This window comes from Rhinolophus ferrumequinum (assembly GCF_004115265.2).
Source record: "Rhinolophus ferrumequinum isolate MPI-CBG mRhiFer1 chromosome 5 unlocalized genomic scaffold, mRhiFer1_v1.p scaffold_110_arrow_ctg1, whole genome shotgun sequence".
NCBI classification, from domain to species: Eukaryota; Metazoa; Chordata; class Mammalia; order Chiroptera; family Rhinolophidae; genus Rhinolophus; species Rhinolophus ferrumequinum.
The window spans coordinates 9,462,084-9,604,866 of record NW_022680355.1 but is presented as its reverse complement, the minus strand read 5'-3'; the positions used below and the strand labels follow the sequence as shown (position 1 = coordinate 9,604,866).

Sequence of the window (142,783 nt, the reverse complement as noted above, 5' to 3'; positions counted from 1 at the left end):
TAATTTTCCTTTCAGATTGTTCATTGTTGGTGTATAGAAATGCAATTGATTTATTAGTACTAACGGGTTTCTTTGTGAAATCTTTAGGGTTTTCTACGTGTAAGATCGTATAATCTACAAACAGACAATTATACTTCTTTCTTTCCAATTTGGATGTGTTTTATTTCTTTTTCTTATCTAATTGCTTTGGGTAGACTTCCAGTACTGTGTTGAGTAGAAGTGGTGAAAGTGGACATGCTTGCCTTGTTCCTGATCTTAGAGGAAAAGCTTTCACCATTTAATATGATGTTTACTGTGGGTTTTTAATATATGACTTTTATTATGTTGAGATAATTTCTATCCCTAGTTTTTTTTTTTTCATGTTTCTATCATGAAAGGGTGTTGTTATGAACATCAATTTTTTAAACTAAGAAATATCTTTTACCTGAATTCATTCTCTCCTAGTTCAAGCTATGTGGGAAGACAAATAATAATCAAAAGTGTACCTTGGCTAGGACAGAGTAAAAAAAGAAATTTAGATTATAAAAATATCTTCGGCTAATAGAACTCATTCATCATCATTGAACAAATACTGTCTACTACATGCCAAGAACTATTCTGGTTGCTGGGCAGAAGCATAAACAAAATAGCTATGTTGGAAGAAATAATCACACAAATGCTTTTATAATTAGAAATTGAAATTAGTGATTTGCAAGAAATAAATGGGAAGCTACATAAGAGAATATCAAGGGATTCTTAAATCAGATTTCATAGTTAAGGGAATGCCTTTCTGAGGATCTAACATTTCAAAATGGACTAAAGAATTAATAGAAGTTGGAAGAGACGGGGAAGAGAAGGAAAAAGAATTCCAAGCAAAGAGAATAAAATCTATGAAGGATCTCAGGCAGGAAACCCTCAACTCATAGGAGGAAGGCAGCGCTGGGGCTGAATTGTACTTAGAGAAGGGACAAAGGCAAGCTGACGATGAAGAGGGAAGCATTGACATTTTTTAAGCAGAGAGGGAGCATGATGTAATCAGTATTTTTAAATGATCACTTGCTACATGAATTGAAGCAAAAGAATGAATGAATGGGGGAGACTATCATAATCTTCCAGGTAGAAGGTAGTGGCATAGACTAAGGCTGTGGTAGTGGAAACAAAAATTAGCTGTTGGTTCAATAAACATTTATGAAGTAAAAATGTAACTTTGCTATGTCCTTGGAGGTTCCTTACCCGGAACAGCTGCATAGAGTATACAAGGAGGTAAAGAATTGCCTGGACTGTCATATCTCTGTGCAGAATATGATGCGTGGAAAGGAACAAGAGTACATGATAAACTTGGTGGAGAAGCACGTGGTACAGAGTATCTGCACAGAAAGAAAAGGAGACAATTGCCAAGTGCACTGCAGATCTAAACTTGCTTGCAAAGATGGTCCAAGCACAGCTAGTTCTGTAAATGCAGCTATCCTGATAGACAGCTAGACACAGTTGAAAGACTAAATGGAAACTATTCTGACAAAATCTTTATGTATTGCAGTCTACTAAAGTTACAGTTTAACCCTACCCAAAACTGAAATGCTTCAGTTTCATATAGTGAGAGAATTAAAACAAATAATCTATTGGCCTGTGGAGGGGGGAAATATAAGTTAGAGATAAATTAAAAGGGGAAGAAGAGAGAGGTTTCAAAGATGAACATTTCTGATTCGAGAACTGAGCAGAGGAGGTGCCATTTTCTGAGTTGGAAAGTCTAAAGGCGGACAGGATTGGGAGAGGTTATGGTGAAGAGATCAAGAACACAATTTTAGACATATTGTATTTACCACGATCTTGTGACATCTAGCTGAAAATTGGATGATAGATAAATGATTAGATAGATGATAGATAGATTAGATAGATAGGTAGGTAGGTAGATAGATAGATAGATAGATATTTCAGTCAGAAAATAAATCTGGGGTAGAGGGATAAAACTGGGAATCAACAGCATGAATGAGATCTCCTTGGGACATAGTATTAAGTGAGAAGACAATAAGCTATCAGCAAATCTTTCATTTAGAAGTCAGATGGGAAAGCCGGAAGGAGCAAGTAGGTGAAAGAATGAGTGTCCTGAGAGGTCAGAAGAAAACCAGGAAGCCAAGAAAATTGAAGAAAGGAGCACCCTTTCCCTAAGGTAGAAAATTGACAATGGGAATGAAATTCTCAGTACCTCTGTCAAGCCTGCTTCTCCCCTGCTCTGAGCAGAATACAGGTCAATTTCTACATTGACTCCCCTGCTCCTGTTCTATATTTGCAGTCCAAACTCTTCTGTTGAAATCATTTTATCTTTCTAGATACATTCATGTCATTGATCAATGTCACCGCATCAGCATGTGACTTAATGTGCCTATTAATGCAGCTCACGTGAGTACAGTCTGACCACCAATGTGAAAGAAACTTTTCAACAGCACAAGGACATTTTTCAGCAGTTAAAGAGGCCAATGCTGGTTAATATCATAATTAACTTTTAAGAGGGCAATTTAATTTCTCTCATTTCCAAGTTCTTAGTAACCCGCAGAAGGTGATTTATTCATAAACACTGGTTACTCCAAGTAGGAGACAAACATAGGTAAGGGACAAAAAGAGCAAGATAATTTTTCTGAAGGTTATTTTCTTCCTGCTGAGATGTGCTGTGGTGAAAAAAGTCAGCAGATTTGACTCTAACAGTAAGTTATGTGATCTCTGCGAAATCACCTAGTGTCTCTCAACCTTAATTATATCTGTGAAACAAAGAAATTGGCCTAGATTTTGTATGACCCTCCTTTCAGTTCTAATTGTCCATCGCTATAAAACTATATGACTATTTTCAACTTAGCTAAAGCAAAAGTTTGGTCTCCAAACCCGATCAGAATGCAGATAAGCACTAGAGAATCCAGAGCCAATGATTTGCACCAACACTCATCAGCCCAACCCACCGTTTAACATTCTGGAAAGAATGTTAAGTAGAGTGAAAACCATCACTAGTTTTCAGATCTTTTTAGATGAAAACTTTCTTAATTATAGGCATTTGAGGTTTTCAACCACAGGGTGTTCTTCACTCTAAGGATTTTAAATAGATGTTCTCTTTAGAAAACTAGTGCTGAAAAAAAGAAGGAAGAGAGGACAGGAGAAAAGGAAGAAAGGATGGGAAGAGGAATAGAAAGAGATAATTTTAAAATGAAAGGGGATATGTCTTTTAGTTGGAAAGACTGGTTCCAATTATAGAAGAACATTCTCTCTGACCATGCCACAGACTCTATGCTCTTAGACAATATCTGTGACAAAAAAAAAAAAAAAAGGGTAGAAAGAAATCTTGTCTTCACAATATAAAATAGATTGATTCATTCATTGCTGAATGAGGTCAGAGCTGACAACATTTTTTTCCTTCACACCTAATGTGCTTGATGAGAAAGAACTGTAATTAGCAACAGACTAAATTAATGCTAATTATCCCTGAAAACTGAAGATATTGTTTCACAAGATTGGTGGAAAAAGGCCATGCCAATATTAATTTTAAACTGCACACGCAGATATGGCATTTAGATGCAGATTTTTTATTCTAAAGAATGCTGATTCTATAGCAAATAAGACTGCATGGTGATACATACATACTTTTTAGGCACTCAAATGAAAGTCGTCTATGAAGCAAGGATATACTATTATCTAAATGATCCTCTGATGTGGAAACATCTGTGGAATTCTTTTGGAATAAAAGTATCCACCCCACCCCCGAACAGCTCTGCCACCAAGTTCTCCTTTCCTGAATAGCCAATGTTATCAATTTTTTAATCCATTTTTCAGAAATATTTTATAAAAGCCATGAATATATATGTTTGCACAAAATATACATAATTATATATATTATATATACATACATTTCTCTCACTTTTTAAAAACTCAAATGAGAGCATGCAATAATACTTGCTTTTTTCACTAATACTGTGGAGCTCATTTTTTATTAAAACATAATGTTCTTCATTCTATGTTGTGGATACATGGTATTAAATGGTACGGGTGGATATAATATATTTCACCAGTGCCCCATTGATGGCTATTTAAGTTATTTCATGTAAGTTGTTTTCAGTATTTGCTATTGAAAACAATGCTACAGTGACTCTGAACATTCATCATTTCACGCATTTGACTATATTTGTAGGAACTCATTCCCAGAAGAGAAATAACTAGGTCAAAAGATATGTACATTTGTAATTTTATTAGAAATTTATTAAAAATGTTTTATTTCTCTCTCTCTCTCTCTCTCTCTCTCTCTCTCTCTCTCTCTCTTTCTCTGTTAGACCATATATACATTCATGGTCTAAAGTTCATAATGTGCCCAAAGGTGAGTAGAGAGACCCCTTCCCTACAGTCACTGAATCCCCCTTCCCAGAAGCAACAACTGTGACCATCTTCTTGTGTATCTGTCCAAATAATACTCTATGCATATGTTATATTATATAATATTATATACTTTTATATACTATATAACATATTATATAATTTATATCTATAATATATTTTATTTTTGTTAGTTTCGGGTGCACAAAACAATGTAATGGTTAGACGTTTAACATTTATGTCCCTCACACAGTGACAACCCCCCTCCCCCATCTACTACCCCTCTGACATCGCACACAGCCATTACATTTCCACTGTCTCTACTCCTAGTACTCCGTTTCTTGTGACTATATATATATATATATACACATAAAATTGTATATATATATATATATATATACATAAAATTTATATATATATACATAAAATTGTAGTTGACATTCATTATTGTTCAGCTTCAGCTTCAAGTGTACAGCGCAGTGATCAGGCATCTACGTCATCCCTGAGGTGGTCTCCCTAATGGGACAAGTGTCCATCGGATACCCTACAAAATCTTTACAACATTATTGATTATATCCATAATATAAAAATAATGATATAGGTGTCTACTGGAGAATTACTCGAATTTGACAGATCCGTGGTTTTCTTCTGTCACAGTCTATGGGGATCAGAAGACTCTTGCCCGGAGAAGCATCACAGATCAGTGCAAGAATTCATATAAGGAATAGCTTTGTTCCTTTCTCACCATTCTTTATCAGCCACACACCATCAATATTGCAGTGGTTTTATTGACTTTCACTATGCCCATGTGTTCATTCTGGATGGAAGAGAGGCCATGGATACGTCCCGGGACGTTGCCCTGTCCTTGGCCACACCATGTCAAATTTTCCAGTCTGGATTCATTGCAGCCATCTGAGATCTGCTTTCAGCTCCTTAGCGGTGGCATCTGTGTTGGGTATACTGTTTCCTGTGTTTTGTGTTTTTCTCTTGCTTGTCTTTTCCAGCACTGAACATTTATTAACTTTAGATCACAGGCCACATTAAGAGAAGCTTCCTTGTGTGTTATGTGCGACTGAACAGCTCAGACTCCTGGCGACCCTATGAATGAGCGATGCCCAGTGTCCCGTCCTCAGCAGCCCTGCTCAGCTCCCGTAGACTCCATGCCTGTGGCTTCTGTTACAGAGCCAGTCCATCTCATGTCTGCTCTTCCTCTTGCCCTGCTGCCTTCTATTGTCCCCAGCGTTATTGTCCTTTCCAAAGAACCCTGCCTCCTCATGACGTGCCCGAAGTAGAACAGCTTCAGTGTTGTCATTTTTGCCTCCAGTGATGTTTCAGGCTTAATTTGCTCTAGGACCCACTTGTTCATCTTCCTGGTGGTCCATGGCATCCGCAGAGCTCTCCTCCAACACCGTATTTCAAACGAATCAATATTTTCCCTATCAGCCTTCTTCACTGTCCAACTTTCACATTTGTACATAGTAACTGGGAATACGAGGGTGTGGATGATCTTTGCCTTGGTCTCTAATGACACGTCTTTGCTTTTGGTGATCTTTCCTCATTCTTCCATTGCTGCCTTTCCCTTAACCTCCCTCGACACAACTCTACTCACTCCTATCTCTCTGTGCAAACTGTACATCCCTCCCCTGAGTTCCTCCTTTCATAGTATATTGCTAAAAGCAACAAGTAGCAGCCAACACACCACAATATTCTGAGTTTTTCCAAACAGTTCCCCTTGAGGGTGTAGTAAATAGACATGTGGTTTTACTTCTGTGACAGTAGAAGTGACAATTTTACCAAATGTTTCGTCATGGAATAACAAGGGTCAACAGCTTTCCAGCCCGCGTCAGAACCTTTCCTGCCATCTGTATGCCACCCTGGTCAATCACTATTAAGAGGAATTGGACCTTTCCAAGGCACAGGATGCCTGTTAAGTCTTACCTTTCATAGGATTCTGTCCCAATGATGTGGCTAGTGTATCACCTAGTGGACGTAATAACCAGTTTGCGATTACGTGCTCAAGGCCCCCTCTTCACCAATAGGGTTAATCAAGACAAAGTAAACTCTCCGGTTCAAAGTGGGTTCCATTCTTTTAAGCAAGCAAAACAACAAAACTGAGGGACCCAGCAGCTGTTTACTTTGCTCTCTCTTCCCTGGCCTTTCTGAGGCCATCTCAGAGGACAAACCTTAATCTTGTGCATTTCCCACACATGAGCTGTGCTGTTTTGGACTAATGCAGGTTTCTTTTATCTTTGTTGGCTTTGAGGCCACAGTCAAACTTTCTTCTGGATAAGCTCTATGGTTCTACACAGCCAGCAGGCTTAGGCTTCAGGCCCAGAGCACCCTGGAGGCCATATGTGGTTTCATCTGGACAAACACTTTAAAACAAATTCCCTGGCTTTTCTTCAGAATTATTAAGATGACAGGCAGCTGCCACCCACGTAGCAAGATGATGACTAGCACTAACATGAGGGCCATATAGGGTATGGGTGGTATAGTGAGATTGGTGAGTTAGGCCTCGAATTATAATATTACCTTAGAATTTGCTCGATATCTTACAGAGCATTAAATTGCTTTCATCCTTTTGTGATGCACCCAAATCTTTTTTAAAAAAAATCCCTTGACATACCCCTTGGGGAATTAAAATACAGTGATAAAGCCTAAAAGACTCTGATTCTGCTAAGTGTAATTTATAACATAAAAAATAAAAAAAAGAATGTGCAAGAATGTGCCAAGATTCTAAGTTTTCAAAATTTTTAGTTATTTCAGCATGAGCCAAACAAGTTGATGACAATTGACCCTTATGCTTTTAAAAATTAAATAAAATGGAAAATTCACAAAAAGGAAAAATATAAACCAAGAGCTTTAACCAGAATGATAACCAGATAGAATACTAAGATGCATTATTCTATCATTATTTAGTCTTACGGTTCTAATATTATCCAATAAGTTTAAGTACATTGTATGTAATTATCATATGATAGTTGGGGATTTTTTAAAAGAACACAAGTATGTTTCATATAAATGGGATGAAATTATAAAGAATGCTGAGATTGATATTTTATTATTATAATCCTCTTAATAAACACATTGAGAATAGTTTTTTTAAATAGATTTTTAAACTATTTAAAATATTTAGATTCTTTTAAATGTTACATCAAAATTCACATGTTCTAGATTGTTTATTCAAATGTTTAAGAGAAACTAATTCTAAAATTATTATATTTGTTAACCAATATTTTTCTGGGGGCCTTATGTAGTGTGATTCCCCTCCCCCATGTTGAACCTCTGCTTTTCTATTGCATGTTCTTAAGATCATAATTATCTTACTCATCTTTCTCACATGCCCATATCTCATTATATCTAAGATACTATCATAGTAAGATGTACCATTATCTTACGTGCCTCTAGGAAAGGAAAAACTCTAACAAACTGTCACAATGCTTATCACTAAGAATTTTTATTTTAGACTTCTAGAAAGAGTTCTTTTTGATTTAAATGTAAACTTTTTTCATATATTCCTATGTGACATAAAACGATGAAGGTTAAGGTAAATCCTAAACGTCTTTACATTCACAGCCAGACTCATCTTTATCACCTTTCTACTCAGAATTGTCAATGTACGTAACTTACCATCTTGTGTGCAGTCAGGAGTGTGGGTGATACATTTGACACTAGAGAACTCCAATATTGCCTCTGAGATTGTATTCCAAACTACTGACTCCTCTTCTGCAAGTTTTGATAATATTGGTCTTACATCCAATGACAACGACTTCCTTCAACTAGTATCTAACTTGCCACTCTGCTCTGTTTCCATCCTTTTCTGTGTACACAAAAACTTTCACTTCAGGGATTAATAGTAGTATAATCTTTTGTAAGACATTTTAAACGTCTGTTAAACTCAACATATGTAGAGCCAACAACGCATAAAACTCCGTTGAAGCTACAATGACCAAGTTTGCTCACGTGTGTATGATGTCACATCACAGCTGCAACCTGGTTGACAGTGAGCATGTGACACCATCAGTTCTAAGGCAGCTTCATTTCAGAGATGTTCAAATGTGCATCTTAAGATAGATGAAACGTGGTAGTAGCCCTTCTACCAAAACATCGCTCTGACTCCTGACTCAAATCCAGCTCATTGCGGAAGCCTCCATGATTATTACCCTACTCGACACATCACATTGCTCAGCAACCCTACATATCCATGTATGCAGTGGCATGGCACATTTACTCTCCTTTTCAGAATAAACTCTCATGAACCAGGCTGGAAAAATCCTCTTTGATATTGCTTAGCATGGCTTTCAGCTGAGAGCTGGGTGATGCCTTCCTGGGAAATTAGAGCAGAATAAAAAGCAGTGGGCATCAAAGTGCCCACTTTGATGGATTTTTTTAAAGCAAACTTATAGTTTGTTTGATGTGCAAACATTTTCTCTTATAGCTCTTATCCTCCCCCACTTATACCTGCCTATTAAATCCAGTCTGTTGGATTTGACTCCCAACCGATGCATAATTTGTGTAGCTTAGATATCTGTGTGGAAATGTACTGCTGCAATTACCCTTCCATCTAATGGGGAAAAAGTTTTGTTTCTATGGTAACTGTTTTAGAACAGTGCATACTTACTATACTTCTAAAATATGCAGCCTGTCCTTATGGGAGTATACATCATCTTGAAAGGATTTTTCCCCCTCTATAAACATTCATTTTTTACTTTTTACCTGATTTCAGAATAAAATAAAACTTTGTTTGTAAGAATTCCTAAGGAAGAGCTTAAGGAAATGAGAACCATGGATGGGCCTGGTCCCTTGTAGCTGTCATGAGAGAGCTGCACCATGGTCCCCAAGTGGTTTCTGGGAACACATGACCTGTCTCTCCATGGCTGTATGTCTCCCAGACTCTATTTTCCATGCATCATCATGTTTGCTGTGTTTTGAATGTTGCTATGCAAAATTACATAAAAGGGTGAGTTTTTTCCTAAGTAATCAAGGTTAACAAATGCTACTTTAGGATGATGCAAAAGTTTCTTAGAAAAATTTTAGAATTCCTTGGGGAATGATTTAAGAATGTTCATGATAAGAAATGATAAATGACAATAAGGGTCTAAAATGTTATTTCATGTGACAAAATTCATCTGTTCCAGGGGCTTTGTAACTATTGATGTCACTTAAACCGCAGTTTTAAAAAGTGCTCTTATTTGTATTTTTGTAAACAAGAGGACCTCTCCATCTTTTTCTTCAAATTCTTTGATCTCTACATATTATTACGTTTAAAAATTATATGATAATGATCTTATTAAAGCAAAAAAGTAAATACACCAAAACTACAACTTTCAGTATTTGTTAGAAAAGTTTGCATCGTGTTTTATCTTTCTTTTTCCATTTGTGAATTTTTCTTCAGAGCTTACTCATAGAAAAAGATCTATGGATTGTGTAATTCTGTGATAGACATGTAGAAGTTACAAAATATGTTCATAATATCTTAAGCACGTAAGCCCCATCCTCAGCAAACCTGACTTATAGACTCTGAAACAACAAGTCTTCATAACTAAAGGGGCAGCACGGCTTAAAGATTGAAAACAGCCATCTTGTCACTTAAAAAGAAGCTGAAAGGCAAGGGTTGGGAGAGTAGAAAATGAGTGATCATGCATGATTCAACTTTTGTGCCTCCAAAGTTATCCATCCCTGTGTACAGGTGAACCGGATAAGATACAGGCTTCCCAGGTGATATTATGGGTTTCCAAGCATCCCTCATCAACATGCCACAGTGGCTGAAATTCACCATCAAGTCTTGTCAGGTACTACTGACTTAGATGACTCAAACAGGTCAGAGGGCCCCAAATGAAGGAGTCAGAAGGCACATAAGGGACTAGGGGCAGCGTAAGGAACTGAAAAAAGTCTTGGGTGTGCAGTAATACCATTCAAGGTAGGTCTGGGTATGCAACCACTGGGGAAGCTCAGACAGCACAGGGTATTATGAAGGATGTTAGCTGTTTGATGAGCAAGGAGTGTCAGCATCTGTGAGAAGGAGAATAGGTGGAGAACATGGAAGTCTTTTCCTGTTCTCTAAGTTTGCCTTGTTGTCTCTGCAAGACAACTTTGTGCCATCTCAGACCTCATGGGCAGGAACACCTCACAGGGGCTAGGCTTATGCTTTGTTTTCCTGTTCATCAGCTGTGGAAAAAGATTCTTGTCAGAGAAAAAGGAAAGAGAATTCTTCTTCCTCCCGGGAAAACCCCACTGCCTATATCAGGATGAGAAGGAAGAAGGAATGGTAGTTCAACATCTTACTCGATAATAGGTTTCTTTAAAAAAAGTCTACCAGGTAACAGCATTTTTCATCAATATTTCCCACTCTTTCCTTATCCCAGTGATATTATAGTTGATGGCCAGAAATACTAGAAGTCTAGTCTATGGGAAGCTATTAAAATCATTTTTTAAAAATTATGTATTGCTTTAATACAATTCCTTGTATCTTTAGGCTATGGTTAGTTTATTTCAAAGAGGGTGTGTCGAACCATAATTCTTTGGTCATATGTATGCGGGGGTGCCAAAAAAATGTATACACAATTTGTATTCATCTTTTATTATCGGGATATTAATATATTGAGTATTATAATTTTAATGGTTTTTTTCCTTTCTTAAAATGTGTATACATTTTTTAGGCACCCTCTGTATATATCACGTATATAAACATAGGTATCACTACTATCCAAATAAGGAAATAAAGGAGGTTCAGGATCGTGGCGAGACTGCTAAAAAGTCTCTTATAACATTTTTGTGCAAGGATCTAAATATAGAATTAAGCAAACAGTAATGCAATGAGAAATACCAGGGCTTAACTGAAAGGAAAAAAATAGAATTCATGACCTTTCATGCCCTATGTCCACAGCAAGTATTCAGCTCATTTGGAGAGAGATTCTCATTTGTAAGAGCCAAAGGCTTTCATCATTTCTGGGCATGGGATCTATTAAAGGCCGACCAGGTGGTAGCAGCTGCACGTAATGAAAGAAATCACACGGTTTCATTATGTAGAGTAATGACAGAAGAATGGGCAGTCCAAACCAGCTGGATCCATCTCTGCCACTTTTCACACACACACACACACACACACACACACACACACACACACACACACACTCACTCCAGAAAAAGAATTCAGAAGCTCTGAATTTGTGGAGGTAGAAATTGAACTTGGCACCCACAGAATCTAAAATCTTCTTGGTCTGTTATGATGAGCAGAGCAGCGAGTCTTGCTCATAGTGGAGAGTAAAGCTGCTTATTAAATTAGGTTAAATAAAACTAAATTACTATATGACTTTTCAAAGTGATGAATGGCCAATAAAATGAGAAACAGATATCACCCCGTGTTCTACTCCATAATAGTAACAACAGGAAATACATGTGGCAGTTCTGGGGTCTGTATTTTCCTACATGCTTAACTCAAACTCACTTAGTCCTCATGACATTATGATTACCACCCTCTTTTAGCAATAGGGAAACAGACATGGAAAGGTTAGGAAATTGTCCAAAATCGCACCATTAATGATTGGCAGTGGAAGAGTTGATAAGGGAGAGTGTTTTTATTTATGCCCATAAACAAAAGCATACGCTCAGGTACCTGACGGGCAACTGACATACACTTCCCAAAGATTTCACTTAATCTCTAGCACCTTTCTTGTACCATATTCCACCTACTTTAATGCCTATGTGTATGGAGTGGCCCATTTTAACAGAGTGCAATTGCATGATGGAAAAGGCTCCCGAGAACCTGGAAAGTGCCTCAGAGGAAAACATTTCTAGTGTCCAGAAAAAGCCATGGCACTGGGAGGAAGGAGGGAAGGAAACTACAGGGTGTTACGGTCTAAGAGAATGAAAAAGCTGCACATACCACAAATAATGGGGTCTCTCCCTCATTAGCCACTTTAGTTTTAAGGCCTCTGCACATATTTCATTTTTCTTCTCTAATTACAAAGGTGGCATACATGCCGATATGCAAATTACCTAAGAGTCATGTTCAGGTTTTTTTTTTGCTATTTTCTGGCCATACCATGGAGGTTCTAATTCATACGCCCAAAACATAGTTGAGTATGTTTGACACTTATTCTTCTGGAGGGAGGCTGTGAATCTGAACATATGCTGGGTGAACTATTCTTATAGGCATCGTCTATGAAGTCAGTAACTGAATACAACCACAGGCAAAACCAAGGAGAATTCATTTTCTCTGCCAGTTAGATCTCTTCTGCAGTTTCCATGGCCCTACTCATTGTCTGCATTTTACCTGAAGGTTCTATAGTCTTCCAAGTTACACAACCCCCACTAATGCAAGAAATAAGACTAGGTTTCAGGTGCCTGCAAAATTAGTTTCCTTGTTTTGTGTTTGATATCTTCACATGCCAGGTCTTTAAATGGAGCAAACGTACAGGCCCATGATTTGCCGATGGCCGTATAGCTCATTAGGGAATGAGGAAGTAGATGCCACCAGTGCTGTTCCAGAAGAACACCCAAAGGGTACAGATAGGGCAGTATCAGAACTTTCCAATACTAGCACTTCTCAAAAATGACATGAGGTGCCTGCAAAGGGCTGAGTCCCCATCAGTGAAAGATTCCTGACTAGGAATCCTTGCTAGACGAGATGACCTCTAGTATTCCTCGTGCCCCAGCACTAAGAATTTGGTAATTATTTTCACGGAGAACCTAATTTTTAATATTCATAGACATCTAAGCACTTGGAAATTTAATGAAACCATGTCAAGTAGTAAGGAATTGAAAGACACACAGAGCTCTCAGTTAATTTTATGAAGCATGTGGCCTTTGTTTTCTAAAACTCCAGAGACGTGTTGGTGAGCTCTCCAGTGCTGAGCCTCAGAATCTGGGCTGAGCGAGTTCACAAAACTGTGGCCCCTGAGGAGCTGGGTGTACACAAGGAATCAATACCCGTGGAGAGGAGTGAAGGGAAAGGAGGAAAAGTGGAATGATATGAGTGACAGTGATCATGATAGTAATGTAATCATCACAACTATCACATCAGTTAATCTTGGTTGTTCTCTTTTTCATATGGAGGAACTGAATCTCAGGGTCATGAGTCCCAAGGTCCAGCAGCAAGTGGCAGAAGCAGGGCACAGACTTCAGTGCTGTCACTTCTTTTTTTTTAAATTAACCCATTAGTTTTATTTTATTTGTATTTACTTTTTTTTTTTTTAAGATTTTATTGGGGAAGGGGAACAGGACTTTATTGGGGAACAGTGTGTACTTCCAGGATTTTTTTTCCAAGTCAAGCTGTTGTTCTTTCAATCTTAGTTGTGGAGGGTGCCATTCAGCTTCAAGTTGTTGTCCTTTCGGTCTTAGTTGTGGAGGGCGCAGCTCAGCTCCAAGTCCAGTTGCCATTTTCTAGTTGCAGGGGGCGCAGCCCACCATCCCTTGCGGGAGTCGAACCGGCAACCTTGTGGTTGAGAGGACACGCTTCAACCAACTGAGCCATCTGGGAGCTCAGCGGCAGCTCAGCTCAAGGTGCCGTGTTCAATCTTAGTTGCAGGGGGCGGAGCCCACCATCCCTTGTGGGACTCGAGGAGTTGAACCAGCAACCTTGTTGTTGAGAGCCCACTGGCCCATGTGGGAATCGAACCGGCAGCCTTCGGAGTTAGGAGCATGGAGCTCTAACCGCCTGAGCCACCAGGCCGGCCCTACTTATTTTTTTTTAATTAAAGTTTATTGGGGTGACAATTATTAGCAAAGTTACATAGACTTCAGGTGTACAATTCTATGATACATGATCTATATGTCACATTGTGTGTTCACCACCCAGAGTCAGTTCTCCTTCCATCACCATATATTTGATCCCCTTTACCCTCATCTACCACCCCCCGCCCCCCTTACACTCTGGTAACCACTAAACTATTGTCTGTGTCTATGAGTTTTTGTTTCTCATTTGTTTGTCTTGTTCTTTTGTTGTTTCCAGTTTTATATACCACATATCGGTGAAATCATATGGTTCCCTACTTTTTCTGTCTGACTTATTTCGTTTAGCATTATAATCTCAAGATCCATCCATGTTGTCACAAATGGTACTATTTCATCTTTTCTTACCACCAAATAGCATTCCATTGTGTACATATACCACAACTTCTTCATACATTCACCTATCAAAGAACATTTTGGTTGTTTCCATGTCTTAGCCACCATAAATAAAGCTTCAATGAACATTGGAGCACACGTATCTTTATAGATAAATGTTTTCAGATTTTTGGGGTAGATACCCAGGAGAGGGGTTGCTGGGTCATATGGTAATTCTATTCGTAATTTTTTGAGGAACCTCCACACTGCCTTCCATAGTGGCTGCACCAGTCTGCATTCCCACCAACAGTGTAGGAGGGTTCCTTTTTCTCCACAGCCTCTCCAACACTTGTCTATTTATCTTGTTGATGATAGCCATTCTAACTGGGGTGAGGTGATATCTCATTGTGGTTTTTATTTGCATTTCTCTGATGATTAGTGATGTTGAGCATTTTTTCATAGGTCTATTGGCAATTTGTATGTCCTCTTTGGAGAAACGTCTCTTCAGTTACTCTGCCCATTTTTCAATTGGGATGTTTGGGGTTTTTTTGTTGAGTTGTATGAGTTCAGTGCTGGGACGTCTGATCTAGCTTTGCCCACATTGTCAGGCCCACTCACCTGTGTGGGCCCAGCATGGAAGGCTATATATTCAAGACAGGCTGCAGAAGGGATGCTCACTTCAGAATCTTGCCATACACTTCATTAATTTAAAATATCACTACTTTGGGTAATCTTAGTATGTTGCTCAGCCTCTCTTGAGGCTCACCTTTCTTGATATTAAATGGAAATCAAATTAACAAACCTTAGAGGTCTATGAATATTATAAACTCAAATTCCTATGTTGATAGACTAGGACAAAATGAAAAACCATTGAGCCCATATTAAAAAGACAGTGCAGAAACCAAATGTTGGTTTTGCTTTTGACCTGAACTTTGTCAGATTTATGGTTCCCTATGTTTGAAACATAATCAATGTTTTCTTTATGTTTGGTTATATTTCTCTATTCCAGGAAGCACGAAAGAAAGAAAATCCTCCCACAATCTCACATTAATCCATAGCCAAGGAGGCTATAGACTAACCGTTAATGGGTTTTGGCTACTGGCTGAATGTTTTCCTTTACCTTTTCAAAACAGAGTAGGAAACAGTTGAGGCCAGCATAAGAGCTATTGTTAGTCTAGGACAGTGATTCTTAACGGGAGTGAATTTGTTCCTCCTCCCTCCTGAGGGACATTTGGCCCTTTCTGGGGTTAGTTTTCATTATCACAACTGGGAGTGCTACTGGCTTCTAGTGAGTAAAAATCAGGGATGCTGCTAAACATCCTGCATGCATGGAACAGCCCCCACAACATTTATTTGGTCCCAAATGTTGAGAAACTCTGGTCTAAGGCAAAGTAAAATGTATGGGATTTTGCACACTTGAGCAAACCCATTGGAAAAATCTTCTAGGCTTCTAAACCCAGAGAATCTCAGCAAGATGGTGTTACCTAGAGTTTTTCCCAGGTGGAGAGGGAACATCTTCCCTGCATTCTCCATTAATTTTCACAAGTTCCTAGAATGGGCTGTGTGGAACAGGGGAGTACTTCTTAGATAATTATTTCCACCATCTTCTTTCTCTATTTTGATCATTATGCAAAGCAATCTGACTTTGGGGAATTTTTGCTTGTCTATCCTTTTACATCATTTTCATAGTTTGCTTTTAAAACCAGAGTTTTCCTTTTTTATTGTTCTTTTATAAGAAGAAAATGTGGAAGAAGATCCAGAAAACCCTTTTTCAAATGTCTAATCTCTCTAAAAATAAGAAAAAGCATTGGAAACCTATGTTTCAGGTTTTCTGAATTAACACAACGAGATTTCTGAATAACTACCAAATGACTACTTTAGGAACCAGTCTAAATATTCATCATTTTGTAAAGTTTGTTATTTTTGAAAATTCAATCTAGTTGATTAAACAACTGGAATGAAGCCAGGAAGTATGCCTAAAGCAAGAACTTAGAAACACAAACTAGTTTTAAGACCTAGAAAAAAATGTTGAAAAAGAATGCAGAAAAATCACAGGTAACAAGAACAACAACAAAAAATCATAATTTAAAAGGTAATATAACTTGATTATCAAGGTGAAAAGGTAATGAGTACAAAGTCCAGGTGGACAGTTATAATTCTAAGACAGTCTGTCTATATCACTTAAGCTTTGGCAAAATCCCCAGACCCACATATAAACCTGAGTCACCCATCTCTCATTCCTTTACACTCTGTAAAAGGTGACCTACCTGGGTGTATACTCTGACTGACTGTGCTGAACATGCTGAGAAATTTGAGAATAAAAAGCCAATGACATCAATTCTGGAGTGAGAAATGATTTCTTGGTTAAGCATTTGACCTTACCATACAAACTAGATTTTTCTGGTCTCGTATTTCTTTGAATGACTTTAATTTAAAAAGATGTGTTGAAAATTTTTCACCTCTGTGACTTAAGATTGTTTGCTATTTCTGCATTTGGTATGACCCAAAGAGAATCTGAAGGTTATTTCTCAAGCCATGAGACAAAGTCAGATAACGACAGTGTTGGCCTGAGCTTTGAGTTCAAAAGGATCAGGATTGTTTTGCTGAGCTAAGAAATAGTGGAGCATTTAAAGTAAAGTGAGTGCTAAAGCAAAAAACCACTAACCACAGTAACTGAATAGTATCTAAAATGGCCTATGGAAACAGAATACTGCTTTACCCACGTCCCGAATGCAACACCCACTCTGCATCAAGAGACAACTTTTCACTATAAGATTTTCCCCAATCACTCCTTAGAGAAACACTTAGAAAAACGTTAACTGAGTTTTAAATTTGATCTATTTATATTTGTTCCTTAGGTATAAACTATAAATATTGAGATTTTTGGTGTGTATATGTTTGATATAAGGTTATTTGAAGTATATTCATTAATTTTGAACTAAACATTTATTGTTGTTCTTCATATTCCAAACATTAAGGGCATTAAATCAAGCAATTTTTTTCTTTCTACTGTAATATTTAAAAACTTAAAGCAATAAATTAAAAATAGACTTCTTAATTAATTCAGAATCAATCACTATTTGTACTAACAGGGGCTTTTCTTATTAGCTTACTTTTGTTTTACACACACATACACGCACACTATAAAGAGAGAACAGGTTGATGACACAACAAATATAATTTAATGGAAAATGTTAGTTCATTATCCATGAAGAAACTTGTATAAACTGCAGGTTTATTTATTTAAAACTCTTCAACTGATCTGTTTATTGATGCAGAAATTCTCACTGACCAGGAATTCCATTTAAAATGATTCTATTTTAATAACTGATAAAATGTACTGGGCACTTCTTAGGTCCTCACTACTTATTATTTAAGCCTCGTTATTTAACACATTATTTAAGCCTCACGTTAACCCTAAGGAGTAGGAATTAACCTGATCTTCATTAAACAGATGCAGAAAATAAAGCAAAGAAGTTAGGAAACTTGCCTAAGGTCAGATGATAGGTGGTGAAGTCTGAGTTTAAAGCTCAGTCTACCTGACTTGGAGCCAAAAGCCTTAAACAGAACACCATAAACTTTTCATTAGTCTAGGTACTATTTTATGGACTACGACAATAAAAGCACATTGTTTAAAGCAGTTTATAGTTAAAACTTAATCACAAATTCAAACTGACTTTCCTTATTAGTTTCAATTACTAAGCTTTTAACATATGTTAACTAATACTCTTTTCCCTCAAACTTCAAAGTGTTTTTGCAGTAAAATTTTATTCATGTTCAGTTAAAAACCCCATGAGACTTTCTATAATTTTCCACTGAACACAGACATTAACATGGTAAGCTAAATTTACCAATATATATCAAGAGCCTTAAAATATTTATACCCTCTTAGAAATTCCATTTCTGCAGAATTTATCCTCCAGAAATTGTTAAAATGCATATAAATGTTTTATTACAAAAATATTTATTTATACATATTTCTAAAATCAAAATTTGGAAGTAATAAAAATGCATTGGGGAATGGTTAAATAAATAATGGCATTATCATTTCAGGTGATGTTTATTATTCATTGGAAAACCCTGTGTTACATGTTTATTTTACTTAAGAGTGTAAAGCAGAGAAGCAGTATAGAAATATAGAGCAAGCACTTAGTCACAACTATGTAAGATAAACTTTCCAGAATCACAAAACTAGAAGACACCAAAACATGTTTAAAATGCCTTTCTATTTTACTCCTCTTTTCTATATTTTTCAGGTTAAATTCATTTGCACATATGAATTTCAGCATGGGGAAAACATTATAATTTTCTTTTAAAAAAGTTATAGATCAGCAAAATGGCAGAATAGGAAGTTCTCCCCACCACCCCCCTGCCCCACACATATCAATCACCCCATAGCAACAATAATTAGGCAACCATCCTTGGGCAAAAGTGACTTTGTGGGAGCTTTGTATCCAGGTACGACATTGTGAAACCTGAGTGGCGCCCACGACAGAGGAGGCCCGTTTTGAGAAGACAGAGGAGACCCACACTCACATGGCAGGTTCCTGACCACAGTCCTGGTTACAGACCCAGAAATGGGTCTTTTACCCTGTGGACTTGCTATACCCCTATTTGGCCATGCTCCTGCCACCAGCCATCTGTTAAGGACGCAGGAAGGGTCACACTCACCCATACTGTAGGTAACAGGCCCGTCAACCTCAATCTCAGATGTGGACCCTGAAGTGGCCTGTGACCTGGCTCCAGCCCTTCTCAGCTGCTCACCCAGAGACCCACTGGGAGACATTCTCATCAGTGCCCTTGGAAGAAAGCCCACTCATCTGGGTCTGATTTTGCAGCCTGAAGTGGCCCTATAACTTGGCTTTAGCGCCTCTTAGCTACAGTCTGGGAGGAGTATTGCCCAGCTAGGGACGTAGTGGGAGACATGGTCCTCCATGCCCTGGAAGACAGGCCTGCCGACCTAGGTTTGATTTCAGGTCCTGAAGCAGCGCTGTGACCTGGTTCCACCCCTGCAAACCCACATTCCAGAGGCAGTCCCGCTCACCCAGCCAGCCAGCAGGAGGCACTTCTATCCATGTCCCCAGAGGCAGGCCTGCAGACCTCTGTTCTGGTTGTGGACCAGGAAGCAGTCCTGTCTCTCAATACCAGTCTTTCTCAGCCTCAGTCTGGGACCAGCCTGCCTAGTGACCTGGCAGGAGCCCTCCCACGGACATGGTGGGAGCCACACCTGTCTGCTGTGTACCTGGTTAACAGTCCCACTAACTGCAGATCCAACCGCAGACCCTGAAGTGGATCCTTGTCCCAGCACCAGACCTACTGACCCACGTCCTGGAAGTAGTTCCATATATCCAGGACCAGACAAAATCCATGCCTTCCTGAGCCCCTGGTAAAAAGCCCACCAACACTGCAAGCCCCAATGGAAGCTGAATGTTTTTCCTCTAAGATTAAGAACAAAACAAATGTGTCCACTCTTACCACTTCTGTTCAACATAGTACTGGAAGTCTTAGCCAGAGTAATTAGGCAAGAAATTAATGGCATACAAATCAAAAAGAGAGAAGCAAAATTGTCTCTGTTTGCAGATGACATGATCTTATATATAGGAAACCCTAAAGACTATGCCAAAAACTTGTTAGAACTAATAGATGAATTCAGTGAAGTTGCAGGACACAAAATCAACATGCAAAAACCAGTTGCTTTTCTATACACTAATGATGAGCGATCTGAAAAAGAATAAAGAAAACAATCCCATATACAAAAACATCAAAAAGAACAAAATGCCTAGAAATACATTTAACCAAGAAGTGAAAGGTCTCTACACTGAAAACTATAAGACATTGATGAAAGAAATTGAAGAAGACATATATAAATGGAAATGTATCTTGTGTTCATTGATTGGAATAATTAATATTGTTTAAATGTCCATACTACTCAAAGTGACCTACAGATTCAATGCAATCCTTATCAAAAGTCCAATAGTATTTTTCACTGAAATAGGAAAAACAATCCTAGAATTTATATAAAACCAAAGAAGAATCCAAATGATCAAAGCATATTTGAGGAAGAAGAACAAAGCTGGAGGCAACACATTTTCTGATTTCAAACTATATTACAAAGCTATAGCAATCAAATAATACAGTTCTAGCATTAAAACAGACACATATTCTAATAGAGCAGAATAGAGAGCCTAGAAATAAACCTGTACATATATGGTGAACTAATCTATGAGACAAACACCAAGAGTACACAACGGGAAAAGAATAATCTCTTCAATAAAAAGTACTGGGAAAACTGGATATCTACATGCAAAATAATGAAAATAGACACTTATCTTACAACACAAACAAAAATTTCCTTGAAATGGATTAAAGACTTAAACATAAGACCTTAAACCATAAAACTCCTTAAAAAAAAACAAAAATGGGAAAATCTCCTTGACATTGGTCTTGGAAATACTTTTTTTGATATAACACCAAAAGCATAGGCAACAAAAGCAAAACACACACACACACACACACACACACACACACAAGTGGGACGACATCAAATTCAAAATCTCTGCACAGCAAAATAAACAAGCAACAAAATTAAAAGCAACCTACAGAATGAGAGAAAATATTTGCAAACCATTTATTAGATAAGGGGTTAATATCCGAAATATATAAGGAACTCATACAACTCAGTAGCAAAAAACAAATCACCTGATTAAAAAATGGGCAAAGGATCTGAACAGACATTTTTCCAAAGAAGATATATGAATGGCCAACAGACATGAAAAGATGTTCAACATTACTAATCAGGGAAATGCAAAAAAAGACAATAGATAACAAATGTCATGGATGTGAAGAAAATGGAAACTTGTACACTGCTGGTGGAAATGTAAATTGGTACAGTCATTATGGAAAACAGTATGGAGGTTCCTCAAAACATTAAAAATAGAACTACCTTATGATTCCAGCAATCCCATTTCTGAGCATATATCCAAAGTGAACAAAAATCAGTATCTCAAAGAGATATCTACACTTCTATGTTCATTCCAGCATTATTCACAAGAAGCTAAGATATGAAAATAACCTAAGTGTCCATTAACAGATGAATGGACAAAGAAAATGTGAATATATATATATATATATATATATATGTAAAACTTAGCCATAAAAAGTAAATCTTGCTATTTCAAACAGCATGGATGAACCTGAAGGATAGTGTGCTAAGTGAAATAAGAGAGACACAGAAAGACAAATACCGTATGATCTCACTTATATGTGCAATCTAAAAAAAAAAAATCAAACATCAAACTCACAAAAGCAGAAAATAGAATGGTAATTTCCAAGGGCTGTGGGGTGGGAGGTGGGCGGTGGAAATGGGGATATGTTGGTCAAAAGGTACAAACTTTCCGTTATAAAATAAGTTCTGGAGATCTAATATACAGCATGGTGACTATAGTTAATAATATTGTATTGTGTACTTGAAATTTGCTAAGAGAGTAGATGTTAAGTGTTCTCCACACACACAGAACTGTGTGATACCTACGTGGATGTGTTAATTAGCATGTTTGTAGTAATTATTTCACGATGTATAGCTATATCAAGTTATTGTTTTATATAACTTAAATATATACAATTATATTTGTCAGTTATATCTCAATAAAGTTGGAACAAAAACAAGAAATCAAGGTGAAAAGTTATAAACAGAATTGCTAAAACTTATCAAATTTGACCATCTGGAAGTCAGGTTCAACTAGCCATGAATCCTACAGGTACAGCTGAAATAGCGAGTGTAATTAAGAGACCCCTAGATAGAAAACACAAAGAACTCAGTTTCTTCAAGAACAAATCACAGGACTATTAATATGGGTGCTGCAATAAATGTCCACGGACCCGGATGTAATAGAGGGTTCCTTAGAGAGAAGCAGGAGCCCAGCACGCCCTCGCCCTTGGATGGCTTGCTATATCACATCCCGACTCTGCTTCCCTATTTACAGAGATATGTGGGCAGTGTTTAAAGACAATTGCCTGTGGAAGTCACTATACCATCACTCAGTAAGACGAAAGGGAATTGCCACAGTGAGATGGCTTTCATCTCTCTTGCTACTCAGAAGGCTGATCTTGTTCATACCTGGGGAAAAGGAGAAAGAATGAGTGGAGGTGAGTGGGAATCCTTCCTTGTGTTCTCAGACAATACAAAGTTTCACATCAACTTGAAAGATGGCACAAATTGTAAAGCCAGGCCCTTTCAGCGTTGGGAAAGGTCTTAGCCATGTCCATTTAAGTTCTTGGTGCATATTTTTAAAAAGAAGAGAATAAAGAGCTCAGTTCCCATTCCCATTCCTACTGGTTCTTAGTCTCCCACAGCACCAGCCAAAGTTTCTGTCAGCTAGAGGTCCCTTGAGGGTTTTGGTTATTTGTTGTTGTTGTTTTGTTTTTTGGTGTTTTTTATTTTTTAAGCGGACTTCTTTCCATTAGAAACTCAGCACTAGCTGAGGCACCAATTAATTTTGCATAAGCTACCACAGCGCCATTAGATGCTAATCCGTTCATTCACAACCACAAGATATTGTGTGAGGGTCATGTACATGACTTGTGCCTCCAGCCCTGTGGATTTATTTAGTGCTTAGCCGCTAGTTTCTGCAGCTGTGTCCTTTCAATAACTGCTTTATGGTGGCCAAGAGAGTCGAGGTCGCCTGCCAGGACTCTGAGATCTGGAGGAACACATGGACATATTATTCTTTTGCTCTGAAGCTATCCAATTCCTGTTCCGGTCAGATGGGGAGATAGTGGGAGGATCTCTCTGAAACAGCCTAGCACTTACTGTTGATGATATTACTCACGCCTGACATTATTGCAAGAGGACAGGCTTAAATCTCTCTGCGCTACGTTCTTCAGTGGAAGGCTAATCACTAATGAACGTTAATAATACAGAATATAATTCTGAATGTAGCTCCTGGCTTTATTTGTAAGGACTACTATGGAGCCATTATTTTCTTTACTCTAAAACCACACGTTGGATTCAGTCTGCTTCAAACAAGAGGCCAGGAAACAGGGCTTACTATGCTAATTGAATACGAATAAGGCTTTGGTTTAAGTTGTTTTGTGTTATAATTAATTGCAACCAGATTTCTTCTGTATTTATGTAGAGGGAAAAAAATACCTCAAAGGTAGCAAGATTTTTACTTAGCCTGAATATTTGGGAGACAGGATCTTGCCACTTTTTCTTTTGTATTTGTAATATTTGTAAAGGGTTTTGTTCAGATTACGGAAAAGCAAAATATCATCATCATTATGACTGGCCTTTGTCCCCAGTGGATCTCATCCAGACTAACCAGTGACTCTGTGACTAACAATCTGAGTCACTAAGTTTCATATGTTTATGTATTTCAACACAATTTGCAGGCTGAGAGTTTTTTAATTTATTTTCATGTTTCAGGACTCAGAAAGAATGAAATGCCCTTCTGTGTTTCAAATCACTGTAGTGTCACTAAGTGACTGGCTCTGAGGAACTCAGTGCATAGATTGAATTGTGCCTTCAATAACAGATTAGTATTGGCAAAGTCAAAGAATTACCAAACTGTCAAAAGATTAGTATGTAGTTTCAGGACAAAAGTCTTTAGCCTGGTGGAGAATTCACGTAAGTATAAATATTAATATTTATGTTTTCACTATGGTAGTGGCACAAGATAATTTCAGAATTTAAAATGCAGGCAACCTACAACTAAAAGGGGATAAAGAGAATACAGAAAAATGCAAGTATATTTATTGGCTATTAACTTTGTAAAGATATATGTCTTTATTCTTACAGCTTCTTCAAAGGAATATCAGAAAACGGCTGAGTTAAAATATTCTTTTTTTATGGAAAATTCCATTACTTTAATACTTTTCTCATTTTACTATATCCATTCTCATACCAGCCCCAACTTGTTCCTAGATTATAATTGTCCCTCATTGGTCACCTACACTCATCTTTAAAAGGTAGTTCACCTGTCATTTTCACATCAAATTGCTTTACAAACATTTGGTTATACATTATGCATCTCAGATTAGTAACGCCTTACAGTTTTATAGCATTATTGAAAGGATTCTCTTGCATGTGATCTCATGTTAATTTCATTATCATATGTGGTAGAGCAGAAATGTACTGCCCCCTCTTACAGATGAGAAAACTGAGGCCCATTACATTGATGTAATTGGCTAAGGTCATATGGATTGTTACTAGAAAAACTGGCACCCTAATCCAAAGCTATTCCACTAGACATGTAACAGAAATTTAACATTTAAAAAGAATTTTACCTCTTAAATCCTCATAATGCAAGGTTAAAAATAAAGCCTGGAAAGATGAGTTGTAATTCTTGGATGTTGGTCCTTGCAAATACTTTTTGTAATACCAAGTATTCTCTTATATTACAGTAATGATGTCCACAGTATAGAAGTGTAATTCAAATGTTATCAAAAAATAAAATGATAATAAAATGATTCCATTTTCAGAAATGATTTCTTCATCATTCTGTACTCTTCATAGCATGTCCTATATAGGTCTCTGTAGGATGTTCTTGAGTGTGCATTTATAAGATTCTTATTGTCATCCAAGCAAGTTACATTGTTTTCATTGTGAACCTATTGGGTTTTACGTTTAAATTAGTGGCTTTCTTGGAGAGGCTGTGGAGAAAAAGGAACCCTCATACACTGTTGGTGGGAATGCAGACTAGTGCAGCCACTATGGAAGGCAGTGTGGAGGTTCCTCAAAAAATTACAAATAGAATTACCATATGACCCAGCAATCCCTCTCCTGGGTGTCTACCCCAAAAATCTGAAAACATTTATCCATAAAGACCATGTGTTCCAATGTTCATTGCAGCTTTATTTACGGTGGCCAAAACATGGAAACAACCAAAATGTCCTTCGATAGATAAATGGATAAAGAAGTTGTGGTATATATACACAATGGAATACTATTTGGCGGTAAGAAAAGATGAAATAGGACCACTTGTGACAACATGGATGGATCTTGAGATTATAATGCTAAGCAAAATAAGTCAGACAGAAAAAGCAGAGAACCATATGATTTCACTGATATGTGGTCTATAAACCAAAAACAACAAAAGAACAAGACAAACAAATGAGAAACAAAAACTCATAGACACAGACAATAGTTTAGTGGTTACCAGAGGGTAAGTGGAGTGGGGGGTGGAGATGAGGGTAAGGGGGATCAAATATATGGTGATGGAAGGAGAACTGACTCCGGGTGGTGAACACACAATGGGATTTATAGATGATGCAATACAGAATTGTACACCTGAAATCTATGTAACTTTACTAACAATTGTCACCCCAATAAACTTTAATTAAAAAAAATTAATGGCTTTCCTGGGGAAAGGTTTATCTACCATTTCCCTGACATCTTCCACAGTGCCTGGGTGTGGCACACAGTTGTTGCTATTTGACTTGTGTGTAGCAGCTACATCTGTGACTTACTTTGAAGTCCCATTCCCCTACTCCAGCCCAAACACCCACATCAGTCTCTTATGGATAAATCTGACTTTGCAGCAATAAGATGGTAACGTGGGATGGTAAAGTGAAGGCGTGGTTCATCAACCACCTGCATCACACTCACCTGTGTCTTAGCCTTGAGTCCCACTACACATTTCTCCACCAAAGCCTACAGGGTAGGGTGGTGGCCGGCTCCCCAAGAGATTCCTATGAACCCTAAAGTTTGATCATTCCCGGGGTGATACAGCAGTTTTCAGTTCCTGGAAGTTGTAGTGTTAAGATGGCTCCTGGGCTTGGTCTTTCACAATGAAAAATAGGAGATGATCCTTCACCTTTGGGAAACGAGGCGCGAGGCAGACTGTAAAATGGCCCCAAACAAGGACCTCTGACAATACTGAGAGAAAATGTCTACCTGTGCGCTAGGAAACAATATCACCCAGTTTACAGGAGCCAGGTGACCAGTGTGGTGCCTAATCTGAGTGATCCACGGAGCTGTCTTCCTTCCGCTGCGCTGGCATTTAGAAGACACTAAGACCAAGCGGTGCTGAGCGCAGCCAGGGACCACGTCTAAAGGACTATTTTTCCAATCTAGAGCGACATTAACTGATTGGTAACAATATGCCCCTCAAACCAGGCAAAATCAGCATTCCTGCCGCTGTCTTGTGCCGGAGCCCGAAGATGAACAAAACTGTCTTTTGGAGAGGTGGAGAGGCCCGAGTCAGAGAGCTGTGTTCAGCTCCAGCGCTGAAACCCAGAGCAGGGCTGCAAAGGATGCGGCGGGACAGCAGAGACTAGGGGAATGAATACATACATAAAGGGAAAGCAGGGCCTTGGAGAAACAAAGACCCGGGACATGCACTTGGGGAAGGCTGAGATTCGGGCTGGAATTAACAAAAGATTCATAAAATGATTTCTAATCTGAAGAGAATAATTGCTTTAAACTGCAACCTGAAACAATGAAATCCAACCATCTGTTCTTACAAAAAGTAAAGCAGATAACTTGTAAAAATCTTACCCTCTCCTTTCCCCGCCCCCCCTTGCTGAATACGGTTAAGAAGAGGCCCTATTTCAAAGCCCAGATCCTATAATCGCGGTACATTCCAAGGTAAAAGCAATAGCATGGCTCTTGCAAACTCCTGGTTTGGCGGCTCGAGGATTTAAAAACCACATCCGGGAGCGTTTCGTGCACAGCCCTCCCTACTCGAGAACGTCCTAGAATGCAGACTTCTCTTCACGGGTTTACTTGGGATCAAGTGTGCATAAAAATTAGCAGGAAGGACGCCACGACGTTGTTAGCCTGACAGCTGGGAAGACATACTTAGGGAGGCCGGGGACAAGAGAACACTTTCTCTTCCGGTAAAAATCGAGCCGCGGGCAACCACTTTCTCCCGAGTCCCATGGGGGCGCGGACCAGGAGAGGTCCCCAGCTCACAGACGGGCGGCGGCGGCGGCGAGGGACGCGCCCGGGGCCTGAGCTCAGGTGGAGCAGGCGCTGCTCCGCGACTGCTCCCGGTGTCCTCACCCCGTGGACCAGCTCCGGGAGGAGATCGGGGAGGGGGCGCCGTGGCGGAGGCGCTGGAGCCCAGCCAGACACCGGTCCGCCGCGCGCCGCGGCTTTCCAGCCCGCGGGCTGGGGGCGGGGCGGCCCCACCCCATCCCGAACCAACCCCGGTCCCCAACCCCCCCCCCGCCCCGACCCCTCCCAGATCCTTCCCGCGGCCTTCTTCCCTTCCCGCTTTCCCCAGGAGAAACATGGCCGGGAGCAGTGAAGAGGCGCCAGACTGCGGGCGAGGCGTAGTGGTAAATGCAAACTCCCGATTATTTCGGGCCGAGTCGTGCGCTCCCCGCGCTCTCCCTACCCCTTCCTTCTTGGCACCCTCCTCTTAGGTTCAATGCCTGAAGTGCATTCGGGTGAGCGTGGGCCGGCCACTGCTTTGTTCTTCCCTCTCCGCGAGGATCGCTTTCGTCCTCAAACCCAGCCCTCCCCTTTCCGCTCCTCCCCGCGCAATCTGACCAAATACTTAACGTCCCTTCACCCGGTGTTCTCAGTGTCCCCCTTCCGCCTCAACCCCCGACCCCCGGCCAGGAATCCGCTACTCCAGCGTTAAGCCTGTGTGGTGCTGGGTCCCACACCTGCCAGCCGCCAACTGTCACCCCTGGGAGCAGCGTGGGTCTGTGAAGACCCCCGCGGGCTACTCTTGGGGGCCTCCTTCCCTTTGTGCTTGCTCCTGAGTCCTCTAGCCCGGGCCTCACATTTTGTTATCCAAAAAGATACTAAGGATTCTTCAAGGCAGCTAAAGTAGCTCAAGTGGATGGAGTTTGAGCTTTAAAACCTGCGCTGGGACCCTATCTGTAGGGGTCTCTGCCCAAGCTTTAGACAAGCTAGTGCCTCTCCAGCGTCAGTTTCCCCGTCTGCAAAAGGACCACAGCACCAGAGGCCCGCTGAGCGAATTGGAGAGGACGTGTGTAAAATACCAAGTTGTGGGTCCCGACGGTAGGATGTAGGATGAGTTCCCAGACCAGAGCCTCTGTACCCTTGGCAATCCCTTGAGGAGTCAGCCAGCCCAGCGGGTACCCATCTCTCAGTGTCCTGGATTCAAATCTGGTCTTGCCCTGGGGCCAGCAACTTCTGCTCATGTCTCCCATGGAGAATGGTTTCTGGAAGGTGGTGATTATTACTATGTCAGGTTTAATGTAGAACAGTGGTGAGGGTGGCAGGTGGGGCTAATTTACTACATTAAGATTCTTTTTTCAGAGATCAGCCTGTAATTCACGGATAATCTATGATTATGAATGGACTGAATGAGTAAATGGGCTGCGGAAGAAAACACCTCTTACTCCAACAGAATTATTTGGATTGAAATGTGTTGCTCAGTCCTTAATTTAACAGCAGGGCAGTTCCTTCTTAAAGGATGAGTTCATTCATTCGACACATTTGATGGTTCTGGGTTCCAGGCCGTGTTCTGGGTTCCAGGAACACAGCAGGGAACAAGACAAAGCCCTGTCTTCATGGAGCTTACGTTCTATAGAAAGGTCCTAGGCAGGCACTGTGAAAGCAAATAAGACAATTTCAGATAGTGATATATGCAATAAGAAAGAAAGAGGAGAACAAAGAGTGGTTGGAGAAGGGCTGGGGAGCACTACTTTTGCTCAGGTGGTCAGGATGTCCTCTTTTCAGTGACATTTGAGCCAAGATCTGAAGGGTAAGCAGGGGTAGCCTCCCTGGAAGCCGAATACTCCAAGACGGCACATACCAAGTGCAAAAAAATCATTACACCAAATCCTGAGAAGAAATCATTACACCAAATTTATGGTTTAAAAAACACTCCAATTGCCACGGAGAGAGAGGCTGGTCAGGCCTGGGGTTGTGGGAGGGATGAAAATGTAAAAAGGGAAATAAATTCAATTCTGGACAGATTGAGTCTGTAGTGCACATAGGGCCCACAGGTCAGGATGCAATATAGGCAATTTGAAATTCATATTTGGAATTCAGGAGAGTAATTGGATAGATTTGAAAATCATTAGCAAATAGAAAAATATCTGATACTTGGGAGTGGATAGGGATGCCCAGAGAAAATGGGGAAAAAATGAAAAAGTACTGTTAAGGGTAGAAACCTGGAAAGTCCCAAATATAAGAGGCAGAGTTTCCAGGAGAAGCCAGATAAAGAGACCAAGAATGAGTAGCAAAGTAGTAGAGAGCAGGAAGGGTGGTGGGTGCCCAGGAAACAGTGTTTTGTGGCGCCGGGGGTGGGGAGGACACTAAGAGATTATCAAGAGTATCAGATACTACAGAAAGAGTTAGCAGGACCAGGATGGAAAAGTGGCCAGTGGATTGAACAATTACAAAGCCATCTGTAAGAAAAAAAGCCATCCCATCAGTAGAATGGTTAAAATACAGCACTATTATTTAATAATAGGTCCTCTTAAAAAGGAGTGAGGTAACTGTGTGACTAATAGGATAGGTAGATTGTTAAAGTCTAAAAAGCAAATGATGGAAGTGTAAACAGCCCAATCTGTGTCCAAAAAAGCCTTCAAAAACAAGGCAGCTTTCTGAAAGATGCAGGAAGGTAGTGAGAGGGCCCACCAAGGCTGGAAATAATGTAGAAGGGAGATAGTTCCTGCATGTCTGTCCTTTTCTGCAGTAGAATGCAGGATAATTAGATTAACCTCCAGTTGGATATAGGCAGGCGAGGCAAACCGAAAGGGAGTTCAAGGTGCTGATGTGATTCATGTGTGGGATTCTTGGAACCAGAGCCGAGGGGTAGGACTCCATATCTTTCTGATGGTGGAGGGGTAGATGTGAGCCTGGGATTGGCAGCAGCCATGGTCACTGCCTGCAAGAGAGAGCAGGGGCCCAGAATACGGGACTCCGCCGCAGAGAAGAGCAGAGGTTCACTTTTTATGTTTCCAAACTGGTTTTCTCCCTGGGGAAAGCCACTTGAAAAATAATGCAAGAAATATTCTAAGCAAGAAAGTATTTTTAACGACTTAGAGAAAAGGTTTTCAATGTATCTTCAAATGAGACAAAAGACTTGGAATGAGTTCTGGGATTTGATGTTGTGTGAAATGGCTCAGTTAATGTGTTTGTCACTTCCCCAGCTTGGCCGTGTTTTTGTGTCTTTGAACAGAGAGAGCATTGTTCTGAATAAACTTAGAGCATGTTATCTATGATACTGAAACTATTTAAAGACTTCTTGTTTTGATTTTTTTTAAAAGCAGATTAATAACATAATTATCTACAGTTCATAGCAATCTCCATTCCTAATGTTTAGGACTTACTTACAATGCAATTTGCATGCACCATTAAGGATAACAAAGTAAACCAGTAGTTCTTTTATCTCTAATTGTGTTTTATCTCAACCAGGAAAACTTACTATTTTAGACTCTTTGGAAATAAGGCCAGTTTGGATTATATAATAGTTTTAGAGAAATGTATGTCTTCTACTTTTAAATTTACAGCTTCACCTAGAGTAATAAGACTTTGGCAAGTATGTTGGAGGCACTTCTTTAAATTAATTAAAATGTGTAATTTGTAAGTAAACTATTGATGTTTCAGCGGATATAAATGGTTAACGTTTATTGCATGAGTACTATAGACTAAGTATGGATAAAAGAACTTTATATCCATTATTTTTCTTATTTAATTCTCACAGTAACCATATGGGGCAGTCACTGACTCGCCTTTACAGATGAATACACTGGTACTCAGAGACATTCAAGTGCCCAAGTTCTCACAGTTAGCTCCCTCACCTCTAGGTGTGTGGGACTTCTAAGTCCGTGCTCTTAACCATTACTCCTTCTGCCTCTGAGCTGCGGATTACCACTACAGTTTTTATCTATAGGTTGGTTTATGTCACTTTCTTATCATTTTTTCCTTTTTGGGGGGCATCATTTATTAAGCAGTTATTTTACACCAGGAAATGTACTAGGAACTTCAAGTACATTATCTTTTCTAGTCTTAGTCCTCATAACTACCCTGTATGTAGGTTTTATTGTATCTTATTTAAAGCAGGGGGAAACTGAGTCTCAGAGAGGCTAAGTAATTTCCCTAACACCACAGCTTGTATCAGAGCCGAGCTCTAGGACATGGAGTGGAGAATAGTCTCTGAGATGTCGCCAGAGCAGAGGGCAGTAAAGCATTTGCATAGTGGGAGGAATGGGCACAGAAGACCATCAGTTAATGATGCCACCACCTGGAAGTGCTCCCGGAAGTTGAGTGGGTAGAGTGTGTGGTCTGGAAGGGGAGCCAGAAAGTACTGGTCAGGGTTCTTGTCTGGTCTTTACCTTGGCTTGCCAGTGGATCTTCCGGAAGCTGCCCATGGGCAGCTGGTGGTTCAGCCGCTGTGGTATTATTGATGGTTACAGCAGGCCCCAGGAGTCCTCAGGAGTGGAAACCAAAGTTGCTCTGTGCAAATTCAACAGTTTACACCCAGCCAATTTGCTGGTAGAGGCAGGGCAGATGTGATACTCTTCAAATATGCAGATGACATACACCGTTGGCTGTCAGTCTACCCATGAATTCCCAGAGCCTTGAACAGCAGTGCTCTTTATCAAACGGAGACAAACCCAGGGTGGAGGCTGGAGTTCAGATAGTAGTGGGTAATCTGTGGATGGAGAATGTGTCATTCATTCCCTCTTTTTAACATTTTTGAACACTTACCATATTCCAGGTCAGCGTCCTGGGTACTGGGGATCCAATAATAAATAAGACAGGCAGGGTCTCTGCCAGAGGAGCTAATATTTCAGTGGGAGGAGACAAGACAGAATACGCACGCACACACACCATGTGCCACATCCAGTAGGAATACATGCTATGAAGGAAAGTAAAGCTGGGTACGGAGCTACACGGATGAGTGTGAAGGAGACGGGTGCTATTTTATATAGGTGATCAGAGACTTGAAGGAAGTGAAGGGTAAGCTAGTGGATAGCTGGGGGAAGAGTATTGTAGGCGAAAGAAATGGCAGGTGCAAAGCTCTTGGGGCAGAAACATGCTTGGCACATTCAAGGACCAGCAAGGAGAACAGTCGCAGCAGCAGAGTGAGGGAGGAAGAGAGGGAAGCCAGGTGAGGACTCTGGATTGTGCTCAAAGTGAAATGGGAAGCCCTTGAAAAAATTGCAGCAGAAGACTGCTGTGATACTATGCACATTTGTAAAGGAGCACTCCAGCTGCCATGTGTGGCCAGGGGGTGTGTGCCAAGGTGGAAGCCAGGAGGTGAGTTTGGCAGCTGTGGCAATAGTCCCTGGGGAAATGATGGTGGCACGGATGGGGGAGGCAGTGGAGATGCTGACAGGAGGTCCTGGTTCCATTTTCAAGGAATTGATGATAAGAGTTGCTAATGGGGTGAAAGAACGGAGTGGACAACAACTCCAAGGTTTTGACCTAAGAACTGGGAAAATGAGTTGTCCTTTGCTGGGAGGAAAGGATAAATTTGGGGAGCAATACTCACAGGTTTCATTTGGCCGGCATTCCAGAACTTGGGGAGCACGTGTGGGGTAGAATGACCTTCCAAAATCTGAGCAAAAAGAGAACTGGTTTTAAATCCCTAATGAGGAGAAGAATGGAAAGCAGGAGAGTGTCCCAGCATTCCGTGAAGTTCAGATGGGTTCTAAAACAACAAAAACCAAACCAGACTGAGGGAGCCAGAGGCTGGAAGGGACAGGAATCTAATCAAGGAACCTGAATGGGAGCCTTTGGGAGACTAGATAGCTGTCAGGGGCACCAGGGATTTGGGAGAGAAGATCAGAGAGCAGAAACGGGCCTCCAGAACGAAGTGGGGCCTGACCTGAGCTTCCACAAAGGGAGCTGAGCTTGGAATACAGAGGTTGAGGGGGAAGAGAGAGAGAGGTTTGTAGGTGCAAGACACATGAACAGAACACAGCTGGGAAGGATCATGACTTGACTGAAGAGCAATCTGCGGATGGAAGGGGATGGTGAAGGGAACGGGACGGGAAAATTATGATAGTCTGCATTAGGAGGGGCCTCGGAAGCTCAGTAGAGGCGTCTGATGGAAGTGTGCAGGAGTAATAACGAGAACCAGAACCTGCAGGGCAGCCACAGTACGGTTTGAGAATGGGTAATACCTTCGTGTTGCATCCTTCCTTGATCCGAAAGTCACAGTAATACCTTCAGCTTTGTTTTCTTTCCTACCTCTACTGCTTGAACCACACAACTTGCACATCCCATCCTAAGCAAGAGGAAGGCTTGCTAGCAGTCTTCCTACTACAGGAATAGGCCACTTTTCTGGAGCAACAGTTCCCCAATAAGACTGACTTCAGTACTGACCATAGTACATCCTGTAGCAGTTTTTACTAGAAGGACCAGGTGACTCAGAAGTTTGGGTCTACATTAATCCCGGGAGACTTGTACTTTTAATAGGTTGTCTTTCCCAGGCCGATGAGGCATTTACATGCCTAGAAATGTAATGGTATATACTATGTTTCCCCGAAAATAAGACCTAGCTGGACAATCAGCTCTAATGCATCTTTTGGAGCAAAAATTAATATAAGACCCGGTATTATATTATATTATATTATATTATATTATATTATACCCGGTATTATATTATACCTGGTATTATATTATATTGCATTATAGTAATAATATAAGACTGGATCTTATATTAATTTTTGCTCCAAAAGACACGTTAGAGCTGATTGTCCGGCTAGGTCTTTCGGGGAAACACGGTATAATATAGTAATGTATGATGATACTGTCTCCATTAATATAATTACAAACATGTTATATATATTCATGTTATATTCATGCTAATTTTTATAATTTAGATATGTTATATAGTTACACATATGCATTCTTAGAAACAATACTATCAAGTTAGCTATAAGACACTGAGTTTATATTTTTATTGCATGATGTCAAGTTTTAGGAAGGGAGTACGTACTCTCTCACTTCAGCTGTAGGTCCTTTATCAGGTTATGTGAAACAAATTACCTTGTCCCACTGAGCTTTTCGTAAGTTGACAGAATATAATGTAATGCCATATTGATTGTCAGACGTAGTCTGTTTTTCAAATGATACTCTTTTTGTGTATTTGTTTTCAAAATTTCCAATGAAAAATATCATAACCAAAATAATTTGATTCACAGATTATGGACGATTGGCCGGGGTATGACTTGAATTTATTCACATACCCACAGCACTATTATGGAGATTTGGAATATGTCCTTATACCTCATGGCGTCATTGTGGACAGGTGAGTGTTACTTCCTGTGTCGGTCTTAGTCCTGTGCTGGGCTGGCTCTCGTGTGAATCAGGCAATAAATTTTACGACCCTATTCCTGAGTCACTTTTATATAGCAGTGAACAGAACTTTTGTAGGACAGAGAATTTGGAATAAAAAGAATCTGTGCTTTATCTGGAACTGTTTACATTTGTCCAGGAGAAATGGTAAGAAGGATATACATACATAAAGTATGACATTACAAGTAACAGCCTCAAGATAACAATGTCCTGTACAAACTGATGAAAATGGGAGATGGGAAAGCATTGCTTTTCACCTGAGCACCTTTGTCTCACATTTTCCACAGACTCTTGAGTTAAGAAGTGACCTTTGCTTTCATAGGACACACCCTAAAGCCCTGGCTTTTCCTGCAACTTGCATTTATTTCAAAGCAAGTAATGTATCAGAGATCACCCAGTCTGTACAATTATATTTTCCAGCCAGTAATAAAGTTTTGGGAATAGGTATATGTGCAGCTTTAAAAAATCTGTACAGAACTATTTCTAGAATATGATTTCTACTTATTTCTGACCCATCTACATTGATATCCTCTGGCTGCTTCCGAGCCGATTGGCTTTCCAAAAGCCAACATTTTCTCACCTGTTGTAAGCCCCTAAATCACCCCCACTTGTCCCTTGATTTTCAGAGAGCCCCCTCCAGTTCAGGCTACCACAAGATCAGGATTTATAGGTCATACCCCTTGCACAAAACAGCCCTCATGCCCAGACTATTACCTTTCCAGGACCTTTGACAAAGGTCAAATACTTAAGCCTTCACATTTATGTGGAAAGCAAGCTTTGTGTATTTCACAGTGCCTTCCCAGGAATCTTAGAGATTCTTCAGAGACCCAGAAATTGGGATGGTGGGGGCAGTACTGGGGAGTAGGAGCAAATGGAGATTTTGGGCCCTGCTCTACCCTTTCCTTAAACCATCGTGCTTCTGCCTCTACATGTGTGTGTGCACGTGTGTGTGTTATATCTTTGAGTTAAAATTTAACTATGAAATAGGCCCTCCTCCAAAAGAAAGTTTGAAAAACATTAGGTGGTCACTATTCCCAAGACATTATCTTTCCATCAATTTCTATCTGTAAGCAAAAGGAAATATCATTCTTTCACTCAAATTCTAAAATTTTCCATTGTATGTTCTCTCAAATTATAATATATTATTAAAATAAGGTCTAGCTTGGGTTTTCTCACGGCCTAAGATGACTTTCTGTGGAAAAAAATTCTGATCCTCAGAGGGATAAAACAATTTTGTGATCAAATAAATTTGGGAAATTTTGTATCTCCCAAGTTGCTTAATCTCCCTGTTGACAATTCATATTAAATATATAGAAATTCCTGAACAAAGAAAGAAACCTGATTGACTTTAACAATTAAACCAACTGAAAACATACACTATTTAATTGTTGATTCACCAGTTGATGGACATTTGGATTTCTCGTTTGGGGCTATTATGAATAATGCTTCGATGAACATTCACGCATAATTCTTTGTGGGGGCATATCTTTTCATTTCTCTTGGATGGATTCCTTTGAGTGGAATTCTAGGTTTTATGTTAAGTTTAAGAAACTGCCAATTATTTTCCAACGTGGCTGTATATTTTACGTTTCCACCAGCAATGTATGAGGTTTCCAATTTCTCCACATACTTGCCAACATTTAGCATTGTCTGTCCTCCTTCCTGATTATAGCCATTCTAGCAGATGTATAATTCTATCTCATTGTGGTTTTAATTTGCATTTTCCAAATGATTAGTGTGCTTGTTAGCTATTATATGTCTTCTTTGGAGAGATGTCTGTTTAAGTTCTTTTGCCAGTTTTTTAAACTGACTTGTCATCTTATTGAGTTGTAAGGGTTCTTTATATATGTATACTTGATGCAAGTCCTTTATCGGATATGTGATTTGTAACTATTTTCCCAGTCTGTGTCTTGTCTTTTCATTTTCTTATTGAGAAATAATGTTGGATGGAGAATTCTATAAACATCAATTAGGTCCAGTTGATTTATGGTACTGTTCAATTCAGCTATATCCTTACTGGTTTTCTGCCTGTTGGATCTCAATTACTGAGAGAAGGGTGTTGAAGTGTGCAACTGCAGTAATGGCTTCATCTATTTCTCCTTGTAGTTCTATCATTGTTTTGACTCCCTGTTGTTAGGTGCTTACATGTTAAAGATTGTTATGTCTTCTTGGAGAATTGACCTTTTTATTATTATGTAATACCCCTCTTTATGCCTGATAATTTCCTTGCTCTGAAGTCTGCTTTGTCTGAAATTAATGTAGCAACTCTAGCTTTCTTTTGATTAATGTTAGCATGGTATATTTTCTACATCCTTTTACTTTTAGTCTATCTGTGTCTTTATATTTAAAGTGGATTTCTTCTAGACAACGTATATTAGGATTTTTTTTAATCTACTCTGACAGTCTCTGCCTTTTAATTGGTATACTTAGACCAATTTAAAGTGATTATTGATATAGTTGGTTTAATATTGACCAACTATTTTGTATGCATTGCTCTTATTCTCTGTTTTTGTTTTTCTTCTGTCTTCCTCTCTGTGAAATATGTCTCCCCCACAATGTGTGGCCTCTGATGATGTGCAGTTTATTTTTCTTGTTTTTATTTTTAAGCCTCCTTACTAGGGTTCACCCCTCTGTCTGAATAGCTTAGTCTTCAGCATAAGGTTGGTTAGCGATTATACTCAGGCACCTTGAGCCAGTAAAGCTTCCACTCTCTGCTGATAAATGTATGGTTGGCAGGCACGTTCAAATTTCCGGCCTTTTTCAAGTCTTCCTTAGCTTTTACATTCTACTGGGCTTTCATGTGTCTCTTCTGCACATGCTTACACACTCCATCATTCAGGGATGTGTGCGTGGTGTGGGCCCACTCTAGTCTCTTCTGGGCATGCACATAACTTCTGGTCAATTAGGGATCTGTGACGAGTTTATTGTTTACCCCTCTCCTGTGACTCTAACCTCCCAGAATTCCCTGTCAAATCCCGGACTGGTCTAACCAGTTAGTAGTTGCTCAAACAGGACTGCAAATACAGGAAAGTGGAGCCACTGGCCCTTCCTGTTCACATGCTCCCAACATGGCCATTTTAGCTGACAGTGCTCCCAGCCAGGTGGGTTCCCTCTGGCAGTGGCCCACTCTGGTTGAGCTACCTTGTTGAGCAACAGAGCTGATCGGGGAGGGACACAACGGGGCATTCATGGGCAAGAATGCCACAGACTTGTCCTGTTTCTACCCAGTGTTCAGTGATTTCATGAATAAATCATTCTCAGTTTGTTGTATGCCTTTGGTTGATTCCAGAGTGCTTGAAATGGTTGTTTTTGACAGTTTTGTCCAGCTTTGTAGTTGCTGTTTGTGGAGAGGATGTGCTGACCTCCTCACTCCATCAGGATGGAAACGGATGTCCCTGTTTGTAGAATATCTGGCATACTGATGTACATTTTTTGATGATCATATTCTGAGAAACATCTCCTGAAACCATGGTTGCCACTTTATATGTGTATGTATATATGTGTGTATGCATATGTATACGCATACTTATATAAAACATATATAATAGGGTAAAAAAGGTGAAGGGATTAAGATTAGTACAAATTGCCAGTTATAAAAACAGTCACAGGTATGTAAAGTACTGCACAGGAAATATTGACTATATAGTGAATAATGCTGTACTTTGTAATTACTATGTGTGGTGTCAGGTAGGTACTAGAATCATCAGGGTGATCAACTTGTAAGTTATATAAATGTCTAATCACTGTGTTGTACACCTGAAATTAATATAATATTGTATCTCAACTGTAATTGAAAAAAAATTTTTAATTAAACATTTTTTAATTAGAAATAAAATAAAAATAAAAGAAACATCAAATCATATAATATATAAAATGCATTATGCAATTATATATTATATATGTAGATCACATGTAATATGTTTTATATATACATATGTCTTCAGATCATTCGATTTTTTTTTTTTTATCTATTTGAAGTCTAATTCAACTTGAGGTGCCAGTGGGAATTTTTAAAAAATGTACCTTAGATCCTGCGTTCAAGGTTTTAATGTATGGGTGTGTGGTCAACGGACTTATACACATGAAGCAGTTAGAAAAAAACACAATGATAGTTCCAAATTAGGTATTGGGTGCCAGCCCAATCATTGCATAACTCGGAGGCATCATTCACATCTTGTTCCATGGAAATGCTGTCTACTGGAACTGTACTCTGGGGCACCTTTCACATAGGTAATGTACTATCTTTGTCAAATATAAAGCAAATGTTATTCTTTTGATAGTTGCCAAGGGCTCCTCTAATGTTGTAAGGTGGGTGAGTCATTCTCCATTTCCTTTTTCTCTGCTATAAAGTCAGCTTGATTATCACCAAATGCCATCACAGCATTGCCAGGCTCTGTAGTGATAAAATGATAGCATTCATGATCTTTGACTTTATACTTTACACCTTAAGTATTTTTTGTGATGCAGAGGAGCAAATATGTATTATTGACGATGTGGTTGTCAGAAATCTGTTTTGAACACTCTCTCTTTGTCCAACTTGAACAAAGCGTCTTTATCTGTAGGCTTCTGTCTCCCAAGCTCCTCTCCACATTCCCCTGCATAATCTAATATGCATAATACATCACGCATTTTTCTGAAAGGAACAAAAACTACTCAGAAGTAGTTATGGTTTAATATATTTTTTAATCCCTTCTTTCAGAATTGAGCGGCTGGCTAAGGATATTATGAAAGACATAGGATACTGTGACATTATGGTCCTGTGTGTGCTAAAAGGAGGTTACAAGTTCTGTGCTGACCTTGTAGAACACCTTAAGAGCATCAGTCGAAATTCAGATAGATTTGTCTCTATGAAGGTCGATTTCATCAGACTAAAAAGTTACAGGGTAAGTTACTATTTGTTCCGTTCTCATTATATGACATTTAGAATGAACAGCTTTATCGAATAATATAAACAACTAATAATGTTATGAAGATGAAGAATATAATTTTTTTTAATTTGCAAGATATCGCAACCTGTAATTCAAGTAGTATTCTTTGGCGGGGGCAGGGGGAGGGACCCTCCTAGCTATTTTCACATATATGGAAAGATGCTTCAGGAATGAGTCATGCTTTCTTTTATGATTATAAAGTTGAGTGGTTATTTCCTGGTGCCCAGCCTCACAAATGTGTTAAGAATGAGTATTAAGAAAGTCCAGTGAACACTGACGTGTTTCTGCCCTGGTGGCCACTGTTGGCCCTGGAGACCTGTATGAGGCTGTCCAGCCCAGAGAGGAGAAGGATAATACTTTGGTGGCTGCAGTCATGGCCCCGAGATAGAGAAGGGAAGCCTGTAGGGACCGTGAATTATCAAGTGTGATGAGACAAGAGCAGGGAACCTCCAGCAGAAGGCCCCTCCACCAGTCTGCCGTGCTCTCTTGGCCGCCACTTAACAGAATTAATGGAGATTATTCTCTAAAAATGTCATCCCTCTAGTCTTCCCCTCTTCTATGACATTACCGTTTGTGATGCTTGAGTCAATGTATGGTAAATCATGAAAACTAGCTTACTGTCGGGTGAGGAGCTGTTGGAGTCAAAACCACGAAAGTATTTGCATTGATTAAACTAGCTTGACACATTTTAATTCACTCTGAATTGGTTTTCTATTGCTGCATGACAAAATCACCACAAACTCAGTGGCTTAAACCAACACACATTTATCATCTCACAGTTTCTCTACATCAGAAGTCTGGGCATGGGTTCTTCCCAGGCTGAGATCGAGGTGTTTTCCGGGGCTTTGATCTCATCTGAGGTTTGGTGTCCTTTTCCAAGATCACTGGTTGTTGGCAGAAATCGGTCCCCGTTTCCAGCTGACTCTTGGCTGGAGATGCTCTCAGCAACTAGGGGCTGCTGTCACTCAGGTCTTTGCTTCATGGACTCCTGCACAGACAGTTCACAACACGGCAGGGGACCCTTTCCATTCACGAGGGCCCAGCCCCCCTTTTTTAAAGGCTAGCCTGATTAGGTCAGGTTCACCCAGGATAAACTTCCTTTTGATAAACTCAAAGTCAATTGACTAGTCACCTAATCATGGGAGTGAATTCCCATGCTACTTACAAGTCTCACCCACACTCAAGTGGAGCGGATTATACAAGGTGTGTACACCAGGGGAGAGGAATGGGGTGGGGGCATTTTAGAATTCTACCTACTACTCTGTCACTCAGTTGCCTCAGCTGCTCTAGAGCAAATGATTTCTTATTTCTTAAGATACTCTTATTTTCCTGATGACCTCTCAGGCGAGGATGAAGCTATCTTTTGGAGACATCTTAACCTTAATTTTTTGGTTTCATCGTCTCTTGAAACCCTTTTCTCTCTTCAAGTTCCTTTCATTGTGGTTAGGTAGCTGTGCTTTCTTCTTATAAGATTTTTTTTTTCTCATTGACTTGTCTCTGATCCTTATTATATTTTCCCCCAGCATCAGCTTTTCAAAAATCTTTTAAAAATTAAATTCAGTTTTATCGAGGTATAATTTACATGCAGGAGAGTTCATCTCTTTCAATTTACAGTTCTGTGAGTTTTGACAATAGCATGTGGTCATGTAAATCACCACAGTCAGGATGTAGAACACTTTCTTACCACAAAAAATATCCTTGTGATCCTTTGAAGTCAACCTAGCCCTGGAAACCACTGATACATTTTCTGTCCTTAGAGGTTTGTTCTTTCCAGAATGTCATCTAACATAATCATATATCATGTGGCCTTAGTAAATCTGTAAATCTTAGCATAATTCATTTGAGTTTCATCCATATTGTTAGGTGTACCATTCATTTCTTCTTGTTGTCAAGTAGGATTTCATTATATGAATATACCACAGTTTTTAAATCCATCCATCAGTTGGAGGATATTTAGTTTGTTTCCTTTTTGGGGTGATTGAATGAAGCTGCTATAAATATTCACACAGAAGTTTTTGTGTGTACTTATGTCTTAGTTTCTCCTGGGATTGCTAAGTCATACGGTGAGTGTATATAAGAAATTGCCAAATTATTTTCCAAAGTGATGGAATAATTTTGCATTTCCACCTGCAGTATATTAGAGTTCAGGTTACTCCACATTTTGGCAGCCCTTGATATGCCAGTTTTTCTTTTTTTTCTTTTTTGTTTATCTTTCCCATTTCAGTAGGTGACAGTATCTCACTGTGCTTTTAATTTGCATTTCCATAATGAATAATGATGTTGAGCATACTTTCTTTGGTTATTTGCTGTTCATATTTTTTCTTTGATGAAGTGTTTTTCAAATATCTTGCTCATTTTTAAAATTAGGTTGTTTGTTTTCTTATTATTACGTTTTGAGAGTTTTTTATATTAGGGGGTGCAAACGTAATTGAGGTTTTTACAATTTTTAACCTTTTAAACTGTAGTTAGTTTTGCACCAACCTAATATATTTTAGCCAAAAATCCTTTATTAGATAAAGGAATACATTTTTTAATGTGATTTGAATATATTTTCCAGCCAGTGGGTTTTTTCATTTTCATAAGTGTTTTTTTTTTCTTTCAAAGAGCATAATTTTAAAATGTTTATAAACTCTAGTTTATCAAGCTTTTCTTTGGGGGATCATGCTTTTTGTGTATCTAAGTAATCTCTGCCTGATTCAAGGTCACAAAGATGTTCTCTGTTTTCTTTGAGAAGTGTCATAGTCTGAGGTTTAAATCTAGGTCTGTGATCCATGTTATTTTAATTAGTATGGTAGAGGTCAAGGTCAAGGTTCTTTTTTTTGCAAGTGAATGTCCGATTGTCCAGGATCAATTGACTGTATATGTGTGGGTCTATTTCGGAACACTCTGTCCAGTTCTGTTCATTTGTTGTTTATCCTTTTGTCAGTACTTCACTGTTACTGTACTGATCACTGTAGCTGTATTAGAAGTCTGGAAACCAGGTCGTATGTGTCCTCCAACTGTGTTCTTTTTCATAACTGTTTCAGCTATTCTAGTTCTTTGCCTTTCCATATAAATTTTAAAATCATGTTTGTTTATTTCCACAAAATAACCTGTTAGAATTTTTATTGGGATTGCTGTCAATCTATAGATCAATTTGGGGAGAATTAACATCTTAACACTATTTCGTCTTACAATCCCCGAACAGGGTACATTTTCCAACTTATTTACATCTTATTTAATATCAGTATTTTGTACTGTTTCAAGAGTCAGATCTTAGATATACTTCTTAGGTTTATACTTAAATATTTAATGTTTCATGGTCCTATTATATTTGGTAAGTTTTTCTTTGAATTTAAATTTCCAATTGTTTATTGCTAGTATATAGAAATACTGTTGATTTTGTGTATTGAAAACTATGACTTTTCGAACCTCTTATTAATTCTAATAGCTTTTGTAGATTCTTTTGGATTTTCTGTGAAGATAATTTCTTCTGTGAATAGAGATGGTTTTACTTCTTCCTTTCTAAATTGTACACTGTTTATTTCTCTTTATTGCCTTATTGCACTGGCTAGGATTTCCTATACAATATGGTCAATCTTGCTGAAACTAACAGCATTGTAATCCATGTCAGATTAAACAATACTGCTATCCTCGTTGTCCCTTTCTCTAAACATCCTCTCTATTTTATCAGTGTTTTAACTTAAAGGCACACATCTTAACACTTATTAACAGTCATTAACTTATTAGTACAATTAACTCCTGTTTATGTGATGCTAGTTCAGAACAGATATTTGCATTTGTAAAACGCCTGTAACATGTGATCATTATTGCTACATTTAGACTGATATTTTCAAAGCGACGTATTGTTCCTGGGGATAGAGATGTGGGGGTCCCCCACCCAGGATTCTGACGAAGGAGAAAGGCATTACTAGACTTTAAATCTTCATCACCTTCATCCATTCTCACACACTGTGTATTTTAGCTTTTGTCCCACACTTAAATCCTGTTGGACCCAAGAATGATGTAGTGTCTTTTTTCTTCCCCTCTTATTAAATGTCCTTTCCTTTCTCTTGTCTATTACCAAGGTGACACAGATCATCTCCTGAGAGATTACCTGAGATAAAAGCCTACCTGTTCACTCAGAGCAAGATTTTCCCCCAATTAAATATCCTCAGGAATGGATGGGAAAACAATGTTTATAGTCTGGGATATGACAGGAACAGCACGTACACTGTCCTCATCCAGAGATGAATTAATGGCTATGTCAGGTTAGGCTGGAGCAGATCATCCCTTTACTTACTTGAGCAATTTCAACATTCCTGAGGGCAGAGACCTATTTCAAAAAACACAAAACTAATAAACATTACCAAATAGGGGGAATAGGATATAGGGTTAGGCCATTTTCCCGTGAGGGTGTTTGGTGCTCCTCCATGCCTCCAAACTTATTCAGAGGAAACAGACATCTGAAAACATCTCAGCAGAAACAATGGCCACTAAAGTATTCTTTTTCTTCCTTTAGAAATTTCTGGAAGGTGATCAGAACTCTTTTCTGTTGCGGGTGCTGGTCAAAAGCATTTGTGTAGTTTTACTCTCCTACCCTTCTGCTCTGATTCTTTTTAATTTCTTTTTGGAGGAAAAAAAGTTGCAAGTTCAGTTTACTCAGAGGCAACGTTTCACTTATTGTAGCCTTTCATAAGTTACTTTAGGAACTCTTTTTCCAGGAGAAGTCTCATTGTTTGATGCCCTCCACTGTTTACTAAGGGACCTTCCTGAGGGATGGATGGCTCCAAACATCTTTGGGCGCTTGACTTTAGGCATCTTTAGGCAAATTGACTTGTCTTTGTTGTTGTATTAAACTTCCCATAAGACATGAAATGAATTTGCATGAATGATAGCAGTCTAGACAATGATTATTTAGAAATTAGCATTAGGCTAATTCACTGGACAGCATGGCAAACATACTCCTATTCTTTAATGAAATAAGGGGCACTGAATTCCTTAATATTTCAAGTTTCTCAGCCCCCCCCTTTTCATTTTTTCCTGTCTTTCCACTAACGTTTATTCAGCATTTGCTAGATGAATTCATTGTCTCGTTTAATCCTGACTGCAACCCTGCCAAGGTATCACTCATCTCTTCTTTTATTGATGAAGAGGAAGCTTAGAGAGGTTAATTAACTCACCTAATGTCACACAGCCAACGAATATAGAGATGGCCTCAGAGCCCACACCCATCTATCTCTCAACTCTGTGCCCTTTGCAGCCTATCACTTCCCATAGATTTCTCTAAGGTTTTTCCATAAAACTTTACTGTTTCATGGATATTAATATGTTTGCTAACATTAATAAGGAAGTTGGTTTTATTTGTCTCCTACACTAGATGTATTATAAATATTAAATACATATATATATATAATTATTATCATTATGCAATAATTTGCCTTTAAGAAATGGTGGCCTTAGTTGAGAAAATCTGGAAGTTACATGAAATAGAGAACTTATTACATGTATGACATCTTGTATTGCATGTAAGTGGCTATACTTTGTAGCTTGTCTTATAAGATCAACAAAATTTGTGAAAGTATTCAGTGTTTATTTTATTTAACAAAGAATCATATATCAATTATTTCTGACAAGCCTGTATTCACCCGTGGGGTCTAATTTTTCAGCTGCTCTAATCCAAGGATACACTACATCTCATGAGCAGCTATTTGTGTTATATCACTACATTACGCATTTTAAAAATATTTTCTTTTTCTCAAAGTAATACGCTCGTGTTGATTAACAGACAGAACAGAGAGAATTTGATTATGGCAATTTTATGGAATAGACAACTTGAAAATGCTACTTGAAATATAATTTAAAAGCCTTTTAAATACTGGAGCTCACAGGAAGGTAAGAGATCCTTAGGGGCAGAAATGAAGAGTGTGAGAATCAGAGTGTGTGAACTGGTACCTCCCAGGAGCAGGGGTTGGCGAGAAGGAGTGTCACACTCAGTAATCTGGTTTTCAGGTTTTTACACACATGATAAAGACTTGGACCCATATAAAATTGGAAGTTGAAGGTATCTTCAAAGATGTATGCCCTGGGAGAAAAAATTCACCTATTAGTAATGGGAGACCCAAAGAAACTAGCTTGTATTTCTTGGCATGGGCTAGAGAGGAAAGGTAAAATATCCTGTGGGAATTTTTAAACATGGGTCTCTACCATATGTGAATTTGAGGTTTTTAATGTACTTTACCTGCATAGTCTGGGAAACCCGAACCGGAGAATTTAGTATTAAAATTGGTCTCAGACCGCAATACTCCCTGGGTGCCTGGTAGAAGTAAGTTGAATACTTCTCTAGAGGGAGCACCTCATCCTAAGCAGGATTCCTACAAATAAGTTTCACTTAACTTGAGCTTATAAACCCAAAGCACAAAAGATACACAGAAGCCATCCACACTGGCAAGACCAGCTGTCAAAAATAAATAGAGGCAACAGGTAAACAAACTATCTGAAAGAGAATATTAAATAATTCTAATATGACTGAAGACATAAAAGACAGTATTTAAAGAAAAGGTAAGACAACATGAGACAAAAAAGAAAAGAACTTTTAGAAGTGAAATAATAGAATGTCTAGCAATGAAAAAGATGGTAATTCCTCTTTTCTTTTGCACGGTGTGCAGCCAGCTGGAGCTCCGACCAGAGGTATGTGTCCTCACACTGCTGTGGTCGTTTTGTTTCTTTTCTTTTCCCAAATAAACCCTCTTTTTGGTGGAAAAAAAAAGTAATTGGATGGATAAGATAGTAACTCAAACAATAGGCTAAACAGCAGATTGAATGTTATTATGGATGTGAATTTTGAACTGGAAGATAGATCTGAAAAAATTATCCAGAAGGTGGCACGGATATAAGAAAGAGAAGGTAGGAGATAAGAAAGATTGAATGAAAAGACACAAAGTATGTTACCTAGGAATTCTATAAGGACAGACTAGAGAGAATTGAAGAGAGGCGATTTTTTAATAAGATAATGCCTAATCATACTCTCGAGTTGATGAAAGACATGAATATTCAGATTCAGGAAGCACAGTGAGACCACACCTAGATATTTCCTAATGAAACTGAAAAAGAAAACACCAGAGTCAAAGAATAGATCATAAAGCAAATGAGGAGAAAAGAAAAATTGCTTCTAAAGGAATTATAATACCACTATCCTACCAACAGTCCTCTCAAAGGCAACAACAAATCAGAAGACATGGACCAGTACTGTCAACACACTGAGGGACAATAACTGTTCGCATAGATTTTCATCCACAGCTCCTCTTTAACTCAAGTGGGAGTGCCAGCTAATGACACCAGTAGTCTCATTCTGAGTTTCCTGATAACAAGTACCTCCTAAAGGATATATTTTAGTACGAAGGAAATTGAACCCAAAAGAATGAATGATATGCAAAGAAATGAACAAGAATGTAGGTAATCAAAAAAGTTTTGATTGGTTAGAATGATGATTGATAAGATAATAATACTGATTATGACACATTTTAGTGCTAAAACAAACAAGACAGAATTAAAATACCAGTCCATACTCAGATTTAAATGATCAGAATACAAACATTCTACTGTCCTGTTACTGTTTAGGAGAAGCACAGAGATGTTGAAGACTTGCAAACTTTAAGTTAGGTATGTCTTTAAAAATTTAAGCGTAACCATTGAAAGAATAGGAATATTACATACGTATGTATAACTTCCCAGTAAGTAGAGAGGATGAAAAGGAATAAGGAAAACTGAAAACTTGATTGATTATTGAATCAATAGTAGACAGGAAATGAGAAACAATTAGGTAACCTTATTATACCCATTCTACAGATAAAGAAACAGAGACCTGAGATATTAAGTAACATGTCCAAAGTCAAATAGCTTATAGATGGTGTATTCAGACCCAAGTTCAACTCCAGAGCCCAAGACGGAGACCACTAAAACATATTGTCTCTCTAGAGATGTGTTGATGTGTTGAGATGTATTAGGCTAAAAGGAGGAAAATTTCACCAAATGAATCAGCATCATTTTTTCCTGAACTTAATTTTGATATTTACTGAACTCAGTTAAGCCAGCTCCCATAACTTCTGGAGGAACGGCACTATCTGTAAATAGACAGTTAACTGCTAATTTTTCTGAAATGTTTTATATGTTATATTAATAAACTATGAAGAAGTACCTTCCAAGAAAATAAAAAATAAATACTGACACTTAGTTTTCCTGTAAGTTCTGGGAAACTAGGACTTTCTTTGCATCTTTCCCCACACACCATGGAGATTTTCCAGATACGAACGTTGACAACACCTGCCCACTCTCTGGATTCACTTAAAGCTGCCAGTCTTTGGACACCAATTTCAGCAGAATTGTACAGGAGCCAAGCGCCGTACCAACTCCTGGGGGGGTGTAGAGACCTGAATGGAAGAGGAACAGGTGTAATTCAGCTGCTCCTTCAGCTTCCCAATTTAGTGTATTCTGAGAAAGCTGAGTTGGGAGGGGTGGGAATCCTTTTGGAATTATCTTTCCTAAAGAGTTTGGGAGTAGAGACCTAGGAGGGTTTGACAAAAGGTGGTGGGGAGTATTGGTAGGTGCCAGCAGGTGACTTTTCAGCCAGGTTTTTGTATGTGGATGTATTATTTGCCAAGTTTTTTTCCTTTATTCCCTCTTAAATGTTGCCCTGCATTAGAAGTTCATTCATTTATGTACAATTCAGTGTGAGGATACAGTGCAATTCAGTGCAATACTCTGATGTCTTTGTTTTCCACCAATTTTACTGTGAGCAGAGCAAAATCTTCATCCAACTTCGAGGCTCTGAAGTCTGAAGAGAAATTTTATTTTAAGCCGGTTGTAGTTGCCCTAGATCTCCCCCTCATGCTGTTTGAACATGCACTGCTTTGTACTAATTAATAATTCTGTACGTTGGCAGCATCAAGAGAAAGCTTTCTGGAGATAAAATACATCTAAAGTGTGGCTGCAGGAAGACTGAGGTTTGCTATGCTGGGGATGTGGGCCCCTTGGGAAGCTGGCATCTTTATTAGAGGCTTACTAGAGCTAAGTGTTGGCCGCAAATGTAATCCCATGAGGGAAGAGAACAAGCTAAAATGCATTTCTTCTGTCTCATTCCCACAGTTCAGAACAAAGGGTTTAAGTCAGTCTTTGAAGATCCATGCTAGTGAGGAATGGGGCCAGGATAGACAAGCCAGACCCAGCATCCTTTGTTTTAGTGAGTAGTTTTCACTTCGCCCTACAGCAGGCCTCTCCTTATAGTAAGGGGGCCTTGAGTTGAAGGCCCCTTTTGTTTCTGAGACAGGAAATCTACCTTTAGCGGAGTCCCAGCTTGGGCTTAGAGTGAGGAAAAGGACTTTCGTTCATTTCTTTGGAGATGGACAGGTAGAAAAGAGAGGTCCCCAGTTATTTGTGGGTGCTGGATGGGTCCAAAATAGGTATATATTTATGTCTTGTATACATCTATATAATGTGTGTGTGTGTGTGTATGTGTGTGTGTGTGTATATAGAGAGAGAAAGCCAAAAACATGTATACACATATGACTTGTATTAATCTTTTGTTATCAGTATATATTGAGTATTAGAATTGTAATACAGCTTCCTTTCTTAAAATGTGTATAAATTTTTTTGGCACCATCTTTCTCTCTACACACACACACACACACACACACACACACACCCCGGGGATGCCAAAAAATGTGTACGAGTGGACACTTTGATCAGTGTTGCTCAAGTAGTAGTTTGCCATAATTAGAAGTGTCTGGACGCTGATGGTAACCACTTTGAGCACCTCTTGTAATTGCAGAAGTCAAGCGTGACTTGTATTCATCTTTTGTTATCAGTATAAAGTATTACAGTTTTAATAGTTTTTTTCCTTTCTTAACACATGTATACATTTTTTTGGCCCTCTGTGTGTGTGTGTGTGTGTGTGTGTGTGTGTGTGTGTAAAATTTGTGTATATATATAAATATATATTATATGTAATTTGTGTATATATTTTATATAACTTACATATATTATTAATATATATAATATATATAAAGAAAGGGAGGAAAACTAAAGGAATAGGAAAATAGAAGACAAAAAAGAATAGAAAAGGGAAGATGAGAGACAAAAGAAATATTTCACTAAATCTAAGACATCAAGGATTGTATAGTACACCATTATTGTATGTACCACTAAGAAAGAAAAAAATGCTATAAATTAAAACATGAACTGACATGGATTGTAAGATGCCTCCCAATTTGGAGTATATTAAAATGTGAAAGAAATGTAACACTTGGAGTTGATGAATCTGTAGTCCCTCCCCGCCCTTTTTTTCTGCAGTACTATGTACAAGTATTTAAAAATATGGTCTTTACCCTTTGGTTATTCTTAAGTCTTGGGTTCTATAATATTTATTATTCCAATACTCTTTTGCAAATGGTGGGGTATTCCTTTGAGGTTGCAGATTTTTTTCCACCTTAGTTGCTAAAATATTTTTAACTTCCGTAAAAAACACTTTTGCAGACTTCAAAGGGAGAATTATTTACTAAAGGATAAATCAGGGAGAGGCCTGGATAATTTGAATCAATCAACATAAATCCTTAAAATTAATCAAAAGCATTTATGAAAACCAGAACATAATTTCTCTGTGGCCTCCAGATAGACATGCTGAAACATCTGTCATGTTCATATGTTACTGAAACAAAGAGTGTTGACATTACCTGTTTTGCCTTTTACCTTTGCTTCTTAAGATATATTTACTGCTGGCATTCAGCTAGCATGGATGAAAAAATTTGGCATGAAGTAAATATCTGTTTGACCTTAAAAGAGATCATTTAACTTTTCGTAGATTTCTCTAGGAACATTTACTTTGAGATGTCTGATTCTATCAAGGAAAAGATTTTTTTTTTAAAGTGAAACCAAAGCCCATTTTTATAATAAGGTTAATGATAGGGTTTATAACAACATTTTCAGTTATTCCTTATAGGCCTTATTTTGAAAATACCTATGCATTTTATTAATGTACATTCTTTGTATTCAAATTTCGTTGTCTATAAAGATGCTTATTAGGATTTGTCTTTTCTTATGAGAAGCAAACACTGAGAGGTCAAGTAAGAGAATAATACAGAGGTAATTATTAAATTATAGAGGCAACCAAGTTTTCAGACAGCTCTCTGGGCATAGAGCTGTGCTTAACTCAGTAACTGCCTCAAGCTGGGGTTGAATCCAGAATAAAGAACAAGAGCCAGCTGGAGTGGGGCATATTGGAGAACAGACTCCGCTGCTAGTGCAAGTTGAAGTCCAGGGAAGCAGGTGTAACAGGTAGGTGAGAGATGGGATGAAAAACCATGGCCTTTAGAGCTCCCAACACTAGGCTGGTAGTACCAGCCAGCCAGCTTGGTTTCTATTATTGGCTCGATTATTAAAAAAACTTGACATTTACTGGGTACTTACATATTTTGACCAGCTATTCTTCTAAGTGTTTTATATGTATTAACTCATTACACCCTCACAAGAACCCTTATGAAGTTGGTGCTACTAGTACCCCTTTTCACAAGTGAGGACATTGAAGCCAGAGAGGTTAGTTGGACCCCCGAGAACACATGGCTGGGAAGTGGAGGTCGGTCAGACTCCCAAACTAAGGACTTGGACCACAACACCACGCTGCCTCTTGGAGCTGTGGGTGAGGAAGAGGACCCCACTGCCTAGGAGGTGGACAGGCAGGAGAAGGGCGTGCCCCAGTTCTTTAGGAGTGCAGGGTGAGTTTCCAGGAAGGGGCTTGGGCATAGAAGGCAGGACAAGGCTTAAATCCAGCACACGTGAAGGGCCCTGGATCTTGAGAACCAGGCAGGGTGCCAGAGCCAACAGGAGCAGCAAGTACTGAGTCATGGGGCCTTGGGCTCCGGTTGCCTGCCCATCAGTTGCAGAGTTCCAGTACCATCTAAGGTTCGTTTGTTCCTAGAGATTCACTGAGGTTGAGCCAGTTGGTGAGGTGGGGCCGGGTCACTTGGCTATTAGGAGAGGAGGCTGCAGAACCTAGGAACTAGGCAGGGCCTGACCCCCCCACCAGAGAGTCTGTACAAGAGTGCTGATTGCATGAAATGCCGCAGGGTTGCAATTATATGTCATGTCCCTGTGTTGCCTCATGTATCTTTCACGCACGTGCGCTGGACCCCTGGATCTTAAGCATGCTGCATGTACACAGTAAGCGTGCTGTTAATCATTTTCATTTGTTTGTACCTGTCCTTTCCCAAAAAGGATACAAAAATAATTGCAGGCAGCAAAAACCTTTGCCCTTACTTTATAAGTTAGGCTATTTTTATCAACATTTTGTAACTAATATAGAATATAAAACCTAGCATCAGGGCCATAAAAATCTTTCTGAAATTACATATTCCATATATATTTTATAAAATACATACAGGATATGATAAAATGACTAAGGCAAAATATGGGATATTAATCTCTAAAAATCTTTTATGATGGTCATTGTGCTATAATACGGTTTGAATTTAATGTTTTTATTCTCATTTTAGATTATAGTATGGATTACTTTATGGCAATAATATTAAATGCAATATTGTTAACTTAGGTAATTTCAATATATATTAAAATGCTTGAGTTTCATAGCTTTCTAGGACCATAGTTATTTAACTTTCTTTTTATTAATTTGGCATTCATTTGGAGGATAGTTTTGAAAATATTTCTTTTTTTTTTTGCTTGCATAGCATTATTTTTCTCTTCAAGAACAGAAATGATGGAATCCAAACAGACACTGACAAATTAGAGAATAATACCATAAAAACAGGATGACTCTCAGTGAGAAAAAGCGTACAACAATACGTCAAGGGCCCAAAGCTCACACCACCAGAGAGAAATGACTAGGCAGAGATGCCTCAGGAAAAGGCTGGGCAGTCAGGGTAGTCTGATGAATCAGCAATGCCTTTGCTAAAAATGCTAATCTAATACAGTAGTGGAAAGTATGGGTAGACATGTGACATGTAAAGCCCGGAATTACTCCTTCCTCTCTCACGAGCCCGTGCTGAAGTACTGGGATGGGCTTTGGTGCCCTGTTAACCTCTGTGTGTTGTTTTCCTTGTAGAACCTCTTCTAGTTAGAAAAGGCAACTGGAGGGACACTCAGAAACTGCCCCAACCAGAATTCTGGTATGGGTGCACTTCTGAAGTTCATCATGGCCTGTGTTTAAGAGATCTAAGAAATGAAAATGTACAGTGGTATTCTCCTCCTACTAAGATAATTTCTTAAGATGAAAATAGGGTTTTCTTTTATGCCACTGCTTTCTGAGCCCAAGTCACTCAGGAAGATATTAATTATGCCTCTATCGTTAAAGTATTTAAATTACTTTTAACTGTGGTTGACCTGTAGACAGGGAAATACTTAACTATGAAAGAAACATATCCTTGTTTTATTTCTTTATTTAAAGCAAAATCCACATACTTTTAGTGCAGATTAATTTGGACCAGCCAAAAGAGATAAAATTTTAGATGATCTTAGGCAGTGTTTTTGTTAAGAATTAGAATTGTTAGTAATTTTAGATGACTGAGTATATTTTAATTTGAAAACCATTATTATGTAATTCAGTTTGTTTCTTTTATTGAATAAATTTAAACATATTTCAAATGGATAGATTAATGCGGACTTTTCTAGGGATAATGATTTTTTTGTCAGCATCATCGTTAGTCTAATTTCTACATACAGAACACATATACTACAATAAATTATCCCTATTATCATTTGTACAAATTCTTAAATTAAGATCTCTTTCTACTGTAACTGTGCATGCTTTTTTTAAGTTGAGTTAGCCTTATCCACATAAGTGATTTATCCAGATAATATATTGATTAATTGAGTACTGTGTGTAAAAGTTCTTTTTTAATTGCTTTGCAGATATTAATGCCAATGAGAACCTGATGAGTTAGGTAACTGTTATTCTTGCCATTTTACCTATGAGGAAAGTGAGCCACAGAGAGTTTAAAAAACTGTTCCAAGATCACAGAGCAGGTTGAGACTGGGGCTGAGATGAAAAAGCAAAACCTGACTCCACAGCATGAAGGCTTGACAATGTCTCCACGTTGCGTCCCGGAAGGAGGACCCCGTTACTACAGTTCAATGGGCAAAGAAGTCATTTTTCTGGGCTTTCCTTTCTTCTCTTGTAAAATGATGAATTCAACTTTCAAGATCAGACAGATTTGAATATATATAACCTTTAAAATTCTGGAATGTCTGTATGAAAATGACAGACTGACCATACATAATTGATTTGCATTCTCCACTTAAATGACTACACACACACACACACACACATACACACACACATATACTGGGGTGCCAAAAATATGTATGCACATTTTAAGAGATGCTATTGTGTTTCCCCAAAAATAAGACCTACCCAGACAATCACCTCGAATGCATCTTTTGGAGCAAAAATTAATATAAGACCCGGTCTTATTTTACTATAATATACCATAATTTTTGCTCCAAAAGATGATTAGAGCTGATTGTCCAGCTAAGTCTTATTTTCTGGGAAACATGGTATCTGTGTATTACTTTTTGAAGCTGAATTGGATTGCGGTAGCAATGTGTAGTATTACGTTTGCTCAAAAGGTGGTGTTAATCAAACGAATGCTAGCGTCACCGTGCAACAGGCAGGCCAGTCAAAGAAAATGGTGGAAGCACAGTTGTCATTCGAGGCGCACAAGACCATTTTGAAGTGGTATTTGAAATTTGAGAACGTTGTGGAAGTACAACGACAATGGAGGCGTGAGTGTGCAACAGAACCCCAACACACCTAACAACTGCACACATTCCTGATAAGTTTGAGATGCATGGTGCTGTGTGTGATGTGCACAAGGGAAGATCCGGGAGGCCTCGCACAGCAACAAATCAAGCAGTAGTTCCCGTAATCAGAAGTGTCTGGATGCTGACAGTAACCACTTTGAGCGCCTCTTGTCATTGCAGACATCAAACGTGACTTGTGTTCATTTTTTATTATCGTTATATATTGAGTATTACAATTTTAATACAGTTTTTTTCCTTTCTTAAAATGTGTATACATTTTTGGGGGGGCACCCACTGTATGTATATATGAAAACTCAAGTGACTGAACAGGAGAGGAGATAACAGGAGATGATGGACCTAACGTCATGGAGGTGAGTGGGACCCAAGTGCCTGCAGATATTGACACCAAAGAACAACTTAAGCAGAGTCTTGAGAGAAAGCGCACCAGAGATGTCAGGTTTAGCAAATAGTGGGCTGATGTCTGTACAGGCAATTTGGACTTCCTAGACCCCTCCCCCCATCTCCCTTGTTTGAAGTCAGGCGACTGTTCTCCTCCCCTCCTGACCTGCCCTCATCTCCCACTGTTGCATGAAATTAAATATTCATTTATCAGAAAAATTAAACCAAAGAGACCAAAAGTGTGGACACCAAGCAAAGCAGAGATCTCGGGGATTTAAGGTAAAATTTCTGTATGAAATTCTGAGAACATCACCCCCTTCCTCGGCAGCCAGGCATGTGATCACCTCCCACTCCCATCAACGAGGCAGTAAGCTTTGAGAGTGAATGCTCTTCTTTGTAGAAACTGAGTAGTCCTAAAGAAAAGATCTCCACATATTGCCTTTGGGAGTCCCCCACTGAAAAGGACATCATTCCCCAGAGGAACCCTCTAGTAAGTTCATCTGTCATCACTCTATGCCCTCCGATGGACACATAATTGTTTCCAATCGGCTTTTTGATGTCTTACTTTTAAATAGGAAAAGACAAGCAAGGAAAACAGTCCCTAACATGAATGAGGAAGACCACACAAAACAGGACAAAAGAAAAACAAAATAATATAAAGGGAACTCCAAGAAAATAGAGGTAAAGCAGGGAACAAAAGAAAACTTTAAAATATTATGTTTAAAACATTAAACATAAGAGGACAAGTAAGATATTGTATCTCTAACGCAAAAGCAAGATTCTAACAGAAGATGAGCAAAAGGAGAAGAAAGTTCCTTGGAGGTCAAAAATACGTGCACTACAGCAGATGCTTTTGCCTGTTTAACAACCATCTCTACTCCCGACCACAACATTTCTGCCTCTCATTTCCAAGGCTTCTGATGCCAGCAGCTTGCTTTCCAAGACTTCCTTGTACTTAAGAAATGGGCATTTGACACAGTAAAGGGAAGCCTGCTGCACGTCTTCCCAGAAGGAATGGTTTGTTTCCCTAATGAAAAACAAGCCATGGAAGGAAATCTCTCTCTTTTTCAGCAAGATGTTATTTTGTCGTAAAGTGACCCCTGGAACTGTGGTGATCTTGGGACCACGAGAAGACAAGTATCAAGACTCGGCCGATTACTGAGGATGGCAGAAGAAAGGGGATAGAGCCTGGGTTTTTGATGACACCCCTGAACCCAGTAACTGACTGATCTGTAGGGCAATAGGAAGACAGGAATATATGGCAGTTGGGCCATAAGGGATGGTCTAAAGTTTAGGTGGAGGAGACAGTCTTGTCAGGAAATTGGAGATGGTGCTGTTGGGGGTTCTATGTGCACAAAATTGCCATATCCCAGTCATTCAACAAAGAGTTACACTATGAGTCAGGCCCTGTTCTACGTATGAGGGAGATAGGAGTGAACAAATTCCTTGCCATTCTGGAGCTTACATTCTAGGTCAAACAGACAGGAAATTAAAAGTAAAACAAAGACAAAAAAATATGAAATGTGTCAAACAATGAAAAATACTGTAGCGAAAAGTAAAGCTGGGTCAGAGAGATGGGATAGGCAAAAGGGGGTTGTGGGAATAATGGTCTCGGAAGGTGGCCTCTAACTAGGGGTTGTTTGAAGCAGAGTCTTGAAAGAAAAAGGGGAGCAAACCATGTGGACAGGGGAAGTGAATTCTAGGCCTAGGAAACGGAAAATGCAGCTGCCAATGTGAGACTGCTCAGCATGTCTGAAGAAAAGTGGAGGCCAGAGAAGAGTAAGTGAGGGGAGGAGATTCAGAGAAGTAACAGAAGGTGGAACCATGTCGAATCGTGTCCATTGTATGGACTTTGCTTTTTTCTCTGAAGAAGTGGGAAAACTTTGTTGGGCTTTGAGCCGAGTGACACGACCTTAGTTATGTTTTAAAGAACAAGTCTGTTGTGTTGAGAATGGAATGAACGGGGTAAAGGTTGAAGCAGGGACATTTGGAAGGCCACTGCCGTAATCGCAGTGTGAGATAATTATAGCTTGAACCAGGATGGTTACAGAGGAGGTGGTGAGAAGTATTTGGATTCTGTATGTATCTTAGAGTAAAGCCAGAACCATTAGCCAGATTTGCTGATGGATTTGACATTGTTTGTCAAGAATGACTGCAAGGCTTAGGGCCTAAGGGAAAGTCAGAACTGAGTTGCTATTTACTAAAATGAGGAAGTATGAAAAGAGGAGGTCTGGAAGGGGAAAACTGTGTGTATATTTAAATTTATAAGAAACTTTATATGTTTGGTTTTGAACTATTTTTCCCCTTGGACATCCAGGATGAGCAGGCAGTTGGATATACCAGTCAAATTCAGGGAAGCGGTTGAGGATGAATATATTACAGCAGGTCCTCAAATAACAACATTATAACATTGATGAGAAGAAGAAGAAAAAAAAAAAACCTATTTCCGACTGGGGCCAGTCTGTGTGGAGTTTGCATGTTCTCCCCATGTCTTCATGGATTTTCCCCCATTAGGTGAATTGTTGTGTCTAAATTGTTCCAGTTTGAGTGAGTTTGAGTCCGGGTTTGAGTGGCCCTGAGATGGAAGGCGCATATTGTCCAGGGTTGTCATTCCGCCTGCACCCTGAGCTGCTGGAATGGACTCCGGCCACCTTGACCGGAACTGGAATAAGTGGGTTGGAAAATAATCGTACTTGTTTTATTCATCGTTCTTAAATGTATGTAGAGCTCCCATTTTTTCAATGTTTAATATTAGAAATGTTTGGGGTCTCTATTTAGAAGTTTGGTGATGTTTTTGTGACCAGAAATATGCCTTCGAAACTTAACTCTTGTTTATATCAATTTGCCTATGGTAAAACTAGTTTTGTTATATGTCATTTTGCTTAGCATTGCAGTTTCCAGGAACCTATTGATGATGTTAAGTAAGGACTTAACAGTAATTTTATTTTTCTAACACTATAGATAAATTTTTTATTTGTCAAGATTTTTATTTAAAAATGTAGATAACAATATTATATCAGTTTCAGGTGTATACCATAGTCGTTCAACATTTACGTACCTAAAGAAGTGATCACCATAAGTCCAGCGACCATCTGACACCACACTATGCTTTCACAATATTATTGACTATATTCCCCATGCTGTACATTCTATCCCTATGACTTATTTGTTTTATACCTGGAAATTTGAACCTCTATTCCCCTTCACATTTCCTTCCCTTTTTAAATTTTTCAATTACAGTTGGCATTCAGTATTATTTTGTATTAGTTTCAGGTGTACAGCATAGTGTTTAGCCATTTGTATAATGTAAGAAGTGATCCCCCAGACTAGTCTAGTACTCACCTGACACTATACATAGCTATTACCCTATTATTGACTATATTCCCTATGCTTTGCTTTACATCCCTATGACTATTTTGTAACTACCAATTAGTACTTCTTCATCCCCTCACCTTTTTCATCCTGTCCCCCAAACCTCCTCCCATCTCTCACCTCGATAAATCTAGTACCCATCTGACACCATACATAATTATTACAATATTATTGACTATATTTTTTGTCCTCTACCCTACATCCCCAAGACTACTGTGTAACAAACAATTTGTACTTTATTTTATTGGGGAATATTGGGGAACAGTATGTTTTTCCAGGGCCCATAAGCTCCAAGTCATTGTCTTTCAATCTAGTTGTGGAGGGCGCAGCTCGCTGGCCCATGTGGTAATTGAACTGGTGACCCTGTTGTTAAGAGCTTGTGCTCTAACCAACTGAGCTATCTGACCACCCCAATTTGTACTTCTTAATCCCTTCCCCTTTCTTACCCACCCCCACACCCCTCCCAACTGTTAACCATCAAAATATTCTTTGTATCTGTGTGTGTTTCGGTTTTGTTTGTTTATTTATTTTATTCCTTAGATTCTACATATAAATGAAATCACATTGTGTCTGTCTTTCTCTGTCTGACATACTCCACTCAGCACAATACCCTCCAGGTCCATTCATGCCACAACAGATGGCAAAAACCCATTCCTTTTCATGACATAGCAATATTCCATTGTATACGAGATGTACCACCTCCTCTTTATCCATTCATCCATGGACACCCAGGTTACCTCCACATCTTGGCCATTGTAAATAATGCTACAGTGAACATATGGATGCACACGTCCTTTGAGGTAGTGTTTTGGGTTTCTTCCGATATATACCCAGAAGTGGGATTACTAGATCCTTATTTGTCTCTTGTTATAGCCTTTGTTTTAAAGTCTGTTTTGTCTGGTATAAGTATTGTTACCCCAGTTTTGTTTTGTTTTTTTCTATTTCCATTTTCATAAAATAACTTTTTCTATCCCTTTACTTTTAGTCTCTGTGTGTCTTTCAATCTGAAGTGAGTCTCTTGTAGGCAGCATATGTAAGGGTTTTGTTTTCTTACCCATTCAGCTACCCTTTGTTTTTCATCAGAGCATTTAATCCATTTACATTGAAAGTAACTATTGATAGATATGTAGCTATTGCCATTTTATTATTCATATTTTTTATCTTTTTTTTTTTTTTTTCATCTTAAAGAAGTCCCTCTAACGTTCCTTGTAGTACTGGTTTGGTAGTGATGAACTCCTTTAGCTATTTCTTGTCTGGGAAGCTCTTTCTCTGTCTATCGATTTTAAATGATGGCTTTGCTATGTAGAGTAGTCTTGGTTGTAGATCCTTGCTTTTCATCACATTGGATATTTTGTGCCAATCCCTTCTGGCCTGCAAAGTTCCTGTTGAGAAATCAGCTGACAGTCTTATGGGAGCTCCCTTATAAGTTACTAGTTGCCTTTCACTTGCTGCTTTTAGGATTCTCTCTTTGTCTTTAACCTTTGCCATTTTAATTATAATGTGTCTTGGTGTGGGCCTGTTTGGGTTCCCCTTTTTGGGACTCACTGCGCTTCCTGAGCTTGTATGTCTATTTCCTTTGCGAGGTTAGGAACGTTTCCAGTTATTATTTCTTCAAACATGTTCTGAAACCCTTGATTTCTCTCTTCTCCTTCTGGTACCCCTATGATGTGAACGTTGTTATGTTTGACATTGTCCCAGAGATCACTTAAACTATTCTCATATTTTCGGATTCTTTTTTCTTTTTGCTGTTCCAATTGGGTGTTTTATGCTACCTTGTCTTCCAGATCTTTGGTTTGATCCTCTGCTTCATCTAGTCTGCTGGTGATTCCTTCTCGTGCATTCTTCATTTCAGTTATTGTATTCTTCTGAATTTTTTTTTATGGTTTCTATATCTTTCTTTATGCTTGCTATCTCTTTGTTGAAGTTCTCACTAAGTTCCTTGAGCATCCTTGTAACCATTGTTTTGAACTCTGTCTCTGGTAGGTTGCTTACCTTCATTTCATTTAGCTTTTTTTCAGGAGTTTTCTCCTGTTCTTTCATTTGGGATGTATGTCTTTATTTCCTCATTTTGGCTGCCTCTCTGTGTTTATTTTTATGTATTACTTAGACCTAATACATCTCCCATGGCCTGGTGGCCTTATGTAGTAGGTGCCCTGTGGGGCCCAGTGGAACATTTTTCCTTGTCACCTGTGCTGGGTACTCCAGGAGTGTCCCTTGTGTGGGTTGTATGTGCCCTTCTGCTATATTTGAGCCTTGATTGCTATTGGCATGTCAGTGGGCAGGACTGACCCTCAGACTGACTGGCTGTGGGGTTGGCCACGTCCACGGCTTACAAACTGCTGTGCAAGGGGTGCTCACCACATAGAGTGGGATTTGTCCCAGCAGGCTCTGGTGCCTGTTAAGACTGCCCTTTGGGTGTGCCACTTGTGGGGCTAAAAGGTTGGTGCTCTGCTGTGGTCTGAAGCCAACCGCCAAGTATATTGGTTCTGGAGCCTCTTGGGAGGAGCTTCAGTGCAGTCCTGGGTCACCCACTGCCTGTGATCAGCCAGGAACTACCTGGTAGGAGCCACTAAACGATACACAGTTGGTTGCTGCCTGTGATGAATCTGGAGGCTTGTGGGAGAGGCCACGCTGTGAACTGAGGATGGCTGCTACCAGTACCGGGTCTGGGGTAGCTCTGCAGAAAGCCAGGACACACCAAGGCCTGCTGCCGGTTGCTGGCTCCGGTAAGGTTCAACTGCTGATAAAGCCTTGTGTGGTACAGAGTTGGTTATCAGTGAGTCAGCAGGAAGGAGCTGTGGAGCTGACCAGGCCAATTAAGATTCAGATTTGGCCATGGGCGGTTGGGGCGGTTCAACACAGGAAAGATGGCACCTGCCTGCCAGCTGCACAGGAGAAAGACCCCACACTGGGAAAATGACCACTGTCTTTCCAGCCCTTACTTGAAGTCACACACCTCAGTCTACCGCTTGTATTTCCCCAACGCCCTCCAAGTCACTGTCCCTCCACTGGAGCCCAGGGTGAGTGCCTGCGAGTGAACCTGTATGGGCCTTTTAAGAGGTTGTCTGGGTTTCCTGTGCAGACTTCCGTCCCACCCTGACGGAATCCCTACTGTTTTTCACAGACAGATGTTGTGAGGGCTCCTTTTCCCAGCGCCAGTACTCCTGGCTGGAGAGACTGGTATGAGGTTGGGGTCCCTTGCTCCTTCGTGGGGAACCTCTGTGGCCGAGATATACCTCCCAATTTTCATCTGCCACCTGGAGGTTTGGGGCCGGCCCGTTTCGTGTCTCCACCCCATCTACCAGTCTCGGTGCAGCTTCTTCTTTATATGCTTAGTTAGAAAACTTCTGTTCAGCCAGACTTCAGATGGTTCTCTTGTTTGATTGTTCTGTAATTTAGCTGTAATTTTGATGTGTTCGTGGTCTAAGGCAAGCACAACGTTTATCTACTCCCCGATCTTGAATTGTTCTCTTAATGGTAATTTTAAAGTGGCCAATATATAGAAGGGATTTAAAGCCATGCTAAAGGATGAAGTCACCCAAGGAGTGAGAGTATGGAGGCAAGGTCTAAGGACTGATGCCTGTGGCATCCCAATCTGTAGAAACGAGGGCAAGGAGAAACTGGCAAAGGAGGCTGAGGAGGAGCAGCTAAGAAGGAGGAGCTGATCAACCATCAAATGCAGCTGATAGACCAAGTGAGAAGACTGAAAAAATTGACCAACCACCTGATTTAGCAAGAGGAATTTTTAGTGGCCTTGACAATGGCCCAGGTGTCTTTAGAAACAGAGAGAAGGACAGCTTCAGTAAATGATGATCTGTCAGCAATAGCAGCTAATCTAGACAACCAGTCATAGGAAGTAGTTGCAACATTGAAAATGACTCCTTGCCTGGGAGGTGTGTGCTATTTTAACATTGCCTGTAGGGGTATGGAAGCCAAATCTGGGAAAGGGTCATTAAAATGAAAATGAGGACCTCTGGATTTACCATTTAAGTTGAACAGGTATGCTCTTTGTAGCTTGTATTTATTTGGAAGCACGGTAAAGGAAGCTTGATGACCCATTTCACTGTCCAACTGTCAGAGGTCTTTGAAAAGGCAAGCATAATAAAAAGTAATATGGAATCCAGAAGCACAAACTCTAGAATAAAGATGCATCTGGTACAAATTCCAGTATCATATACTAATTTTTGACACCAAGTTACTGAGCCTTTCTTAATCTTAGTGTTCTCATTTGTAAGATAAGTCTAGTTGTACCTATCTCATGAGAAGATTTGGTGAGTAATAAATTCAAATGACATATCCCTAGTACAGGATCATGTAAATAGAAGATCCATAAATAACAAACTATTGTTATTATCATTATTATTATTGGATCCTAGTTAGCCCTGAGGTACAGGCCACTTGCTTTGATGTGGAAAAGATGAAGTATATGTTGATATGAATCTAGCTGGAGAAGGGATTGGCTGTGCCTGCAGTTTTAACAAAGTTCTTTGAAAGGCATTTATTATGGCCTAGACCTTGTAAGAAGCAGAGCAGGGCTCAAGGCCATATTTTCTTGATACATTCCAAAACAAATTTCACTGACTTCTCTTAAACCAGATCATAGCAAGTGTAAGGTTAAGATAATACCACACCCCTGGGACGCTGAGGGTAGAAAAGAGAACACCTTGCTGCCTTAGAATGCTGCCAGACCAAGAAGTCCATCTGTGTGAGAAACTAAATGACCCAAAGTTCATCTTCATCCTATGTGTTTCTTCTCTCCCTTATGTATTTTTGCTTTAGGACACTACATACACATGGGTGTTGGTTTTGTTCTCATAGGCTCACAAAATGGAAAGCAGATAGCAAATGCCTAAGATATAATTTTGTGAGAGTACATCATGACTTTCTTGTTATTTTCACAGTAACTCAGACCAAATTGGAGAAGTAGTCACATTCCTCACACTTGAATAAAATATTTGGAAATTTAGCAAATGGGTTCTGTGTCCTAAAACAATGTTTACGTGTAGCTATTATTAACTTCATTTTCTTATTTAAATATATATAATTTGAGTCCTGAGTCTGTGATTTATTTTTTCTAGCTGACCTGACCATGAAACTTTATCGCATGAAGCACTTTAGCCAGGAGATTCATAGGGCAGTGTTAGTTTTGGATTTCGTTTTTGTACTGCAGTTGGTGGTCATTCAGTTTATCAACATAAAAAACAGTTTTCAAACAAAATGATATTCCCAGAAGTCAAGTAATTTCCTCAGAGGGAAAATAAAATTTTATTAATTCCCAAATTAAAAAATCTAACCCTATTTAAAAATACCTTGGAAATCCTCTTTCTTCACAGGCGACTCAACGAAAGATTTGTTTGTGCATCTTGAATGCACAGCTGCTGTGTATGTTTCCTGACCTTTACTAATATGAGTCGTAGCCCCTATATTAGAGGTAAATAGATTCTAAAAATTGCTTTAAAATCTTTGCCTGAGTGGCCTTTCCCTTATTAGCATCTGACTATAATCTGAATGAAAATACATCCTAATAGGGGCATTGAAAATCACTTAGGATCATTTCTGACAGAAATGACAGTTCCTAAACACTCAGATGTCTTAAGCCTGACTTGATTCTAACCTTTCTTTGTTGTGAAGATCATAGCAGGATTTTACTTAACAAATTCTCTGGGAATAAAGAATTGTCAGTTTGGGCCTGAAATATGTTAAAAGTATTTGGAGTCATGGGAACAAGACATGTCAATAATACCACCCAACAGAGATATCCATTACAATTAAAAACTCCATAACCAGCTCATAAACCTAATGTATACACATGAAGTTACTTGAAGGGTCAAGCTAAAAGGAGCAGTAAGATGGCTTGACATTATTCCCTGACAGCATGACACTTCCATCTCTTAGCTAACCTAACTTTGAATTAACAAAGGAAGACAATTACAGGGTTATCTCTCTTTTAACATAGAGTTTCTCTGCTAGGTAACTGCCTTGGAAACGGAGTAGCCCTAGAAAAGTTAGTGTTTTCTCCAAAAGTTTTTTTTTTTTTTTTTTTTTTTGTAAATTGTATTGAATTCTAATTGCCTCAAGTTCCATTTTTATTTCATGGAATTGAATGGTGATTCATTTTGTAAAGTATCCTTTTAAAGTGAAATAAGTGAAATTGAATTATGTTATAGACTTGTATTATTGAATACTAGGTTTTATTGAAGCTGGATGGATCTATAATTACATATTTCTGAGGGGAGAAAAATGCTTGCTCTCATACTGACAACCAGAAATTCTAGGTTCTTAGTTAATTCACACTTAACTAATATCGATTATAGTATTTACTGTGATCATCTACTGCATTTTCACGTACATTGTAACTGGTAAGACCGGACTTAAATCGTAGATTTTCTGGCTTTATGCTTTTTCCTCACCCAAAGTTGCCTTATTCCCCTAATCCTTAAAACGTATGTAAGTTGTGAAGATAATAGTTGTCTTTCATTTGCTGGTTCCCCAGCGTCCACCATTGTTCAGCTTATTGGACAAATTTATGCATGTTTGGAATATATCTGCATGGAAACCCACCAATGTCACTAAGATCTGGCCTTGGGAAAGGCTCTCGCACTGCTAAGTTAGACCCCCAACCCAATTTTATTGAGGTATTAAGGGCTTCATGGAGTTTTAGAAAGAAGCGAGATGAAACAAAGTGGCATTTTTCCAAATAGAGGGTAAAATACAGATTGAGAACATTTGAAATCTAAATTTAGTATCAGGTGCGGCCTATTAGTCTTTCACTATTGGGAGAAAGGGATTTTTTTTTCCCTATACAAAGCTATAAAAATTAAGAACAAATATATGTAATACTCTAAAATCCATCCATTCAGCTGATGTTTGCTGAAAGTTTGTGCATTCATGATTCTGGTAGATAGTGTGAATTTGGGAAACATAAGCCGTACACAATTCCTGTCCTTAAAGAGTCCATGGCCTACCTAGGAAGGGAAACAGATGTGCGGGTGTATGCTAACCGTGAGATAATGGGTAATGGATGTTTTTATAATAAAAAGACAGCTTGCATCCCAGCTGCTTATCAAGGGCCTGCAATATCGCATTCTAATCTTTGAGGTAGATAGTCTTATCTCCACTTAAAATACAAGATGACTGCGGCTCAGGAAGTTTAGGTGCCCTGTTTAAAGTTCATTATCCCCGGATGGAAGTTTATGTTTAAGACAGCTGCTCTCTGTCCTGCATACCCAGCCAGAGAGATCTTCTGTTTTTCTCAAAGTAGCTGAAATCAAAGGGGCTATTTGGAAGAGGGGTTAACTCCAAATGCTCACCCCCTGCTGTCACACCCCACTTTGGTTACCAAGGCCAAAGTAGAAATGGATATCGGATCCAGTGAGGTGCACAGCAGCACATGGAAAGTTCTGGCGCTTAATCCCTTCCCAGTCCCTTCAAACCCAGGCTATTCCAGCAGTCCTGGGAGTGGAAGTGGGGGGGAGGGACTGGACATTTTGTCACTTGATGGTATAATTCAAGAGATTGTGAAAACCACCAAAATATGTAAAGAAACATTGTTTAGACATTAAAAATATTACATTGTGGCTGTCTTCCCACTCTTTATATTCCAGGTAAAAGGCATGTTCCATTAAATGCATTTAACAAAAAAGTATTGAGGGCTTTCTGCACCGCAGTGGTGCGGATACAGCGTGCATCAAAGCTCTGGACGTCGGGGGACTTTGTTGCAGATTGAGCAGTAGTTACTGAAAACTCATTCTAAAAGGCCCTATTCAACATTCACTTTCAATGTCTTGGACCAAATCCTAGAAAGCAGTGTTGCCCTCAAGTAAAATTTTCCCACATTTAATGTTCAAAACACTTGGTTGCTGGAAAATTCTATAAAGAAATTTTACTGAAAAATCAAACTCTTAGGGCAAAGTTCATGACATTTTGCTGCCTGGTTCGAAAATGAATTAGTCTTTTATTCTGTGTTCTCTATTTATGTGGGTTAGAATACTTTACTTTGAAATGTATTTGGTTGTTGTTTTAAAATGAAAAAGAATAGAAAGAAATCAGTTACTCCAAATATTTTTTTTGTGTTTTGTCAGACATTACATTTGAAAGAATTTAAATTCTTCAGTGGTGTTGGTGAAGCTGCCCAAGATTTTCAGAACTCAAGTGAAATGATGTAATAACTCCCAAAATGACCATATTTCTATTTTCATAGAAATGACTTTTTTCTTTGAAGAATTTGCCTTGAAGGGATTCAAGTCAGATATTTTTATCTGTGGAAATTCTAACTCACGCAACTCACTCTCTGTCAGTCTCCATTTCCTGGATAATTTTCCATTTTTATACTTATCTACACTATCCCATTTTTCTGTAATGTGTTCATGTGATTTTTCTACTCAGGAAGGTAAGACATAACCTACTTTATACCCTAAATGAATATAACTATAACATGACTCTATGCCTATATTCCAAAGAAATCCATTTAAGGAAAGATAAATGAGCAGCCAAACCAGGAAAAGTGCCAAGATCTTTAGCTGTCTTGTCCATTTCTCCACTCCTTTGGCCCCATGCCTTTCAGAGCAAGCAGCTAGTAGCTCTCAAGACAGCTCTCAAGAGCAGCTGAGGAAAACTTACATGTGACCTTCGTGGCCAGTTGCTTCCGTAAATTGAGGTCTTGTAGCAATTTCATTTTTATTTCCTTGATAAATAAAAATGTTCCGGTTCACTGGCTTCTTAGCAGAAATGCCAAGGATGTCAAACAACTAAAGACAGTTTTTTGTGTTCCTTCTGTGCTCTATAATCTGTCCATTTACCAAGAGAGAGATGATGGTAAGACACGTTTATTCATTTATAGAAGTCATTTGCATCTAGGAGAGTGTGTGTGTGTGTGTGTGTGTGTGTGTGTGTGTGTGTGTGTGGTGTAAGTATTCAAATTATATGATTCTTATATTTCCTCAATATATCAGGATGCTCATAAGATGGGTGGCCCAGGCCTCTCTTGACTTCAGAGAGGACCTTGCAGTCACAATGCATCAGAACTGTGATGGCATATACACAAAGTGTGAGAGCAGAGAGAGAGTTGGGGAGACCTGCAGAGATGAGCCTGGTCTGCCTCTGAGGAGTTGGCCCTGACCTTCCGGGCCTGGAGGATGGGAAACCATGGAAGGATGATAAGCAGGGAATTGATGCAATCAGCTGCATCATAGAAAGTCATTCTGAGGGTGGTGTGGACATTGGACCACGAGGAGGCCGGTTGTAGTAGTCCTGGCAAGACATGAAGAGGGCCTTGAATTAAGGCAAAGATGGAGAGGAAGCAACAGATACAACAGGCCTAGCCTGAGACTTTGTGGAAATACTTTGAAGCCTATTGGGCAATTAATCGAATCTTTATGAGCCTCAGGTTTCTTACCTGTAAAGTGGACATAATAACACTTTGAAAAATTATAATCGGAATGAGATGACATAATGACTACAACCAGTGAGCCCTCCCACCCCCACTCTTCCTTCCAGTCATACTGGCCGCCTTGCATTTCCTTAAATACACTTGTGCACTCACACTCAAAGCCTCTGCAGCCACTGCTCCCCCAGCTTGGATACTGTACCCTCATTCCTTTAGACCTCTTCTTAAGTGTCATCTTATCAGAGTTGTACCTCTCATTGCCCTATCTAAAATAGCACCCCCCATCCTTTGCCCCCCTTATCCTGCTTTATTTTCTTGATAGAATTTATCACTGCATGATATATATGTATGTACTCCCTGTCTCTCTTCACTAAAATATAAAGTCCATGAGACTAGTAGATACTTTGTTTTGGATACTACCGTATCCCCAGAACCTAGAAGACTGTCTAGCGCATAGCAGTTGTGATGCTGTGATTTATAAGAAATATATATTTATATGGTCTTCCTCCAGTTTCTGGCACAGAGCTGCTAAAACCTTTGTGATTTCTTGTGAGGCAAGCGGTTAAGGTGTCTGCTGTTATGTTAGTGAGAGGACTTTTGAAAAGCACCTAAGGATGGGGTCTGGTTGCCAGTGGAACCAACCATATGATTAGATTGTTGGAACTTTTAGCACCCCCAAATTCCCCAACCCCAGACTTCCTGGGAGCGGAAAGGGGCTGGAGATTGAGTTCAATCACCAATGGCCAATCAACCATGCCTATGGAATGAATCCACCATCCAAACCAAAGGACAGGTTTCCAGAGCTTCCGGGTTGGTGAATCAGAATGCATCCACATACTGCCCGGCTTGGCCCCAAACTCCATGTTCCTGTGTTCAGGACCTCACCCCATGTATCACTTCATCTGGCTATTGATTCATATCCGTTAGTATTTTTTGTAATAACCCGGTAGTCTAGTGAGCAAACCAGTTTCCTCAGTTCTTTGAGCTGTTTTAGAAAATTAATCAAATCTGCTGAAGAGGGAGTGGGAACCTCTGATTTACAGCCAGAAGCACAACCTGAATTTGGCATTGGCATCTGAAGTAAGGGTAATCTTGTGGGACTGTGCCCTTAACCTGTGGAATCTGACGCTATCTTAGATAGTGTCAGAATTGAGTTAAATTGCAGGACACCCTGCTACTGTCAGAGAATTGCTTGATGTGGGCAAGAACCCACATGTCAGAATGTTAGTATAGAACACTATATTTTTGAAGGAATGAATAATGAATGTCAAGTGCCAAATACCTGAATCCTTCCTTCCCTTCTTCCTCCCCCCATCCATCCATCTAGCCATTTTTTGTATCTATCCATCTATGTATGTATATATGTATATATGTATCCATCCATCCATCCATCCATCCATCTATCCATCCGTCTATCTATCCATCTATCCATCTATCCATTCATCCGTCCATCTGATCAAAGCAACTATAATCGTGGGGATAATAATACTACTAGGACTGACAACAGTAATTCATTGGATATTTACTATTCAGGGACCACATAAGTGCTTTACATGGACTTTCCCATTTAATTTTCATAATATTATGAAATAGGTAATTAATAGCTACTAATTCTTCTACGTGATTAAATTACTATATAATTGATTGAAAATGGTTAATAAAAGGCAGAGAAGAGAATTTTATGACTCTTGGTTTCTGGTTTTGGGATCTGATAGATAATGTATTGTTATTGAGATACAGGAGGAAGAAACCATTCAGCAGAAAAGATCTCAGGCAGTTTTTTAAATGCTGACTTTGAAGAGCCCATAGGACTCCCTTATGGAGATTTCCAGTAGGCCATTAGGAAGATGAACCTTGACACTGGAAAGGTATCTTGGCAAGAGGTAAAAATGAAGCAGAGTGTCACTAGCGTACAGGTGGGAATTGATACGATGGAAGAGATTGCCTAGAAAATGTGAACTTGGGTTGAAAGTTGGAGGTAAGATCGTGAATAATATCTACATAATGGGTGGGCCAAGGAAGAGGGGCCCACTAGAAAGGATCAATAGTGTAGGTAAAGACCAAGTAAGAGTGGTCTCCATAAACTGTGCTTCAGGGCTAGTTAGAGGTCCTTAGAAGTTTAGGTGTATTCTTAGGGTTTGTAGAAGAGACGGCCCTATAATATTAAGTCAGGGAGAAGGGATCCAAGAGGAGATGGCATAGGGGATGGCCAGCGCCGTGGGTCTGAGGTGTGCCAAGACTCCCATGTAGCTGACTGGCATGTCCCTGACTGGCCATCACAGTCACCACATGCCCACTTTGAGGGCTTTCTGGAGCCCTTTGGTGCCACTCACTTTTGGTGAGAGAAGCACACACTTTTTTGGGAGAGATATCTCAATGAAGATATATAATAGTGTGACCTGTTCCTCAAAAGTGGGTAACCCCACATACAAGTTTTTGTCAACTTCAGAAATGATAAGGAGTATCTCAGACTTGCAAATGTAAACAAAGAAACATTTCAGATGAAATCTTTCAGATGAAAGAGAATCTCAATGATATATGTTTGCAGTCCACTTGGGGTACAGAGGCAACCCCCTTTGTTCCCATCAGATAAACTTCATTGAAGCGAGGGACCTCTGTTAATTTTCTGAACTTTACAGTTTAGTAAATCAAAAGAAAGACCAAATTTTTCAATTACCATTTAGAAAGACTAGAACGAGGCCAAGAAGAAATAAAAGGGTCCATTTTTCTCAGCGACCCTCTTCGAAGACGGCCCTTAGAAGAGAATTCCATACATGAACCAGGAAAATCAGGTTCTGTTGGCTCTGTCAAAACCAGCCATGTGCCATTCTAGACTTCAGTGTTCTCCTTTGTAAAGTGAAAGAGGGGGCTTCTTTTTCTATAAATATCATTGGATGATTATATTAAAATATAAGCTCCTTGAGGAATAGAATTGTGGTTGGTATAAAAGTAATTGCGGTGTTTGCAATTTTTAACCTTTTTAACCTCAGTTACTTTTGCACCAACCTAATAATTGCTTCCTATTGTTTGTATCTTTTAAAAACTTTATTGAAGTGTAGCTACCTACAGAAGAGTGCTCAGATTGTAAGTGCACAGCTCAATGAAGTTTTCACCAAGTGAGTATGAGTACGCTCGTGTAATCATTACCAGTTAACAGCAAATAGGACTGTTACCAACTGTTTGCATTATTAGTTTTCAACTTATAGGGGATGCTTAATAACTAACAGTTTACTTAGTAGTCTATGAAAATAATCTAATCTTACAACACTCTCTATAACTGTTACTCCATTCATAGTGGGGAATTTGTGCCAGATAATCTGTTATAACCTATTATAACCTTTTACGGTCTTAGGAAATCAGCAGAGATTTGTTGAAAGGATAAATGAATGACTCCCTAAGAAACAATTATGGCAGAGCACCAAAAGGAAGAAAGAAATCTGACTGTAATCTCGTTAGACTACGTTTTGCTTACGTTAACACAGTGCCTATTCCTTGTTACCTTGACACTGTGTGGTGAGAGAAGAAAGCTCTATGCTTCCGTGTCACTCTCTCCGGTCCAAAGTGTGAAGAAAAAAATCTAAAAGTCAACTTCCCCCTAAGGCTTCTATTCTAGGAAGAGTCTCCGTTCCTAAGAGAGGCAGTTTGCACTGGATTAGATTCATGCATTCTAGATTCTGGTCCTGGTTCTAATGTGACTTATTGAATTATAAACTCATGGACACAAGTTGACTGGGTCTCTCATCTGTGAAAGGACAGAACTAGACAATTATTAGAATTTATTCCTACTCTAAGATTCCAAGGACACACACTTTTTCACAATGATTGGCTAGAGCTAAGGGTGCAGTCTGTGACCACGGGGCATATAAAAATGAACTGGGGCCCCGCAGTGGTAAGACATTAATGCCTAACTAGAATGTGAATTGTTGCTTTGCAAAAGAACAATTTAAACATTAAGAAAAAAAAATTTCGGTCACATCACTCTACACCATCCAGCTAAATGGGCAGCTTCGATGAGCTCTAAGCCGTAACTTTCTTCTTTCACCATCCTTTGCTGCAGCAGAGTTTTCACGGCCAAAAGCAGTGCAGTCTTGCCTACTTAACACACACCCCCTCGACGAGAGCTGGTGCAGGACTTGCAGTGATATTCCTAAGGGAGATGCCGAGGCTTTGTCCCTGGTGGATGGACACCTGTGACAAGCCACCACACCTTTAGACCATCTCTACTGGGGGAGTTGGATAGTCACAGATGCTCAGGAAGAGAAATTCACTGCAAATGCAGTGACTCAATAGAACAATAAGACATTGTAGGTATGGCTAAGGCAACAACATGGGAAAGATTAGAAATGGTCTTTTTCTGCCTTTTATACAACACGTTTTAGTGTGTATTAGGGAGGTTAGGCCATGGTAGTCATTTCTCTTTAAAAACAACTTTCCATCTATAACTTCTATTTTTATCTTCCAATTACAACATGCATATGCTCTCACCCATGCCGGTTCCTCTCACTCTTCTTCTAATTGCTGACATGCCAAAAAATAAACACCCCCTTAGTTTCATTCTCACACCATCGTAGTTCCTTTTTTCTTAGGTCTTGAAGTAACCCTTGGTCATTCAAGAAACAAGAGCCTAACAATTGAGGGATTTGATGTTTTATTAAATTTATTGGGGTAACAAATTGGGGTATTTTAATGGTGGCCTTGTGATCAACTACACATGCATAAAGGAACGAAGATACAATTTTCTATTAAATTGTGTGCTGATGACTGAGGCATATGATTCTGAAGCATTTTAAATTCTGAAGACTTAGGCACATTTCTAACGCTAAAATATGATTTCTAGGTTATAATTACTTTGTCTATGATAATCTGAGGTTCAACTTTCAGGCCAGAAATTTCAAATTCTAATTTCAAACACCAATTACTGATCAGGTGGCCATGAAATAATTTCTTTTCTTAGGGACACACACAGGAAGCAGGGTTCTTCCTTTTTAAAAACAGTCTTTATGCATAGATTTTATTTATATAAAATGTTCATCCTAAGTCTTTGTAAAAAGCACTCACCCTAGTTATTTGGTTTTTTAATTCTAAAAATAAGCATGGACAAAATTTAGCAATTAAAATCCAAATTCACTGGGCTTGCAAGTACTGTTATATAGATTTGTTGATTTGGTTTGTAGGAGAAACAGTTGATTTTTTTTTCATCCAATGAATGGATTTGATGAGAATATTTAAACGAATAAAGAGCTACGTATCCCAAAGAGCATATATGTTTTTTCACCAGGTTACTCTTTCACAGGCTGGTTAGCATATTCTTCTCTCTCTCTACTCAAGATTCTAGAAGGGTCTGAGGTATTGGCTCCCTGTTAATTGACCAGAATAGGAGAGCAACTTCTCTGGAGCCGCAGGAGTCAATGGGGAACATTCAATTACAAAAATGCCAAGTGACCTAAGTTTCTATAAAAAGTCAGCCACAGAGCCATGCTTTAGAGTTTCCGGCTTTTTGGTTTCCATCCTTTTTTGAACTTAGGTGTGAAATGGCGTGTGAACCACACACCCAGGGTGTGAAGGGGCTCTAGGTCAACACCAGTGCCATGTTCTGTTTCTCACCTCTGCTCAATATTGGTTTAGGTTTTCACAGTAACTTACATTTAGAAAGAAACTCTTATGGGGCAAATATTTAAACTCTCTCAACTTTGCAATATGAGAAATGATATATGATCAATGGTTTTCAAAAAGGAGACTTAGGTCACATCAGTAAATTAAGTGAACTGTGGATTTCTGCCTATTGATGGGCAGGAAGTATCTCTAATAGGTGATAATCCACAGATATCCATGTCTATATCATAAAGAAAATCCATAAAGGCAGCCTTTAATTCAGAATACCTCTTGCAACATTGTTGGCTATTCTCTGACAGAATGAAAGCATCTCATTGTTGTGGTAACATATTTTAAATGACCATCATTTGTCATAGCCATCTGTCTCTATTGTATTGAGATCTTGGATTTTTAAAGGCTCATATTGTATTTCTATTTCTCTCTGTAAAGTATATGGTTCAAATATGCCATCTCTAATGATAGAATGATTGAGTCCATTTTCTAGTTAATTAAGAATCAGTATGTTTTATAAATGCTCTGCTAGATTTCTGTGTAATAGAGAAATTGTTGTTTCCCATAACCAGTTCTTACCCACTCAGCTTTGTGGGGGATATGAAGTCTTTTGTCAGGGTGGCAGCTCATTTGTCCCATCCCACTCCAACCATGTGGCTGGGGATAGCCATACACAGTAACAGCAGCAGAACCCCTACCCAGTGCCCTGTACTCCAGAGTACTTCCCCACCACAGAATCACACAGGACTCTCTTTTCTTGAAACAAACTAAGACAAAGTTACTCTTTAACCCCATAAGAAGACTAAGTTCAACAATTGTGGAAAGAAAGCATTGGCAAATAATATGATCAACTGAAGCTATAGGAGACAAGTTGGAGTGGGTCCCCCAGTCCCAGCCATTGCCCCAGTGACCCTGTGTTAGTCCGCCGTCCACTCCTCTCACAGGGCATCTACATTGCCCCCTTCATCACAGCGGTTGATCTAAGGGTAGGTGTCTGACACAAGGCAGCTAATCCTTAGAGCTCAAGTATACCTGGCCACGGTGACGGGTCCAAAGGATAGACATATGCTCCAAACCAGACCAATCAAATCTTCGTTGGGATTTTTCACACTGGAGTTTACAGGGAAAAATCCTCTTCTCTTGGGTGATAAGGTTGTTAGGATGTGAGCCCAGAAACAAGACAAGAGAGGGTCCTGAGGACATCTGAGCCCCTGGTTCTAGAGTCTCACTGTCCCACAAACTGCTCTGTGTCCTACCTTCCTAAGCTTGATTGCTCAACCCTTCCTTTCAGTCACCTTTCTATTTAAATGAGTTCAATTGAGGTTCCTGTCACTTCACTAGAGAAAATCCTGAGTTGAACACATATCAAAGAGTACTTTACAATATCACTTTTAGTGGCAAGTAAGCATCCTGTTACATGCATATATTTACAAATTTTTCAAATAATTCTTTACTGTTGGGCATTTGGATTGCTTAGAGTCTTCCTGTATCATAAATAATGTGATGTCATCCTCATAAAATGATGTCCACATCTCTGGTCATTTTGTTAGACTTATTCCTACAACTGTGTGTCCTTTGAAAGCTTTTGATACTGTATCGCTAGGTTTCCCTGTCAAACCGTTGTATTTAAAGTGTTTTTCCAACAGCAGTTTCCGAAAGTGTCTGTTTTTTTCTCATTGTCACCACCCCAGGATATGATCATTCTGTTTCTTTAATATGTTTCCCAATTTTACAGGCAAAAAGTGCTACCTCATTTTTTTTTTCTTTCAGTTTCCATTTCTTGGGAAAAAGAGGTCATTCTTATAAAAAAGCCTAGGATGGACATCATGGACATCATGTTTTGAGCGCGTGCTAATGGCACTCTTATCACTGCACTGAGTCTCAACTGCTGACTCACTCTGTCAAAATGCTAACAGTTTCCTGCCATTGGAGGGTTTTGTCAAAACATCACATTGGCTAATTTTGATCCAAAATACCAACAACCTTCTTCATTCTGGGAGGACGGGAAGAGAAAGCAGTCAGTAAACATCCTAAGAGATGATAGCAGGCAGCAGGAGTATTTTCGATTTATTTCGTTTGGTTTTGTTAAGTTTAGACTTGGCGATTTGAAGGTGGATGGGAAAGCCTTGAAACTGACTCTAAGGAGACTTTCTTTTGACTCAGACTTTCTCAAAATTGTTTTCACAATAGTTCGTCTTTTGATGAGGGCTTGGAATGACCTTGAATTTCCCAGGGGCCCTTTTCAGGACTCTTCCATGTCATCCTTTTCCAAAGCATTTGCAATGCTTGACCGCCCAGTGCTTCTCACAAGAGACCGAATGACACACTTTTCATCTTTCCTCTGTAGTGGTTCCAAATAGGGTATATATGCTCTCATCTTTCTCTCCCCTTCCATTAGAATCAGACTAAAACTAGCATTACGTTGTCAAAATTTGAATTTAGTGGACTCTGAGATTCTCATCAAGAGGCTCCCACTGAAGACAGGCCGCGTCTTGTAATTAAAGGCTTGAGGAAGCACCCTTTAGCGCACATACTATTCCCTTCTGTGCCCCTGGGGGCCAGGACCAAAAGCCCTTCTGTACATACGTGTTACGAGTGTGATGTGGCTGAGATTTTTCAGCTAACTTGAGGTTTTTCACTGTGTCAGGATAGTAAAAGAAGGGGATAAGTATGTGTTGACCTAGCTTCCAATGGTCTGAAAATTATTAAGTGAAAATTTTTTTGAGTATAGTAGGGTCTGTATTAACATATCATTATTATGTAGGAAGTAACAGGCTAAAAAGATTACATTAAGGCATACTGATTTTCATTTTTAATCTTTTGAGGTTTTCTTTCACTTGTGTTCCAGGGCTTGTACCTTTTCCCTATGCTCGCATCAGTTTCCCACCCCAATGTATAGAAATCTACTCTATTTATTTGAATATGAAAGTTTAGAGATTCCAGAAGAAATTAAAAAAAAAACACAGGGATACAGAAATAGAATGATTTATAGGATACATAGATTTCTAGACCTCAGTTTTCACATTTATAATAGGAGAGGGATTGAATTTTCTCTCTACAGTGACATCCAGTTGTATAATTAGAAGATATAACACAGGTAAACCCTCCCCTGCTTACTCCAGACCTGTCTTCCCCACCACAAACCACTATCTTTCACAAACCACTAGATGTTTTCTCTTCTCTTTCTGGATTTTAACCAGATTCCACTCTAGTTCCTCACCCACTTATGGGACCAGACAGTAGTGTAAATAACTAACATTTCCTGTGTCAGTTCTGCACCAGAATATATATTTGAGGTTCAGAAAGGGTGGAGGTATATAGTCCAGGAGTGGTTGGACCTGAATTTGAACACGTGTTATCAAGTTCCAAAGCTATGGTCCTAACCACTGTGCTGTGCCGTCTCCCAGTAGGCTTGTGGTTTTCAAACGTTTCTCCAGCACTGAAACTTTTTAAGTGCTATCTTCCATGAAACCTCAAAAGTGGAGCTGCTCTAGGTAAAGCAGCGTGGGACTTGGGTGTCGGCCACGTGGCCTCATCTGCAAGCCTACGTGCTTTCACAGAACCCCGAGCTGCATGAAGTGGAGAAAGACTCCAGGACGCTCGCGGGACTCTGCACGACCATGACAGAGCAAATCCTACCTTGCCTCCTCTTCAGAGTCTCTGGGTGAAGATAAAGTGGTCAGTGTCCACAGAACCAGAGGCTCAAGAGCATGACTCACAGCTAAAGTGCCAGCAGAGCTGCCCTATCTTAACGCTTCCTTTGAGGGCCACAGTCATGTTATCAGGAGACAAGCAGTTTCTGCACTTCCTCTGTCTCGACCCCCTCACATTTCCAACAGACATGATAAGGTAGGAGCCTGTGGGCCTTCAGTTTTGAGCAGCACTGCCACTCGCATTGCCGAGTCAATTAGTATTGATTTGTATCGTTTTCCTGAAGGTCAACATAAGGGCAAGTGGGAAGACTTTGCTCTCTGTGGGCAGGCCTGGGTTCCCAGTCTGGCCCTGCCAATTACTGAATAGGCTTGGACCTCCATTTTCTCATCTAGAAAATAAGATAAGTAAAACCCAGCACAGTATCACAATAAAGGTTAGCTATTAATATTGTAAGTTAACGAAACTTATATTCTTTTTATAAGAAAATGAGAAAAACCAGTGTTTTCAAAAATGTTGTAAATACATATGGTTATCTAATTCTTAAGAGGTGGATCCACGAAAACTTTTTTAGTTTTAGTTTCCTTTCGAATTTCGTTTGAATTTGTTTAATAATCACAACAAATCTGGTAAGCATCCATCACCACACATAGTTACAAATGTTTTTCTTCTTGTTATGAGAACTTTTAAGATCTATTCTCTCAGCATAATGTAATGTAAAGTATGGTGACTATAGTTAATAATAATACTGTATTGTATATTTGAAAGTTACATTTGAATTTTAAGTGAGTTACTTTCTCACATATGTAACAATATGTAATATAGGATGTGCTACTTCCATTTTCCTGTCAGTTAGATGTGCCATTACAAAGACAGATATGACATGATCAGAGTTTGGGTGGATTTTATTATCTATTGATAGCAAACTTCCAGAGTTTTAAGAGAATTTGGAAAAGCCTTCTTCTAATCCCTCTCAGCCACATAAACACCAGAGTTATAAAAATCAAACATTCCGTGTGGCAGGTTTGAGAATCATTAATGCATCTTTACTATCTAGCCATGTCTGTCAGTGGTAGCAAAGTTTGCTTTTAGGGTTTCAGTGCTCTAGAAATAACTAATGCTTTTAATAGAATCAAAAATGTCAGTTTTCTAGTAAAGAATATTGCTTTCATTACCACTTGCCTCCTGAAATACTCAGTCCCTTTCCACTTGTGAACCAGTGTGGTTATAGTACCCACACTTTGTTATTGAATTCAGTTGTTGAGCTAGGTCTGCTCAGAGAGCCTGTGAGCACAGAACTACGGCTGCATCACCTAATTGGCCCTAGTGGCATTTATCCTATGGTGTCATGCAGGTCTCAGCTCCCGCTCCCCACATAAGCAGGATATGGTGAGGCCAAAAAGGAACACCCATGGAGCCAGAGATAGGGGAGTCATACCACTATAGTCTCGCTGGCAGCTGGGTTGGAGACACAGGAAGCAGGAGCCACACTGTCTGCAACCTGCCGTCCACTTCTCTCTGCCAACCAACCTCACTTGCTAGCTGCAATCCGCCGTGCTAACTGCAATCCACTCTTGCTAGCTCAGCCACCATCTTCTTGCTAGCCCCCATTTACTGCTAAAGTAGCCACGTCAGTTATATTAGTGGCCAATGGCTCACTGGTTACAGCTGACGGCCAACTAGCCACAGCTGATGGCCATGTAATCATAGTTGATGGCCATTTACTACCCGAGTGAGCACCTTTCCACGTGAGGGCGAGAGCCTGGAAACTGCACTCCTAGCTCTGTCCCCACATATGGTAAGCGGAAAAAGAGGCTTTATTTTAACTGTAGGGGTAAGAATAATAGTGCATAGCCAATCGAAGCAGATGAGAGCAGGGATGGGCGTGCAGAAGAAACAGGAGGTGATGAGTAAAAGAGAAGGAGGCTAGGAGTCTTACATGAGTTTTACATCAGAACACTGGTAACTTGAACTGATTTAAAAGACATCTGAAAGAGGTTGGTCTCTATGGGGGGTGGTTGTGAGGATTTGGAGCAAGTTCCTAGAACTTTTGGCTACAGTAGAGTGTAAATTAGTTAACATTATTCCAGTCTGTTTATTGAGTTTTTTTAAATGAGGGCTTTTAAAATTTTTTTAACCTTTTCAAATACTTAAACCTGATGTGCAATCCTCTTTGAAAATGGCCAATCAGTAAGGAGCGTGAGGCTTTTCCGTTGTCTAGTGTTAGCACCTCCTGAGCCCACCTCCTTGGCACCTGTTGATGTGGGTAGTCTCAAGTTTGGGGCTATTATAAAATAAAGCCGGTATGAATATTTGTAACAGGTCTTTGTATAATATATGCTTTCTTTTCTCTTGGTTAAAAACCTAGGAGTGAATGGCCAGACTTTATAGTAAATGCATATTTAATTGTATAAGAAACTGCCGTATGTCTTCCAAAGCTACTGTTCCTGTCATAGCCCACTAGCAGTTTGTGAGTTCCAGTCCCTCTGCACCGTCACCAATGCTTGGTATGGTTTTTAATTTTAGCCATTCAAGGGAATAGAGCTGTCTCATTGTGGTGTTAATTTGTATCTCCCTAATGACTAGTGTGCTTGTTAGCTATTCATATGTCTTCTTTGGAGAGATGTCTGTCTTAAGTCTGTTACCAAAATTTGCTTTAGACTCTTCACCCCTCCCAGAATCTTACAGGCTCCAGTGAAAGCAGTTTAATCCTCTAGCATCAGGACTCAAAGGTAGTCAAAGGAACGCGACAGGAAACAGTGTTCTTATCACCCTCCATCCTCTTCTTTCTTTCCTGCCGCCTCCAACTCAATCAAACTCCTCTTGCCCCAACCCACTCCCCCTTACAAAACAAAGGCCCTTGTGCTCATCAGCCAATGACAGCAAATATTTGACAAGGGCAAAGAGAAAGTAGTAGGTATTTATGCATGAGCAATATCTAGAGGCAAGAAACAGACAGCCCACGTGCACTGTCCCATAGCTGCTGGCCCCTCTTAGCCCAGGTCATGTGGACATTCTGACATGCCGAGCACAGAGGTTGTCGGGTCTCGAGCCTCAGCTGAATGTCTCATGGAAACATCGTTCTTAGTCATTCAGCAAAAGCTGAGAGCAAAAGCCACCCTCCCTCAGTGATTGGGCATTCCTCATTGGCAGTCTAGAGTAAGGTACGCTGTAGTAGCCTCTTATATTGAACCCCACATTCACACACTGTAGAAGCAACACCTGCTCTGCATCACACATAGCTGTGGGCTACTTCCATCTCCCACTCCTCTTCCAGGCTTCCGCCAACAAATTGGTACAGCAGAGTCTCATTTCCTTTGGTGTCCGGGACCTTCCTTTCCACTGTGATTATAAAAACATTTATTAGAGAATAATTTATTCCTCAGGCACATTGATGGAGTCCAGATTCTGTTTGTATAATATGGACAGGCAGATGTGCAGTGTTTTGTGTTACTTTTAGATGAGCAATGCTGTTTACACAGAATTTTCCCGAGACCACCCAACTCCGTTCACATGTAGTCTTCAGCTACTTCCAAGCCCAGGCCTCCAGAGGAAAAGAAAAAAAAATTAATAACCCAGCGCCCCACCCAGTTTTGAAGACATGACTTAATACTGAAGGAATTTGCAAGCCTGCACTGCCAATCAGCATGCCAACATCAAATAAACCATCTTATTCTGGAAAGTGGAAGGTGGCTCTAGAAGCAGTCTACTCTCTGACCTCTTTACATATTACTCATGTCTCATTAGCTACCTGGAGAAGTTTGAGCAAAGACTGAATCTCAAAAACAATAATAGTAGATGAAACATTTGCTATTCGGCGCTCCCCAAGTCTTCCACTTTCTGTGTATTTTACATAAATTGCTTTTGCCCCCGGCTCTGTATTATGCCTAAAGATATTGCTCATAATTTTTTGCATAGAAACTTTGCTATATTTTCCATAGTGTTCGCATATATTGGCAATTTGTTTGCTCCTCACATGAACTATGAAAAGCAAGTAAGGCAGTTAGTAGTGTCTCCATTTTCCAGGTAAAGTCAATGACAAATCAGGTGAGTTTGCCAAGGTGTCTCGGTGAGTAATTGGTTAAGGCAATTATTATGCCTGATCATAATCATTTTGGTTTTTTTTGTTTTTCCTTGTATGATCATGTTTAATCTGAAAACTATTAGCTATTTTTAAATTTGGTTGTTTTGACTTACATAGACATACCACCATGGACATACCACTGTATTATAGATGTATATTAAATATGTTATGTTGTGTTATTTGACTTTACCAAAACGTAAGGATACATCAGTGCCTATTATTTCTAAACTCTATTTGAATTTTAGTCAGTGATTTGCATAGAAAATGTGAACCAAGAAATAAAATTCTAGGTTTCTTCTGTAAATACTGATTAATTTTAGTTCCCTCAATGGCTTGGAGTTACTCACATAACCAACGTAAAGCGAAGTAGAGCTTGATAAAGTGAAAAATTATTTGAATAAAAGTTAAGACACCTGGTGCTACTCCTGGCTCTGTCATTAATTCACTCCCATGTCCTCCCCCTTCCCTTATACAGATAATAAAAGAGGAAAATCTGATTTGATAAGTATTTATCAGGGGCCTACAGTGGACGAAGCATTTAACATATGACATTTAATTTAAACCTCACAACAATCCTAAAGGGTAGGTTTATTGTCCTCATTTTATAGAAGAGAGGACCAATATCCGGGAACTTAAAGAAGAGGCAAGGCAAGGCAGGGGGTCTGAGCCCCTTTCCTTAACACACCATGTTCCTTTCTGCATACAAGGCCCAGCTCAGTGTTAGGGGACCTAAAAGGTGCACGATATGAAGTCCCTATCCTCAAGTTGCTTTCCAAATAGCAGAAATGAACAGACACAGACACTGACCAAGGAATAGCCAGCATAATAGGGAAGAGGCAAGTGCTGCATGCGTTTGGTGCTAAATGCACAGGAAGCACATTGGTGGGAGAGATGAATTCTGGCTGACGGTGATGGGGTGGGGGGTGAGCATTGGAGATGATTGACAATGAAAGTCAACCTTCATTTGTGTATCTAAGGAAGATTATGATTTTGAGAGGCAGAGATGTGGCAGAAAGACATTCTGGGTGAAGGGAGCGTGGTAAAATACAAAGGTGATAAAATACAGGGTGCGCACTGGACTTAGCCAGCAGGTTGGCGTGGGTGGGACATAGACCCGGGGGACTCAGAGTGTGGAACCTGCTCCATTCCCATCGCCTGGGAACTTGTTAGAAATGCAGGCTGTCAGGCCCCATCCCAGACAGGCTCATAGTCTGCACAGGTGATTCCTGCGCCCATTATGAAGCACTGGGGAGGAGGGAATATAGTAGTGCGTCACATGAGAAGATAGAGTCTGGCCAGACCCAGGACAGAAGCTGTATTACGTGTGGGTAGGTGGAGGCTTTGGAGCAAGAAAGAGGGTTAATCTCTGCTCAACCTTCAGCTCCGTCACTGTCCAGCTATGGAACCTTGAGCAAAGGTACTTAAATTCGAGTGATCACAGTACTGGGTACCTAATAGGATTTTATCAATGGACGTTATTTTTTAGAGCAGTTTTAGGTTCACAGCAAAATTGAGGGGAAGCTTCCGAGTTCTGGTCTCTCCCTTGTCCCCACACACCCACCGCCTCCCCCATTATCACCATCCCCGTCAGAGTGGGCCATGTGTTACAGTGGATGAACCTCCATTCAGACGTCACAGTCACCCAGAGTCCACAGTTCACGTGAGGGCTCACTCTTGGTGCTGTACATCCTGTGGGTTTGGGCAAATGTATTATGACGTGGACGCGTCATTATAGCATCAGGAAGACTCGTTTCCCTGCCCTAAAAATCCTCTGTGCTCCACGTATTCATCCCTTCTTCCCCCGTCCCTGTAACCACTGATCTTTTTACTGTCGCCATAGTTCTGCCTTTTCCAGAATATCACGCCGTTGGGATCAGACAGTATGAAGCCGTTTCAGACTGACTTCTTCCACTTAGTAATGGATGTTTAAGGTTCCTCCCTGTCTATTCATGGCTTGACAGCTCATTTCTTTTTAACACGGAGTAATATTCCATTGTCCGGATGTATCACAGTTTGTTTATCCACTCACCTACTGAAGGACATCTCAGTTGCTTCCAAGCTTTGGCAATTATGGATGAAACTGCTGTACACATCCACGTGCAGGTTTTTATATGGACATACGTTTTCAACTCCTTGGGGAAATGCCAAGGAGCACTGTGGCTAGATCATGCCTCATGGGATTTGGTAGGATCCATGTAAATAATGTGCTCAGCATCGTGCCTGGCACTTAGTAAGTGCTCAGTAAATGGTTCTTACCGTCAGGCTTGCCCCTCATATTTAGGGGGCTCAGGGCAAGAGCACGAATGCAGATCCCCTTACCATATGACTAAATAGTCAATTTGAAATATTGCACCTTACAACTGTATCACTTTGTCCATGGCCAGCTCTGTTTCTACCCAGATCAGCTAAGCTGGAGACTAAAGGAGCCGCGCTCACCCCTACAGCCTGCAAGCCTGAGCAGGACGATGTGTCTGCGGGGCAGGGCAGGGCAAACTCTGGGCCCAGGACCAGCTCCTGGGTGACGACTGAGCCTGCCTGAACCCCGCACAGGACCTGGTTCAGTTCTCCAGGGCTCTGGGCAGTGAGGTTCTTCTCCTTCATGCTTTCCTCTTCCAACTCAACTCAGATGCCTCCTTCCAGTGCAAACTGTGCCTTCTGAGCAGAAGCGGGAGGAAACACAGTTATCTGGGGACTCTGGTCTCTGAGTCGCCTGCTTGGGTGATTTAGGGTGGCCAACTTGAAAAATATCAGCCACTCTTTGGTATCCCAAGGTAATGCTGTGCTTTTCTCTATTACCATCCTCCCCACCTCAAATTTGGTCCTGCGAAGGGAGACGGGGCAAGGCCCCGTTCAGCACACATGTCTTTGTTGTATAAGTCCCATTAGTTCAAACTGTTATAGACCTTTGCAAAAAACTTCGTTTTAAGACCAAAAAGAACAAAGCAAATGTGTTTGTGTTTCAGGATTTGTGATATGCAGAGCCCCTCCTGCCTGGCTTTCAGGGTGGCCCCGCCCGTTGTGATGACAAAACTGAACTTTATTTTTCAGGCCTGGGCATCTCCAGAAACGTTTTGAGCTGAAACGTGACACAAGAGAGTAGAACTTTTAGGACCCAGAGTACAGTTGAGTAGGGATGACGATAGTTCCAGTCTAATGTCCCAAAGTGGTGTGTGTTCTAGAACTGCCACCAGTTCCCTCCCTTGGCCCTTTCTGTTCACCTTCTCATCCCCTGGCAATCTTAAAACAGGTTCCGGATAACTGGCATAAGATTTCATTACTGTCGAACAATGATTTTTACTTAGTTTTTTTTTTTTTTTTTTTTAAGTTAAAGTTATAAATCTTCTCTGGATAACTTAAGGGAAAAAATTGTGTGGAGAAAATGGCTTTCAAGAAATAGTCACCACTGGGATATGGTGGTACACATTTTAAAACACAGATTGTACTAACGTCTTCTGGGGTCATTCAGATGCATCAGGAGGTTCAGCTTGTTGGTCATTCTGATCCATAATTTAAAAACATAATTTAAACCAAAACAAGTCCATACCAGTGTTCAAAACAGAAGGATATCCTGCTTCAAGGTTTCAAACAGTTCGTGTAAAGCAAAGTCACCGCATCTGTTTTTAAACTGAGTTTCCTCTTTCCTGGGGTGTGTTATAACTAAATTGAAGTAAAGGTCTATTTCATTCTCCCCTTCCCTTTTCCTTTTTCTTGGTGACCCTGCATTATTCCTACTGGCATACAGCTTCTTTATATGATTGTGGTCTTTCTTCTGACCCATATCCCTTTATTTCTCTTAAGAAAAGAGCCTTTCTTTATTGGATGGAGATTACTCTTAGCTAACCAATACCCCTCTTGGAGACTGGGTGGAGTAGAATACCAATCACAATAGAGTAATAAATCATTGTCATGAAACAGAAAGCCATTTTGTCTTTGAATAAAGTCACATCATGTTTGCAAAGTTAGATACACCAAATTCAGGAAATGCAAAATGTGTGCATACTTTCAATTGAGCTAAATTGGGCGTGCTAACTTTATTTATTTATCTATCTATTTATTTATGTATTTATTTTTTCCTGGTTAAAATACTGATTTGATATTAAAATATATCCTTTACTAATCATGAAATGAACTACTATTATTAAAATATCTTAATAATGCGAATTTTCACACTTTTAGTGTTCAGAATTCACATGGATTTTTGCATTTAATCATTTAAAAATATTGAGGAGGCTGTTTGGAAACTGAGATAATAAAATAATAGTCATGAGAATAAAGAAGTACAGTTTGGGTGGGACTCACTCGGACTTAACAGAGGAAAGTTTATATTTTTTTGTCTTCCGAGGTACTCACGTTAGCTTCATTTATGTCCCTCTCAATTGAGCTTTACAGATATTTTTTCATATGTGTCTGTTTGCCATTTTTTTCTCTGTCTCCCATTGGGCAGTAAGCTCTTTTAGGATGCTAGACAGCCAGAGAAAGAATTTAAAGCAAGAAAAAAACTAAATGCTGCCTGAGGACACTTAGTGTCTAAAGTGGGTAGGGGAAGAAGTATTAAAAATATAGCTAACCCATGTACTCAAATGCTTCAACATCTGACAGCTCAACACACATTGGGTGCCAAAATGTGCCAGCTACTGAGCGCACAGTTAGGGTGAAAATAAGGCTGCTACGTTGAAGGAGTTCTCACTCTATTGGCAACTGCTACATTCACAGAAAGTTCCATTTGGACGTGGTCTGTTAACATGCAGATATGTATAGAGTGTTATTGGGACACAGATGAAGTCCAGGGGACTCCAGGAAAACTTCCTAAAAGAGGTGATGCCTGAAGTGAATCTTGAAGAAACAGTAAGAATTACCCTTGTGAGGGAAGATGGAGAGGTGAGGCACGAACTGCCACGAGCTAAGACATGGAGGATAAAGCAGAGTGTTGTATGCCAGGAATTCTTAGGGTCTCAGTGCAGTGCAGTGGTGTTCATTGACGAAATAATGAGACGTGCCATAAGGAATTTGTCATTAGTAATATTTACCAAAATTTGCAAATACTGACTTTTCCTGTAAATTATTAGGTTGATGCAAAAGTAATTGCGGTTCTTGCAATTATTTTTAACCTTTTAAACTGCAATTACTTTTGCACCAACCTAACAACATGATACCTTAGTCAAGTTTCTTTTGTATACAAGTAGTGTAAGTCTATTTTAAATTACCCTAAGCTAAAATGGTGGATTTATAGGTATCTCATGATCCCTACGGTAAAAATGCAGCCAGGCCCAGAAAAATATGAAGGAACCTAGCCATCCATTCTCATCTTCTACCACAGATCAACGGTTGCCGTCTTATAAAGCAGTTTGACTATAAATGGCTCCGTAGAATAGCCATCAGGGATCTGATAAGAGATGATAGGTTCCAAAGTAGATCAGAGCATGATCTCCAGGTGGCTTCTGTCTATTGAGGAAAAAGGGGATGATGGAAATTATGCCCACCAAGTGGTCCACTTTAAAGCTCCAGACACCATAGCGTGGGCACTGGGGGTCACTGAGGAATCCCAAAGGAACACACACACGAAGTCATTTCTAACCAAGGCTCTCACCGTGATACAGAATGGCAATGGAAGGACATGAGTCCTTCTTAACCACATGCCTCAAGGGTAGTGGTCAGCTTCAGTAACCCCTAACCACAGAGCACGTGGCATACGTGTATTATAGTAACGTGCTAAGTTAAGAGCTGAACAAAGATACATCACAAAGCCAGTGTAAAGAAACTCAAGTAGATATAATCATCGTTCTTAGATGTAGATGGTGAGAAGACAGAGCCTAGTTTATGACTATTTATTATTATAGGGCAGGCACTTTTCTAAGTGCTTAATGCATATTAATCCTTTCAGTTCTCCCAATAATCCTGTAAATAGGAAATATTAATATACTTTCTTCATAGATAGGGAAACTGAAGCACAGAGAGGTGGAGTGACTTCCTCAAAGTCCTACAAGCAGTGGAAGCTGGGGCTGTGACAGGAAGCCAGCAGTCTGGTCCCAGAGTGCAGGGGACACCTGCTGCCTGTTCACTTATCTCTGTATTTCTTCTCACAACTCACCCCACATTGGTTGAAAGAATGAGTCTGTAAACAAAAACAGTCTCAGAAGGAAATGGATATTTCAATGAACAGGAAAACAAATAGAAAGTAAGTCAATTTTAAGGGCAGACGACATTAACATGATAGTTTTCAAATATTTGTTTTGCCCCCACCATCTTACTTTGAACCCAATCAATATGACAGAGACAAGTGGAGCTGGTCTGGTTGAAGCCCAGAAACCACACCAGCTCTGACTGCACTGTGCCCTCCACTTTAGCCCCAGACGGCTTAAAGGACTAAGAGACCCAGTTCAGTGTCATGTCCTACACCAACCATTGGTTGAAAAGAAAACTGGAGATACTGGAACCAATTTACCTGTTCTCGTAATCTGACTTGGTATCAAATGTTAGAGTTAAAAAAAATTTTTTTTCAGTAGTTTGAAACATTTTCATTATAAGCTCTCTAGCTTGATCATTAAAACTTCTTATAACTAACTGGTTTTGGTTTGGTTTTGCATTTCTATCCATCTTATAGTCTAGACAACCTTATTAAGTGCAGAAATAGCTGAGAGGAAGGATTAGGCTGAAATTTGGAAGTGAAGCAAAAGTAAGGCTTCTGTGGCGACTGAGAACATTGAGAAAGCTTTTGCCTGTATGTATAGATTTTCAAACAAGTCTCTCTGACTTTGGAAATAAATACCTGAGAGTGGTTCTTTGTTTATTTGTTTTCTTGATTTTTCTCCTTCTGGTTCCTCAAAGGGACAGGAATTCAGGATATTTATTCTTCCTCATTTATATTTTCTTCTAAACATTATCTAAGCAGTCCACATTCTCTGGGTGAGGAATCGCCATTGCTGGGCTATTTGGCATGCTCTCTTTTTGTACCTGGAGATCAGGTCATCTAAGATAGTATAATTTCCAAAATATTCCAAAGGATGGCTAGAGTCACTGTCAGAGATTTCCTTTGCTACTTAAACAAGTCCAACATTTCTACCAAGATGTTGATTTCTCATAGACGTTTCAGCTCATGTATTTACTTCATTGGTGCAACCAGGACCCACTCCTTCTGCGTGTTACTCTCAAAGATGTACTATGCGCTTCTTTCTTCTAGGAATATTGGGTGATGGGCTTTCCACCAGAATAGTATGGTACCAGGCAATTCTAGGATTGAACTGCATTCCTTCACTTCCTATGTCGTCACTTACTTGCCTTGTTTGGACAAGTTACTTCAACTCTTACTGCCTCAAGTTCCTCATCTATAAATTGGGTATTAAATAAGACCTATTCTGAGCGCTACCGGACCATAGCAGAACAGATATATCTATTCATGTGCAAACTCTTCTAGAGCACAGAAAAAAAAAAAGAACCACCCAACTCATTATATGAGGCTAGTATCATTTTGAAAAAAACTATAGGCCAACCTTACTTATGAAGATAAGATGAACAATCCCAAATAAAATATTATGAAATCAAAACCTATGATGTTTAACAAAAAATACATCAGTTCTAGGAATAGAAGGATCTTTCCGAACCATTAGAAAAATATCATGGTTGAACATAGTGAATTGAATGCATATAATTAACTCTATTCCCTCCTGAAACCTCACGGAAACTATGGTAAAAAAAATAAATAAGGTGCATACACACACACACACACACACACACGGACAAAGAGGACGGGGAACCGACTTCTGTGGGTAAGAGATGGCATTGTTTTTTAGGAAGCAAAACTGATTAAGGAAGGGCAGGCACTGACTCAGCTGAATCGAGAAAGTGAAAATCTGAGTGCCTGTGGAGAGAAATGTCAATGAGAAGTAGAGCATTCGTGTGCCAGAATTCCTGAAAGGCTCAGTGTCACCAGGTTCTTAGAAGATGGGGTGAGGGAGGAATGAGCTGAAAGCAGCGGGAAGCATGTGAATGGAGAAGTTAGACCTGTAAGTTCCCTTCTCTATCCAGGCAAGAGACAAAGGCTTATTCTCTGGAGTCATTACACCGGGGGAGCTCTAGATGCCACTGTACCAGGAAAGCCTGAGGAGTGACCTTCCTGGGAAGTAAGGAAGAGAGGGAGGGAGGAAGGTAGGAAGGAAGGAGAGAAGGAGGGAGGAACAGAGGGAAGGAAATTAATTATGTCTAGCATTTAGTGAGTGCTTGCCATGTTCCAGGCTCTGTTCTATCTAAATGTTCTATATGTATCAATTCGTTTGCTCTTCATAACAACACACCAGATAGGCAAATAAATGCACAAAAGTAACTAAGACAATTTGAAAAAGAACAGAACAGGGGGACTTGCTCTACCAGATACTAAAACATAGTAAAATGTTACAGTAATTTAACAGTATGGTTTGGATGCTGAAATATACATGTTAGCTTAAGGAAACAAAAATATAGAAATCGGACCCTCACATATGAGAATGAAAGATACAACAAAAATGACATTTCAAACCAGTAGGGAAAAATAAGAATTCAATAAATGGTATTGGGACAATAGACTTATACACACTTGGAAAATATAAGTTCCAGATGAATTAAGGACAAATCTAATATTAAAAACATGTTATAAACTTGGACTAAGTAAGACCTTCTGAAATATGACTTGGTTGGCAACACACTACTGTGTGACTAGCACGTTATTTAGCTTTCTGATGTATTGTGTTTTTTGTTTTGAATCAATAGAAAGGAAATGATAATAGAATTGTGAAATATACTCTGATCTGGCAGAGTATAAATCTCATTTTTTACATTAAACTTTGTGGTGTAATAGTTGTATCCAATTCTGCATACTTCAGTCCTCTGGAGGTACTGAAATTTTACTTTTCCTGTTGCTGTTAACATATTTGAGTCTAATATGCAGAAATTCTCCCTGTGTTAACGTCTATGTTAACTCCTGTATATCGGCACTTCTAGAAGTGACAAGAAAGTTTTTTCCTTTGACATTTTTGACAAGTTCTTAACCTACTGACATAACTGCTTGTTAATATCTAATTATATATGCCTATACAAAAAAACAGCAAAACATCAGGGAATTCTGGATATTCTTTGATTTTTTTTTTCCTTATGAAATCAGTTCCCATAAGAAGAAAATTATTGGTTTTATCTAACGTACTGGGCCACTTTTAAGCATTCTGTCCACTCCTTTGCAGGAAGCAGTGAATGCTTTACCAAGTGGATGTAAAAACATTTTAAGGTCATTTTTTTTCCTCTTAAGGTAAAACGCAATAAGGTAAAAAGTCAAAAGGTGCTTCATTGGTAAAACTGTTTATTGGCTTTTGGGCTTTTTTTCCCCCTTCCCAGATGACCATTCTATGACAAAGTAACTCTAGGTCTAGATCAAGACTCTTAGTTTCAAGTGAGAGAATTCAACTCAAGCCAACCCAAGAAAATTCCTAAGGGAATAAAGTGGCTTACATAGCTGGAAGGTCCAAGGCTGGGTACAGCTTCAGGCATAGCTGGTTTACGTGGGGAAGGCCTTACCCCACCTGATCCGTGTGGAATAAACTCCACCCAGAAAGAGGCAGGGCTTCTTGCCAGAATAAGGGAAGAAAGTGCTGAACTGGCAAAAGCAACAGCTGTCCACAGCAGTAACTGAAGATGTTTCCTGGTTCCACACGTCATACACATAGTGCCAAGATTGTCATCTTCTCCCTTAGGTTATCGTTTGCATCAAGGAGTTGCAACTTTACAGCAGTCTTGCTTGATCATAAGCCGAATGCCTGTAGGATATCTGCTTCAGTTCCTTGAATGCATCTCTGTAATGAGGCTAGAAAACAACTTGCCTGCTTTGTTTCCTCTTTTGCCTCCATTTTATTCTATGGTGCCATTCACTAAGTAACGATCTATATTTTATTTTGTGTGTGTAGGGGTGTTTGTGTGTATGTGTACGGGGTGTGTGTGTGTGTAGGGGTGTGTATGTGTGTAGTTGTGTGTAGGGTGTGTGTGGGGGTGTGTGTGTAGGGGGGTGTGTGTGTAGGGGTGTGTGTGTAGGGGTTTGTGTGTGTAGGGGGTTGTGTGTGTGTGTGTAGGGGGTTGTGTGTGTGTGTAGGGGGTGTGTGTGTGTCAGGATGTGTGTGTAGGTGTGTGTGTGTAGGTGTGTGTGTGTAGGGGTGTGTGTGTATAGGGGGGTGTGTGTGTAGGGGTGTGTGTGTGTAGGGTGTGTGTGTTAGGGGGGTGTGTGTGTAGGGGTGTGTGTGTTTGTGTGTGTGTAGGGGTGTGCTTATGTGTACGGTGTGTGTGTGTAGGGGTGTGTGTGTGTAGGGGGATGTGTATGTAGGGGGTTGTGTGTGTGTAGGGGTGTGTGTATGTGTGTAGGGGTGTGTGTGTATGTGTGCACGTGTGCATGTGCATGATTTAATTAGGACCAGGATAATGTACTGTACATAAAAACTATGAAAATGGATGCTTATAACCTTTAATGGGGTTTGAGTGAAGTGTCCTAAACGGGGTTCTGGGTCTCATATTCCTGGAACTGCAGAAAGTTCCTGAGGCTTCGTCATTCATGTCTGAAGGTCTAAATGCAGTCATCCTTGATCCTGTTAGAATTGCCCTTGACGTCAGGTGAGGACCTGCCCTGGTAGGTCCTCTAACCACTTCTAGAGTTAGGGGAGGCTTCTAACCACTTTGAGAACCACAGTTCCTCACTGCAGAGCTGTGACCGGGGCATGTTGGCGCAGCTGACCAGCACTTGGCCTCCTCCTGGGGCTCCCGTAGCCCTCTCTCCCTCAGGGAAGTCCAGGAGTATGACTGTCTTCTCTAATTTTTTCTGCTCAGGAGGGGTTCAGGCACCCATCAGAGTTTTTTCTTCCAAAATTAGGCTTGTTTGTTCTCTCTCCACTCCTTCAATCCGCTGTCCACAGTCTCTCACCCCAGCCATTAGAATGCTTTGTCTCAAGCACCGGAGCAGGAAGGAGAGTGGCTCTTGGTAACCATAGGCAACCATGAACCTGTATTAGCTATTTGTGCTTTATTTGTAAGATGCGATCTAGCCCCTGGCTGGGTAGATGGGAACATGTGCTCTACAGTTTTTCTTGTACAGTAAAATACTGGCTTCTCTGTTTTCAGAATGACCAGTCCATGGGCAAGATGCAGATAATTGGAGGCGATGATCTCTCAACACTGGCTGGAAAGGTTTGTAAATGGAACTCTGCTCGGTTCACACTGAGGTCTGATGTCGTGGGGAAGTCAGTAACCTTCATTTCAGGTCAGCTCTTGCAATACAGTTCAGACACTCTCCCCGGTTTGCTAATTCATGCAAGTGGATGTGTGAATCCTTTTAGTGATTTCTCCTTTATAAAACACTCCTTTTACAGTGCTTCCAGGATATGATGCAGACCAAATCTTTCGTCTTCCAGCTTCCTTCCAATCTTATTTCAGACAACCTCGTATTACAAAACCCCACTGGCACTCCTGTTCTTTCTTTTCTACTCACCCTTTCAGGTACCTCCTGAAAAGGAAGCTTTTCCCTTTATTTGTCTGCTTTATGTCTCTCATCTATGCCTTCACCCAGGCCCTTCAGTAACACATTTAAACAGGTTTGTTGAAATGTACAAAATTTGGGGATAGAATAAAAAGGACTTCGAGACAGCACATTTTTCAGCCCTTTTTCCATCTCATTAAAAAGAATGTAACCCGTTAGATCATGCGGCATACACCGCCAGTTTTAAAATGGAGTTTCAAACATGCCAATGCTTAATAATCAAGTGAAAAAATTGTTTGGATTCTGACATAAATGCATACTTCGGAAAGAAGAGTTGTTTCATAAAGCAGATGGTCTTTGTGGAAATGTGACCTGAAATGCAATTTTTGCAGTGAATGAAAACAACACAGAATCTGGTTTTGTTCAGCTCTACTGACATATCTTGTATTCATTATCCCTGAACAACTTCAGTTCTCTTAAGTAAAATGGCTCAGTCTGTTACACAAGCTCAATCTCTCATATTTGTAGTTGTTATTGTTACGCAATGCCCGGATGGTGAAAAGGAATAGCAACTACATTTAATAAAAAGATGAATAATAACATTAGGGATACTCCAACACCACAAAAACTCTACCTGCAAAATAGCTCACTTCCCTGTACTCCGAAGACAGCATAGTTGCATTCAAGTGTTAGATTGCTATCTAGTAGTAGATTATGTTCCATAGAAATTGGAATTAACTTGATGTTAATGTTTCACTAGCCCACCATTTGATGTTGCTATTACAGTGTATAAAATAACATCCTAGAATGCTAAAATACTCAAAGCAATTTCCAGAGAATCATAACTTTTTAACACTCTTGGAGTGGTATTTAAATGTCATTTAATTTATTTTTTTATCTTTTAACTTACCTTTATCTTTATGAAATGTATAGTTTTATCAGTATTTGAAAATTGGCACATATAAGTTCAGTATCTCTATAATTACCAATGTGTGTATGTGTATGTCTATAGTAACACGTTTAACTTATGTGTGTGATATCAGATCACCCAACTTAAACATTACATGTTTATCACTTGGGGAAGTAAACATCATAGGTGAAGCCAGGTTGCAGCCTCTTCTATTGTAGAAACATTATATCATCAGTATTCCTGAAGATCAAAAGCTAGCAAGTGATACTGAACACAGCTCAATATTAAACTCTGTTTTATATAATTTTTGTATGCAGATGTTAGTTCCCTTTGAAGTAAAATGTGCAAAATATTGAAGGATTCCTTTCATTTAGGAAAAGATGAGGTAAACATAATTTGTTACGTCATTATACCAAGCTAACATTATTACTGTGCTTTTTTTCCTCTTAAGATCTGAGATGAAAGCTCAGGTAGATAGGTTTATCAATAGCAACTGTATGCTAAGTTAATGCACATTTTAAATGGAGGTATAATTGACATATAACATTGTATTAGTTTCAGATGTACAAAATAAAGACTCAATAGTTGTGTATACTGTGAAGTGATCACCACAACAAGTCTAGTTAACATGATAAGTCATTTTAGTACTTTGTTGTATGACATTGCCTTACAGGTTTATTACACAAGAGAAATATCACACCTTGTGCTTTTACCATGGGGGTCTGTCAAAGTGGCAACTCTAAGAATCTCAAATGAATGCCTCCAAGAAAAACTTTGCACATAGACTTGTGGTCCTTCTCTCCTTCCTTCTAAAATCATCTTCTATTTCCTTTTAGAGTGATTTCCCTCTAGGATGAGAACTGGATAGTCCCTTCCTTTAAGAGATAGAGAGGAGGCTGAGGAAAAAGTAGTTTCTTACTGGGGGTGGAGTGAGCAGAAGGGGTGAAAGTGCTGTGCCTCAGTATCTCCTCCTATAATTACTGCAAAGACCCCCACCCATGAGAAAGTAGAGCTCGTGGAAGTTCAGGTAGGAGAGATGGAAAACCAGCCAGCAGTAAGAGCAAGCAGGAGTCAGCTTCAACTTTTGCTCACATGACAAATTAGCCTTCCAAATTACCAGGTGCTGTTTTGTGGTATCTTTACACCCTCCCTGTATGTGTAGATGCATTTCTATATGTTTTTCATTGCATGCCAAGTAGAACCTCTTGGGCTTTGAATGCACTGGGTTAATATTTCTAAGATGCATCAACATAGATTAGCCAGGTTTTCTGTTACAACAGCTTAAGGTTAAAATCCTGCAGTTCAAGGTGTGTAGGCTCACATCATAAGGGAATGCTGAATATGCCAGTGTAAACCACACTCTCTGCCTTCAAATATATCTTGAATCTGCCCGCTTTGACCCATGTCCTTGAGCATCACCCAAGTCTAGACCCTTGCTACTCAGAAAGTGTTGTCTAGGTCAGGGATCAGCAGACTTTCCAGGTAAGGACCGAGTAGTAAGTCTTTTAGATTTTGTGGGCCAGTTGCAACTACTTGACTCTGCCATTGTGGCATGAAAACAGCCATAGATAATATGGCAACAAGTAGTATGTTTCAGTAAAACTTTATTTACAGAAATAGGCAGCGGGCCAGATTTGGCTGATGGGCTATAGTTTGCAGACGTTTGGTCTGGGAACCAGCAAGGTCAGTAGCCCCTGGAAATGTGTTAGAAATGTCGTATCTCAGATCCCACCCCAGATCTTCTGAATTAAGTCTTCGTTTTAACAAGATCTTCAGATGATTCCTATGACCATTAAGGTTTGAGAAGTACTGGTCTTCTAGGGAGAGGCCACCACTGTCCCTTCTCTGGGTTGCTATGATATGGCCTCACAAGTCTCCCTGACCTTCTGCCTGCACTTAACCTTTGCCACCCTCCAAAGCATTCTCCACAAAGCAGCCGGAGGGATCTTCTTCAAACATGAATTGGATCACATCACTAGCCTACTGAAAACCTTTCGGTGGCCTCTCAACTAGCTTGTCAGATTTCACAACAACAAAAGAACTAACGAAAAAGTTAAATTTGATGCCAAGTTAAATTTGAATTTCAAATACACAATGAATAAATTTTTAGTATAATTATGTTACATGCAATATTTGGAACATACTTGCATTAAAAGGTTAATTGTTATTTATCTGAAATTCATGTTTTTCACTGGGTGTTCAGTATTTTACCTGACAACCCCACTCCTAGTGTTCTGAGATTAGAAGCCAGACTCCTTCTCACAGCCTGTCAGGCCTGTGTTATCTGGCCCGGCCTCTCTCCCAGTGTCATCATACATCACCCTCTCCTCCATGACCACACTGGCTAAGCTCCTTCCTGCCAGGACCTTGGACAAACTGTGGCCTGTACCTGGAATCCATTTCCCAACGATTCCTCAGGTCTCCCTGTATAAGGGAGGCCTTCCCTGACTATCTGTCCAAAATGAGCACGTGCTATCCCGCTCTATACTCCCCTCATTCCCCACTACTCTCTATATCAGTACCCTGTTTCCGTTGGAGCCCTTTCCACAATTTGCAGTGTGTACTTTGGGGCTAATGTTTTATTGGCCTCTTCCCCACCCGCCGCCTCCTCCCCCGGAGTATCAGTATGACGCAGACAGGACCACGTCTGTCTCACTCACCATCCTGTCTCCAGCATGGTGCTCAGTGCCTCGTGCATGGCAGGTCACAAGAAGTGTTTGGTGACGAGTCCGCGCAGGTTCCTCTTAATCTTAGGTGGAAATAAGAAAGCCATTTTCAACTCAGTTTGGAAAAGGGAAGACATGGTGGAAGGAAGGTATAAATAGAAGCCCCCTGGTCACACCAAAGGCCACCTCCACCAGCTGGTTTGGTTTAGAGTCGGAGGAGAAAGGTGTTGAATGGCGAGAAGGGAGCATGCTCTTTATAGAAGAAGGGCTTTAGTGTTGCAAGAATTCAAGGGGGAATGAGTTGGTGAATGCTACATAGCTGAGGGTGAAGGAGTAAAAAAAAAAAAACGACTTAACTTTTGGAATTTCTTTTTCCTTAAACTGAGAAAGGAATCAAATGGCCTGCCCTGTTCGCCCCTTCTTTAGCCTTTCAGAGAAAGGCTAGCCATTAAGAGTTTAAGAGAACTTTAAAAATAAATTTCAGAATCTTTTGATCATGCAGATCAAACACCAGCTGGGAAAAGACTTAAAAGGAAAAAGCACCCAACAATTAGTGGGTGCTTTTTTAATGGCTGTAGAAGAAAGTCTGAAACTGCAAATAAATGTCTGCATTTGAATGAATATCTGCATTGGAAGGGTGGTAGGTCATCATCTAATCTCTCCCTTCTCATATAGTCATCACATGATTTCCCAATCAATGAATCTACATTGCAGTTACATTTACTATTATATTATTTTTCTGCCATGAAAACTGTACATACCTTCTCTTTGTAAGTGCTCAGTACCCAGAGAAACACTGCAGGGGTCTTTCCAAACAAGATTCTTTCCTTGAGCTTAAAGAAATCCAAGAAGGAATGATTCCTTGGGACTGTAATTGTCTTATCTAGAGGAGGGTGCAGTTTTCTTTGGGACCAGTTCTGGGAATAACACAGAAGAGGGAGGAAGAGCAGCATGGAATGAAGGGAGGGGAATAGGAAAGCCAGGGGACAGGAGTGGATCAGTGTGACTGAAGTCAATTAGTCAGCAATAGGGAAATAATAATTTAAAAAACTGAACCTGTAAATTGGATTTGGTCTGTAGAATACATTGGATGTCCCAATAAAGAGTTTAACTCGCTCAGAAAAACAAGGAGGAGCCATGAAAGTTGTTGAGCAGAGGTGACATCAGGAAGCTGTGTTTTGGGAAAATGAACTGGCAGGAGGGTACGATTAACAGAGAGGAGGCAGAGAGACTTCAGGTAGAGAAGCCAGTTAGGTGGCGGTGTGGGGAGAGCCGGCATGAGTTTGTATTTGAACTACATGAGCAAAGCAGGAGTAGAAGAGAAGGGATAGAGTTCTCCAAGGAGCAGCGACAGAGTTAAATGGTTAAATGAAGGCAGAAGGGTTAGAAAGAATGTTTTGAAATGTGTTTATAAAAGAACTTTTTAAAACGTGGGAAAATAGCTCACCTGTGTAATTTTCCATGCTATAAGTTGGAGGCATGCTAAGCCCCATAACTGTCCTATGTAACTCTTAAACCCTCTAAGGATGCTCAAGTTAAAATATTTAGAAAAGGGAGACACTAAACAGCCCCCATGCACCTTTCTCTTTCCTTGCTTCTTTTTTTTGTTTTTCTCTCTTTCCTTCTTCCTTTCTCTCTTCTTTTCTTTCTTTCTATTCTTCTTTCTTTTCTTTCTTTTTTTTTTTTTTAAAGGGAGAGACGCTCACAAGGGAGGCTGGTTGAGTCATGGTTCTAAATAGGTCATTGCTATTGAATAAAGGGAGCCCTCAGTGATGAAGTTAAATGGCCTCTTTGCTCACAATGTTAAAAGCATTTTACTCGGTGCGTTTAAGCTGTCTGTGCACCATGCTCTCTGGCTGATTTTTTTCAAAGTTGATTTAATCCTGGCACTTCATAACATATGTATATCCATTAAAGCCAGAAGATTTTATTCATGTTCAAGAGAAATCTCTGAAAGGGTGAAATAAAAAAAACCAAACGCATGGAAACAAGCTCAAATCTGGCAACGGGAAAACACAGATGTGTAGGTTAAGTACAAGACTTCGGGAGACATGGCCCCCGCCCCCAATAAGTTTCTAATCAAATGCCAGAATGAAGCATCGGAACCTGCCAAAATTCCCTACTTGGCTGCCTTAGCTCTTTCATTCCTTTTTATTGCATCTGACTAGGCTGAGAACAATCATGGAAATGCCCACCAACTGACGATTCTGGCAATTTTGTGAATTATCACATAAAATGAAATGCTGAACTACATTCCTTTCTCCATGGGCCTTATACTCAAACTCCTTCCTCCTCGTGCTCAGCATCTGCAATCAGCTTATCCTCACTGCTGCCATCCCTCTGCTTGGTGCGACAGCCACAAAAGGGCACTGCTGGGGATAAGACTGTGGTGTGCTAATCACTTTGCATTTTAAAAGACTAAAAGTAGGAATAACCAATTGAAGAAAATCATTTAGATTTGTGTGATTCTTTCCTTCTTTCTTTCCTTCCTTTTTCTTTAGGAAGCTCGATGTGATTACCTTTGATTAGGATTGTACGATAGCAGACAAAGAACACACTTCAGAGATTCCCCATAGAATTTTTGCCCGCAGCCCCCAGGCTGCAGATTTTACTGGCTTCCTGGGAGGAAGTGAGCTAGGTGTGATGAGATGACTAAGACAGAAACTGGCGAACAGCTCAGATTCAGTGATCAGAGTTATCAGATTGGAAGTGTCTAGGAGGCACAGTGTGTTCTGAAGAAATTTCCAAAGCTGCCCACTCAAAAAAATGGGAATTTTAGAAGATTTCTTTGCGGCAATTTAAGCAGTAGACGTTAATTAGAGCTCAATTAAGGAGGAGTTGTACATCATTAAGGAAAAAGTGGAGGGGATGTATCAAAAGCATAATGAATTAGAGAAAGTGAAATAAGGTCAGAATTTTTGATTTGTTCCACAGACATTTCTTGAGCAACTACTATTACCAGTCTCCATGTTATATATTTATTGTTTAAACATGACTTAGTCTTTGTCCCTTAGTTTGTGGAGTTGTTTTTAGTACATGAGTGAAAATGTAAATAGCTTAGTTCTTTTAGACACTAGTAAAAATGCTTCCAAGTTGAGGTAGTCACTTTCTCCTCGTAGGCTACTTCTTGTGTCGCATGGCTGAGTCAAGCTTCCAAAGGGACTAAAGGCATTGCTTTTGTTGGAGGTGAGCTTTTCACACAACAGTTAGGCCGCTGAAAACCCAGACAGTGGCATATATTACTAATGAAAAACTTTGGAAACATAGTGTGATGTTATGTAAAGGAAAATAAGTATATATGTAATAACCACTCTATATAACTCATTAAAGAACTCTAGATTTCTGCACAGTTCCCTTTTAATAGCCGTCGGTTTGTCTGTACCAGTATTCCCTGCCCATCATTCATGAGCCCACCAAAAAATTTTACTTTTTAAGTAACTTAGAGAGTTCTTTGTATTGTTACAGATATTATCAATCCATTTCTTTCTTTCTTTCTTTCTTTCTTTTTGTAATGAGTTATTTCATTTAGGGAAAATAAATTTGTCTTTACATATCTTCTTGAACTTTTCTTGTTATACCTGCAAAACCAGTGTGTTCATGTATGTAAATTAATATAGGTAATCTCAATATTACAAAGGAATAAGATTTACAATTTAGGATCAATTCGGAAATATAGAATATTTTCTTCTGTTAATATTATAATATCTCTGGATACTTTTAAAGACATTAAGTTAATTAAAAAGACACCTTCCATCCTTTCACCCTTTTACAGGACTGTTTTGCCAAAAAAAAAAAAAAAGATTATCCTAAAAACAAAATTCAAATTGTAGCTGACACATCTTACAATTAAGGGGCTAAGTCCTAGTTAATTGCCTGTGCTTGTGTGACAAAGGAAAAATTATTCCTTCTTTATTTCTCCGTTGCCATCAACTAACCCACGAAATTCAACACTCTGGGTCATTAACATGTTTTTCATTTAAAATATTTTGTCAACACTTTCAGACTCATGTTAATAGAATTAGAGAATATAAAAATGCCTTCGAGTCAACAAGGATTATTTTATAATGTGGTTCATCTCTCTTTGGCAATTTTGCTTAGAAAAGACTAGACCATATCTTTTTTGTTTGTTTTCAATATCTAATTAATGTTTTTAATTTTTATTTCCTTTGTAAATAAAAATAGCATTACATATCTAGTGGAAAAAAGTTACTTGTTCCTTTTCTTCAGGCTCACCTTTTAAGCATGAACAAATCTCTACACTTTCCTACACTTTTAGGAAAGGAATCACTCTCAGTCTTGAGAGTTGTTCTATTTCCAAGAGGGTTAGGAGTGTTGAGAATGTGATTTCAGGACAGATTCATTTCTCCTCACTTTACTGATACGCCTACGCACCTTAGAAGACAATGATTACGTGCAAAACAAGAAGCACTACTGCATATATTGTGTCCACGCCTCCAGAAATTTATAAGGAACTAGAAATATTCTGTGTACTTGTGTGCGCTTTCTTGTCTCTTCTTTGGCTAAGTCAGCTAGCCAGTGATTGTTGGCATCATAAGCAAAACTGTCAATGTTGTAAATGCGTGTCCAGATGCAATGATGCCGACCCCTGCCGGAAGGGTTCCTGAATGAAAAGATGTGGATCTTGCATAAAAAAGGCATGGTTGCCCTGGGAACAGCTCAACTCTGTGTTGCTGTAATATGAGCAAAGGTCAATCTTTGTGTTGTATGGAGACCCTTAGTCACCGGGTCATGTACAGCAGTCAACTTTTGTGTTCCTGTGACTTGTGTAGCAGAAGTGTTTGCCATGATGAGAGTCTGGGATGCTGTTGGGGTCTCTGTCACTAAACCATTTGATCCACGGGATGTTTTGGCTATTGTGGCCGAAGCATTTGCTGTGATGGTTTTCTGAGGAGTTGTTGAGGCTTCTGTAGCAGCAACATGTACAGTGGTGGGTTTCTGAGGAATTAGTGAAGGCTTTCTGGCTGGAATATTTACTGTGGTGGGTTTCTGAGGAGCTGATGGGGCTTCTATAGCTGGAATATTTACTGTGGTGGGTTTCTGAAGAGTTGATAGGGCTTCAGTACCTGGAATATTTTATTGTGGTAGCTTTCTGAAAAGTTGGTGTGACCTTGGAAATTTGAGAACTTTCCTTGCATTCTGGCAATAGATCACTCTAATCAACAGTTTTTCCCACGAGAATACAGTAACTAGAAGTTCTACCAACTTATTTGTACCCTGTATTACATGAGAAGATGATGGATGCGCCAAATAATATGTCAGTTGTTATATTAACATGATCATTTATTATTTCTTCAGGATTCGGACATGATTTTTTTTTTTCCCCAAAAAATTCATCTGGTTTGGACCACATAAAATTCTGAAGGCAAGTTAGTTTTCCTGATAAAAAATGATCCCTTTTGTAGCCCATACGGCACTCATATTCCACAGTGGAACCCACTGGGAAATAATTCTGTTATTTATAAGGCTGTTTGAGAGATGCAAAGAGTAGCCTGGTTGGAACGTCACAGCTATGATTACAAAATTCTGCAGTCTGTGACCATTCATTGTCCTTAAAACAGATCACTGAGTCTGGCTTGCCAGAAACTTTTACGAAGCCCTTATTACATTTGTACATTACTGTGCTTTGTTCAGGAAAACTTGTACAACCTTCCAAAGCTGGCTGGGCATTAGGTACACCTGGGGGAAGGCTGCAGTCACTCCCCACAGCCTGTGGACACAGCAGCAGCTGCAACACGGTCAGCCCACCAAGGAGGCACAACACTGCAGGGGCGCCCCGCCGTGTGGGACTCATAGGGGGACAGGGACCCCGCCCCGGGACTCTGTGGCCTCCGCCACAAAACCAAGCGGGCTCCAGCAAGGAGCTATAAGTTGCAGCACCTTATTAACCCATTTCTTAATTCTCCAAAATCCGCTGAGAAATACAGTTAAACTATACTTAACCAATGCTTTTCTCATACTAATCCTTCCGAGAAAGAAGAGCTTGCCTAAAAATATAAGACACTGGAAGATGGTAGGAAAAACAATTAGGACTTCTAAGAAAAGAATAAACAAGCTGTAAAAGGTAATATAATTATAGTACACTGTAATTATATTATCTTTAGTGGGGGGGGAATGTAAGCAGTACAAGATATAGTTGTAACAAAGTAACTGCATTGGGCAATGGGGAAAGGAAGTGGAATAGTATAAAAGAACTAAATCCTTATCTATTATATAATATAGTAAAAAGATAATGTCTTAAATTATTAAATTGAGAAATAGAAACATAGAAAAAGAGACTATTATGAATTAAAAGAGAATTAAAAATCCAATGTGTGGTCTTATATTGGACAAACCAGCTACAAAGGCTATTTTAAGGACAATTGGAGAAATTTAAATATGTGCTAAGTTTTATATGATATTAAGAAATTGTCAGAAATCCAAGATGGTGGAGTAGATAAACACTGTGCCTGCTTCCTTCCGAGAACACATCAAAATTACAATTAAATTACAAAACAATTAACCTGAAGAATCATCTCAAGTCTAGCTGAACAGAAATTTTATAACTAAGAATATAAAAAAAAAAAAGCTACATTGAGACTGGTAGGAGGGGCAGAGACAGGAAACAGGCTGGCCCAAAACCTCCATGTGGCAGCTGTCAATCAGGAGGGTTAACGGAAGTTACCCCTTGGAGGAGGGAGGGACTTCAGCCCCACACCAGGCTCCCCAGCCTGCAGTACTGGTGCTGGAAAGAGGAGTCCCAACAACATCTGGCTGTGAAAAACAGAACTCCTACTGTCTGGGTGGGACAGAAGCCTAGGAGAAACACATCCTCTTAAGGGACCCATGCACAGACTCACTCTTAGACACTCATCCTGGGCTCCAGCAGAGGGACAGTGACTCGGGGGGATTCAGAGGCATACGGAGAGGGCAAACTGAGATGTGTAACTATGGGGCGAGGGCTGAAGGACAGTCACCATTTTTCCTGTGAGGGGGCTTCCTTCCATGCAGCCGACAGGCAGATGCCATCTTTCCTGTGTTGAGCCCAAACCCACAGGCCAAAGCTGAATCTAATTGGGCTGGTGAGCTCCACTGCTCCACCCTGCTGACTCACTGCAACCCCCCTCCTCTCATCCAACTTGAGGATCAATGGAGGCACTTTCTTGGTGAGAAGCTAGCCCCACCCGCACTATGTGTACACTCTTCCTTGGTAAACTATTGGAATCCTTGGCCCCACACAGACAATGACTGGCCTCGATGTTCTCTGAGATGTTTTCTAAGTAGCTCCAGTCTCAACACTGGTACCAGAATCTACATTAATTAGCAACCACAACTCTTCCCACTCTAGTAACTCCCTGAGACCCTACCTCACCCAACTTGTGTACCACATGAAGCTCTATCAGTGGCTGAATCTTAAGGTAGCCAGCAGGTGACAGCAGGCCTAAGGGTGTCCTGGCTTTTTGTGGAGTGACCCTAGGCTTGGTACTGGTGGCAGACATCCTTAGTTCACGGTGTGGCCTCACCCATATGCCTCCAGGTTTAGCACAGGCAGCAAAGAACTGCAGATCACTTTGTAGCTCCTACCAGGTAGTTGCCGGCCAGTCACAGACAGTGGGTGACCTGGGCCTGCACCAGAGCCCCTCCCAAGAGGCCCCAAAACCAACACACTTGGAGGTTGGCTTCAGAGCACTGCCCAATTAGCTGCACAAGCAGCACACCCAAAGAGTGGTCTCAACAGGTAACAGAGCCCACTGGGGTGAATCCCACTCAGTGGGGTAAGTCCCCCACACAGCAGCTCATGAGCTGTGGATGTGGCCAAACCTCACAGCCAATCACCCTGAGGGTCAATCCCACCCATTGACATGCCAATAGCAATCAAGGCTCAACTAGGAGGACACACAAAGCCCAGTCAAGGGACACTCCTGGAACACCTGGAGGAGATGGTGCCAGGGCCCCACAGGGCATATGGCCACCTGATGGGAGACATAGCATATCTACGTAATACGTAGAAACAAACGCAGAGAGGCAGCCAAAATGAGGAAACAAAGAAATACATCCCATATGAAAGAACAGGAGAAAACTCCAGAAAAAAAAAACTAAGCAAACTGGAGGCAAGCAACCTACCAGAGAGAGTACAAAACAATGGTTATAAGGATGCTCAATGAACTTAGTGAGAACTTCAACAAAGAGATAGCAAGCATAAAAAAAGGACATAGAAACCATTTTTAAAAAACCACGAACTGTCTCTGGGTGGTGAACACACAATGGGATTTATAGATGATGTAATACAGAATTTTACACTGAAATCTATGTAATTTCACTAACAATTGTCACCCCAATAAATTTAAAAAAAAAAAATCCAGTCAGAAGAGAAGAATACAATAACTGAAATGAAGAATGCACTAGAAGGAATCACCAGCAGACTAGATGAAGCAGAGGATTGAAACAGCGATTTGGAAGACAAAGTAGCAGAAAACACCCAATCAGAACAGCAAAAAGAAAAAGAATCCAAAAAAATGTGAGGATAGTTTAAGAGACCTCTGGGACAACATCAAGTGTAACAACATTTGCATCATAGGGGTACCAGAAGGAGAAGAGAGAAAGCAAGGGATTGAGAACCAATCTGAGGAAATAATGACTGAAAAGTTTCCTAACCTGGAGAAGGAAATAGACATGCAAGCCCAGGAAGTGCAGAGAGTCCCCCAAAAAATGAACCCAAAGAGGCCAACACCAAGACACATCATAATTAAAATGGCAAAGGTTAAAAACAAAGAGAGGAATCTTTTCTTAAATTATGTAAATGTCTAACCACTCTGCTGTACACCGGAAAGTAATATAAAATAATATTGAATGTTCACTGTAATTGAAAAAATTAAAAATCCTAAAAGCAGCAAGAGAAAGGCAACTAGTAATTTATAAGGGAGCTCCCATAAGACTGTCAGCTGATTTCTCAAAAGAAATTTTGCAGGCAAGAAGGGAGTAGCAGGAAATATTCAACATGATGAAAAGCAAGGATTTAGAAGCAAGATTACTCTATCCAGCAAAGCTATCATTTAAAACCAAAGGGCAGATAAAGTGTTTTCCAGACAAGATAAACTTAAAGGATTTCATCACCACCAAACCAGTATTACAAGGAATGTTAGAGGGACTTTTTTAAGATGGGGGGAAAAAGATCAAAATTCTGATTAATAAAATGGCAATAGCTACATTATCTATCAACAATTACTTTCAATGTAAATGGATTAAATACTCACTCAAAAGACATAGGAGGGCTGAATGGATAAGAAAACAAGGCCTTTACATATGCTGCCTACCACAGACTCACTTCAGATCAAAAGACACACACAGATGGAAAGTAAAGAGAAGGAAGATGATATTTCATAAAAACAGAAATTAAAAAGAAAAAAAAAACTGGAGTAGTAATACTTATACCAGACAAAATAGACCTTAACACAAAGGCTATAAGAAGAGACAAAGAAGTAGCCGATAATCCCACTTCTGGGTATTTATCTGAAGAAACCCAAAACACCACTTCAAAGGGACATGTGCATCCATATGTTCATTGCTGCATTGTTTACAATGGCCAAGATGCAGAGGCAGTCTGTCAGTGGATGAATGGATAAAGAGGAGGTGATACCTATATATACAGTGGAGTATTGCTTGGCCTTGGAAGAGAATGGGTTGTTGCCATCTGTGGTGGCATAGATGGACCTGGAGAGTATTGTGCTGAGTGGAGTGTAAGACAGAGAAAGACAGATGCAATGTGATTTCACTTATATGTGGAATCTAAAGAACAAAATAAACAAACAAAACAGAAACAAACTCATAGATACAGAGAACATTTTGATGGTAGCTAGGTGGGACGGGGGTAGTGTGTGAGGGTGAAAAAAGGGGAAGGGATTAAGAAGTATAAACTGGTTGCTACAAAGTAGTTATTGGGATGTAGGGTAGAGCATAAAGAACATAGTCAATTATATGACAGTAACTGTATAGTGCCAGGTGGGTATTAGACTAGTCAGAGGAATCTTTTCTTAAATTATGTAAATGTCTAACCACTCTGCTGTACACCGGAAAGTAATATAAAATAATATTGAATGTTCACTGTAATTGAAAAAATTAAAAAGGGCAGAAAGGTGAGGGGGAGTAAGAGGTCCAAATTTCCATGTACAAAACAAGTCATTGGGATGTAATACACAACACAGGGAATAGAGTCAATAATAATATTGTGATAGCATGGTATGGTGTTAGATGTTTCCTGGACTTATCAGGGTGATCACTTCTTCAGGTATGTAAATGTTGAAAGCTATGGTATACCCCTGAAATTAATATAATATTGTATGTTAGCTGTATTTTTAATTAAAATATTTTTAAAAAGAAATTGGCATTTTATTAAATGTGACAATATTTAGTTATGCATAATAAAGAATATCGCGATAACCTTTATTTTAAAGTACATAAACATCGTAAAATATTTTAAACAGACAGACATCAACATTTAGAAAATAGACTTTTCTATTTGATTTTTAATTTTTGTATGCATTACCTTGATTTTTAAGTATGTTTAAGTAATTTTGACAATATATATCTGGATTTGTACACATCCGTGTCCACTTCTTAGCCATCACTTTATCTTACAGTTGAAGATAATCTTTTCAAAGATGACTCTTTTGTTTTGCAAGGTTCTGAACTTTCAAAAAAAAAAGATTTAATTACAATCAGTGCACTTAATTAGGCAAAAATGCAGACTAACAGTTTAGAAAGGTTTTTCATTGTCAGATTGAAACAAAAAGAGTAAACCAGGAAATTAAATTTACCAATTATTTTCCCAGTATTCTCTTTTGTTAATAGGCATGGTTGGTCAGTCTCCGTCAAACTAGAAATGCGCATCCTAACTAAATGTTATGGGTTCATGGTTAAGATCATAGCAAATCTGTTTAGAATACCAAGGAGAGTCCTCTGTCAGTGTGATTCTTAGGGTAGAGAGGATACCGGGAGCATGAATTACTTCAAAAGTAGACAAAAAAACCTTACATTTTAATGGTAAAATTAAGATTTTTAGGGAATTTAATGACTAAATAAAATACCATACCTGAGAGAAAAACACTTCCTGAAAGAATTCTACCTCAGAATTCATTTGACACATAAGTAATATGGTGCAAATTTAACAGACTTTTTGGTTGGTTGATTAACCTTTTTATTCCTTAAATCTCTTTTGCAGTAGATATAAGTAAGGTACCTAAGGTGCAAACCTTGATGTAATTTTTTTAAAGTATTATATGAATAATAGGGATAAATGAAAGGTCATCTAAAGAAAGGCACCATAACACTGAGGGGCTATCCACACCATTTAGTTAATTGGAATGGCATATTAACACAGTCATATTTTAATTTGGTGGGACAGCATTGACATGTAACTACTAATCCATTTAATTGGTTGATTTTAACTCATTAATAAGTGTAATCAGTTATTATTCCTTCATTCAACAAATAATTACGGAGCATCTATCTACAGGTATTTATGCTGGGGACTGAGAATACGTAGTAAGCTACACAAACATGATTGCCACCCTCATGGATTTTATAGTCTAGTGGGGAAGACGGGTATCAAACAAGAAATTAAAATGAAACATAATCAGTGTTCTTAGGGGAGAAGTCGCTGAGTGTATTGAAAGTACATAGCAATGAATCTCACCAGGTCACTAAAATTAAAAGCCAGGCACCTCACAGCCCTCTCCTTAGCCCACCTCCTTCCTCGGGGTTGAAAATTCAAAAGTAAGTGCAGAATCCCCAGTGATTTTGGTGGCTACTCAGGATTAGCTCTGTCACAGCTGAGTATGGGATCCCTCTACTGCGCGTTGTCTCCATTAACAATGCAGTTCATGTCAGCTTTGCTTCCCTGGTAAAAGGCATAGTAAGCTTTGTATCTCAAAGAATGAGGGGTGGGGCACTTGCAAGAATTATGGAGGTGGGGTCACTTTATGGGTAGTTCCTCAGACAGGTAACAGAGTCTAAGCTAAGCCTGCTCCTAACCCAAATAAAGATATTAATATTGTAACACCAAGTAATCCCAGAGAGACCGTAAAAATGAGTCAGGAACACCGAGATTGTCTCCAAGCATTTGGGTTAGATAGAGTGGGGAGGTCCAGCTAAGCAAATTGAGAAATTCTAACTGTAAGCAAAATGTGTGTTTATCTTGTGAGCCAGATTTGCATCATATTCTGAATAACTGGTGTTTGTTTTTCAGAATGTCCTCGTTGTTGAGGTAAGCCGACTTTTCCTTACCCATATTTGAAAGTTGAAAGATTCTAACGGTGAGTTTTAAAATATAGAACTTGTCATTGAATTGGCCAGGGATTTATTGGATCCCTATTGGCTGTCCAGATTTATTGCCTAGAAGCCAGCTAGAATCTCGGACTTGAAATAACCAAGAAAAAAAGCTTTGCAAGTTGTGTGGTACTTTGTCCTTTTTTATATCTAATTTCACACTGTCTAAATTTGTTCTTATGCCTATTTGTGAGTCAGATATTTTTAAAGAAAAGGAAACGAGCCCTGAGAACCCAATTTATTTATTAGTAAAGCCAAGGTTAGAACTCTCTTCGCCTTTAAGTGAGTGGTCTTGCTCATAACCTCTAATGACTTTGATCATTTCTACCTTCAGCATCCAAATAAAAAATACAGTCAATTTTAGAATGGCATTCCAAAGGAAAGCTATGATTTAATTTAATTGTTTTTTGTGTTTTTAAAAAAGAAAGAACAAAAGGGAGGGAACAGGGAGCGGGAGAGGGAGGCAGGGAGGACAAAAATACAGCCTTTATGGCAGCAGTGGACTAATACAGCAAATGTCCGTGTTTCCTTCAAGAGCACACCTGTCTTATCAGATGGCAAAAATTCAAGGGAGCCTGTTTTCAAGCTTTTGTTACACAATTGCCTGTGTGTGCCATATGTATCTGCAGTTCTGGCTGAGACATAACCCGTGAAGTAGAGACCCTCTAGCTAAATCAATTGCCCAACCCTGGTTAAATTCAGACCTCTTGTTTTGACAATCAGCTCCTGACAGCTGATTTCTGTCCCAAGGACAATAAATTCGTGCTGCCCATTCTACTCTAATTGCTCAGCAGCTCATCAGCGGACATGAGCCTCAGCTTATTGCAGCCTCGCACCCTCAGAATTCAAGGGCTGTCACCAGCTGCCGTCCAGACACATCTCACTTCCCAGGCTTAGAGGCCCCTCTTGAATGGGGAGGGCAAGGGAAAGGTGTTTATCCATTCAGTGTATTCAGACGTACATCCCATGTCCATGAAAATTCATGCGTCCTGTATTGTATTACATAACCTCGGGGCCAAATTTAGTCCTTGAATATGCGTGCACGAGTCCAAATGTACTCAATGAGGAGCCCCACATGCTCTCCAAAGGCCGAATTTAGCCTTTTAACACAGCTCAAGGATTCGAGGAAATACCAATGTATTCTCCCAAGCCCAGAAGGAAGCACCTGTCTAAAAAATATAACCAACTCTGCCTCCTCCTTTCACTCCAATTCAATGGCAATTCTAATTACGATGCATTATTAATAAGGAATATAATTACCTGTCTGGATGAAAAATCTATTATGCTGCCCAAATGCATTTGGTTGAATTTGTCTGTCCTCTTTGCAAAGGATGTTGTTGGAACAGGGAGGACCATGAAAGTGCTGCTCAGTCGCTTAGAGAAATACAAGCCCAACATGATTAAGGTGGCCAGGTGAGTAGGACAATCACATCATCATTGTTTCTGTCTTTTCAAACATGTCCAAGAGGGATGCTAGCACAGGGTGCTGTTTTCAAAGAGTGCAGTCTACCCCAAACCAGCGACCTTTTGCTCTGGAGTATTACGGTTTGACCACACTAAACAAATAGCCGATTTGACAGCTTGCCTGAGAGAGAGGAAAGGGAAGAGGACATGTTTTGCTGTGGCTCAGTCCCTACTTGCTGTGCCTCTAGCTGTTTCCAGGAGCAGCTGGCTGGGTCGTGGTGCCAGTTCCCCACACTCCACCCCCCTTTATCCAGAATCACTGAGGTGGTGCCGCAGTAGCAGCAGCATGAATTAGAGGGCTGTGATCATGCCCCACCTGCTCAAGGAGAAAAGAACACATTTTAAATACATATTTTAATGATGTTTGATTCTATTTGCAATTCACAGAGATTTTATTTGGCTCATTAAAGTTTTTTTTTGTTTGTTTTTTTAACGGTAGTTTGTTGGTGAAGAGAACACCTAGAAGTGATGGCTTTAGACCTGACTGTAAGTGTTTCTGGTTTCTGTTCGTTGATGGGTTGGTTGGTTGGCGATGGTGGTTTATGTTTAAGAAATTCCTATTTTACGGCATTCCATGTGAAGTGGGAGACGTATAAGACTGGTAGTCCCACAAATTTCCTATGGTCTCCGAGCCTTGCCAGTGAGAATAGAACTCTTTACAACAAGGGGCTTAATTCTAATTTACATCTTTCACAGGAACTCAATTGTGTGCATGGATATTTTGATTTTTATGTTTTTTATAGCCCCTTACCTCCAAAGAACTCAGCTAATAAGTTTTAGGGGGTGGAAGGAGACTTGAACTTGCTGGACTGACTCGGACACACAGGAGTCCTGCCATGGCCACTGTCCCCTTAGGGGGATTCTCCTATACTGTCTCTGGAACAACCAGACAGTGCACAGTGCTGACCTTCAGTGAGCCTGAATTTTAGCACACAGAAAGGGAACTCTGAGACATCTCCCTACCACCTCCAAACAAAAGTTTAGTGTCACAGAGAATTAAATGTACAGTATATGGAATGTTGTCCATAATATTGTAACAACTTTGACGACAGGTAATAACTAGATTTACTGTGGTGATCATTTTGTAATGTATAAAAGCATTAAATCACTCTGTTGCACACCTGAAACTAATATAATAGTGTATGTCAACTATAATTCTATAAAAAATTAAAATAAAATATAACTTCACAGACACACACAAAAAATAACAGAATTAGCAGATCAAGTATCTCTAGATACTATCTTCACACTTGACTTCAGACGTGTGTTCTGAAAGACTTTCCTCCTCTAGGGCAAAAAGGATAAACAAGCAGCTTGATTATTTATTATTATAACACTGGAGGTGATTTTTTTTTTCACTTGCATAGGCAGACTTCAGCTTCATTTTTATAACTTCCATTTGCTCTAAAGCCTCCGAGATAATTTGGCTACAGTTCTCATCAGCAAGCTGAACAAACATTACAGCAAGAGAAGCATGCTATGGATGGGTAATGTGCCAGTGACATTTAGCCAGTGACTCTAGTCTAAAAACAAGTTTCATTCCTACGCTGGATGTATTAAATCTAGGCAGTGTCAGTTCTGGGCAGATAGACGTATTCGTGTATTCCTGTCTTTTACTGGCTTGGGGAATATACTCTGAATGTAGTTAAGCTTGGACAGGTTAATAAACAGAAATCTTCTAAGGAAATAATGTAAGATACTATACAAAAAAGGTTTTAACTGAAATTGAAAGGTACTCACTTCAGATGGATCCAACTAATTACAAATTTCTTGTCACTCATAGCAACAACATTAATAAAGTAGTAACAGTAAACACTAGTAAGAGGTTGTGAAGTGCCCGACACTATTCCAAGAGCTACACAGAGATTGACACATGTAATCCTCCCAACAGTCCTCGTATTGTTATGCCCACTTTACAGATGAGGAAATTGAACACAACAAGGTTAAATCGCCTGCCAAGGTCATATAGCTATAGGTGTAAGTTAGTATTGAACCCAGGTTGAACCCAGTCTGGTTCCAATCACTGCTCTTCTGGCTGCACTATATCTGTAAGTAACATCTGCAATTGCAAATATCAGTGTAGGAATTGCACCCCTTTACCAGCGAGAGATAGGTCCCCCTGATTCTTGACAGTTCTCCAGTCCTACTCATCCAACAACGTCCTTCTTTTATTCCATGACAGCTCTGAAGGTTTGGCTTTCTGAACTGGCTTTTCCCAGTCTGAGTTGCCACGCCTATTCTCAAGTTTGCTTACTCACTGTAAAGTCATTATCGTTACAACTGGGGTTCCCTGGGGGCTACTAATATTCTTTTAGCCAGCTCAGAATCTCTGTTTCTTCTTTCTTCCTGGATTTCTGAGGCTTTGTGCTTTTTGTTTCTTTCTCCTATTTGATTCTTTCCTATATACTCGACACCTTTTATATGCTCAATGACAATCTTCTCTTCTGCTTGTGCATCTCCTCTTTATTTTTCTCAAGAACCTACAGTTTGAAAGGACCAAAGGGGCTTCCTAACAGTGACACATAATGCAATCCCCTAGAAAATAAGTCCCTCACCTCAAGCACTTTCCGTGAGCAAGAACCGGTTTTTCCATGTGAAAGCATCTTTGGTCATAGGGATCAAAATGGTGGTGAGCTGTCACCATGGAGGTAACTTCCTCTGTGCTGTAAGTCCACTGGCTGCACCAAAGTACAGTTTCATAAAAGTAAGCAAGAACATCTCTCATCTGCAATACTGTACAAACAAACATAGATTCCAAAAAACTTGAGTTTGGAAAACCACTGGACCATAAGCACATTTATTCTGTTTTAAGACCTCCAAAGAAGGAGAGCTACTGTCTGTTCCTTAAGGATCCTTTTCAATAAATGTCATCTTTTCAATACATTCTTCCTTTGCTTAACCTAAGTACTGCATACTGCATTTAAATCCATATACTCTCCTTCTGCCCTTAACAGAGATAAAACACGCATTAGTGTCATTTGCATTGTGGACTCCAAGACTAGCATGGAAAAACACTCAGCATTCTCTTCCTCAAGCTGAACAATCTCATTTCCTTTCATCTTGTCTCCCAAGTTTTGCTTTGCAGCCCTTATCTGGCCGAGGACACCGAGTACAGAGGGAGGATCGCCTCCTAGTCGCAACAGCCTGTGCATCTACCTGTCCACATGCTGCAGTATTGTAATAATACCTTCTGCACTTTGGGCTTTCCAGAGTATTTCCTTTGGCATTGTGTCTTTGGATACAACTTGCTTTGGAACAACAGGGCTACGTGACTAACTCATGCATACTTCTCGTTACCCGCTGGGCCCAAGCCCTTCCGCAGCTCTGAATACCAGGGGTACAGTCATTCTTCATTGTATGTCTGCTTGTTTGTCTTGTCTCCCTTAGTACTCACTCTGGACCAGGTCCCTACTGGGCTCATCCTATGTGTTGCCCATCACTTTTCTCACTTGCTTCTGCCTAAATAAAAAGTCCTCACTGTTGAAGTGCCAACAATAGCATTTATACTTACCTAAATTTTGTTTGTTTGTTTTGTTGTGTTTTTTTTACCCCTCTCTCCTCAGATGCTGGATTTGAGATTCCGAACTTATTTGTGGTGGGTTATGCCTTAGATTACAATGAATACTTCAGAGATCTGAATGTAAGTCTTGCATGCAAATCTCCACCTTCCTTTTCTTAAACAGTTTTATCAGTTTAAAAAATATTGAAATAATAGTAATGATGGCGGCCATTTCCTGATTGTCTTTTATGCCAGTAATATTCTGGGCACTTTGCATGCATAATCTCAATTCATTTCCCCCTGTATCCCGCAAGATAGGAATTAGGGTGATAGAAGCCGTTATGATTATCTCTGTTTTATACTAAAGAAATAAGGAAGCTAAAAGCAGAACTATGGCTTGATGTGGGTTTTTCTCCAAGTCATTCACTATGCCCACCCATCCATAGTAATCGTCAATATCCTATAACTTGTTTTGTGTCTGTGCTTGAAATCTAGCAGGTGCCAATTACAGTGCCATACAGCAGCTCATAACTGTTCCCAGTTTGGGAGCAATGGTTTTATAATAACATATAGACATGGAGTCCCAGCTATGTGACCCTGACCAATGCTGAATTTCAGATCTAGAAATAGACTTCTTACCCAAAATGGACCAACCAGTCTTTCTCTCTCAATTTCCTCAATCTCTCTCTCTGTCTTTCTCTCTCTCTCTCTCCCCTAAGAATTAGAAATTAACCCAAAAGTCACAGAGGCCAAGGGATTTTTAGGCTTAAGCCATGGGCTAAGGTCCAGAGCACCCCTATTCCTGCTTTCCAGTTGCTTCTTGCTCAGCCCTTCCTTTGTTTCCATTAGCTACCCTAGTATCCTACCAATAAAACCCTTTTTTATTTACATTATTAGCCTGACTCCATTTCTGTTTATTGCAATCAAAATATTCCTGATACATTTCTTGCTACCCAAAAAGGGTCAAATAAGAGTCAATATTATTTTTTTATGGCTCTTTCTCCATTCACCCTAGAGATTGTAATTTTACCAGTAGGAGATTTCTATCTCCACTATAGCTAACCAATACTGCTCCCTCAGCATTTCTGGTTGTCATAGACCCAGAGAGCTAAATTCAGAAAAGGGCTCAAAACTAAAACAACAAAGAAATTTTTGTCAAGCATTTGAATGAGTCTCTTTAGATTTTACATACACACACGCACACACAAATACACACATATATTTTTAAATGAACAGTAACCAATTACCAGATGACATTCTGTTATTACTGCATAAAGTTTTCTGTATCTCATATGTTAAGAAACTGATGCATTTTTAAGGGACTATAGTCAGTAATATTGTAATAACTATGTATGATGTCAGATGGAAATTAGACTTATCAGGTGATCACTTTGTAAGTTGTATAAATGTCTAATCACTATGTTGTACACCTGAAAGAAATGTAATATTGTATGTCAACTGTAATTGAAAAAGAAAAAAAATAATCCTTTATTGTTTCAGCACATATGTGTGATCAATGAACACGGTAAAGAAAAGTATCGAGTCTAAAGAATGAAATTCTCCCCATTGAATCTCCAGATAACATCATGATTTACGACTGCACTCAGGAAGCCAGCATGTAAAGTTTGTCTCCCCGGGCATCTTCACTCAGCAGGATAGAAAAGAAAAAAATGTTTTAATGCGACAGCTTTCTTTTTTGAGATTACAACATAAAGAGTATCAAAGGTTCTCAAGGAAAAGAAAGCAAGACTTTTATTTGACTTGTTCCAAATTAAACACTCCACCTTGTGACTAAGAGTTCTGTCTACCTTCACACTGCTGAGCCACACCTTCTTTTGTTTCGATACTGTCATTGTGCTTGATTGCTGTACCCCCACCTAGTTACTCAAGTATCTCGCACTTAATTTTTTTTTATATATGTATATACTCTATTTTGGTAACATTTCACAATCTTAAGTACCTGGAAGCCTTTGAAGTTGAGCTCTGAATCCACATACTGGGAACTAGAGTCCCATACTAAAAAAGGAGAGAAAGGACAATTTAATATAAATTTCTGTTTGCGCTTTTCTGACAGGCCATTATTATCTGCTTTGACAAAGCCTTTCTGAACCGCAGCATACAATGAATCTTAATGATGTTATGAAATGAGGCTTTGCTCAGTGCTCTTGAGTGGAGCTTCCGGTATGTAATAACGGTATGTCATGTATGCATGGATGTATTCAACTGTGCTTAATACTCTGAATTTTAATTAGAAAAAATACAATGGCAGCAAGGCCCTGCTTTCTAAGTGGCATCCTTTTATTCATGTGGGACATGAGCAAATGGCAGAATTTGGGGGGAGGGGCAAGCGTTTTCAATGCTCAAAACTAAGCAAGTTTAAATTTTTCCTCTTATTTGCACCAAAGGAAAAAACACTATTATGTATTATCCTAAACAGGAACACAGAGGTTGAATTATTTTTTAAGTGGCCTTCTGAGACTTAGCACACAATCCAAGGCACTACAGAAAAAAAAGCATACATAAGAAAGTTTTTTCTGAATAACATTTTTTCCATTTTCCCTGTTTTATGAGATGTTTTCTAATTTATGGGGATTTTAATTGAAAATAAACTTGAGTGCCAATTGAGCTGTTTTTTCTCACTTCCTAAAAGGAGCAAATGCAAAATAAATAATTAAGCAGTCTTTGTTTGGTTCTGAACCATATGTAGCCTATTGTTATCAGGTTCTAGCTTCCTTTAAACTAATAAAGAATAAGAAACCTTGTTATGTTTCATAACTGCTTACTGTTTTTCTTCCGCCTTCATATTTTTTATATTCTTTCAGCCATTAAAATGTGTGGGAGCTGGTAGCTTAAATATACTACTGCATATATCTTCCCTGTGGCTTTATTTTTGTTAACCTGGAAAAAATCCAATATATGCACCAGTATAAGCAAACGATTAAGCCAGGCTTGATCTGCTGCTTTTTTTTCCTCCTTAAGCTTGTTTGTAAGCGCAAGGAATTTTAGTTGTAGAAGAAGATTTTCCTGCATATTTTTGTTCCATCCAGAGAAGAAAATAAACCACACCCAGATATCCCAAGGGGGAAACGGGCAAAGGGAATTCCTTTTAGCTTTGTTCTGTAGAGGAACCAGTATCCAAGCTATACATTGATCATTCTAACTGGACTATTTGTTGAACTATCAAAATTAACATTCTAAGCACAATTTTTCATTTTGCCACATTTATATCAGAGGACACATTTGAAAATAATTCAGACATTTGATTTTAAATGTAAAATTATAAAGTATGTATTATTGACATATTTTCTTTAAAATGTATTTTAGTAACCATCAGTGTAATTTCTGAAGACTTTATGTTTATTCAAATTAAAAAGGAAATTTATCTATTAGGTTGGTGCAAAAGTAATTGCGGTTTTTGCAATTATTTTTAACCTTTTAAACCACAATTACTTTTGCACCAACCTAATACTTCACAAGATTTTAAGAAGGACTTGCACTAATTAATGTTAACAAAGAAAAAATCCATTAAATACATAAGAAGTTTAATTATTCCTGCAATTTTTTCTTATCAGATAACATTTTGACAGGAATGTCATCTTGGGGAAAATAGTATTTCCTTTTCTCTTGCAAAACTCTAGTCTATTTAATCCCACAGAGTTTATTCAACCTTGATTAAAAAATGTAAAAGCTTATTACCTGATTAATAACCAATTAATTTAATGTTCCAAAGCTGATGAATAGAAAGAAAAGGGGAGAGTTATGTTTCATTGGGAAAATTTGGATTCAGTTACAATAATTAGTAATATTTTTACTAGAGTAATACCATAACATAATAAGTAATACTTTGGGATCTTCCATAATTAGAACCCCTCCTTATAAAGTGGACCTTTCTTCCTGGACTGGAATGTATCACACATTGAACCACGTACTCCCCAATGTGAACTGCAAATACAGTTGCCTCGGGAACAACATGGGTTTGAACTGCACCAGTCCACTCATACGCAGATTTTTTTCAATAAATATATTGGGAAGTGTTTTGGAGATTTGTAACAATTTGAAAAACTCACATGAACCTTATGATTTTCTTAATAACATTTTCTTTTCTCTAGCTTACTTTATTGTAAGAATACAGTATGTAGTACATGTAACATACAAAATATATGTTTATCAACTGATTATGTTATCAGTAAAGCTTCTGGTCAACAGTAGGCTATTAGTAGTTCAGTTTTGAAGGGAGTCAGTTACGTATGGATTTTTGACTGTGCCTCTAATCCCCACGATGTTCAAGGGTCAACTGTACTCAAATCCTGATGTACCTCGCTCAAGTTCTGGATGTCTTTGGATAGAACATGTTTGCCATGTTTTAGGTCTTCTGAGATAGAGATAATATGTTCTAGGGGCTTGAAACCCTAACTCACACCTTTTGCCCAGATGTCTGGTTAATTTGAGCAAAAATAGCATTTGGGAGTTTTACTTACTATACTATAATAAAGTTCCTTTGGGATCCCCAGATGATATCCGAGGACTGGGGGCAGCCTCGTTTCATGTAGGGAAAAGGAGAATTGTAGAAGGGAGATTTGCACGTTGATGCTGGCAGGTGTGCAGAAAATGGAAAGGGTCTAAGGAGGGGGCGGCATTGTTTCCAGGCCCCAGTCACACCCCATGATTTGTTCTTAACCCTGTGGAGAGGAGTAGACAAAGCTGCCAGCTGAAAGAGTTGTTTTCATGGTAGTCATTGTGCCATAGCCTTCATGCCACACAGTGGGGCAGACAGACCATTCTCCACATTTCATGGAGGATCATGGCACAGCTTTGGCACAGGGAGGAAGTAGGAAAGCTCTGTTTTAGGATGCCAAGGATTCTGCAGTTTGGGGAGCACTCTGGGCTCGCAAGGGTGGCCACATCCAGGGTGCTTCACAAGATGCCACCCTCCAGAGGTCTCATGAGCAGCCCCTGAGAGGCATGGTGAGAGAAAGCTCTGAACATCCCAGAGACATGGCTACTGCATGTGCTGTACAGCTGTTGCTGGTGGTGCTCTGCGCCAGGACGCCTGACCAAGGGGAGAAAGTCAGGGCTGAAACCCAGCCCACACTCCGCTTGCAAAGCTGTAGATTCTGGCTGAGGCCTACATCAACCCTCCAGCAGGGGTGTGTTTCTAAAAAGGGTATCGTTTTCTAGTCCACTCAAAAAAGATGGGTTTTTTGCATATCTCAGCCTGGAAGGGATGACTTTTTCAGCCAAAGTGGGCTTTGCTCAGAAATAAGTAGGGGGGATAATGATGGCAGGGTCAGGTGCTGAAATCCTGCGTGTTCCAAGTGGAAGAAATAAGCCTGAACTTAGGTTACTGTGACCTCATTTGTTTCCAGAGCCTCGTGGGTGTTGATTAGTGAGTGAACAAGCTGTGCGTAAGGATGGTCAGTATAGATGACTCAGTCAAGAAACCGGCTATGAAGAGAAGAGACACGTAACCATAGCTAGAGGACTGTTAAAAGAAGGGAGAGACTTGCGCATTTTTGTTTGCTGTAGAGGACAAAAAGCAAAAAACAACCCACACACAGCATATCTGGTGTTGAATGCTGTGTAACAAATCATCTCAAAAGTGCGTAGCATAAACCAACAATGATTACTTATTACCTCTCATGGCTTACAAGAGTGAGGACTATGGAGAGGGCATAGCAGGCATGGCTTGCTTCTGCTCTGTGGTGTCTGTTGCTTCAGCTGGAAGACTCAAAGGCTGTGAAGCTAAACTATCCAGTAGGGCAACCATTAACCACATATAGTTTTCAAATTTAAATTAACTGGTTAAATAAAATTATAAATTCACTTCCTCTTTCACACTAGCTACATTACAATTGCTTAATCGACTCACGTGGTGGTAAGTTACCATGTTAGTACAAACAGAAAATTTCCACGATCATGGAAAGTTCTATGGGTAGCTCTGATCTGAAGGCTTGTCCACTGGTTGATGTTGGCAGTTAGCTGGAAATTTAGTTGAGGCTATCAGCTGGAATTCTTATGCGTGGCGTCGCTATGTGGTTTGGGCTTCCTCACAACATGAAGACTGGGTTCCAATAGCAAGTGCAGAGAGAGAGAGGAAAACACGGGAAGAACCAGGTGGAAGCCATATTGCCTTTCACTTGACAGGCTCACTTCCACAACATCCTGTTTGTCAAGGCAATTACAAAGATTTGTCCAAACTCAAGGGGAGAGAACATAAACTGCCACCACTCAATAAAAGAATAGCAGCATCATATTGTAAGACCATGTGGAATGGGATATAGATTGCTGTGGCCATCTTCAGTTTTTTGAAGTCTGCCACAGAAAGGTTGTGTGCCCTGCACATTTTCTACTAATAAGATAAGTCAAGGAGTTGATTATTCACTGGTCATAATGCATCATTGAAAACGTGCCTGCTTACATAGCTTCTTAAGAACTACAGAATATTACCTAGCTACATGGGAAAATATGAAATGATAAAAAGAACAATACCAGACAGTAGCGTTCCTTCATTATAAAGGTAGAAATACATGTTTGCCCACTGATAGTGTCAAAAGAGCAGTTTTATTTTTATTAAGATGCTTAAGTTTGAAACAGTGAAATAGATTTTGCTTGCCAAGTGTTCTATATATGTAAATTCCAGTTTTAGAAGCAGTTCCACTTTTGTATGAAGAAATTGTATAATAATTTGGTGAAGAAACTAAACCAGGGTGAGAGCTCCTTAAAACACAATAAATATTACTAGATGAACTGAACTATATACACATAATCTTTTCCTGAAAGCAGTGATCAAATCAATAGACATTTTAAAAACAACACATTACTGAATACCAACCAACAAGGCTTTATAATGAAAACTGCTCTGTCTGATTTATCTGATCCCCGAATATTGAGTGACAGAGTTGGTTAACTGGAAAAAAAAATTGATATGATTTATCTTATCTGTGTTTTAGCAAGGCTTTTGAAGAATATTCATCAGTAGCCTGAGAAAATGACTTACACTACACAGCTTAATGATTGCACAAATCCTTATAGTTGTATTCAAAAGAGGCCTATCGTGTACATAACAAAGCATATATTTAGAAAAAGGCACTTAAATGTTCATAGCAACTTTATTTGTCATAGCCAAAACTGGAAACATTACAAATGTCCATCGATAGATGAATAGATAAAGAAATTGTGGTACATCTATACAATAGAATACCACTCAGCAATAAAAAAGAATGAACTACTGATACACATTAAAAAAATAGATGAATCTCAAAATAATTATGCTGAGTGAAAGAAGTCAGACAAAAGAACATGTTGTGTGATTCCATTTACATAAAATTTTGGGAAATGCAAACCAATGTATAGAAACAGAAAGTAGATCAATGGTTGCCAGCGGACAGAATGGGAGAACAAAGTCGGGAAAGGAGGAAGGAAATAATTACAGAGGGGCAGGAGGAAACTTTATCAGTGTTGAGTTATCTTGATTTTGGTGATGGTTTCACAGGTATATACATACATTAAAACTGATCAAATTGTGTACTTTAAATACGGGCAGTTTATTGCATATCAATTATACCTCAATAAAGCCATTAGAGAACATAAAATTAGGTAAGCAATCCCAAAGTAATCTAATCAGAAACATGTATAACAAGCACCTTGTATTGTCAACCCTTCAGCATTATAGGCTCCAACTATTTTAAATACTATACCTGACATGTGACATCTGACATATGGGCTAAGTGAGGGTTCCCATGGCTTTCCATTTGTTGAATGCTAGTAAGACTTAGTTTCTTATTTTCAGACTTAAATTAGGAAACATTAATAGAAGTTTTAGTATTTTCTGCCCATGCTCATCTGTCATAGGTATCCACCTCAACATATGAACATCCAATTCTGGAGACATTTGCATAAATGATAGAGCAGGAAATGTCATTTCCTCTTTGTCATCAGTGCCAACACAATATTCACAATATTGCTACATAATAGACATTTGATAAATATTTGTTAATTGCATGACATGGTGTTAATAAACCTATTTTTTCCTGTTGACTTAAGCATTAATACTCTTTCCAGAGTACCCCCACTAGTTCTGGGAATAACAAGTTTTAGGAAACAATGCAGAAGATAAAGAGAGAGCAGAAAATTACAAAGAAGATATTAAGTCTTCAAAGATAGAATAAAGGAACTTAGAGAGAAATCTAGGGATAAGTTGCCGATTTGGGGCTGTTAGAGTTTAATTTAAATGTGTAGGAAGTGAAAGGCTGAACCCCCACTTTTGAAAACCATACTAAGTGTTCCTACCCTGCATTGAAATGAAAGAGAAGGAATGGCCTAACATGGCACCTGGATTTATTCTGCTATACAGAGGACATTTCCTCAATTCTTTGTTTGATCAGACACTATAATATCATACTAAACTTTGACAAAAAAAAAAAAAATTCTGTGAAATGTATTTTTGAGGCACAGAGGGAAGTGAAGGGTCATAGAAATGATGGCCCAGATCTCTCAAAGTCTTTTCAACTATATGAAGCTATTAAGATTTTCTAAATGGACAGATGTAAAAGGCATTTTTCTCTGGTTTTTAAAATATACGTGCTGATGAATCTCTCCGTCAGTACACACTCGATAAAGTTATCCTCAGGATTATCAAAAGCCAAATGTTTCCCAAGACATTTTTAGATGGATTGGCTCTAATGTAAGGGTTTTTTGTTGTTGTTTTTTGGGAGTTTTTTTGTTCTGGTTTTTTAGGTATAATTGTCATATAACATTTATTAGTCTCAAGTGAACACATAATAATTCAATATTTGTAGACACTGAAAAGGATTATCACAATAGTTACCATATGTCACCATACAAAGTTACAAATTTATCTTTTCTTATGATGAGAACTTTAAAGATTTACTCTCTTAGCATCTTTCAATATGCAGTACAATATTATTGACTACAGTCACCATGCTGGACATTACATCCCCATCACTTATTTATTTTGTAACTGGGAGTTTGTACCTCTTGACCCTCTTTACTCATTTCGCCCCCCTGCGCTCTGGGAACAACCAATCTGTTCTAGCTATTTTTTTTATTTTGTTCTTTTTTTTTTGGTTTTTTTAGATTCCACATATAAGTGACATCATTGGTATTTGTCTCTCTCTGTCTGACTCATTTCACTTAGCATAATACCCTCTAGGTCCATCCACGTCACCAATGACAATATTTCACTCTTTTTATGGCTGAATAATATTCCATTGTGAAAATATATACACATATATATGTATGTGTGTGTATATATATATATATATATATGTGTATATATATATACATCTTTATCCAGTTGTCTATCAATGGATACATACTGGGGGTGCCAAAAAATGTATACACATTTTAAGCAATGTTAACTCTTTGGTCAACGTTGCTCAAGCTGTGTTTTGCCATAATCAGAAGGGTCTGGATGCTGATGGTAACCATTTTGAGCACCTCTTGTAATTGCAGGAGTCAAACATGACTTGTATTCATCTTTCATTATCAGTATATATTAATACAGGGTTTTCTTTTCTTAAATTGTGTATACATTTTTTTGGTACCCTCTGTAGATTGCTTCCTTATCTTGCCTATTGTAAGTAATGCTGCAATGAACATAATGGTACATATATCTTTTTGAAGTAGCGTTTTTGTTTTCTTCAGATAAACCCAGAAGTGGAATTGTTAGGTCATATGGTAGTTGTAGTTTTAGTTTTTTGAGGGACCTCCATGTTGTTTTTCCTAATGTAGTTTTAAAATCACACACTGTATTTAACCACTGTTCACTTAAATGGCATCTATTTTCAATATCATTCAAATAGCATCTTTTTCTCTATCATTGTGGCTTAAACAGTATTTTATAATACATCAATTGAAATTTCCCTTCAGTACAGAATCTACATTTTCTCTTTATTTAACATTGTTTATTACACATACCACAACATGCTGTAATTAAGAGAGCTGCTAAACTTTTCTTAACTGTGGTTGCACCCTATGACTCATCAGCTTTTTATTTTTTTCTTTTTTAAATTCAGTTCAACAACATCTGGTAGCTTATATAAAGAAAGAGGATGTTCTTTACAATCAGTGATTTTTCTGGACAACATGTTTCTGCAATTGGCAGACATCCATTTTTCTCTGAGTTGTTCTCTTCATGTAGTCTAACCCTGGCATTTTAATTTTTTTTCCTAAAGATTAACCTGTGCAGGAATTTGGTCTAATTCTGAAAAATAAATTTTTATAATGATTAGTTCCTGAGTATCTTCTATTAATTTGTTCTGAGTTAGTCCAACCTTGAAGAAAGAAAACCAGAAATATTTGTGAATTAATTAGAAGAAAGCAAAAATATCAGTCATATACACTTCACATGCAGAACAATATTTCTTTTAGGGAATTTTATGTTATGAAGTCTTTTTCGTCTCTTTGATAGCCATTAAAAAGAAGATAAGGATCAGATGTTGCAAAATGTATCGCTAGATAAACTATTATTTTCTACCCAGATGTTTTTCCCATCCTTTCTGACTCACAGTCTTTCAGAGATAAACTATGCATGACATTCACACAACTAAAGGTTCTTGAGACATGTCCCTGGATTTTTAAATATTCCTGTAGTCTAGTCCTTTATTAATCGTTGAAATGGGAGGGGGGAAATAGACTTCTTGTCTGCAATAGGAATTACTTAAATAAGATACATTTAAAATTTTCTACTATTGTTTCTTCAGGCAGAAAAAGACTAACATTAGCTTCAGTTACTTAGTCTCCATCTGTTTGCATTTCCATTTTGCTGGGAAAAACATACTCCAGTACTTTAAAAATGCACTGTAATCAAACTGGGCAGACAACAAGATAATTGACTCCAGATACTTAAGAGTATCAAAATGAATTTTAGAAAAAAAAAGATGTTGACATCCAATATAGATTAATATTGATTATAGATAATATGCTGTTCAAAAAAACTTATTTTATACTTTTCATTTTATGGGACCATTCTAGCTTCCTAATAAATGGATGGTTCACTTGAATCTTTTGTGGTTTGCCGGGTTTTAATAAATATAACATTTTTACTTCCTCTTTCAATTTTTATTCCTAAATATTTCATTAAAGACTAAATAGGATCCTTAAGCCCATGAAGAAAACAATTTCATTTAAAATTTTTTGTTTTGAAGAGAAACTACTTATACACTCGAAGATGCTTACAGCAAAATTGTTTGAGGTCTTGACATAGTTGGTGATGTTTCAAAGGTTCACCAGTATCTCCTCTCTTCCATTTCCTCCCCTCATTGAGACCTTAATTCCATTCATTCTTCTCTGGGCAACGTATTACCTACCCCAGGTTAAGAAATTGCTACTTCCTTGCTCACCCGTATTTATAGCAGAACTATCCACTGTAGCGAAGGGGGTGTAAGCAGCCCAATTGTCCATTAATGAGTGAATGGATAAGCAAAGTGGGAGATACATATAATAAAATATTATTCAGCCTTAAAAAAGAAGGAAATTCTGCCACGTGTTACAACATGGATGAGTCTTGAGAACATTGTACTAAGGGAAATAAATCAGTGACAAAAAGACAAATACTGTGTAATTCCATTTATATCAGGTACCTAAAGAAGTAAATTCATAGAAACAGAAAGTAGCATGGTAATTTGCAAGGAGCTGAAAGAGAGGAGTATGGACAGTTCTTTAATAGGTACAGAGTTTCTGTTTTACAACTGGAAAAAGTTCTGGAGCTGGATGGTGGTGACAGTTATACAACAGTATGAATGTACTTAATGCCACTGAACTGTACACTTAAAAGTGGTTTAGATGATAAATTTTATGTTATGCATTTTTACCACAATTATAAATAAATAAATACTATTTCCTCAGAAAGGTTTTTAATTCTCGAAGTTTATTTTACTTTAAAAAATCCCATTGTGGTAAGAGAGGAATGGAAAACTTCTGTTGTCTCCAAGTGACCTAAAAATAACAGATGTCATTATTTCTTCCTTATTTGCTTCAGTGTTACCTAATGTACCCTGTTAAAACCTGATTGGATAGAATTTCCCAGAGTTCAGGCAGGAGGATTTTTAAAAGTGAAATTTGAAAGGAATTGTGTTTTAATAACCACTGTCACCCCAAGAAATTTAATTTAAAAAAAGAAAAAAAGGTGTGCACTGTATTTCCTAAAAGGTTTTGAAACTTGCAATTCGCTCCTACCCTCACACACCTAGAAAAGTGTTAATAATTGTGGGGACACAGCCCCAAAAAGCAGTTTCCAGGCTCTCGGCCTCACATAGAAAGGTGCTGGCTCAGGTAGTAAATGGCCATCGACTGATCAAATGGCCATCAGCTGTGGCTAGTTGGCCGTCAGCTGTAACCAGTGAGCCATTGGGCACTAATATAACTGCCGTGGCTAGGCTAGCAGAAAAAGGGGGGCTAGCAAGAAGATGGTGGCTGAGCCTGCAAGCGGCGCAGTGAGGGTTGAGAATTGTGTGGCTCCTGTTTCCTGTGTCTCCAACCCAGCCGCCAGCGAGAGTATAGTGGTGTGACTCCCCTACCTATGGCTCCGTGGGTGTTCCTTTTTGGCCTAGCCATGTCCTGCGTTCTTATGTGGGGAGCGGGAGCAGAGACCCCGCCTGACACCCCGCACGACAATAATCATAAAATGGGATGTGATTTTTTGATAAAGAGAAAAAGACCTGCAAAGAAGGGAATGGAATATGGTACAAATATCAGAGTATCTTCTAATATTCTAGTTTCTCTCCTCTCCTCTCGTGCTCAGTCAGTGCACTGTGGGCCATTTCTGCCCTGTGGGTGTTTAAGGCAGAGTCAAAGTGACTAAAATCTTGATTTCAGATACTCCCACGTGTAAGATTTAATAACCTGGCATTTACCTCATTTCCTACCCTGCTGCGGGTACATACAGACTTTAGACAGCTGAATAAATCCGTGTGTGCACTGGAGTCTGTAAGAAGATAAGAGGCAGAAAGGCAGGAAGTGACCTTCACCAAAGCTTGTCTACCCTCATTCCACCAGCTACTCTTATGCAGGGTCTTTCTGAAGTTGAAATTTCATCTTTGTGGGGAGTGAGATGGTTTCTCTACTTTCTAAATATACTAAGTATTTCACCTATGGAGTAGTTTCTAGGTTTTTGGTGTGTTTTTTTTTTTTTTTTTTTGGAGGGTGGGGCGGTTTATGTAGGCCACCCAGCAGAGTTCCAGACAGTATGGGCCTCCTCTTTATGTCAATGCAGGTTCATTCATTCATTTAACAAATATTTATTATTTAATATATAGTAAGCAATGGCCCTTAACAAATGTCTATTTAATAGGGCCCTTTCATATTCTAGATATTGGCCCTTTATAAATCAATAGAGTATTTCAAGAATGACTATCTATCTTTAGATCAAACAACAACCTTGACCAACTCAATGCTAGATATATAATGAGGCATGTTTTAAAAAAATTACATAGATTCTTGCCCCATTTCTGGGATTAAAGAAACCAGCTAGCTCTCTTTCAAGTGTGGTATTCTCCAAAGTGTGTTTGGAGAGGCTGGTACAAGCTTGCTCCCAGGAATCTGCCCTAGCCTTGGACACTGACACCTGTGACGTGGCTCTAGCCCAGGGCTCGCATGCACAGGCCCCAAGACTGGGCCTGCTGGGTTCTGGGGCCTCGGGAGCTGAGGTCAGTCCTGACTGATTGTCTGGTTTCTGGCCACCTCGCCTTAGCCCACAGAGACTCTGTCTGCTCACCTGCCTTCTAGACCTGAGCTCCCCCCACAGCACAGGCCCATGGCCTGTCAGCATTCCCAGCCTGCTCCGGGTTTTGTGCCCTGCCTCCACAATCTACTGCTGCTCAAGCCCAAGCTTGACAGTTGTGACTAATAGGGGGCAGGTCACCCTTTCAGCTCCAAGACAATCTCCCATCTAACTCATTCCAGCCTGTCTTACTCAAACAAAGGCATTTTCTGTCCAGCCCCGGCAACCCCAGAGCTGCCCTAGACCGTGGGTTTGCTTCCAGAAATCTAAAGGCTAATACAGAAGTTTTCTTCATATTCCTTAGAAACAAATGGTAGCAAATTTATTAGAAATCACTCTACAGTTTGAATCACCTCTTACTAGGTTAGCAACACATCATTTAACCTCTCTAGAACTCATACTTAAAATGAGAAAATTGAGCTAACCCTATTCCTCCAACGCTTAGAGTATACTAGAATAAGAGGTGAAAGGCAGAGGCTGTGGAGATAGGCAGGCCTGTGTTCAAGTCCTGGTTTCCTATTTACTAACTGTGACTTGTGGACAAGTACCTTAACCTCTCTGAGCTTCAGTTAAATGGAGACAAATCCTAACTCTTAGTGATGTAAGGATTCAATGAGATAATATATGTAAACTTCTTAGCACTTAGTATTAATCAACACAGTTATATGCCATATACAAATACATGGTCACATGTAAATACTTAATGCTGACATGTTTCTTGTCATTCAATTCTGAGCATTCTCTTCAGCTCCATCTTTGTCCTTGCATCTCACAGTGTATTTTAAATAATTATTTTAAATAATTACTGAATATTTGTATGGCCAAGTAATATTTGCCTGAATATTACTTTTGTTAGAAGGTTCCCAAATCTTAGTTCTTAAACTTACCCTAATCAAAACTATAGTTAAAGGGGTGGCAGGTTAGCTCAGTTGGTTACAGCATAGTACTGGTAGCACCAAGGTTGCCAGTTCGATCCCTCCATGGGCCACTGTGAGCTGTGCCCTCCTTAAAAAAAAAAAACAAGAAAAAATAAAAACCTATGGTTAAAATAATTGTGGTGCTCTTCTAACTTGAACAGATGGCTTTATTTTTTTTTAAGTACAAATTATTTTGGCAACCATCTTTGAACTGACTATAGTTAAAACTGTTAAAAGAAGTTCCAGTTTTTAATCAGGAAGCCAGAATGATTTGGTAAATCATTTCCACCCTGGGGAGAAACCATGGGAGAGGTGCTGGGTCCCTGCTAGTTTCATGTCACAAGTTCATAAACACTCTTTTGACAGCAGGCTTCCAGAAAGTGTCCCAACGGAGAGGGGAACAAAGAGGATTTTGATCTCATCGTGACTCTAAGCTGTAATTTAAACAAGTCCTAAAAGGTTCCACTCTTCCAGTTAGAGACAAAGACGTGAAATACTGAAAGTACAACTCAGAACACAAGTCATTCTGACATCTACAATACAGTAGGTGTTGTAGGCCCCAGTGGGTCCTCTCTAGACCTTGCTTTACTCATCCGGAAACCCAAAAGAGACAAACAGTCCCCCTCATAGTGCAGCTATGATGACTAATTAGTTAATAAGAGAAAGAGGATCCTATTGGCAACAGCAAACATCAAGATGCTATAATTCACTTGGGAACAAGAGATGGCCTGAGATGCCTGCTTTCATCAGGAACTTCCTTTGTCTCTGAGGCAAGGTGGCTAAACTGCTAGTATTTGGAAAGGCCTTTTGGAAAGTGAAATATCCTTGAGTTTATAGAAGGTCCAGGGCAGAGTTGTTCAATATGAGAAAGATGAGGCAAAGTCACATGGTGAGCAGAAGCTCTAGAAGGAAGAGCTGATAGGCACTTATTCCTGCTATGACCAAGAGAACAATGGTCCCCAAAACATATCCACGCCCTAATCCCAGAGTATGTGAATGTGTTGCCATATATGGTAAAAGGGACTGCATCTGGGATTAAATGAAGGATCTTGAGATGGGAAGATTAGCCTGGATTGTCCGGGTGGGCTTACTGTAATCACACGCTCAGAGAAAAGAAATGTGATGGTGGAAATAGTGGGTCAGACTCAGAGAAATTTGAAGGTGCTCCACTGCTGGCCTGAAGATGGAGGAAGAGAGCATCAGCCAAGAAATGCAGGTCTCTAGAAAATGGAAAAGGTAAGGAAGTGGATTCTCCCCTAGAGCCTCTAAAAGGAATGCAGCCCTGCCTTCACCTTGATTTTAGCCTAACGAAAGCTGTTCTTGACTTCTGGCTTCCAGAACTGTAAAGTAATAAGTGTGTGTTGTGTGAAGGCACTAAATGTGTGGTAATTTGTTACAGCAGCAGTAGAAAACTAATACACCTACTATATACCAGTGCTAGGTGCCAATGATTCATAGATGAAAAGACACGCTTTTCCTTGGGATATTTGTTCAACAAATGTTTATTGGTTGCTCAAAATCACGTGATAGCTTATGTTTATTAAACACCCACTATGGGTAAGGAAGCATGTTAAATGCTTTGCAAGCATTTCTCTAATCCTCACACCCATCCTATTATATACATTGCTAATATTTATTGAACACAATGTGCTGGACACTGCCTTAAACACTTAACATGTATTATCATATTTAATTCTTCTTACAACTCTTTGATAGAGATAATAACTATTCTTCCCTCATTTTACACAAGAGGAAAATGAGGCTTAGGAAGGTTGAAGGTAGTTTCTGCTGGAAAGTGATAAAAATTTAAACCTGCCTGCCTCCCGACCCCGCTCTGTATTTTCCCCATTTCCCAGATGAGTACATTGAGGCTCCAAAAAAAATATTTGCCAAAGCCAGACAGCTGATAAAAGACAGGACCAAAACTGATTTGTCATCCACTGATTGGCACAGACTTTTCTATGACTCTCCAGTTGCCCACAGCCTCCTGCTTCTAGCCTGAGACCTGTTCAGAAAACCTTGCGTGAACGTTGCAGTGACTAGATCTGCCCTAGCCTGATGCCTAGTTGACCAGTTCTTAGTACAGAGATTTAGGATTACGGTATCTCAGGATGGATGGCCCAAGTCCTCCTTGTTGTCTTAAGCTCCTTTTAAGCTGGGACTAATTGAGTTGCCCTAACAACCTTTTCTTCCCTTGGAGGAGAAGCCATTACTCTGCTAAGCGCGTTTTCTTCTTCTCCCTCCACTGCTGCCATAACCCCCTTAGGACCCAGGGCTCTCCATACAGAATCCTCCGTGCAGGTCTAGAAAGCAATGGTTTTCAGCTGAGAGAACGCAGATTCACACAACCCTCAAACTGTGAATCTGCGATCTGCCCCAGGGAGTGAGCTGAAAGGAAGACAGAGGCAGATGCGAAGGCTCAGCTGCTCCACTGACTTCAACACCATCCTGAATGTTCGCAGGGTGTATTCTTGCTGCTGGCTCCACGGCAGGCCGCAGAGCAAGTCCCTCAACCTGAACTCCTTGGTTGCCCACAGCATAGCCAAACTGACGATGGGAAAAAAAGGGTTAACAAAAAAACCAAAGGATGACAATAAAGAAAAAAAGGACTAAAGGCATATATCAGTTTCTAAATATATCAATTTCTAAACTTCAGGTGTCTGACAGTAAGAAACGTATTTGGGGAGAAGAAAAACATTAAGGTGCTCCAGGCTTAATGCAAATGGTTCAGACACTAAGTACCCAAGAAATGTCTATTTAATTGAATTGGTTTATTTGAAATAAACTGATCTGATGGCCTGGCCTATTTTAATCTAGACATCTCCTGTGGGGACAGAGTCCCAGAGAGCAGTTTCCAGGCTCACATGGAAAGGTGCTGACTTGGGTAGTAGACGGCCATCAGCTGTGATCAGATGGCCATCAGCTGTAATCAGTTAGCCTTTATCCACTAACATAACTGCCGTGGCTGAGCTAGCAAGCGCGGACTGCAGCTAGCAATTGGGGTTGGTTGATGGGCAGAGAAGCGGAAGACGGATTGTGCATCGTGTGGCTCCTGCTTCCTGTGTCTCCAACCCAGCCGCCAGCTAGACTATAGTGGTATGACTCCCCTACCTATGGCTCCGTGGGTGTTCCTTTTTGGCCTCACCATGTCCTGCGTTCTTGTGCGGGGAGCGGGAGCTGAGTCCCTCATGACACACACTTTGCCCACCAGCTCCCTCTCAACAGGAGGGAATCCTGTCTATTCTGTCCTTCAACGAAAACAAGGTATTTTCCTTCTTAAAATTCAAACCCTTTCCTTGTTCATCCCACCCTCTGCCTGCTACCTGATTCCTTCCTGTCAGTTCTAGTTTAGCACTTGAGGGGAATGCCTAGTCCCTGACTGGTCAAAAGGAGAATGAGTAGATGAGAAAGACGACCTTGGTCTTTCCTCCCAGAGGTTCCTCCCTCAGCTTCGGGAGCCCTTCACTGTGACTTTTCCACGGGAGTTCCAGCTGACGCCCATCCCCTGCTGTGGTCTTACAAAGTGGTCGCCAGGAACGTCCACAATAAGAACAGTGCAATAATCAGAAAATAACCTTGCCTCTCTTCAGGGAGAGCCCGCCAAGAAATGGAGTAGAAAGGCAGCCGTAATGCCAGTAGAGCAGGAAGAGTAAAACATAGCTGCCTGTTCCTCTGACAGAGCAGAATAAACCCAGTGGCTTTATTTCCTCATTTAAACATCCACGAAACAGCTTGAGTATTCACTGCTTCTGAGAATTGGTAGGTCTCCTTACTTTGAATGACACCCAGACTGTTAATTTTCTCCTAGAACTGTTAGAACAGAACACACCCAACGCAGGGCTGAGTCGGATTCTTTCGCTGTAACCCTGGAGCTCAGCATCCTGCCTAGAACTTAGTAAGAAGCCTCATCATCATTCTTGACTGATTTATGTAGCTCGGTAACAGCATTAAGATGACTGAATGGTTGTTAACATGGTGTGCTGGGAAACAATGCATGTAATTTCATTGTTTTGCATCTGGTTTTGTTCCTTAGCTATCAAACCAGGTCAGATTCTTCAGATTCTCAAATGTCAGACAGCCAGATGCCTCGAGGTATGAGAGGAATGTTTTTAAGATTGGTTTCTCTTCATGACATCATTTCTCATTACTCTCCTGACCAGCCAAACAAACCTGTTTGCTGCCTGTATTCATGGCTCTCACTCTTTGCTCCTTTGTCCTTCAGCACAAGTGGTATTTATTTCTACATTGAATGCTTTTTACTTTCTCTCTACCAATTCACACCCCTCTGACCTACCTCAAGCGTGGAACAGGATGCACTTCTAGAAACCCATTTTGGATTACCATCTTGATTATCCCTTGAAGTCGTGTCTCCTCTGTTCTTCTATGGGTGCTCGATTTATGAGGGAAGTGGGATGATTAGGCCATTGGAGCTTGCATTTATGTATCACGTGTATCCCCAGGGAAATTGTAAGCCTCAGGAGGGAAGAATCATATCTTCTATTTCTTTCCTGTCACACCTCTGCCAAGACATTCATTAGCACAGCCTTCAGTTTTCGGTAAGTCCTTCACAGATGGTTCTAACTGGGTGTGTTCTTTTATGCAGGCAGAGAGAGCAGACTTCGGTTTTACTCTAGGCTCTGTCTTGAACCACCTGAGTGGTATGAGCTGGGGCACTTTGCCTCCCTGCCCTTCAGCCTCTCAATGATAAAATGAGAACATGGCCGAATGATCTTTAAAGGCTCTATCAGTTCCAAAGTTCCGTTTCCAAAGTTCTATGTATATACCGGGGGTGACAAAGAAATGTATACACACGACCTGTATTCATCATTTGTTATGAGTATATATTGAGTATTACAATTTTAATACAGTTTTTTTTCCTTCTTAAAATGTGTACACATTTTTTTTGGCACCCTCTGTATTTCTGTCTTGGTGATGTTTCCTCCGGCCTGCCCTATCCTTTCCCACTGCCACCATTTTGCCACCATTTGACCCATCTGAGACTCACCCAACATCTTGAATAGTCTTCAGGCACATTCAATGTTCAGTGACAGCCCAACGAGCCTGAACAGTCAGAGGCACTCTGTGCACAGGGCCTGGCTTTCTGAGCAGATCCACGGACAGTCTCCTTATATCTGATTAATTGTCAGCCATGGAAATAAGCAACCTTGCTGGGGTTGCAGCTCCAAATATTTTCTCTTCTCAGACTCACGCAAAAGAACACTGGATCCCACGCAACAACCATCAGAGACTTCTTTCCAGTTCTTCTCTTGCATCTCCTCAAACATACTCCCTACCCTTGAAGCCCTCTCAATGTCCCCTCAAAATATGCCTGTCTTGTGCAAGACCTATTGGTGTCATTGCAGCACAGACATGGGCGAGGCAATGACCAGAGCAGGTAGAATGCTGCCCAACAAAGTGGGTTCATGGGAAGCCCTTGGTATGTATTTGGAAAAACTTAGAAGTTACGAGCTTGGGCAAGTTGCTTAAACTCTCTATACCTCAGTTTCCTGATCTGCAAAATGGGACTAATAATGGTACCCACTTAATAGGGCTCTCATGAGGATTCAAGCAATCAGCACTAGGCCTACTAAACAGTTAAGTGCTCAGTAGATGTTAGCTATCGTTATCATTATTATCATTCTCATTATTATTAGGGAGCTATCTTAAACCAACTCCCAATATGGCTTTCACCTAAATGAGTATGGACGCTCAGGCCAGGCAGAGAGGTAAGCTCACATGACAGACAACTGGCTTGCTGGGAAGCAGAGAAGTAGGGATGCCTCACACCAGTATTTTTAGCAGGTGATAGTGAATCATGAGCATTTAATGTCAGAAAGACTTAAAATTAAAATGGCTTTTAACACTTCTCCAGTATTTTTACCCCACTGTTTTATCTGGGCATAAAAGAAAAACTAGTTTTAATTATATCTTGCTCTGCAGGGAAAAAAACAAACAAACAAAAAACCTCAAACACTTGCCATCTCTCTTCTTTTTGTGTGTTTCTTTTATTCTCAACGAACAGCAGGCTTCAAAAATGATGGCATCAAGTGGAGTGTCTCTTGGTCAGGTGGACCCTGCCTACCGGGTCTTGTTAAGCCCAATGTTGTGACAGAAAATGAATGCACTGTCCTGAAGCTCTTTGTCACCCCATTGTTTCGCAGGCCCAGGCCTGTGTGGGACTGTTTGTACTCCAGCACACACAGCAGCCATTATATCCCCTGCAACACCCTTCATGCAGCTGTGAACACTTGTGCCCAAGCCAGTTTCTCTGCAGCGGAATTTACTCCGAAAGGGATTGTGAACAACATACCAAGTCAGGGCCCTACTTCGCTATGGGAATGTGCAGGGCTCTCCAACATTCCTCCTCCCACTTGGCCAAGAAAAACAAGCAAATAGAGGCCCACTTTGATGTGTGTACCTCTGGGCTATTCAGAACTGGGACTGTGGGGTAACAATTCCAAATCTCTACATGGAATCTCCATTCACAATTTTCTGACCCAGAGCAGGAAACAGTGAAGCCCCTTGCAGGAGATGGCTTTCCCCTAAGGCAACAGAGTCTAGTAACTACAAAGTGCTGTGTCCTCACAGTCAACAAAGTCCAGGGGTGTCCAACCTGATCATTTAACACCATGATGGGTCAAATATAGGGCGACAGAAAGAGGCTTGGCTTTGTGTGGTGAATACACAATGCAATATACAGATGATGTATTACAGAACTGAATACTTGAAACCGATATAATTTTATTAACCAATGTCACACCAATAAATTTAATAAAATTAGAAAAAAGTACCATGACAGACTGACTTGTGATGTGACTCCATGAAACTGTGATTCGTTCAGGTTTCAGGTTTCCTTTGGCCCATCTACCAGAGGACACATATTTAAATCATCAGAACAAGAAATATTAGCTCCCAGGCTAGAAATGGGTGTCACGGAAGACTAAGACAGCGAGCTCACGGACAGACATTCATTTCAGGGCTCAGCACTTGCAGTGACCACCTCTGTGTCACTGTTAGATGGGACAACATTTTGCCCTCACCTTGAGGCTTGAGTTGGCGAGGGCAGCCCTAGAAACACTGACCATTTCCTCTTAGGCTCCATGCCTACAATTTTGGTTGATAAATGATGATGTTTGAAGACTTGGTTGTGTAAAGTGATCCAACCATCTGGGCTTTTCCTAGGACTGCACTGCTGATCAACAGAATATTTAGCGCAAGGAGCTGCCATAAGTTAAATATGTTCCATAAAACATACATGGGTAGGGATCTGTACGTATACATAGAAAGATAAAACTGTGCATACTCTTATCAACAAACACAATTTATCAGTGTTGGCCTACGAACTTCAGAGTGGGTATCATTTAGAACATGACTTAAATAAATAAAAATACCTAGATGTAAGTTATGTTCTTTAATGGCTAAATTTCCAGTTTCCTGTGTCAAATGTGACTCGGGTGTTGGTTGCCAGGGCAAAGGAGGAAGCGAACTTAACTTGCTCTCGACTTTTCCATCAGAGTCTGGAGCCTTCTAGGGCTTATGCTCAGCTCCTGTGCAGCAGCTGTGGTATGAAAAGCCCTTAGACTGTTCTTCCTGCTGCTGCCATAAATTGCCCTTCTGCTGACTCTCACTGCGCTAGCAAAAGAATGCTATCTTTGACCTCTGATCCCAAGGACCCCAATACCCTGCAATTCCTTTGCTAAAGGAAATCCTTGTCCCTCTGCCCACAACAAACACAGCTGGCAGAAGGTTCTCTCCATTTCCAGCCCCTGAATGCTGTCTTGTAACTGACAGAGAAGAATATAAAGATGTTCATGGAACAGGCATCCTGTGAGCCAGCTTTTCCTGGGACAGCCATTGTTTTTCCAGTCAGGAAAGGGTTCTCCTGATAATAAAGACACTAATTTATTCTCCATTTTTCCCTCCCCACTGATAGTTGAGGCTCGGAGTGGCCATAAAAATAACTTCACAAAGAAGACTAAGGATTACTCACTAGTTACGTTCCCTTCCCACTCATCCTCCTTGCCAAGCAATCTCCACTCTCGCCACGTTTTGAGGGGTTGGGGGAAGACATTAAAAAGCAGAAGGAGGAGAAGGAGGCAGTAGAGAATGAGAACAGATTAGGTTTTAAAATAGATGGGTCGACGGTGTTCCCTGCCAGGGGTCTTCCTTCATCTAGTGATCAGTAATCTGAGGTCTACTTGCTTTGAGCAAGCATCTAGATAGCAGCACGGCGCGCAACACGTTCAGCATGGAGGGTGAGCTAAAGTAACATACCTCTCAACATAGTTATTGTTCTTCAGGGTTTCCAGGAAAAACAAGTTTAAACAAACATAGTATAAAACATTTCAATGAAATGTTTTTTCATTGAAATATTTTATTTCAACAATCTGTGAAATAAAATTCATAGAAATCAGTCAGCATATTCGCAAAACACTCTGTAAATTGCAGGTCCTCAAACATTTTTGCTCACAGCCCACCAAAGCCCCCAAAAAGAATTTTGAAAAGCTATGCACTTTCTCACCTGTTTTAAAGATAACACCCCAAAATTTTCAACATACTTGATATAATTGTCAAGGATGTAATTTCCAGCAGATTGTAAATGTTAGTATTTTAAACTAAAGGTGGACATCACTTTTAAATGTGTCCGATGGAACCTAAATTTTTGGACAGTTTGTTACTTATTTTCAACTATGTAAAAATATATGAAAACTCTTATTTGATATTTGGAAATGATATATCCTTTATGTTTCTTGTTAAACTTATATCTATTCTACTTCTCCACATAATTTTATGCTAATGATGTTTATTTTTTATCCTTGAAATTCTTTTATTAATCAAACTAGCATGCTTCTCTGTAACAAAATAGGTGTACCTATTCCTGGAATATGGAAGGAGGTCTGGAGTTACATTTATGATACGAGGGACAGAAGCACCCCCAGGAAGCACTCACCAGCTCAGTGCAGCATATGCTCAGAGTGGGAGGAGCACACAGCCCCGGTATCTAGGATAGATGGTTCATCCCCATTGTCACGCTGAGATGTATTCGTTTTACAGACGAAGAAACCAAAGGTCATAAAGCTGTAAGAAATTAAATGGGGGATAAACATGCAACTTGAACTTGACAGACTCTGGATTCTGGGTTCTTTCTAGCACACCACAATCCTCCTTAGAGAGCGAAATCACGGTGAGGGCCTCTGTAGGTCTGCTTGGGCTTGCTGACCTTTGGCTGCTGTGTGTAGGGCCCTCTCACCACCCACCCCTTACCTTCTCTCAGCATTGGGCAAGAGTTCAAGGCTACTGATAAGCCAGAGCAAGGTATCCCACTTTTTACAGAAGCTTCCCATCCAAATCCAAAACTACTCATGGCCTTCCAAGGGTACTGCATCCATTTATTAAAAAAACAAAAAACAAAAAAACAAAAACAAAAAAGAATCAGATAAGAAAGGGGATTTCCTGAAGAGAAGGGAAAAGGAAATCTAGGGCTGTCACATGGCACTTGAGGGGTCCCCTGGACCCACTCTATTCACATGTTAAATACTTTCTTTACTAGGCAAACTCAAATTTTTGCCTTAGAAATATTGACAACCACTAAAATAAAAAAAGGAACATGGTGGGACTTCAAAAAGGAGTCTCGTTTATATCATTTTATATTATAAAAGCTCGCTAAGGAATTAGCTCCACATCTTGTATTTGATCAACTCCAGACCATTGCGTTTTGTTTTTTCGCTAATGAGTTTCTTTAAAACCAAAGTAACAATCCCAACATCCTGTCAGTTGAAATAACAACAGCAAAAGTCATAGCAGACACTTATACAATACTTAAAATGCATGAGGCATTTTGTTATTTTTAGTCTCACAATTACCTTATGAGCTGATTACCATTGTATCCCAATTTTACAGGTGAGGAAACTGAGGCACGAGAGGTAAGTATCTTGTTCACGGTCACAGGGCTCATAAGTGACGGAGCCAGGATTTAAACCTAAGAAATTTGGCTCCAGTCTGGGCTCTCAGCAACTCTAGAAAAGATGTACTACTCTGAATTAGAAAACCATCCATTATAGAAAGAATATCAAATGCATCATCAGGAATACAGCACAGCTAGGGGGTGACATCACAGTGTCAGCATCTTACTTTCTTCTTGCCTTTGCTGAAGTAGCTTTAAAGAATGGAATTCAGAGTCCGGCATCCTTAAGATGAAGTAAGTAACAACTGGTCCCTAAGACTAGTTACTCTAACAACCTCCGTATTTAGGTCAGATTTGCAGACTAGCTCTCACAGTGACTCCTAGTCCCCATTCATTGTCCAGTCCAAGTATGTAAATCATTAGATCCTTATTACTGTTAGCAACTGTTAGTAATAAGAATCATTAGATCCTTATTACTGTGAAGTCAACAACAGATAAGACTTTAGGCAAGAGAAAAAGGCTAGAGTTGATTGATGTCATTTATGTCATTTGCTTCCAGGAGGCAAGGAGTTAAGTTTACCAAAGAAAAGAAGAGAAGCAGTATGTCTCTATTCTTTGTCCTGTTCTGAAACATTTCCCCCAATCTAACACTTTTGACAGCAAATTGTGGTCATTTATGGCTTCAAATGCTCAGTTTAACAGCTCTGCAGACTTCTGATTAAAGATGCTGGGTTTAACACAAGCTTAATACATATAATAAAATGTCAGGAATAAAAAAAGTAAAAAGTCCAAAATGAATGATATGTTAACATCTCTTCAGATTAAAAAAGAAAAAATGGATGGATGGATGGATAAGATATTATGCAGAATGGAGAACCCAGCCATCTAAATGCCTGCAAGGGGACAACAAAGGGAGGAGAGTCAGTTTGCCCCCCACAGCCCTAGAAAGCCTCAGGTCTTGGAATCATCAAGTAATATGGAAGGTTGTGTGAGGCACGGAACTGAAAATGTGGATGAAAGACGGCATGCTGAGTGCAGCTTCTCTACTTTTCTCCATATAGCCAAACAAACTGCCTTCCTACACACACACACACACACACACACACACACACACAAACACACACACACAAAAAACAAGAAATTATTTTCAATCTGAATCTTTAGCTTTAAAAGGGCATATTGAACCTACTGTGTTTCACTGAAAATAAGACCTAGATGGACAATCAGCTCTAATGTGTCTTTTGGAGCAAAAATTAATATAAGACTAGGTCTTATTTTACTATAATATAAGACCAGGTCTTTAATATAACATAACATAACATAACATAACATAACATAACATAACATAACATAATGTAATACCGGGTCTTATATTAAGTTTTGCTCCAAAAGACACATTAGAGCTGATTGTCCGACTAGGTCTTATTTTTGGGGAAACACAGTACCACAAAGGACCCAAACCACAAATACTGCTGGGAAATTTTAGAACACTAAAAATAGAGAGGAGATCCTAAAAATTCCCAGAGGAAAAATTAAAAAAACAAAAGCAAAAAAAACCAGTTCACGTAAGAAGTATCAGGAACCAAATGGTATTGAACTTCTTCAAAACAATAATAGAAGTTGTAGGTCAATGGATTGTTGCCTTAAAATAAAAACCTGAGGGATATTTTTCTGACATAGAGTACTATATGCAGTCAAAATATTAATGAAGTATAAATATAGAATAAAAGATCTTTTTAGATATTTAAATTCTAAAATGTTTTACCTTTTGTATACTTTTTATCAGGAAATTACTAAATGATTTTCTTAAGGAAGGAAACCAAGCAACAGAAATTATAGGGTCCAGAGGATCTGACATAGAATGACAGCTGTACTGGAGGCCTAGGTTGGAACATGAGGAGGAAAGACCCTAGGGAGAAGGTCTCCTGGATGAAAAAACAAAACAAATGTACCCGATTGTACAGAAAATAGAATTGAGGGACATATTACAGAGCTATTGGCATATTTAGAATTAATGATTGTACAAATTAAGAAAAAAATTAAAAAGTGAATTAACTCCAGGAATATTTTTAAAATTTGAATAAGAAAGAGAACATCTTACTTAGCTCAGCCAAAAAAATTTACATAGTCATAATAATGTAAAAGAGTTTTTTACATTATGTTGATTAACTCAAAAATTATGATATAAGTTAGGAAGAATGGGAATTGCTATTACATTTCTGAAACTATGTTCATGAGTTACTTTAATATAAATTAAAATTAATTAACCTTAAAAGGCAGTGTGGACATGCCATTCCAGGCGTCTAGGATGGCAGATGCCATGTTTATGTGTTTACTAAGACTTACAGAGACTGCTATCCATGGTGAAGAAAGCAAAGATGTTTGAGAAACAAGTTTCTTGGGGTTAGCCCGTAAAAGAGTAACACCTAATTGTAAGACAAAATGCACAAAAATGAGACATAAAACTAAAAGAGTTCAAAGAAGAGAAAAGGTAACCAGCAGTTTATACTTGGCTTAACTACTGAAATAATCACATAGCAATTTACAAGGGAATTCAAGAGATAGTTAAGGTAATTTGGAAAGTTTATTCTCATTTCATATAAGTATACCTATGTATAGAAAGTAGCATATTTTACACATGAATATATGTGCATATATATTTATAGTCAGTTATATATGTATACATTATTGTAATTTTACATGTATTTCAAAATATTAGCAGTGATTGGTATTATGGTGTTTGATACCGGTATTGTGGATGATCTTGGATTTCATCTCTGTGCTATTATTATAATTTGGAAAAACACAATTTTAAAATGAGTTATTTTTATAATGGCTATGTTTTCTGTTTATTTTTTCTTTTAAATTTATAAAATGATAACATTTAGAATTGAAAGGGACAGGAAATTGAATTAAGATGGTTAGCTGAGCATAGATCCCTAAAAATGACAGAAAGAGATTACATGTTTAAAATAATAAACCCACAATATGACTGGAAACCAAGAAGAGATATTCTTGGTGGACCAAAAATAAGAAGGAATTCCTAAATAAGAGAAGGTAGGCAAGATTGGGATAGTAGAGGAAGATGTTTTTCTAATAGCAAAAGGCTGTTATAGAAGGAAGAAATCATTCTGGAATGTGCCAAGCCTCCAACCATAAGCTTGGAGGTAACATTTGGGAGAAGGAAAGGGGAACTCCAGAGGCAAACTTAGGGGTGACTGGTCACAGAAGTGCAGGGAGCAGTCAGATGGGACTAGCTCTGACCACTCCTTGCCAAATAGTAATGCCTGCCTGCAGACTGGAGCAATGAATATGAGCTTTGGAAGAATGCTTTGGAAACATCCAGAAATAATGGGGAAATCCCTTTACTGGATGACTAACTACTGGCACATCCCGCCTGACAGTAGGTAGATCCACTCCCATTTGAGAATGCTAGGAAACAGAGAAAGCATTCCCAGACAGGCTACCAGAAGACTCCAGCTATAGCAATGAACTCACAGCTAAGAATGGTCAATTGTTTGAGAAAAACTAATATCCCGAAGAGTGGTATCAAACTTAGTAAGTGAAAGCTCTTTTTTCTGAGGACACGGTAATATCCTCAGAGAAATAAGAGAGGATATTGCATCTCTGAAACTGAACAGGACATTTTTTTAAGGAAACTATTAGAGGCTTAGAAGTTAAAACCATGATGGTCAATACAAGGGACTACAGGCTCTAGTCTGTATTTCCCTTTCTACTGTATTTCTGATAGTCTTTGCATTGACAGGGAACTCCGTATCTTACTAAGCAGTCTATTCTGTTGCTGGAGAGCTCAACTTTAAGAGTTTAACAGTTTTCTTATATTGAGTCTTGTCTCCTTGCTCTTAAATCCATGGTCTGGGATCTTCCTCTAGAGCAAAACTAAGATGGCTTCCTCTTCTACAAGAAACTTTTCACATATTTGCAAACACTTAGTAGGTCTCTCATTAGTCTTCTTGTCTTCAAGCTAAATAGTCAATTCATTCAACTGTTTCTCAGAGTCTTTATTCTTTTGCTTACCTTTTCCCTGAGTCCTTTCTATATTATCCCAATACCTAGGATAGAAACTACTTAAGGCAGGCTTGAAATTGCTCATGATATTTCAAATGTGGTCTAATTTTCCCACAATGGTATTATTACTTCCTCTGGTTATCCAACTACTGTTATAAAATCTAAGCTGACATAAGTGTGGTGCTTTCCTTAAAGAACTCCAGGAAATGAGTAAATAGGTCTGTTTCTTTAACGTTTAACATTAGTTTCATCTATCTAGTACACATTTATTAACCACAAGCTGTGCTCCAGAGACTATACGAGGTACTATTCAGCCTTCAAAGATGAATGCAGTCCAGTTGCTGCCATCAGGATGTTTACAGGTTAGTAAAAAACTTAAGATACATATATAAAAAACCTCCAATGTAGAGAGTGGTACGGTATGGTAGAACAGTACGATGGAGAGTTATGGGATCTAAAGGAGGTACATAATCCACAAGCAGAAATCCTTCCTGATAAACAATGTCTCAGGAGGCTCAGGATAGAGTTCCTACTGCCCAGGTTTCGTGGTTTGGGCCCTGTTTGCCTGCAGTCTCCTCTCGATTCCTCCTCAGTTCCAGGGCTCAGTGTATGTCCCTTTTTGTTTTTATTCAGCCCTTCTGGGTTTAAAAATGGCCTGAGAGGCCTGACTTTAAGAATCAGCCCATCCAGCAATCCCAATTCTGGGTAAATGTCCACAAAAATCGAATGCAGGAATTTGAATAGGTATTTGTCCACCCATGTTCACAGCAGCATTATTTACAATTGGCCAAAAGGTAAAGCAACCCAAGTGTCTATTGATAAATGCATGAATAAACAAAATGTGGTCTATGCATACAATGGCATATTTTTCAGCCTTTAAAAGAAAGAAAATTCTGACATATGCTGCAACATGAGTGAAACTTGAAGACATTATGCTAAGTGAAATAAGCCAGTTACAGAAGGACAAATATTGTATAATCCCACTTCCATGAGAGTAGACAAATTCATTGAAACAGAAAGTAGAACGGTAGTTGCCA

At 39.5% G+C, this 142,783-nt stretch overlaps 1 protein-coding gene and 1 pseudogene across 3 annotated transcripts; one reads left to right on the top strand and one right to left on the bottom strand.

Moving 5' to 3' along the window:
- Positions 1-27,563: 27,563 nt before the first annotated feature.
- PRTFDC1 (phosphoribosyl transferase domain containing 1) lies at positions 27,564-115,925 on the top strand. Of its 3 annotated transcripts, none has more exons than XM_033100513.1 (9): positions 27,564-27,654; positions 34,459-34,565; positions 39,312-39,495; positions 91,941-92,006; positions 108,113-108,130; positions 109,523-109,605; positions 110,096-110,142; positions 113,220-113,296; positions 114,656-115,925. In XM_033100513.1, the coding sequence occupies exons 1-9, from the start codon at positions 27,607-27,609 to the stop codon at positions 114,701-114,703; spliced, it is 678 nt and encodes a 225-aa protein (XP_032956404.1). In that variant the 5' UTR covers positions 27,564-27,606; the 3' UTR covers positions 114,704-115,925. The 3 variants fall into 3 exon arrangements, with proteins under 3 accessions (XP_032956404.1, XP_032956405.1, XP_032956406.1); XM_033100514.1 differs by lacking the exon at positions 27,564-27,654 and adding an exon at positions 28,146-28,425 and having other exon boundaries at positions 114,656-115,864; XM_033100515.1 differs by lacking the exon at positions 27,564-27,654 and adding an exon at positions 31,111-31,196 and having other exon boundaries at positions 114,656-115,864.
- On the bottom strand, positions 100,549-101,683 carry LOC117019104 (complement decay-accelerating factor-like; annotated as a pseudogene).
- Positions 115,926-142,783: the final 26,858 nt, after the last annotated feature.

Excerpts from the sequence above, each read along its gene's own strand:
- PRTFDC1 (XM_033100513.1), top strand. The coding sequence starts at position 27,607 with ATGGCCGGGAGCAGTGAAGAGGCGCCAGACTGCGGGCGAGGCGTAGTG. Across the intron at positions 109,606-110,095 it reads AACATGATTAAGGTGGCCAG|TTTGTTGGTGAAGAGAACAC; the intron begins GTGAGTAGGACA and ends TTTTAACGGTAG. Across the intron at positions 110,143-113,219 it reads TGATGGCTTTAGACCTGACT|ATGCTGGATTTGAGATTCCG; the intron begins GTAAGTGTTTCT and ends CTCTCTCCTCAG.